Raw genomic sequence first — 143,117 nt, forward strand, 5'->3', positions numbered from 1 at the left:
CTGGGATGGGAGCACCTGGCTCCCTCGTCTGAGAGCTCTAGAACCCCGTGGCTTGGGTGGGGTCTCAGCTTTGTTTCTTCCTAGCTGGATCGCCTTGACACTTTGTGCTTAGTTTTCTTTTCTGCAAATGGGACCAATAAAAGTAACAGCCTTATAGGCTAGTGGCAGGCATTGAGCAAGACTGTGTATGTTAAGAGCCTGCCTCTCTCTGTGTCTCGATGGCTTTGGGATCCCTGAGGTGGAAATAACAAACACCCTGTGGTGTAGCAGGAGCATGTCTTGACTGTCTCCTCCATCTCCTCCAAAGGTCTGTACTGCCTTCTTCTAGCCTCCTACCAGCTCTCAGGAATGACTGCTATTCTTCTTGTGGCCCATGAAGAGAACAATCTGCAGGGAAGGGACTTGCCCAAAGTCACCGGCCTTGTTTCCTATCGCTGCTGTAGCGAATGACCACGTGTTGCACTTAAAAGCTTAAAGCTGCAAGCGGTTAATGTCTCTCAGTCTACTGGGCTCAGCTGGTCCCCTGCCCCAAGTCCTAGGATGCTGAAATCCAGGGTTTGGCAGGGCTGTGTTCTTGTCTGGGAGGGTCTGGGGAAGATCCCACTTTTGGGCTCATTTCAGGTTGTTGGCAGAATTCAGTTCCACATGGGTGTAGGACTGAGGTCCTGTTCTTACTCACTGGGGCTTGGCTGACATCCTCAGCTTCTGGAGGCCACCCACACCCTCTGGCTCAAGGCCTCCTTCATGCCAGGTCTGGTGGTTGAGTCCCTCTCCTGTTTCAGACTTCTTTTCCCTCCCTGCTGCTTTATTGCCCATCTTCTTCCCCTGAACCTCCGCCTTCCTCTTCTGCTTTGAAGGGCTTGTGTGATTACACTGGCCTCACCTAGATAATCCAGAATACTATTAAAATTTTATTAAAAGAATTTTTAAAAAATTTACTTGAGAGACAGTGTGCGCATGAAAGAGCTCAAGCACAATCAGGGGAGAGGGCAGGGGGCAGGGGAACAAGCAGACTCCTGGGTGACTGGGGAGCCCGATACCAGGCTGGATCCCAGGACTCTGAGATCATGACCTGAGTCAAAAATCAAGAGTTGGACGCTTAACCGACTGAGCCACCCAGGTGACCCAGAATCCTTTTAAACTCTCAGCTGATTTAGTAATCTTCATGCCATCTGCCAACGTTGTTGGCAACTGTACCTAGCTCGTATCTGATTGAATAACGGCAGCTGGGACTCTTGGGAGAGAACTTTAGAATTCTGCCTTCGCCGTCACCGAGAAACTAAGTGGTGGGGCAGGCTCTGTTGTGTGACCCCGGAACCGAGACCACCTTCTACCACCCTGCCTTGCTCCACACTCCTGAGTTGATGCTAAGCCTGTTAACTATCATTTGTGGTAGATACTGTAGCTCCCTCTTGAGTTTGGTCCCCAAACCACTCTGTCCTGTGAGCTTCCATCTCAGTAGGTGTTTGGCTCATTCTGGGATGAAACGTTGGAATCTGACCATATGCTTTTCTTCCTCCAGCAGCCTCCAGACTCCTGGAGGGCAACATGCCAGGGCTTACAAGCTGTCCCCCTTTGTCATTTTTCCTTTCTGTCTCATAGCTGAACACCTGGTCACCCAGATAAAAATGAAACTTTCTATCTTCTCTTGCAGCTAGAAATGACCTTATGACTAACTTCTGGCCAAAGAACCGCAAAGGGAAATGAGTTATACACTTTCTATGTCAAGCTCTTACAGGGGAGGGGTGTACCCACCTCCTACCCCTTGGTCCATCATGAAAAGAGGTGGTGTGCCATCTTGGATTGTGTGGGCAGGACATCTGCCAGGGAGGCCGACCAACCAGTTAGAAGAAGCCTGTGTCTTTGACTCTGTGCATCTGCCATTCATCCCTGGACTCCCTGTGTCAGGACTGGTACACGGCAGAAAAACAAACATCGATCTTGCTTATGCCACTGTAATTTTTGGATCTCTACTATCGAAGTGCAAACTTTCATCCCAAGACAGCAATATCCAGATGGTTGACATGTCCTACATGCTAATATGCCTTTCATAGGCTCCCAATAAACCCTTCTTTGGAGTGAATCAATGAAGCATGGTATACAAGATAAAAATATCTTGTGTTTTCCACTACATTTTTCTATTAGATGTGATGATTCCCTTCTTATTTTTGCTCACTGGCGAAGCTGGGATGAAGAACTGGCAGTGAAGAGAGGCTACCTAGTATCTCTGGGCTGTAAGGGGTGGTCAACCTCAAACTCAGCCTTTTCACGTTCTCTTGGTGCCTCAGACTTTATGCAGATGCCAAAGCTGCTGTCCCCATCAGATCCCCACCCCCTGGATGTTTCCTTTAGTTCCTAGTAGTCAGGCAGAGGCCGGGCAGGTATTCCTGGGTTGAGTCAGGTGGTGAGGATACAGTCCACCTGTGGTTTGCAACCTTTGGTTTTCAGCAGCATCACCAACATGGCCACATCCCGGCGGAGTCTCCAGACAGATAGGAACAGTGCTCACGGAGCACCTGCAGGCACCCAATGCTGGGTGGCGGGGCCTGCCCGTAGGTCCCCCTGGCTGCAGCTGTGTCATTCTAAGACAGGCTCTGACACTGCACCGAGCCCCAGGCCCTTTGTTTTTACGCTTGCCTCATCTCTGCACACACCCCCAGTCCCGAGATCCAGGCCCCACCATCCCCAGGCGTCCCAAATAAAACTTCCCGTCGGACATTACACCTTGGCTACCTGCTTTCACAAATGCATTATTTTCAAAATTCCAAGTGCCAGCTGTTACATATGTATCAATTACTCAATGTATTTAATTGGAGGATTAATGCTGAGACTCAGTAAAGTATTTAAGGACACATTACCTGTATTATTTAAAAACTGTGATTAACACCGATTTTGGAGCATTTTGGAAGACTAATTAAATGACTGAAAACCACATTCTGGCATTACAGTGTTTGCTCAACAAAAGCATTTGTGGAAATTAGGTGTAATTGAACCACCTCATTATACAATTAGTTGCTTAATTCTGTCTACAGGCATTTGAGGTCATAGGATGAAGTTGGGATTTCCAGAGCATGGTTGGGCTCTAGGACAGGTCTCCCCACTCTTCATGGTGCTGTCTTCTGCCACTTGTCCCCCCTTCTCCAGTCACACTGACCTTCTTCCTTTCTCGCCTCCATCCCTATCACCATGTTCTTTGCGCTCGCTCTTCTCTCTGCTCCTGTGGTCATCATCGTCACTGTTCCCTAAATATGACTGGCTCTTCTCATAGACACACAGTAGATTGTGCTCTACTCCCTGTCCCCTGGAAGTTAAGCAGCCCTAGTCGTTTGATTTCACTAAAGCAACGTGGGCATATGGACATGTGTCGGTTGTGGGTAGCAGATTTTTCACAACCTGTGTGGAATTTACCCCCTTCCTTTCTCTTTGCCATGGCAACTGGAGATTTCCAGACAGCGGCTTCTCCATCAACCTTGGGTCTTATAATGAGAAATATGACTTTGGTCTACCCGCATACACACAAGAAGTATAAATTAGAAACAAACCTTTATTGTTTTATGTAATGAGACCTGGGGGCTCTTTTGTTTTGCAGCATAATCTAACTTCTTGTGTTGATACAGTCAGGGACACTTCCTCCTGATTTTCTTTGGTCCATGGCTTCTTATTTTTCAAACTCTTTTCAGATATCCTGGCCTCAGAAATGTTCTCTTTGTCCAGCTCCCTCACAGCCATTCTTGGTATTTTCTTGCTTCATTTTCTTCATCACAGTTAAGGCCATTTGGCATTATTTTATTTATCCACTTATTGCTTTTCATTATTTCTAAGATGAACATTTTTTACGTGAACATTATTTCTGAAATTAGAATGGATCTTATGGTCCACAGTGTGTCATGAAGGCCATGACATAGTCAAGTTGTCTGTGCATGGCACAAACCTGAAAAAGCCCAGCATCCAAGCCTGACACTCCCTTCTGCAGCAAACACATGTAACTGACACAGACCCGAGCAGTGTAAGTATATTGAAAGATCCTGATTTGGACAGTGAGCCCTCTTGTAACCTCTATGAATGTCGTAGTTGTAGGGATGGAGCGAAGGATTTGAGCAAATCATTCCTGTTTAGTGACACTGTTGAAGTGGGAAGCGAGGCAGAAAAAATGTATATAACTTTAGAGTCTGCTGAAGCCCCATGCTTATGACTTTTAATCCCCTTTTTAAACCCTCTTATGCTACATCATCAGTGCTACGGATGAATGCACAGAGGAGGAGAGAGTGTGGAAAAAACCCAGACATTGATGAGTCTGAGTTGAAAAGTGATTCAGAAGAGTTGGACTCAGTATAAAGAAGTTTGAGGAATAACAACCAATTTATTTCCCTTGTATTTTCATTTTTATGTATGCACAATAGTAATATGTGATAAAAATCTGTCTAATTAAGTCTCAAAGAACTCTTTCAATAAGTAAAATTAAAAATTCTAGGCGATAAGAAAGCATTGTGTCATGGTTTAATTGGCAGCTTATTTTTCTTTCATAGCGGAACAAAAAATAATGGTGCTTCTTGCAATTGTGTGTCTTAGAGTTGATGAAATGCAGTATTTCTGTCTGAGGCTGCTCTTATCACAAAGACATCTGCTGTGTCATTCAATTCGATTTCAGTTGGGTTTAAAGAAGGCCTCTGGCCATTTAGAAAGTTGGCTCATTTGGACTCAGAGGCCACTGTGATTTTAAATTTGCCCAGCCCTGAATGGAGACGAGCTAGAGTCTTGCTTCTGACCTCCACTGCATGTCTGCCTGTGGGTGGGACCAGGGCCGCTGGCACCAGAGGAAGGTCCATCCCTGAACCTTGGGTGTGTCTGTGTTGCTACCCCAATTTTCCTGCTGAATTCATGAATTACTTATACTATTATGTAATTAATAATTTTTTCTTTTGAAACCTTTTTTTCAATAATTACAGACTCAAAAATAGTGGAGAGAGGTGCTGTTGACCTTTCATCATTTCAATGGCAACAGCTTAAGAACTCTGGTACAATATCAGAAGTAGGAAAGGGACACCATACAATGCAATTATGTTGTAGACCTCATTCAGACTTTACCAGTGTTCACATGCACTCTTGTGTGTGTGCCTATGTGTAGGTTTGTGCAACTTTAACCTGTGTGGATGCTACTAAGATACAGCTGCCTGTGCTGTCCCTTCACGATCTCACTTCACTGTCTGTCCCTAAGCCCCCAGCAACACGGATAAGTTCTCCATCTCCATGATTTTGTCGTTTTGAGAGCATTACATAAGTTAATCATATAGTGCATAAGATTGACTTTTCCCCCCTTGGCACAATGCCTTTGAGATTCATCCCAGTTGTGTGTATCAGTAGGTTTTTTTTTTTTTTCTTAATAGTATCCCATGGTGTTGATGCATGAGTTTATTAAAGGACATTTGGATAGTTCCCAGTTGTTGGCTATTGCAAATAAAGCACCTATAAACATGCATAGACAGATATATGAAAATGAGTTTTCATTTCTCAGGGAGAAACACCCAAACACGCAGTCACCAAGTTGTCTAATAAGTGTATGTTTAATTTCATTAGAAACTGTCAGGATATTTTTCAGAGTGACTGTCCAATTTCTTACATGGGTGATCAGATATGGGTGATCTAGTTTACTTAAATCTTTGCCAGTATTTGGTGTTGTTGGTGTTTTTTATTTTAGCTATTGGGATAGGTATGCAGTGATGGTTTTAGTCTGCATTCCCGGACCATGTTGAGCATCTTCTCAAAGCATGTGCTTTTTGACCATCTGCTTGTCCTCTTGGTGGAGTGTCTGTTCATGTTGGATGCCTGTTTTTTACACTTTTTTTTTTTTTAACCATTCAGTTTTGAGAGTTATTTACATTTACATTTGAAAGTTCTTTACTACATCTAGATACTGGTCTTTTATCCAATATATGATTTGCAAATACTTTTTTCAGGTTTTAAAACTAAAGACAATTTTTAAGAGTGGTTTAAGGTTTGGATGAACCCTCTTTGATACAGCATCATCACTTAGAGTATATAGTTTACAATAAAGTCACTCTTGGTGTTGTGCATTCTATTGGCTTGGACAAATGTATAATAAAATGCATCCATCAGTATAGCATCATAAAGAGTATTTTCACTATCCTAAAGTCCTCTGTGATCCACCTACTCACCCCTGCCCTCTCACCCATGGCAGCCTCTAGTTTTTCACTGTCTTTATAGTTTTGCCATTTCCAGAATATCATATTGTTGGAATCGAACAGTGGATAGCCTTTTCATGGCTTGAAGCTCATTTATTGTGAGCAATGAATAACATTCTATTGTTTGGATATAACCATTGTCTGGATATACCATGGTTCATTTATTCATTCACTTACTGAACGACATTTTGGTTGCTTCCAAACTTTAGCAATCATGCATAAAGCTGCTATAAATATCTGTGTGCAGGTTTTTTTTTGTGTGCACATACGTTTTCAACTCCTTTGGGTAAATACCAAGGAGTGTGATTACTGGATTATTTGTAAAAGTATGTTTAATTTCATAAGAAACTGCCAAACTGTCTTGCAGAGTGGCTGTACCACTTTGCATTCCCACCAGCAATGTACGAGAGTTCCTGTTGCTCCACATCCTCATCAGCATTCGGTGTTGTCACTGTTCCATGTTTCAGGCATTCTAAGGCTTATGTGGTAGCATCTTGTTTTTAATTTTCAATTACCCATTGACATATGATGTTGAGCATCTCTTAATATGTGTACTTGCTGCCTATGGATCTTCTTTGGTGAGGTGTGTATTAAGGTGTTTAACTCATTTTAACTGGGCTCTTTCCTTTTCTTCTTCTTCTCTCTTTTTTTAAAGTAAGCTCTACATCTTGCAAGGGGACCAACCCAAGGGCTTGAACTTATGACCCTGAAATCAAGACCTGAGCTGAGATCAAGAGTTGGACACCTAACTGACTGAGTCACCCAGGCATTTGGGGTGTTTCCTTATTGTTGAGTTTTAAGAACTCTTTTTATGTTTTGGATGTCTATTTTCTCCCCATGTGTAGCTTGTTTTCTCATTCCCTTGACATTGTCTTTCACAGAGCAAAAGTTTTTAATTTAAAAAAAGTTTTAATTTTAATGAATTGTAGCTGATTGGTTATTTCTGTCATGGATGGTGCCTTTAGTATTGTATCTGCAAGATTATTGCCAAACCCAAGGTCACCTAGTTGTTCTCCTATGTTATCTTCCTGGAGTTTTATAGTTTTGCATTTTGCATTTAGGTCAGTGATTCATTTTGAGTTAATTTTTGTGAAGAGTGTAAGGTCTGTGTCTAGATTCTTTTTTTTAAATTTATTTTTATTATTTGAGAGAGAAAGGGAGGCACAGAGAGAGGGAGCAGGGAGAAAGAGAAGGAGATGCAGACTCTTTGCTGAGCAGGGAGCCCAATGTGGGGCTCAATCCCAGGACTCCAGGATCATCATGATCTGAGCCGAAGGCAGATGCTTAGCTGACTGAGCCATCCAGGGGTCCCAGATTCTTTTTTTTTTTTTTTTTTTTTTTTTGCATTTGGATGTCTAGTTATTTCAATACCATTTGTTCAAAAAAACTTTTTTTTATCCTTCAGAGAGTCTTTTGCAGAGCAAAAGATTTAATTTTTTTTTCAGAAGATTTAATTTTAATAAAAAAATATATTTTTTCTTCATGGGTTGCATTTTTGGTGTCAAATCTAAGAACTTTTTGCCTTAACCTGAGGTCCCAAGGCTTTTCTCCCATATATTCTTCTGGAGTTTCATGGTTTTACCTTTGGCTTTTAAATCTACTGTCCATTCCACGTTACTTTTTGTATAAGGTGTGAGATTTAGCATAGATTTTTTCTTTTCTTTTTGCTTAAGACGTCCAATTGCCCCAGCATCATTTGTTGAAAAGATCATCCTTCCTTCATTAAATTGCTTTTGCACCTTTGCCAGAATCAGTCGAGCATATTTGTGTGGGTCTATTTCTGGGTTCTTTATTCTGTTCTATTGATCTATGTGTTTATCTCCGTCAATACCACAGTCTTGATTAGTGTAGCTATATAATAAGTCTCAAAATTAGATAGTGTGATTCCTCCGACTTTCTTCATCTTTTTCAAAATCAATTAACTATTCTAGTTCATCTAGATTTACACATAACTCAATAAAATTGGTATTTTAAAAATTGGCTATTAAAATTTATTGAAAAAGGAAACACATGAATTTGATCTTTTAGCTGTAGCTGTACTAAGTTACATTAGAATAAAAATATGACTATGACAATTTGAAATATTCATCTGTAAGTCATGTGAAATGACCTTGTGGACCACCAGACTGGTCCAGAACTTCATCTCCTAACACCACTGTATTGGGAGGGAGGCCTCCATAGAACGCTGGCTTTGCCCTTTGGAGAAACTCAGTCCCTTGTCTAGGGCTGGCTCAGTGGTAGCTGGTTGACTCCATAACAGTCATCTGTAAGATGGCTTGTGGCTCCTGGGTAAACCCAAAGGGCAAGCTCTGACCAGCTGTGAGGCCCTGTAAAAACAAAGTGAACCAGGTCCTCTCTTGGCACATTTGAGTGTCAGGTGGAAAGAGTCAGGAATTGGCAGTGGGAATAGGGTAGAAGCTGTGAAAAAGTAGAGACATGAGGGAGCAAGGAATACAAAAAGCAGTAGATGCTGAAGTGTAGAGAAACTTTTTCCCATGGTGGGAAGCACTGGTGTGCCTCCTCTGGCTTGGCAGCACCTAGGGAAGGGTGGAGATCTGGACAGCCAGGCATTCCAGAGCTGTCCTAGGTTCTGAACAGCTCTCCTCCCTTGGTAGGACCTCAAGTCCATCATTGGGATGGTTTGGGTCCTCTTCTTCTTCAACAATGCCTCCACGTTTAAGGGAGTGTTTCCAAAGCTTACAGTTCACAGAAATTGTGGAGTGCGACATGGCTTTGGATAGCACAGAATCTGGAGTTATCTAAAGATGCATCACCAAATGGGAAGCTACTCCTTTTCAACTAACCCAGCCTAGATTGGTAGGTCCTTAACACCTGGTCCCTCCCACCCCTCTGTAACAAAGAGAGGTGGCCTCGGCTTTAGAGCTCCTGATAAGCATGAGTCTTCACATAGAGTTTCATAAAATTGTTGTTTTCATTGTTAATAATAATTTGCTTGCACAATTTTTTCCTCCTTGAACAGTGCTTAGTATAAAGTAGAGGTTCCAATTCTCAGCCAATGACTAAGTGAATGAATTGGATGTGCCTTTTTCATAATTCTTTGATTTTTGTCTTTTTACTCCATCTGGCTATGAGCACTATGAAGGCAAGGGCTGTCCTTTGCTTTTTCTTCACCATTTTGTTCCTAGGGCCAAGCAAAATGCGGGCACAGGAAGTTCTCAGATGTGCGGCTCTTGCTTGTCCTGGCTAGAGTGGATAGGTGAATGAGGAAGGCACGGGAAAGTCAAACCTAACAACCAGGCCTTGCTGTTTTGGCTCCTGGAGGAAGCTGATGTAACTGGCTAGCGTGGGCCCAGTGCACTGTCCATGTCAGAAACTTGGCTTGTCATTCCTTCCTCGAAAGCCTCTTTGCAAGAGTGCTGGTTTCTGCACTGATTGCACACACAGCCTGTCTTCCTTTGCTCCTATCGTAGCAGGCCTGGCCTTACCTGCCTCTCCTGAGTTCAAACCCACCTGGGTCTTCACTACTGGCCAAGAGAAAATCATTTCTAAGGCCTCAGGTTCCCACTGAATGGGGGTGCATAGTGAGGCATGGTCAGCTTCTCTTTTTAAGGCTGAGATGTGAGCTGGAACAGGAGTCTAACTTTAATTTCACTTTCTCTTTTTGCTGATCTCTAATAATCTGCCATGTACCGTAAGCTTGGCTGAAGATTTCTTTAAAAGAAAACTTCCAACCAGGCTGGACACATTAGTGTTGTCAGCAAGACGGTTACCCTCCTTCAGAGGAAAGGTCAACAAATAATTTCAGCTTTGTTTAAAGCCTCTTTAATGGATTCTATAAAATGCTCTAATTGTCAATGATTATGCTTCGAAGTGCTTGCAAGCTTTTTAAAGCCTTTCTACACTCATTTCACTTTGTTCACACAGAGTTCAAGTTCTCTGATGTACTTAAGCAAGAGGAGGCATTTCTTATTTATTTTTTTAAATCGTGCAATTTGGAGTGTTTGTAAGGCAGGCAGCCTTTCTCTCATCTTGGTCTGAAGCAGAGAGCTTTTACTCGACTTTCCATCTGTTTCCATCTTGTTGCTCAATAAGAAATTAAACGCCGTCTAAATGATATGGAAGTCTCCTTCTCACCAAACATACTGTAATAGCCTCCTGGTTTAGTCACAACCCCATGTGGTATCTCATTTGAGCCCCATCGAGGGGGACTGGAGGGTCCGCCTGGACTGGGTTCCCAGCTTCCGCTGCCCTGTTGACACCGGGCCTCGATCATTCTCTCTTGGAGACCTCCCCGTGCATCTCTGGATGTTCAGCCCTACCCTGGATGCTACCTACTGGATGCCGAGAGCACTCACCCCTCGTCTTGACAACCAAAAGTGTCCCCAGACATTGCCAAATGTCCCCCAGTGGTCAAAATCCTCCTTGGTTAAAAATGGTTTTTAGACGAGGAGGCTGGGGCTCCAAGGCCTTGCCCAGAGCCCAACGATGGGGGGCCGTGGCGCTGGCAGCTCCTGGCACTGACGGGCCACAGCAGCCCCCAGCCCAGCGGAGTGCACCGTCTTTTCTTCTCCTGTGCCCTCCTCCACGCCTCGGCTGCCCCACCGGCCATTTCCAACAAGGAAGCCTCTGTCCCGCAACGGTACCTTCTGGAGGCGACGCGTTTCCCGCTCTGTTCTTCCGCCTGCTAAGCATCATGCAGTCGAGGAGAGGACAGTACGGCGTTTCCTGCACTGGGGCCGGGGGCTCTCAGGCTGCTGCTGGCGGGTGCCCCACGGCGCCCCGTGATCTCCCGGGGGTGCGGCCGTGGGCTGTGCCTCTGGGAGGAAGGAGCCAGGAGTGGACCCATCAGGCTGGGCGCGCAGCCCCAGGGAGTCGTCCGCACCCCAGTTTCCGGTCCCGCCGGAACCGGAACCGCGGCCTCAAGCTTGCTGGGTGGGGCAGCCGCGGGAGCGCCCGCGGAGGTTTCTGGGAGAGAGTGGGCGGGAGCGAGGGGCATGCGCGGCGTGCACGGCATGCGTGCGCCTGCGTGGTGCGAGCGACGGCGACGCTGGTCGGCCGTCTGCGATCTGTGGGCTGAGGCCTTGCACGCTGTGGAAACGCCGGGTTAAGCGAGAGAAACAGGTTCTTCATCGCGGGACTTCTCAGAGCCTTTACTGGCTGACGCGCTCTGTGACTCTCCGAGAGCAATGCCGGATACAGCGGTTACCAAAGTCACTTGACCAGGGGATGCGCTCACTCTTCGCGGGCTCCGTCGCGTCGCACGTTCTCTGCACCTTCCTTGAGCAGAGGGTCACCCAGCTGGGAGGGGGCGTCCCCGTCCCCCGTCTGCGGCTCTCAGGTAGCTTGGAGACCGGCAGGGGCGGGCGGCGGCCGAAGCCCGAAGCCCCACGCCGCCTTGTTTGACGGCTCCGGGGCCGGATTCCGGGCGAGGCCCTGCGGGAGGGAGACTCTCCCGGGGACCCGAGCGCCCCCAGGGCTGTGGGGTCTCGATGGTCCGACGCCCCCGCGCACGCCGGCGGCCGCGGGTGGGGTGGCGGCGGGACCCGGGGCCGGGGGAGGGCGGGGTCGTGCGCCCCCGGCGCCCCCCTCCGACCCTCGGGCGGCGCGGCGAGGGGCAGAGCGCAGGCAGAGGGGGAAGACGGCAGCTTCCACTGGTACCGGGTGGTTTGTTTTTTTATCTGTTTGCAAATGTTCAGTGTAATGGTTTGAAACCCAGCCGTGGAGCTGCCGCCGCCCACACACGGAGCTGCAGTGGCACTGAGCCTCGGCAGGCAAACCGTATCACCCGCGTCGGCCATTACACCCGAACCACACCAGGGCGGGCTGCACACCTGCCCCCGGCGTCCCTCTGCGCCCCCTCCGCCCCGGCACCCCGACACCCACCACCCTCCACACTCACAACCTTTTTTTTTTTTTTTTTTAAATTTCCAGCACTCGGTTTTCTTTAGAGAAGGCATAAAGAGAAGCAAGGCAGAGATGGGACGAGCAGGGAGAATGCTCCTGCCTCATCGGAGCCACCGGCTTTCGGGAGAGCGCGGCCGCCCCCACCTGCCTGTGGACTGAGCACGTGAAGGTGAGAGAGGTCTTTGTGATTTCTTTGTGCACCTGGAGGTCTGGGATGCAAGGCCGGATGAAGGGACCTTAATCATTGAGCCTGGTCTGTTGCCTCCCCAGTGATTCTCTCAGGCAAGCGTGATGGATGCTTCCTTCCAAGCACACGTCGTTCTCTCTGACACGAGCCCCCACGCAGGTCCCCGTGAGAGCTTTTGAGCCAGGGGCTTCGGCTTCCCCTCCTCCACCTTCCAGCACAGCCTCCTAAGCCTGAGATGTGGAACGAGGTCCCATCCTGCCTCTGGCTTGACCTGTTGATTTCCACCCGGGGCTGCTGACCTTTCCTCCCTGAAGTGAGCACCGGCCCGTTCTTTTGGGGCTGTATGGAACGGGGCTCCATCCAAGGGGCTTTGGGAAACCTGTTTCCCCGGTGGCCCCAAGCCCAGTCATCAGAAGCAATCAGACCCAGCTGTCCAGCTAATCTGTATGAAATAGGCTTCCTTCCCAGTAGAAATCAACAAAGTTTTAAATAGAAGGGACCGTAATCGGAAACGCAGCTATAGAGTTCTGTGTGTGATGCAACAGGCAGAAACATCCGCATGGAAAATATTAAGTACAAATTACATAGCTCCCAACCATGTGAGCCAGGAAAAGAAATGACTTCCTTGCTTATTAAGCATGTTTGTGGGTCGGAGGGCAGCCAAGTGGGGACATCTCTTCTGGAAGGTTTAAACCTCTCAACAAGAAGGAGAGCCATAAAAGAAGAACAACAAAGATGGAGGGAGAGAAAAGAGGCCATAATCTAACGTACATGCAGAAGAGAAACAGATACAAAAACCTCCGAAATCTGTGCAGTCAGGGGATGAATCAGTTGGAATAGGTCTATTTTTAGTTTCCGAGATCTGCTGTTACATTTTGCCTGGCATTAATTAGTGTCACAGGCATGTTTCATCCACTGGTTTGGAAGGGCTTTCGCATGTCATTCAAACTGGGAGGGGCCGGCCCTCATGTAGGGGTGCTCTGTGCTCTATGAGTCTGTCCCTGACACACACGTGTCCAAGATGTTCTGCTCTCTGACCTTGCCCTCTCTGGGTGTATCCGTTAATCTCCTGGCTCCAGCCCTTGGATATCTGGCCACTGGCCAAGGGAGAATTGTGATTGCTATGCTTTGTTTTTCAAAAAGGAAAGGCTGTACAAGCTGAAATTGGAAAAAAAAAAAAAGATGTTGGATCATGGCTTGGATAAACAAAAATGGCTTTGGGGGCAACTCTACCATCACGGAGAAGAAGAGTGAGGCCCTCAATCTCCAAACGAGGCTGATTTTGACAAAGTAGATTTCGTAACCGAGGAACATATTCCGATGTAATTTAGACAAAGTGTAATATTTTAGCAGGAACTAATTATGGGGCTAGGTTGATCACATGTTGGCTGAAATAGTGTGTGAGGCTAATTACCCTGAGAAAGCCTGTTCGTGTTTCAGAGCCGAGGCTGTAAATCTGAAAAGCGGTTTAAATGTAGGAGTTACCATGAGCATGGCACCTTGCCTTCCGAGGTGATAACAGGACAGCAGCCAGCTTGAGCAAGAGGCAAGAAGGAGACGTGGAAGGCCAAAAGGTAGTCGAGCTGTTGGGACAACTGTTTCTACACATTTGCAACAATTATTGAGTTAGTTAAAAAAGCGTGAATACATCGCAGCTTCTAAAGAGACGCGCCTTTTACTCTCATACATTATTCACAATATTCTCTTGCTGTCCTAGAGTCAGATTGAGTCACTGCTAATTGTTCAGTGCCATTTCTCAAGGCCTATGTATAGTTTTCCTTTAGTTTACAAATTGCTTCTGGTTGGCCCATCCAAGACGGGAGCACGGACAGTCTTCAGAGTCGGCTGGGAGAGTTCCCAGGGCACATGGCTGGCTTCTCTGTTGAGTGGAGAACCAGAATGTAGATGAGCATTGGCCAGATCAGTTTTCAGTCCTGAAGTAGCAATGCCACCACTGAGTTTCTGAACTTCTTGACAAGAAGGGTCAGAGGGTGTGAGTAAGCACTGACCTTGGGTGTCATGCCATGAGGCCCCACCCATTCCATCCACCCAGACAGCTGATTCAAGGGTCCTGAGCCCACCAGTCTCAGTTATGTGTGTGTGCCCTCCTGACTACACCATGCCCTTTGAACACCGCTGACTCTTTCACCTGGGCGCCTTTGGCCTGACACCTTCAGCCTGCACAGTTGGATTATTATGGGCGGGGAACACCTGTGTTCAGCCATGAAGAGGTCACAAAAGGGGAGCCAGTGAATGGTCTCTCTATTGGTAATGAGGATCTCTGGCCCGTTTTAGGCCGGCCACGTCTGTGGCCGCAGATGTATAACATGAGTGCCTATCTTAGGCAGGTGGCTTTCAGACTTCCGCCCTGAGACCTGACCCGAGGCCGCCATTAGAAAATCAAATGAAATCTTCCTCTGGTGCCCAGAGCCCAGAGAGTTCTTTGATTACTTCATGATTCCTTTATGCACAGGGAGGTCTCATATACATGATCAGATGAAGAGATCTTAATCATTGCGTCCAGTCTCAGCGGTGATCCGAGTCCCAGTTAGAGAAGGGCCTACTTTTGCCTGGCTCTGTTCCAGGGAGAGGCTTTACCTGCACTTCTTTATTCAGTCCTTGCAGTGGCCCTGTGTCTGTGAGGATGGCGTGCTTTCCGTCACTGCTTTAAGAAGGAGGAAGCTGAAAGTTTTAAATTTTATTTTTAGCGTTTTATCTAAAAATATGAAAAATTGGCATGGCACTCTATAGTATTTCCATTGATATCACTGTAAATTAACACTTTCCTCTAAAAAAAAAATCTCAAAAATTGTCACTCCCATGTGTGGCACATGCTTATTGTAGTGTCACTAGGTGGTACTTCCGTGACACTCTGCCCATTCTAGAAGAACAGGAAAATCTCGAGCTCAGCACATTACAGGGTCAGACTGCGACATCCTGAGTACAGAGACCACGTTCTCCATGCACATTTCGTGCTCAGGCCTTCTGCATTTGATGGCAACTCCCAGTGGAAGGTGGGACTGACTCCCTGAGCGCTGTCCCTTCCAGGCCAACCCCTGAGTGGAAATCAGGTACTGGACTCATGATCGCCTCTGTGTCTGCAGAGGGTCCTAGGCCACTGGCGTGTGGTGGGGAAGTTGGGCAAAGGGCTAGGAGGAGGAGACTTTTATCCCATGGGGGGCAGGAGCTCTCAAGGGAGCCCCCAGAGTAAGAGCCTCCCTCCCAAGCAGCCCCTGCCCGCAGGCCCTCCCTCTTCCTCTGCGACCTGCCATGGGCCTCACATCCGGAGAGGAGCCCTAGAAACGGGCCCTGTTGATGCAAACACATGTACCCTTCGTCACAGGAAACGTGGCCTCACGTTCACAGTGATAACCACCGGGCTCCTCACAGGGACCAAAGAGGAACAGATTGTAGATTTTTGCCTAAATTAGGAAATACATGTCCCCCTCCCTCTTTTCCCGCCTCCCGTCAGCAGTTCTCAGTTCACCTCCCATGTAACCTCTGTTCTCCCTGTCTGACTTCGGAAGCTGGACATTTAGGAAACGAAGTCCTTGTTCTCTGGGCGTAGGTAAACGCAGTGAGAAGACAGATAATTAGTAACCTCGAGTCCCAGGTAGGGTTGTCAGATAAAATACAGGACCCCCAGTTAAATGAAAATTTCAGGGGCGCCTGGGTGGCTCAGTGGGTTAAAGCCTCTGCCTTCGGCTCAGGTCATGATCTCAGGGTCCTGGGATCGAGCCCCACATCGGGCCCTCTGCTTAGCGAAGAGCCTGCTTCCCACCGCCCCCTGCCTGCCTCTCTGCCTGCTTGTCATCTCTGTCTGTCAAATAAATAAAAAATCTTAAAAAAAAGAAAATTTCAGGCGTGCAACAGATGCGTTTTTGGTATGTGTCCCAAATGTTGCACAGGCCATGCTTATGCTAACGTTTTGTTGAGATTTAGCTCGGTGTCCTGCGTGTTTATGTATTTGCTACAACTGGTAGCCCCGGCACAGGGAATCCACCATTTGAGGCTCAGAAACATCTTGGCAGAGCGTTGGACCATCTACTCCACCCAGACTTGCTTTCTGGTCCCGAGAGCAGGAAAGCGGCCAGCTGCAGGCACACGCCGGCACTTCCTGTGCGGGAAGGTCTCCTTGGGTCTGCCCGGTGGAGGTGTAGGCTGTTATTGGTCGTTCAGGGGGGAAACTAAGGCCCAGGGTGGCTTGCCCGGTGCTCAGAGTCAGCTCCTGGCCCATCTCACTGCATAGTACTTTCTGGCAGTGGGTGGTAAGCAGCACGAATGCTGAGAAAAACCAGGCTTTGGAGGAGCGGTAATAACAGGTTAGCTTGGAAGTGCTCTGTGCAGAGATGGGAAGGCTGTGTCAGCGCATATGCAAATTATATGCAAATACACTTTGCCCCCTCACAGGCTCACCTACCTGATGGGACCCCCGTGAGCACAGCTCCTGCCCGCCTGGCTTTCTGGTAGGGCAGGTGTACCTGGCTGAGCCCTGCTGGACCCCTGGCGAGGTCCACGTTCTCAGGGTGCACGTGGGCTGGGACAGGAGGTGTGTGTGTGTGCGTGAGTGCACACACACGTGCTCTCTCGGTGTGGCTGAGGATGCGAGGGGGCTGGCGTGGAGGTGGACGCGTGAGGCTGGAGGAGCATGTTGACATGTGCGTGACTTGCCACCTCGAGCTGTGCGCACCTGGCAAGCCGCACGGCTCCTGTCTCCTGGCATGACCTCCCGAGGCAGGAGAAAACCCCTTTCCCTGGGCACCCTGCTGCGGAGGTGGCCGGCCCCAGGGATGACTGACGAGAACGCTGCTGACAGTGATGCCGCTGTTGACGTTTGCTGAGGCTTGGAGGTCTACCTGTCCTCTGGTGAGCACCTCGTACCTCATTCTCCTGAAGGTGCCTGTGTGGTGACTGTCCCTGCCTGACCGACAGGTGGACACACACGGGCTTTGGAAGGTAAAGTAGCTTGCCCACAATGGGCGAGACACCCAGCCGAGCTCAGCCCCGGGTGCCACTGGCTCTCGGGCCCTGCTGCCCGGTCGGGCGAAGCTCTGCTCGCTGAATACAAGACAGTGTCGGCACCTGGGTCCCGGGCATGGACTCTCTGAAGCGGGAGCACTGGCTCGAAAAATTCTTTACGGAGGTTTGCCCCGGTAGAACTGAGGTAGTTTGGGATCGGTGCGGTCCGTGTCAGTGTGGTTGGCCTCAGACGTTGGTGCCGTCTGAACACCGCGTGCTGGGTGCTGTTCTCCAGGGTGGGCTCTGAGCACCGGGGGCATGCGTGGGGGAGTGTGTCGCCTCTTGCCCTGTCTCTTGTGGGCTGAGCGAGAGAGCTTGGTTTCACGGCTACGCATGGGTGGCATCGGTAGCCTGTGTCTAGATTAGGGTGTCTTTGCTGATGCCTGGCTGAGTGTTTGGGTCAAGTTGCCTCACCTGTGTGAGCCTCCTTTTCCTCACCTGTGAAATGGTGTGCGTGATGGCTGCCTACCGCACACCACGGCTTGGAGGCGTGGCTGGTCTATCGCCCAAGAAATTTCTGCTTTAGGAGTCATTGCTGGTGACCCCCCAGGTGCCACTGGGGTGCAGCAGTACGGAACGTGCGGCTCTCTCCTTTGATGGTCCCAGAACTCGGGAAACCAAGCTAAGTTCATTGCAATGGGAGGGCGATAAAGATACCCCCAAAGTGCCACAGAGGATGTGCTGCTGACGGGACCACTTCCAGCTGTGGACCCCAAGGCCATTGTCGGGGAGGCAGCATTTGGATCTGTCTTGATGAGCAGTGAGTTGTGGGAGGGCCAGGCTGAGGGAGCAGTGTGAGCAGGAGTGCGGGGTCGGGGGCAGCCTGAGCTGTCCAGGTTGAGTGGATGATTTGTCCGTTGACTCACTCGTGCAGGGCAACAGCTTTGCAACTGGTGACAAGGCAGAAGGGTCCTGGCCTGTGGGGTTTGCGTCATTTAGCATGTGATGTTTTGCCAGAACTGTGCTGAGCGCGGTGTTCTGGCTTGGTTAGGGAGCGGGCCTCCCAGCAGCCCCCGCCCCCCACCTCCACCCCAAGGAGCCGGGAACTGGCTGAGAGCTGAAGGGTTAGCGGAGGCAGCGACATGGGCTGGACTGTGAAGGGCTGCGTGGCCAGCAGGGCTGGGGTGCGGAAATCAGATGAGAGGTTTGGGGAGGAACTAGGGGGGTGGTGGAGGCTGGTGCCCATGGATCATGCAGGCAGAGCCGATCGCTGCAGTTTTAAGATCAATGGGCACTAAGGGGTGGTCCCCAGTGTGAGGTGGTGGGTATAATTGTGTTTGGGAACCATCCCTCTGGCTGCGGCTTGTTGGGGAGTGGATCTGGCAGGAGCCAGGGTGGAGGGAGGGAATGGCTTTCTCCGACTGAAGCCAGTCTGACCGAAGTCCTGCTTGGCCACCATTGTCATCCCCAACCTGCTGAGTGGCTCACAGCTTAGCCACTGGAGCAGCGTGTCATGCAGACCCTGTTCCTGAGTTCACCCCTCCCTCGGCCTCCCCACCACCTTCCTTGGGAGAGCACGTGCGTTGGCTGCTTGCCCACGCACTCTGAGTTCCTCCCCTTGGAGCCAAATTCTGTGCAAGCGGACCCAAGGAGAACAGGAAGGAGCCCACAAGATACGAAGCATGCTCCAGACCCACTGCTTACTCTGGAGGAGGTCAGGGCTGATTTCCGTCTGGCGCTCCTCACTGGGCCAGGCACGTCTGCATGGGCTGGACTTCCTGGGGAGCAGAAGGCTTGGCAGGAGGAGCGGATTGCTCCACCGAGAGAGGCCCACAAGGTGAAGAGCTTAATTGTGCTGGATGCTACCCAGACGGCTTGGGTCTCCCAAGGGCCAAGTCCTGATTGGGAGGCTGGACGGACATGTTTGATGGTCCCGAGGGCCCACCAGCATGCCCTGTGAAGGGCAAGTCAGAGGTGGGGTATCCCTGCAGAGGGACGGGGACTCTGTGGGAAGGTGCCTGGGCCAGCGCAGCCTCAGAGACGGACGTCCTGCCCTGCTGCTTCGTCCTGCAGCGAACTCCTTTGAAAAAGCCACGGGCCGCGCCGGGTCTCGCTCACAGCTGGGAGGTCCTCCTCAATAGTTGCTTACCAAACACCTCCTTGGGGGCTAGGCTGACAAAGTCAAAGTCTTGTCCCTGGTGCGAGGACTGCATCTGTCAGCGAGAGGGGGTGTGTAAACTGCTCATGTGGCACACCATGCTGAGTGTGTGAGGAAGCACGTGCCTGCTGCCATGGGACCCTGGAAGGGGTGGGGGTCCCCGCAGCCTGAGCCACTTGGGTCATGTCTCATAGAGGAAGGACCATTTGAATAGCCTGGATCCATTCTTCCCACTCAGGGATAGGGAAACACGCCTCCAGAGCGGGGACTTCTCTAAAGATGCACTCATGGTCACACCTCCTGGATGATCCCACAGGATGCCTGGCTGATGCCTTTAAAGTGGGCACCTGTGTGGTCTCTTGTCAGAGCAATTTCATGAGCATCTGACCCAGGGCAGAAAACAGTAAGTGATTTGATAATGCATGCTTCTTTGTTTGGATTTTTTCAGCGCTGGGAGGTCGAACCATGACCCACAGCAGCACTTGTAAAATTTCTTCTTTCTTTTTCCATTTACTTTCTCTCATGTAGATTCTATGAAAAATTCCTACCTTTGTTCTGACCCTGCTGTTTCCATCAGTTGCTCTCCCGACCTCCACACCTTGTCTGATGCTTCTTAAGAATACAGTTTCGGGGCGCCTGGGTGGTTCAGTGGGTTAAAGCCTCTGTCTTCGGCTCAGGTCATGATCTCAGGGTCCTGGAATCGAGCCCCACATTGGGCTCTCTGCTCAGCGGGGAGCCTGCTTCCTCCTCTCTCTCTGTCTGCCTCTCTGCCTGCTTGTGATCTCTGTCAAATAAATAAAATCTTGAAAAACAAACAAACAAAAAAGAATACAGTTTCTCCTGTGGCCTAAAAAGCTCTGCATCGTCAGTTGTCTGCCCACCCTTTGGCCTATCTCCCAGCGCTCTTCTCTTTGTTATTGCCCTGCATGCCCTTAGCCTTATGCTAGTTTTAACCTGCTAAGTGAGTGCTTGCCCCAGGGCCTTTGCATGTAGTACTCCCTGTGTCTGGAACCCAGTGCCCTCATGTTTCCTCATGGCTGAATCCTTCTTCTGTTTCAGGTCCCTTCCCAGGCGTGCTCCTCCTTCGCTTTCCCTCACTCCTCATCAACCCACTGCAGTTTTCTGCTGTCATCACATTTCTGTCTGAGGTTATTCCGCTCATTGATGTGTTTTCGTAGTTATGATGCTGATTCTCACTAGACTGTCAGCCTCGTGAGGGCAAGGACTTTGTCTGTCTTATTCTTCCCTGATGCTTTGATCTAGAGTTTGGAACCTGGTTGGTCCTCAAGCAGTATTTGGTGAATATGTACCTGTTGAGTGCAAATTCCCAGACATCTGGGAGGGATAATGTCTTCTTTTTTCATTGCTTTTTTGGGGTCAGTGTCTGCCTGTTTGGACTTTGTCCTTAATTTCTCCCAATTATTTTGATTATGTATCACATGAAAGAGTGAAGGGTTGTTTAGTGAAGACAGAATCCTCTCAAGGCAGTGGGAAGTGCAGGGACAGACCGGACCAAGCAGGTTAGGAAAACAGGCGAGGCTCGGGACACGTACGTGGACGTGTGTCTGCAGCTACATGTATGTGCAGGTGACCCCATGACAAAAATGGTGGCAGCCGTCATTTGGTGTTGCAGGGAATGGCGTGGGCTCTGGTGAGAGGTGGGTTCTGGTCCCCCTTCTGTGATCTTTACAATGCACAGGTGGCTGATTGGTTTTAGCTCAAGTACCGAATCTCACTGGGGATGATTTCCTAGAGGTCCAGATCAAGAGGCTTCCGATGCCTAGCTCTGTGGGGAAGAGTGCTTTGACCAAGGAGCCATGGGTGCCAGGAGGGGTGGGGACCTTGACATTGCTGGGTTACATGGTCCTTGAAGCAGCTTTCTCTCTAAATTCCAGGCAGTGCTCATCCATTGGGAAAGCTAAGAGATGTGTTGGGGACCCTGAGTGAAGGGGCAAAGTCTCCCACATCGGGAGAGGCTTCTTCTGCGGAGGCTGGTCTTGAGAGATGTGCTGAGAAAGCTCTCCTGGGGGTAGGGAGTGATGGGCAGTCTGAGGAAGGTATGGCTGAGGTGTGTGTGTTTTCCCTGGTGCTCAGCCAAAGCCCCTGAAATTCCCAGCACCTAAGTGTAAGTCCGGCTGGGAGCTGGAGGTCTCTGTGCTGCTGGAAGCATGCTTTTGAGGTCACGCCAGCTCTTTCCTCTGGTTGTGGATGGGACTCTGGATTTTGGCTTTGGAGGGAAATTGGGTGGCTTACAACTTGAGCCTTACTTCCTTCCAAAAATGCTTCAGGGGAACTTACAGTAAGAACACACCCAGAGGCTAGGACAGTGGGAAATAAAGCCAGAACGTGAGATCAGAGGCCCCCAAAAGGAAGAGAAGACCAAATCTCCAGGAAGGTCCAGGGTCTCTCAGGCCAGGCCTTGGATTCGAGGAATAATCATCATTTGGTTTCATAAGGACAAAAGGATTCTTGGCTTGGAAAGGCAGCTGGCAGAGGCTAATATACAAATCTGTGTTTTAATCTGTTTATTGAAATGTTTAAACATATTGTTTTTGCGAATGCATCCAAAAGACACTGATTAGCCAGTGTCCCAAGTGGTGGGGTGTGGTGGGGTCTTAACCCTGCCATTTTGTTCCCCATCTGGACCTTTAAAAAAGTAAAAATAAAAAACAAAGTCCTTACATAAGGAACTTCTGGCAGTGTTGGGGGAGTAGAGAAACCAGTTTTTCTTGTTACAGCTGATATGTAAGGATTTTCTTCCTGCTCTAAAAAATTAATCTACAAAACCAGTGCGTGACGCCAGCAGGATCACTTCAGGTGCTGGAAATGATCTCATTTGTACACTCTGTGATGAGAAGTCTGATGGCCAAGTGCTCAAGAGCCACATCACGTCTTCCTAAACAGGGATACAATTTGTAGGGAAACAAAACGCCCTGCCTTTCCCTCGCTTTTCCCCTGTCACTCAGGCAGCCAGGGGCGATGATTTGGGGAAATGAGTGGCAGCTGGCAATTACGGCAGGAGAACATCGGGTGTAATGGGCTCTGGGAGGCTTTGTACCTTTCCCCCGCCGCCGCAGTCACAGCCGGCGCGAGGCGGGAGCCAGCTTGATGGAGCCCTCTCCATCAGCGTGATGGGAGCTGTTCCGGAAAGGGTCAGGGAAGGGAGGCATTTATTCCCAAATAGCCTCCGCTGCATCAGGACAGTGTGGGGGAACTGGCATGTGAGTCACAAGGACATCATCTGAGAGAAGTTCTGCCTGGTATCTTTCAAAAGACTCTTTTAAAAAAGCACAATACTTAGGGAGTCATTTTAATGGGCATCACAGAAATAATTTGAGGCCACGCCCATTAGCATTATCACAGTAATGATACTGTTTGGGACACAGTAAGTGGTAAAAGCAAGTCTGAAGAAAAGCTGTTGTGACCATAAATAAAGCTGCCACAGCTTGGTGCGGAGCGGCCCAGCCCCTTCCCGTCACAACCCCCTGAAGGGAAGGGCGTTGGTCCGTGTCCCCCAGAAAGCCAGTCACAAAGTCCTGGCCAGGGCTGGGATGCGGCCGCCAGCCCAGCGCCCCTTCCACAGTCCCACAGCGCCTCTCTCCTCTGCGGAAGGAAGGAAGGAGGTGGGGGAGAGGGAAACTCTCGCTGGGAATCAAGTTTCCATTTCAATTATTCAGCTGATCCTTGACCCCCATTACCATGGATAATCAAAAACTGGCTGGATGCATCATGTTTTAAATAAAAACATTGTTTAAGTGGCCCCAAGGACGTGCAGACAGATAATTGCATGGGGCACTCGCGCAATTACCCTTCGGGGGGGGGGCCTTTTCTATCTGCACAGAAACGAGAACAGCAGCCGTCAGCACGAGGTCACACATCTGTGGAGTGCTCCTTTCTGAAGGGGCTCAACAGGTACACCTCATTTCCCAGCCCACATGGATTGTGATTACAAACCTCTTCTGACAGTGAGGACAGCGTGTGGAGGATGTGGAGGGGAGCTGAACCCCCAGACTGCTGGGCTTGAATGCAAATGCGAGTACGCGTGTCCCCAAGGCAACTCGTTGCAGAGCCCAGAGCTGGCTGTCCCACCGCCCCCTTCCCCCTGGAGAGGCCAGCCTCTGGCTTCCACGTCAGGCACGTCCCGCCTGGTGTGTATGTTTGTAAGGCTCTTGGTGCAAGGTCTGGGTTTGTCCCAGGGAGCAAGGGGTTTGATAGGGCTCGTCCTCTGTGCCCGGCCCCATGTGGGCTGTGCAGCGGGGCGTGTGCGAGGGCCTGGCAGAGAGGAAGTGCTGGCGACACACGGGGCACGCGGCCCAAGAAGGGCGGCACGTGCAGAACAGGAGACGGGCTGTGTGTGTCCATCTTGGGAGAGTCTGCAGAGCAGAAGGGTGGCATCTGTCTTGCTTGGCCTCGTGTGGCCTTGGTTCTTCACGTACTGGGTTCAGACAGATGTTCATTTATTTGGTCCGTACTTTTGGGACTGTGACATGGCGCTAGGTAGGCCCTGTTCTAGGTCCATTCAGTGCTTTGTGGAGGCCAGCGGAGGTGGGGCAGGGAAAGGCAGGCAGCAGGAGGTAGGGAGAAGGGCAGCAGTGGAGGACCCGTCTGGCAGCTGCTCTTGACTTGACCCAGGAGGCAGTGGGCATGACTTCTTTGTGCCCTGCTGGCCGGGGAGGCTGGGCGAGTCCCCAGGCAGTCTGAGGTGGCGGGGGGCCGACTACAGCCAGTGCCTCTCCCTTCCTCTTTCAGCTGTGGGACGGCACACTCGGGCACTGGGGAAGGTCCTGGGACCGAACCCCAGAGGCAGGGGGGCATTCTGCTTCTAGCTGCGGGTTCTCAGTAGGAATGTGTGTGTGTGATTCTTCCTGCCTGGGCTCACTGGGACCCCCGGGGTGTCCGGGGTCTCCTCCTGGTTCTGCCGTTGCTGCTGCTGCTTGTAGCTGCCAAGCTAGCTTTGTCCCACAAACAGTCCTGGAAGACTGTGGTGTTGCCAGATAAAACTTGCTCCTGGCAAAGGAGTGATCTTTTCTGTTTATTTCCTTGGGAAAAAAGGCTGGAGAGAGCAAGTTCGCCATTCTTTGGAAATTACGTTTCTTTTCTTTTTTTGGTGACCATTGCCAATGCCAAGCTCATCGGCTATCTGCACCCACTCTGGAGAGTTAGGTCATTCTGCTCAAGAACTCGACCCGGGAGTGATTATTGTTACACTGAGGTAGGAACTGCACACCATGAAACCCATCCTCTGAACGTGTGCAGTTGAGTGGTTTTTCATAGAGTCACACAGTTGTGTAGTCACCACTGTGATCTAGTTCCAGAACATTTTCGGCACCCCAAATAAACCTCGTACCCCTTAGCGGTCCTTCCCCCAACTCTCCCAGCCCATGGTGACCACAAATCCACTTTCTGCCCTGTGGGGTTGCCTGTTCTGGACACTTACTAGAGATGGAAGCCCACAACAGGAGTCCTTGTGTGTCTGACTTCTCTCACTTAGCGTAACGTTTTTGAGGGTTGTCTGTGTGATAGCAGGTGTTAGGACTTCATTTCCTTTCTGTTGCCTAATGATGGTCTGTCCATTGGATGGATGTTTGGATGTTTATCTGTTCATTGTTGACATCCTTATTTTCGATCAACTCCAAAAGGTGGCTTTTTAAAAATTTTCTGTTACTGTTTTTAATCCATGTTTTAGCTCTTATACAGGAAAGTTTGTTAATTTATCTTAACGAAGAATGTTCAGACTGTAACTTTGGAGAAGAAAGGCAAATCAAAGTCCTTTTAGGACATAGAGACAAATTTGTCCTTGAGGACCTTCTTAGCTAAGTCTGGGGATACCTCTGAGTCAGGCCCCTCAGAGAATGGGGGTGGCAGTGCCCTAGGGAGCCTCACCCCTTTCTGCTTTGGTCCCTCCTTTCCAAAGCGCTCAAGCTGCTAGGGCCCTACCTCATGGTGGGCAAGGCCCTTGTCTTCACCATGAGAGCTTGGATGTCTTGTTGACTCGTGCTGGCTTGTGTTTCCAGTATCCCCCATGTCCCTCTCATCCAGTTGCCTGTGGCCCTCCCCTGTTGGGGCAGTGGAACATGTGGAAGTCTTTGGCCTTCATGAACTTTCCGGCCTTCCCAGCTTGCCTCTTGCTGCTACTTCTGCCCATCAAACTCTCCTCATCTGGCAGTGCCCAGTTCATCTGTCATTTCCTCCAGGAAGGCTCCTGAAACCTTCCTCCTCTGGGCTCTGGCAAAGTTTTGTTTGGATGTCTGTTGTGGCCAGGGGTGTTTCTGGCAATATTTAATGGCAGAAGAGGCACAAGCACCACCAAGTCAGACCAGATGGGGTCAGAGCCGGGCAGGTATTTACTCCTGGCTGCTGAGTTCGGGAGAGTGGCTCGGAGGAGGGCAGGGGACACTGAGGTGTGGCTGTGCCACACATGCCAACTGAGTTCCATCTTGCTCGCACGGGCTGGTCGAATCAGAGCTGGCTCTGCGTCAGTCACATTGCTGTCTTCAGCTGAGCGCTCCCTGTGGCCTCCGTAGCTGGTGAGGTGCCTGCTCCCTAATGCAGGGGCGGGGAGCGGAAGCTACATTGATCTGCACCATTTGGTTCTTCCAAAGCCCAGATCACTCAGTCAGATGAAATCCGCCCCCAGACCCAACCTAGCTGAACAGGAGTCTTAGATACTTGACCAGCTGGACATGACTGATGGCAAAGTGGGGCGAGGAAGCCTCCATCTCCCAGTGAGAACGGGTGCATTCAGAGCAATGGGACGGCAGCCTGAAGGAGTGAATATGCTCCAGTGCGCATGTGCAGAGCACATCCGTTCAGCCTAGTCCCTCTCCCGAGTGCACTTCTTTCCAGCAGCGTGCCCATTTTGTTCTCGGCCTCCACCTCTTCGAACAGCTTTTCACCCTCCATTGCTGTCGTGTTTGCCCCTTTCAGAGTTGTGGGGAGAGACGGGGACTCAGCATGGGTGCACAGCTTAAGGGACACCCAAGACGCAGTCACTGGGATCATCGTTCACTGCACCGTGTCACAAATAAAAACGAACGTGGACAGTTCCATGTTGAACAAAATACCAAGTTGTAAGTGGAGACAGCGCCGCAGAGATCCTTGTGAGGTCTCCCGCCATCATCACCTGCAGTGGAAATGCTCATTCTGGGCCCTTGGGAAGCTCCAGGTGTGCGTGTGGAGGCTGTGCAGACGCTCTTTCCAACCCCTCGGCCAGGAGGAGGACCACGCTGGCTCTGCCGCTTACCAGCCTGCCCAGAAAAGCCTCCCTTGTGATGCATGGGACCACACACCCTCATGTCCAGGGGGCAGCCTCTGTTTATGGGTCGTTAGATCAATAATCACAATTACTAGATGTGAGCTGTGGCTGGTTTTTTTTTTTCCCCCATCTGTGTCGGGCTCTTCCTGTTTTCTAAGGGCTGCTACTGTGACATTAAGTAATGTATAGAAAATCATGTACTTCCTATTTCGGAGCCAGCCTGGGTTTCGTCTCTGCTTGAGTCTCCTCCACGCTGCTCAGAATGGTGCTTTTCTAGTTCAACATGGAGTTGACTCAAAGGCCAAGCAATGGGGGAGCCATCCTCTTTTTTGCTTTATTTTCTAAGATGCAGGGAACATCTCTCTGTGCTTTGAGATTCTGCCTGCGGAGTAGGGATGGTGGAAGATGCCTCAGACACGTTCTCGGGGAAGAGTCGCAGACTCCCTACACAGAGGAGCAGGAGGGCGCATGAGCTCCCTCTGTCCTCGGGGAGGGGTCAGCCCACAGGTCTCTTCCGAACTACGGCTGTCTTCTCAGTTTCTGGCCAGGTCATTTGTATTTGAGTTGGAGCATCATTGACTGAAAATCATCAAGCTTCATAAAGGTATGTAACATGTCCCATGAGATAAGCGTGTAGAAGATGGCAGCTTAAAAAAACAAGCTTTTTAAAAAAGGCTGTGTTCTTAATGATATATTTATCTTTAAGCATGCAGTTAAAAAGAAATACCACCTAAAACTGGGTCTGACCCAGTTCAGTAATTCTCTTGTGTGCTTAACAGCACGGTTGCTTTTGTCAAAATATTTACTGCAATTCATAATGGCTGTCAGAAACCAGGTCTACAGTCCATGTTTGACTAAACATGAAAACAAGCTATAGGAAATTTGTGGCTTTGTAAGCAGTTTTTTCTAGTGATAGACCTAATTAAAATGAAGGTGTGAATTGTTTAGAAATACTAGTTATGTTAGCCTAAGACTGTGCAAAACTAAATGTACAGTAGATTCTAAAAAGGTATTTGATACAGAGCCTATTTATAGCGCTTCTGCTGATCACCCAAGGGTAGCATTTTTCAATGAGATTTACAAGGGACCATGGACCCTGGACCACGTATTTACACACATACTTGGCTTCCCAGTGTCCAGAATAGCTGAGAGCTGCAGGGTCTGTGAGATAAGCCATGGAGCCATGCTCTGAGAGGTAACATGCCTCTCTGTTCCCGCAGCAAATCTTTCTGTGAGAATGAAACCCGAGATGTTATCTGCCAAAATGCAGCGAGGGACAGGATACGAGCTAGAGAAATGATAGCGTCGGCTGGCTGGGAAAAGCAGAATCAACGTCAGGGCCAGTTTAAAATAATGTGCCTAAGTCTACTGCCCCAGATAAGAGCAGGCGTTTTGGACCTCCAGGCTAATGTCAGTTAGAGGGAGCGTGGAGGTTCTGCAGCCGTCTTGGGGACTGTGGGAAGGTCCTGAGGACACAAAGGATGAAGACGGGCTTCCTCAGTTGCACTTCAGCTGAGAAATTGAGGGAGGGGTGTGGTCACGGAGGAGGGGAGTCATGTGATCTGGGTCATCGGGAAGAACCTAAATGATCACTGTGGTGGCCTGTGGGAAATGAGGCCACCACAAAAGGCAAATGGGTACTGGCCAGAGACTTTTTTCCTGGTAGAAATTGTGAACACGTATGCAGAGAACCAAGCTTGCAGAAGGGAGCTGGGGGAGTTCTGTTTGATTAAGAGGGAAGATCCCAACACGTGGGGCACGTGCTCTGCACACACCAGTCACTCCTTACATCAGGAATACTCGGCGTGGAGAAGTTGGATGGCTTATTCAAAGTTCACAGTTTGTCGGGAGCAGCAGACTCAAAGATAGGTGTCGTCTCTGGAGTCTGGGAATTCCAGCACCCACGCGGCCCTTCAGGGTGTGGCGCTGTGGTGGTGGCTGAGTGGCCCTGGGATGACCACACTCGGGGGGAGTTTCTGCAGGGCCCGTTTGGGGCATCGGGAGGTAGTCTTTTCTCTGCTTTGCTTGCAACCAAGCGAGCGCGGTCTTCATTGCTTTAGCTGTGGTTTCATGATGACCGCTCGGTATTCATAGCCATGGTGGAGCTTTCCATCTATGGTAGTGATGTCCTGTGGGCTTCGAATATAAGAATACATAAGGAAAAGGGGTTGGTACAAAGAAGACCACGTCAAGGAAAATGATGCATGTTGAGGCCGTTTCTCCAAGGGGAGCCTGGTGGAACTCCAGGCTAGGGACATGGTTTTAGTTTAGGGAAACTATGGGCGCTGCATTAAATACATTGACTCAAACACTGGCAAGGTGGTTCCTATTTCAGTTATTTATTTATTTACCATTTATTACTTTAATAAATTAGCCTTTTGTTTTGTGATCATTGTAGATTTGCATGTGTTGTGAGAAATACTGTTGTAAGAAATATTCAGAAAGATCCCTTGTAGCTTTTATCCAGCCCCTCCTTCCCCACCCGTGGTAACGTTTTGCAGATCACAGTTAGGATATTGATGTTGGGAAGGTCACGTTGCAGATCATTTCCATCATCAGAAGTGTCTCTCCCTCCTGGTCTCCCTCACTTTTCTCCTGCCCTCCTCCTCCTAACCCTATAGTAGCCACCAGTGTATCCTCCCGTTCTAGAATTTGTCACTTCAGGAATATGGGTATTCGGTTCTGTGGGTAGAACCACACAGCGTGTAGCCTTTAGGGAGTAACTTTCCTTGCACAGCATAATTCTCTGGAGAGTCACCCCAGTTCTATATATTAGTAGTTTAGCCCTTCTTCTTCTTCTTCTTTTTTTTTTCTTCCCTTAGTTTAGCCCTTCTTATTGCCAGTTAGTATTCTATGATGTGGATGTACCACAGTTGGTTTAAACATTGGTCTGTTGAAGGACATCTGGGCTGATTTCAGGTTTTGGTTCTTATAAAGCTGCTAAGAACATCTGTGTACAGGCTTTTGTGTGGACAGAACCTTTCCTTTTTCTGGGGTAAATGCCCAGAAGTACAGTCCCTGAATTGAGCGGTAGTTGTATCTTTAATTTTTTTTTTAAACTGTCCAGTTCTTTTCCAGAGTGACTGTACTTTTCCACACTCACACCACCAGTGTGTCTCGTGAATGCACGTCCGCCCCTGTGTCTGGTGGTGTCACTGTGTTTTGTTTTTGCCATTCTGATAGGTGTGCAGTGATATCTCACTGTGGTTTTGATTTGCATTTCTCTGATGGCTGACAGTGTTGAGCATCTCATGAGCCTGGGAGTCTGAGTCTGCAGTACTCTTTTCACTGTCTTCTAAATAGGGGCTTTCACAAAGCAACTATTTTTCATCTTCAGTGCAGGTCTGAAAACTTTTTTTTTTTTTTTAGAGAGAACATAAACAGGAGGAGGGACAGAGAGAGAGGAAGAAGAGCAGACTCCCTGCTGAGCAGGCAGCCCGATGTGGGGTTGGATCCCAGGACTCTGGGATCATGACCCAAACTGAAGGCAGACGCTTAACCAACTGAGCCACCCAGGGACCCCTGAAAACTCTTTCCTATGCCCTAGAGCCTGAAGATTTTCTCCAGTGTTCTTTCCTAGAGCTTTCTGGTTTTACATTTTATATTCAAGCCTGTCACATTTTGAGTTAATTTTTGTCTACAAAAGGGGTGAGGTTGAGGCCGAGTTTATTTTTTGTACCTATGCATGTCAATTGCTGAAAAAGTTACATACTCCCGCCACTGAATTGCCTTTGAACATTTGTTCACAATCAGTTGGGTATATTCACATAGGTCTAATTCTATTTTTTTTTTTAAGATTTTATTTATTTATTTGACAGACAGAGATCACAAGTAGGCAGAGAGGCAGGCAGAGAGAGAGAGGAAGAAGTAGGCTCCCGGCTGAGCAAAGAGCCCGATGCGGGGCTCGATCCCAGGACTCTGAGATCATGACCTGAGCCGAAGGCAGAGGCTTAACCCACTGAGTCACCCAGGTGCCCCCTAATTCTGGTTTTTTAAGAAAATTCTCTTCTGTTGATCTGCGTGTCTGTTCCTCTGCGAATACAGCACAGTCTTGGTTCTGTGGCTGTGTAATACATTTTCTTTTTTTTTTAAGAAAAATTTTTTTAAAGATTTTATTCATTTATCTGAGAGAGAATGAGTGAGGGAGAGCACGAGAGAGGAGAAGGTCAGAGGGAGAAGCAGACTCCCCAAGGAGCTGGGAGCCTGATGTGGGACTTGATCCTGGAAGTCCGGGATCACGACCTAAGCCCAAGGCAGTCGCTCAACCAACGGAGCCACCAGGCGCCCTGTGTAATACATTTTCAAATCATGTAGACTGATTTGATCATTTCCGTTTTATTATCCATTTTCAAAACTGAGTTATTCCAGTTCTTTTACCTTTCTATATAATTTTAGAGTAGTCTTGTCTATGCCTATAAAACGTCTCACTGGGATTTTGATAGGAACTGACTTGAGCCTGCGCCTCAGTCTGGTGAGAACAGACATCTTTACTAAGGTCAGTTTTCCGGTCTGTGGACGCAGTGTCTCCTGCACTCAGACCTTCTGGGAGTTCTTCCTGTAATCCCTTGCACTTTTCAGCAGGGAGGTTCTGCACAGGGTTCATTAGATTTATACCCAAGTACTTCCATTTTTGAGTGATTTTAAGTGGCATTGTATTTTAAGCTTTGCTTTCTAGTTCGTTGCTAGTTATGAAAGTAGAATTAACTTTTATATGTTGAACTTGTATCATGTGACTTTGGTGAATTTATTCTAGGAATTTTTTTTGTAGATTTCTTGGAATTTTCTACATTGACAATCACGTCATCTGCAAAAAGGGGCAGTTTTATATCTTCCTTTCCTATCCAGAGGTCTTTGATTCCCTTTCTTGCTTTATCGCAGTGGCTGGACCTTCCAGTACTGTGTTGAATTAGAGTGGTAAGAGAGGCATCTTTGTCTTGTTCCTGATCTTAAGGAGGAAGTATTTCAGCTTTTTGCCATTAAGTGTAGTATCAGCTGTAGATTTTTTTTTTCTTTTTAAAATTTTATTTATTTATTTGACAGATGGAGATCACAAGTAGGCAGAGAAGCAGGCAGAGAGAGAGGGGGAAGCAGGCTCCCTGCTGAGCAGAGAGCCCGATGCGGGTCTCGATCCCAGGACCCTGAGATCATGACCTGAGCCGAAGGCACCCACTGAGCCACCCAGGCACCCCTCAGCTATAGATGTTTTGTAGATGCTTCTCATCACGTTGAGAAACTTTCCCTCTATTTCTGTGTTCTGAGAGATTTTATCACGTGTCGGTTTTGACTTTCACTGAAAGCTTTTTCTACATCAGTTGGTATGATCACGAGATTTTCCTCCTTTACTGTGTTAATGTGGTGGATCCCATTAGTACACCCTTGGAACCCTTGGCCGTGAAGAACTGTACTGTAGAGTCTGTTTGTTAATATTCTGGTGAAGGACTCTGCCTCGGTATCCACGAGGGATGCTGCTCCGTAGTTTTCTGTTTTGTGCTGTTGCTTTGGTGTAAGGATAACGTGTAGATGTATAAAATTAGTTAGGGAGTCTTCCCTCCTCTTCTGTTTGCTGCAGGAGGTTGGTGTTGATTCTTTTCTTTCTTGTTTTTTTTTTCTAAAAAGATTTTATTTATTTGATAGGGACAGACAGAGCAAGAGAGGGAACACAAGCAGGGGAAGTGGGAGAGGGAGAAGCAGGCCTCCCAATGAGCAGGGAGCCCGCTACAGGACTTGATCCATGACCCTGGGATCATGACCTGAGCCGAAGGCAGACGCTTAACCAACTGAGCCACCCAGGCGCCCCAATGTGTTGATTCTTTTTTAAACATTATGTAGAATTCTTCAGTGAAACCATCAGGGTCTGGAGACTTCTTTTTTGGGAGCTTTAAAATTACAAATCCTGTCTATTTAATAGAGTGGTATACAAATGATCTCTTTCATATTTGGCAACTTGTGCTAGTTTGCGCTTTTTGAGGAATTTGTCCATTTTATCTAGGTTACCAGATTTACCTGAGTATCATGTTTATTCACAGAATATTCCCTTTTTATCCATTTGGTATCCACAAGGTCTGTAGTGGTATCCCTTCTTTGCTGATACTGCTAATGTATGTCTTCCCTCATTTTTCCTTTCTCGGTATTTATAGAGATTTTGAAGATCAATTTTATTGATCTTCTGGAAGAACAAGCTTTTCCTTTCTTTGACTTTATTATTTTTCTCTTCCAACTTTATTGATTGCTTTCCTTTTCCTTATTATCTCCTTCTTTCTGCTTGCTGTGGGCTTACGATGCTTTTCTTTCACTAGGTTCTTGAAATAGGAGCTTAGATTTTTGCTCTGTGGCTCTCTTACTTAATGCAAGCCTTTAGTGCTCTCCATTTCCCTCTGAGCACTGTCCTAGCTGCTGCCCACAAATTCTGAGAGAATTTTTTCTATTGTCATTGTCACTCACTCGGTGATGTTGTTATTGTTGCTACCCTTGATATTCGTCTTTAAACACCTGGGTTGCTTAGTGGTATGCTGATTCTTTCCAAGTGTTGGGAGACTTTCCTGTTACCTTTCTGTTATCGACGTCCAGTTTGATTTTATTCTGGGCAGAGAACACACTCTGTGTGATTTCAGTTCTTACTAAGGTTTGTGTTACAGTCTGGAAGATGGTCTCTCCTGGTGTGGCATTCTGGGTCCTGGCAGGAAGTCGAAATTACACAGGTTATACAAGAGAAAGTTAAAACAAGAAGTGAAATCCTTTGTTGAGAGTGACTATAATATGTAAGGAAACTTTGTAGGGTACTTTAGGATTGAGAGGAAGGACAAAATTGGAAGAGGTTCCTACCTCATCGGAGAGGCTATGGCTTGGATCTCGAACAGCAGAGAAGCTGGCTGATTTAGCCAGACTGGAGCTTGCCCGGAGTTGCTGGGTGAACAATAGGCCACATTCCGGATTGTAGGCCGTCAGCAGGTGATGGACAATAGGAGACAGGGGTGTACATTGGGCATCCATCTGGACACCAGTGGGGGCAGAGGCCTTTGGAGCTAATGGGCTGCATGGGTGGGAGGTGGAGTGGTTGTCTGTGGACACCGCAGCCACAGGAGGGCTGCGCACAGGATACAGAAGGAGCTGCACAACCATGTGACTCTCTGGCCATAGGCAGGCTTTGGTTTCCGTGCGTGGGGCTGCAGACAGCTTAGTGTCAGGCTGAGGCTGCAAGATCGCAGGGGGAGTGTTTGTGGGGACTGGGGACTGGCAGGGGAGGCTCCGGCAGATGTCCTTGCACCCACACCACTGACCCTCTCCTTGGCCCCTGCGAAAAATTGTAGGAAGCCTCTCCTTCCTGGAATGTCCCTTCACATTGTGCCCTCTTTAAAATCTTAAAGGAATTGCACTATTTATCTTAGGGCATATGTCTAAGGGTTCATTTGGTACTGACAGGCAGTAAGTTAATAACTGACATGGCCTGCCCCTGGGGCCACTCCGCTTCCATATACATAGTGGGACTTCCTTAACACAATGAAACAACTCTGTATTTCTGCCTAAAAAGATACATCTTTCCTTCCTACAATTGAAGAAGTTTTAACTCTTTCAAAATAAGAATAAACAATCATTATATCCGTCACAGGATATATTAATTACTACTTGGATTAAGTCAAGGGCTTCCTGAATATTCTCTTCCCTGAAGACCAAGTTGTAAAGTTAACCTCCAATAATGACTCATGCATAAAATCTAAAAGTACGAAGGAGAGGAAAGAAGTAGAGGATGATCACTATATGGAAGCAGACCCTTGCGTATGGCATGCGTAGAGATCACACATAAAGCTCTTTCTGTCGCCATTTCTGCAGTTGGCCTTGGAGCTGTGGTCCATCCAGAGTTTTCTTGCCCTCAGGGCAGGACCTCAGCTGCTCTGTGTTCTTTACCCTTGGATTATGTAGTATTCCCTGAAAAGTTCGCGTATTTAGTTTTTCCTCTAGCTACTGTCACTCTAGTATGTGGCTAAAGTCCCTCTGGGGAAGACTAGAAGGGAGATCGACAGTGTGTCTTTGTGGCAAAAGCAGGGGCTCCTTTTTCAGGGACCTGGCACCTCTGTCCTTCAGGGACCTCTGACCTGTGAACTGACTTAGATCTGGAAACTGGATAAAAGGTCATGATTTTCCATTTGGTGACTTGAGTCAGGTTGTTCACTACCACACTTAGAGTGTTTCTTGCCATGTAGACCAAGCAATGCCCTAGCAGGCTGAGTACCTTTTTCACTCTTTTTTTTTTTTTTTTAAAGATTTTATTTATTTATCTGACAGAGAGATAGCAAGGGAGCACAAGCAGGTAGAGTGGCAGGCAGAGGGAGAGGGAGAAGCTAGCTCTCTGCTGAGCAGGGAGCCCAATACAGGGCTTGATCCCAGGACCCTGGGATCATGACCTGAGCTGAAGGCAGGTGCTTAACAGACTGAGCCACCCAGGCGCCCCCACCTTTTTCGCTCTTAGGGACACAAGGATTAGGCAACCACTGCTAAAGATCTCTGAGGCCCAAAGAATTCTGACTGCTGACATGTCCCCCACTGCTGTGTGGTTGACATGCCTACTTTGCCTTTGACAATTAAGTGCTGCCACTTGGCCTCTGCTATACTGGGATTCAGACATCACAGTGAAACCAAGGAGCCTATCCCAAGGGTGGCATTCCCTACAGTCATGCTTGGCTTGAAAAAATAGCAAAAACCAAAGATTTTCAGAGACCCAAGTGGCCCCTCACTAGTGTATTTCTCAATGTCCTGAGAATCCATTCCCACATATATATTCCCCATGTTTCTGTGACTGTGTATTGGCAAAGGCCTCCAGCTCTTTTGGTAGATAAGCTGTTTCCTGCAGGGTCACAGTGTATACCTGTCCACCCAGTCATGCTGAGACATGATCTTGTCAGGGGTCTTCTGGCAACAGGGGGTGGTAGGCTGGGTTCAGAGAAGGGTCATCCCTTTTCAAGGTGTCTGCCCCAAATGAGGGTGTCACAAGGCTTTTAAGCTGATGGAGAAGGTCTTGGACATTGGAGGGGAATCTGTTGCTGCTGCTAAGAGGGACTCAGGATGACCCAGACGTCAACATTGTCAATTTCTTGAGGTCCAGTAAGATGTCCTTATTCCACGTTTCAAGAATCTCATTTTCCCCCCATTAATGACCCAATTTTCACATGAGAAACTTGGCAAGACTGTGAATTCAGCTGCCATTTTAATTCAGCAACTTACACCATTACGTTCTGTGTTTGATTTTTAGCAATGTCAGCCCTGTGCCTATGAGAAAGAAGAGATTCTTTTAGGACTGGCATGGAGGCTGTCTGCTTCTCAGACCATGACTTGAGGTGGGAGTTAACAGACCTGAGCTTGTCATTTTCTCTCCATACGCACTCAAGGGCACTTAGAAACGTTCATCCCACACCACAGCCTTTGTAGTCAGCATTACCGCCACATGGCAAGAGCAGAAGGCACTCGAGCTCCCAAGGAACGCGTTCCAGTTGGCGCTTAATCACAGTCAACCACAGATGATAGCTTGATTAATTGTGACGCCATTGCATGTCAGGGGTTACAAGCAGCACATTTCTCATTGGCAAGGAACTTACCATCACACTCAAGTCCACGGGCATGACCAGATCAGTCCTTAGATCCCATCTTTAGGGATCCGTATCCTGGGACCACTCCTGGAATTCTGTAGTAATCTGTGTCTAATCAGGAGACAGAAACCACAGTAGTTGTACACTCCAGAAGTTTAACTTAAGAACAATGAACTGTAATAAAAGACCAACTCTAAGATATAAGAAACTCTCTGTGGTACCCTAGGATAGAGAGGTTATCCAAGAAAGGACATACTTGGAAGTGATTTGGACCTCATTGGAGAAGCTATGGTTTTGCCATTGAACAGCAGAGGAGTTGACCAGGTGAACCAGATTAGAGCTTGTCTGGTGTTGCTGGGTAAACAGTAGGTAATAAATACCTTGGAGTACAGGTGGGAAGCAGGAGATGTGGATGTATACTGGGAGTTTGGACACCAGTAGGGACAGAGCTCTTCAGAGCTCATGGGCTGTGTGCTGGGAAGTAGGTCTTGCTGAGGGAGCAGCCTCTTGTGTAGACCCCCAGCCACAGATGAGCCGTGCTCTGACTCCTGGGGCCCTGGTTTCTCTGTCAGGAAGGCTACAGACACATCATCTCTGGTCTTAGGCTGTACAGTTTCAGAGAGACCACATTTGTGGCCGGTAGTTTAGGTAGACTCCATCGGATATCCCCATATTGAGTATGATGTTGCTCTCTGTATGACATTGTAGACATGTAGTTCATCAGAGTCCCCTCATGTCATTATTTTACCATTGGGAATGAAGTGTAACAACTTTTCCTCCGTTTACTCTCCCCCATTTATGGTTATCTCAAATATACTGCATGTGTTTAGAGCCGTATCAGACCGCTGTTCTTGTTTCAACCATCAGTCATCATTTAAAAAATACTAAAGGAAATTGAGAATTTACGTATATTTTTATAGGTATACTAATATTACCTGTATTTACCTATATTTTTACTGTTACTCTTTTTCCTTCTTGATGTACCAAGTTTCCTACTTTTATTATTTCCTTTCTGTTTAGAGAACTTCCTTTAGGTATTCCTTTATAGAGTGGGTCTGCTGGTGACAAACTCTCTTGGTTCTCTTTTATTTGATAATGTTTTGATTTCACCTTTATTCAAGGAGGATTTTTTTCCTGGATATAGTATTTGGGTTGACAGTTCTTTTATTTCAGCCCTTTCAAAATGTACCATTTCCTTCTGGCCTCCCAAGTTTCTGATGAGAAATTTGCTGTCATTAGAATGGTTTTTCCCCTCTAGGTAAGGTGTCATTTCTTTCTCATTGTTTTCAAGATTTTTTTCTTTGTCTTTAGAGTTTGGAAGTTTGACTCTGATGTATGTTGGTGACGGTTTCTTTGGTTTTATCTGGTTTGGAGTTCACTAGCTTCTTGAATCTGTAGGTTTTAGGTCTTTTGCAAAATTGAAGTTTTCTGCATTATTTAAATACTGTTTGAGCTCAGTCCCCTTTTATTTTCCCTGCCAGGACTCTGATGACACGAATGTTGCACTTTTTGTTAGTTCCACAGGTTCCTGAGGCTCTGTTCATTTTTTAAGCCTATTTTCCCTCTGTAGTTCAGACAGGGAATTTCTATTTTATCTTCAAATATATTGATTCTTTTTTCTGTTCTTTCCATCATGCTCTTGAGCTCATCCATTGAGTTTTTAAAATTTTGGTTATAGTGCTTTTCAGTTCTACAATTTCCACTTGGTTTTTTCCTCCTCCCCCTCCTCCTCCTCTTCTTCTTTGTTGAAACTTTCTATTTTTTAATTTGTTTCAAGCATATTCATAAGTGTTCATTGAAACATTTTTGTGATAGCTGATTTCAAAATCTGTGTCAGGTAATTCCAACATTTCTTGCATCTTGGTGTTAACATCTGTGGAGTTTTTTTTCCCAGTCAGTTTCTTCCTGTTTCTTGGCATGACAAATGAGTTTTGGTTGAAATGTGGACTTTTTTGGTGCTGTGTTATGAGAGCCTGGATTGATTCAACCTTTAGTTTTAGCTGGCTTTCTTTGATACTGCTCAGCAGGAGAAGCAGGTGGATAGAAGGCCAGGTTGCTCACTCCGTCTCAACCCCCAAGGAGGAGCTTCTCTTTAGTCCTTGGGGAGGGGGTAGTTTCGCTCCCCACTGGGCCATCACTGATATCTTCCTGGGAGATAGCCCTGCCTGGAAAACATACGATGCCTTGATAGTGCTCCCCACATGGCTTCCACTGCCACGGTGGGCAGGGATGGCCTCCTTGCTGTTAGGCAGTGGTGAATGTCCTGACCCCGCAACCTTGGGTCTCCTCAGACTTCACCCAACGGGTGGGGAAAGTAAATAAACAAACTGTGGCACACCCACATATTGGAATACTACCCGGCAGTAACCAGGGTGAGCTGATGAAACATGCAAAACTTGGGTGCATCTCGGAGGCATTATGGTGAGAAAGAAATCTAACTAGAAAAGTTACCAGAAAAATATAAATTCCATTTGTATCACATCTGGAAAAGGCAAAACAATAGGGCCAGAAATAGATCTGTGGTTGCCAGGCTAGGGGAGGGGAAGGGGCTGATCAGAAGAGGTGTGGGGTGATTGGGAGGAGGAGGATGTATTCTTCTGTATCTCCGTTCTGTTAGTGGCTCACAGCTGTATCTACTTATCACAGCTCAGAAAGCCATACACTAAAAAGGTAAATAGTACCGTATGTAAATTGTAGCTTAATTGAAAAAGTTTGGTGCAGGCTGGAATTGCCAAAAGATGGAGAAGTTTGAGGCATACCATCTGTCATCTGTCAGTCAGAGCATCATCTTTGTGCCTTTCATGAGTAGAGCCCACAGCCCCCTGTAAGGTGGATCTGTGCATTGCGTGCCGTGCACACAAGGTGTGTATGTACAGAGAATGCCTACCTGTATGGGACATTCCCAGAGTGGCCAGTTGAATAGGTAGGGGTTAACTCTTGTAATCTTCTGAACCTGATCAACATTTGGAACCCTCTTTCCTACTCTGCTTTGAATTCAGCACTACATCTGTTCGCAGTTTTCCTGCCTCATTAATATAATTATAGAAAACAATAACTATCTCCAATACCATATTCTGAATTATGTTTCATACCGTAAACACACAAATCTATTTATAGCCTGCCAGGTGATCATGAATTGTGGTGTTAATGTACCATTTATTTTATGGGTTCTGAGCTGCAGGGGGTCATGCTAAATAAGCCTCCAGTGTGGCCAGGCCCGTGGCACAGAGAACTGGTGTTGGGATGCACGACATCTAGCAAAGGTGACCTTCAAACTCGTGTTCTGTGGATAAAGGGAGGTGGCCCTGGAGGACGGTTCTCCCCTTGGGTTATCCCCATCTCTTGACCAACGAGACAGCTCTAAGCTGTGCTTTCTCCATCTGCCATAGAGGAGAGGAATAGTGACAGTGGTGATGGGCACAAGCCTCTTGTCATTAACTGAGAAGGGTCCCTCTCTGGGTCACTTTGTACCTAGACTTTTTTCTTCCCGCTTGGCAGCTGAGGAAACAAAGATCCAGGGAAATGGACTTTCCCTGAGAGAATTACAAAATAAAGTTGGGCAGGTTGGTATCTGTGAATGAATTTCCTTTTCGTTTAGGGTATCCTGTCTCAAGCCGCCAAACACATTCCACCTCAGTGCCTTGGTACTGCTCTTCCTGCTGTCTGAAACCCTCTTCCCCCAGATACCCCTGTGGCTCACTCCATCAGTAGCTTCCTGTGTTTGGTTAGACATCACCTTCTAGGTGAGGCTTAGCTGACCCATCCCATTTAAAATGGTAGCCCTTCCTCCTTGCCTGCCTCCTCCCCTGCCTCACTCCTACCTTTCCTTACCGTGCTCTAGCTCTTTCCGTAACACTTATTTTCTGATGCATTATATAATTTATTTCTAAACACTCTTTCAGCTCTCTGTGTACTGGTGTATCATAAGGGAAACCAGCACATGAAATAGCACCAGACCCAGAGTAAATGCTCCATAAACATTTGAATGGATGAAAAAATGAATTTTTAATACATGAAAACTAAGCTGGACCCCTCTATTTGATGTCGTCCTGAGCAGTGCTAATATAGTCTACCACTTTTTGTTTGAAATATTTTACTAAATAAACCGAGTGCTTTGTTAATGTGAACACCCCCATCATTGTGGCACAACGTCCAGCTGATGAGACCGAGTGGGGCAGAACATACAGTATTTTCTAAGCCAGGGAGAGCGGGATATCCATGCTGCCAACTCTCTCAGCCAGGGAGAGCTGATGAGACCGAGTGGGGCAGAACATACAGTATTTTCTAAGCCAGGGAGAGCGGGATATCCATGCTGCCAACTCTCTCAGCCAGGGAGAGCTCTCCTTTGTGTCCTGTGGCCTCTCTCCTAGCTGTTTCTTTTGCATTCCAACAAACAGTGTTGATCTCAAATGGATGTCGAAAAGCATGCGAGTACTTGCCTTAAGAACCAGTGGAAGAGGGGCGCCTGGGTGGCTCAGTGGTTTAAGCTGCTGCCCTCGGCTCAGGTCATGATCTCAGGGTCCTGGGATCGAGTCCCGCATTGGGCTCTCTGCTCCCCTCTCACTCTCTCTGCCTGCCTCTCTGCCTACTTGTGATCTCTCTCTGTCAAATAAATAAATAAAATCTTAAAAAAAAAAAAAAAAAAGAACCAGTGGAAGATAATCTTGCTGTAGGTTAAAATGCTAATTTATGAGCTGTGGGGGCCCTTCAGAGAAGTGGATGAGAAAACAGAGGGCAAAGATCAGACAGAGGCCATCATCAAAGCTTAGTTGCCTGGGAGGGTGACCAATGGTGGGAAAAGGGAAGCTGAAGAAACTCTACGTCAAGAACTTTCGATATTTGAAGGCCAAGTACCGTGCCACTGCCAGAGGAACTAATCAGTTCTGTCCCCTTTCACTGCTGATACAGTTGTCTGTCCCAGCAGCGAATCCCGGGGAAAGTGGGTTATTGTGGAGTCACAGCCTGTGAGGGATGTGGTAAGGCAAAAATCACCACTGGTCAATATTACCCTTAAAATTCCTCAGGTGGGCACCATGTCGCTATCATACCGTTCAGTTCGCTCTTGCTACCTAACAACCAACCCCAAACGTAGTGGCTTAACATGACAACCGTTTGCTGAGCTTATGCTGCTGTGGGTCAGTATCTGAGACCGGGCTCCTTTGAGTGGGTCTTATCCTGGCTGGGCTTACTCAGGTGTCTGTGGGCAGCAACTAGCTCTGCTGGGGACTGGCTGGACTGAGGCGGCCTCCCTGGGAAGGCTTGTCTTGACTCCACGTGGGCTCTTGTCCTGCAGGAGGCTAGCTGGGGCTTGTACTCATGGCTGAAGCAGAGCGGAGGTGGACGGAGGGTTTTTGAGTGCCAGGCTCGGAACTAGCTCATGATCGTAAATGCCACTCTGTTACCCAGAGTCGAGGGGTAGAGAAGTAGTCACCAGATCTTAATGGGAAGAGCAGCAAAGACCCCTTGCAAAGGCTGTGGAAACAGTGAGGAGTGAGGGATTGAGGCCAGTTTTTGCAGCCTGCCAACAGTACTTCTCAGTACCTCAAACTCAGTCAGTTTTTCCTTTGGTGTTAAAGCTTGTCTTGTTTCCTTGTTTGATCATCACATGCAGCCGGGGACTTGTCTCTTCAGGGCATGGAGCGTGAAACATACCGCCGGCGCTGGGGTCATGCTCAGCGGGGAGGTGCTCATGGAGTTGAGAACCAAGCGGGCTTCAGGTCCGCTCCTTTTACCCTGCTGTTTGCTTGAGGAGTTGACGAGGGGCGCTGCCAAGAGATTGAAATGATTATTATCATTGTTGCTCAACCTCCCCGCTGTATGAACCTTTGGGGTTTCTGAGAGGTGAGAGACTGGGACAGCATGGCTTGGTCCGTGTCAGGTGAGGACTCTCTTTACACTGGAGTGTCATGGGCACGAGCCTCACCTACCCCTCACTCCTGACTCTGTGGGGACACAGGACCTGGGAGTGTCCTCTGCTTTCTTTGGGCCCTGATTGTGGTTGACTTCTTGCTTAAGGGGACAGGGTGGGCAGTCACTGGATGGGGCACTGGGTCTGCCACAGCTCCCCATCCAAGCTAAGCCATTTCTTTATCCTCTTCTCTAACGCTGCACTCCTTCAGCAGTTAATTTATTGAATACCTACTGTGTGCTGGGCCGTCCAGACCGATGCTTAATAATATACAGCCATTGAGTGTAATGATTCTGAGAACCCCATGGCATGGAGAAAGCGCTTACTCTGTGGCTCGGACACTCATAGAGCAGAGTGCTCCTGTCCTTTGCCTGTGGCTAAGTGGCTCTTCTCTAAGGCCCTGTTCCTGGCAAGCAGGAGGCAAGAAGAAAGTTAGTACGTGTTTATTGACTTTCTTGAGCTGCCACTTTAGGCCAGGCACACTTCCAAGCCACGTAACTCTCACCACCCTGTGGGGTAGGTATTACTGTTTCCCCATTTTACAGTGAGGAAACTGAGTCACAGGGAGGTTGTGCAGGTCATCTGAGGTCACAGCACGAGTAAGTGCGGGGTGAGGTTTGGAGCCTGCCTCCCAAGCCCCTCTCTCTAACCACTCCGCAGAGTAAATTAAAATAAATGTCCTGGGTCTCTTCATCTCATATCCTTTTGCCCCTCCTTTACCCACAGCATCTCCAAGATGGCATCTGGCGGTCTACTCGGCCTGTTCTGGGGTTTTGTTAACAGAGCTCTTCTTCCTACCATGTACCCCCCCTTCCCAGCACCATGTGAGCCCCAAGCCAGACCCTGTTCAGCCTCCAGGAGGACCTGTGGCAGCTCCGGATGGCTTAGCCCCAGGGGTCTCCCTCTGGCTAGCCTTGTCTGGCTCTGGCCATCTCCTTAGAGAGGGCTTCAACAGAGTGGGGGACAGCTCGGTATTGCCCAGCCTTACACTTTCTCCTGTCCTGCTTGCCTTCCTCTTCTGGGCCCATGCCCCCTTCACCATCTTCCAGAGCCAGGAATTGGAGCATTTTCTTCTGTTTCCCACATGAGGGTTCTGGGACTGCTGTCACCACGTCCCCCTGCAACACTGGGAGGTTTGAAACAATGGCGGTGTGGTCTCCCACGGTCTGGAGGCTAGAAGTCTGAAATCCAGGTGTGGGCAGGGCTGGGCTTGCTCTGCAGGCTTTTGGGAGGCTCCTTCCCATCTCTTGCATCTTCTGGTGGCTCCAGGGGCCCCTTGGCTTGCAGCCACACCCTTCTGTCTCTGTCTGGTTGCATGGTCTTCACGTTGGCTGTCTGTGTGTGCCTCTGTGCCCTCCTCCTCCTTACACAGACACAGGGACCACTTACCTCCAGGTGCAGGTCCTCTTGTCTTGGAGCCCAAAACGTCAAACGAAGAGAGAAAGTAATTGGGAAAAACATTTTGCCCTCGACAATAGTATCTGCCCTCAAGATTAACGTCTTACCAGAAATCCTGTTGTGCAGGTGGGAAGCTGAAGCTTACTTACCGGTTTCTCTGCCTGTGTCCCTTCTTCGGGAGGGAGCATGCTCCCCAGCAGCTTGCCCTTGGGCAAGTCTCTCTTTCCCTCAGCCTCCCGCTCCTCTGGAAGCCCAGCAGCGCCTTCCGAAGCGGGAGCCTGGTGTGTAGGGGGCGACTCAGCCCCTGCAAGGCACTGGGGCTGCTGGCCGACATGTGGCAGCCACTAGACAGGGCTCAGCTCTGCCTGCTGCCAGCCTGTCAAAGTTCTCTCTTTCGGCTGGTAGACGCCTCGGGCTGACCAAAGCAAAACTGATGAACTTGGAAAAGGCAAAAAGAAATGTCAGTAACTGTCAGCCGATTGTTCCCCTTTGGTGCTTATGCTGTGTTAAGAGCCTGTGGGGAGTATCTCTCTTATCCTCCTTGTTTGTCCCCATTTTACAAATGAGAATCCTAAAGTGAGAGGAACTTGCTGCAGCCGGACAGCGGGTTAAGTGTCGGAAATGGAATTTGAGTCTGGGAGACGGGTCTTCAACCAGGGCCCGTGGGCCCCAAGGATAGCTGACCAGAGATGCTGCCTGACGAACGTTCGGCTTTCAGCAGAGGGAGGGAGCTCCCTCGGAAACAGTCCTGGCCCGGCTGTCCTCCCTCCCGCTTTGACCTGCCAGTCTCCACCAGAGGACCAGGGAGCCATGGCTACTCCCTGAGGGAAGGCAGAGGGAAGATCACCTGATTTATCTGGAGGGTCTAGCTGAAGGTGTCCCCGGTCAAGATCTTAACTTAGAGATAATTCCCCACAGCAGGGGACCGTACCGCTCAGTTGTGCTAGATCATCTGAGGTCCCCACAGATACACGTTTAAAAAGACTGTTACGTATTTTAATAATAGTTCTAAGGAAAAATAATCTCTTTTTCCCTCCAGTTATTACAAGAATATATTCATTTAATTTACTCTGATAGGCAAAACATGGCATCATATATATACACCTTGCGTTTCTTGGCTTTAAGGGTAATCATCTTTTCATGTGTCTTTTAAAACATTGTTTTGATTTTTTTTTAATTTTAAAAATCAGTAGACTTCTTTTTTTTTTTAATTTTTAATTTATTTATTTGACAGAGAGATCACAAGTAGGCGGAGAGGCAGGCAGAGAGAGAGGAGGAAGCAGGCTCCCCGCTGAGCAGAGAGCCTGATGCGGGGCTCGATCCCAGGACCCTGAGATCATGACCTGAGCCAAACGACTGAGCCACCCATGTGCCCCTTAATACGTAATTATTAACTGAAATTCATAGTTGACATTAGGATCCCTCTTGGTGTTCTGCATTCTGTGGGTTTGGACAAGTGTATAATGATACGTACCTGCCATTACAGTATTAAACAGAATTGTTTCCCTGTCCTGAATGTCCTCTGCGTCCCACCTGCTCATCCCATCTTTCCTTCCATCAAACCCTGCAACCACTCATCTTGGAATTGCCTCCGTAGTTTTGCCTTTTCCAGAAAGTCATGTAGTTGGAATCATACAGGCTGTGGTCTTTTCAGCCTTGCTTCTTCCACTTAGTCCTATGCCCTGAAGGTTCTTCCAGGTCTCACGGCTTCATAGCTCATTTGGTTCTGGTGCTGGGTATACTCCGCTGTCTGGACGGACCACAGCTTCTCCATTCACCTGCCGAAGGCCATTTTGGTTGCTCCCAAGTTTTAGCAATTACGATGAAAGCTGCTACAAACACCCATGGGCGGGTTTTTGTGTGAGGGTAAGGTTTTGGCTTATTGGGTAATGATTTAGCAACCCATCCGTCCCATACATTTTTTTCCCTACGTTTTGAAAGTTGTAAGATACACACAACATACAGTTTATCATTGCAACAGCTTTTAAGTGTGCAGTTTAGTGCGCTGAGCCCATTGCCGCTGTTGTGCACACAGCTCCCTTTTAAAGTGACGTGTTCCAGGGGCGCCTGATGGCTCAGTTGGAAGAGCATGCAGCTTTTGATGTCAGGGTCATGAGTCACGCCCCACACTGGGTGTAAAGATTACTCAGATAAACAAACAAACTTAAAAAAAAAAAGGAGAGAGAGAGAAAAACTTAAAAGAGAAAAGTACGTATTCCAGCAAACCCCAGTTACCCAAGGATGGGGAGGAAGTAAGGGTGCGGGAGGCCCCCACACGGCACGGCAGCTGACACAGGGTGGCTTGGGAAACTTGGAGCTAAAACAGTGGACTCCGCACCTGAAGAGTTCAATGTGTTTAACACCTTGGGTACATTTCTCCAAAGCCTTCTCTTTCCTGGCCCCAAACATGCCTTTTTAGAACGTATTTGTGGCATTTCCATGCTCTTTCTTTCCCCAGGCCCCTTTATGGGTTGTTTTTGAAAAAGAGGGAGCTTAGGAAGTAGTCACTTTCCTACAACTTTCTGTGCCTCTCCATTTACCTGCCTGTAAAGCTGCACACTCATCCCGAGTATTAGGAGCTTGGGGAGCTCAGAGGAGGTGCGGGTCTGCACGTGCGGCAGAATGGAGGAGGTGAGGGGTGCTTCACGCTCTCCGCACGGTGGACCCTTAGGATGGCAAGGAGGTGAGTGCCTCGCATGAGTCTTGCCAAGCACGTGGTCTTCCCAGAGCCTTGCCTGACGTGCCTGCCTGCTCCACCTTGTGCTTCAGTTTCCCCATTAGGCCAGTGGGGATAATAGGACCGGCTACTGCCTTGATTCAGAGTGAGAAAAATTAGTGGCGGCCCTTTGAGGTTTTCCCTGAGAAAAGTGCCTCTCCCTGGAGGAAGGTGTTAGTTGGCTCATTATCTTGCCGGCAGGGATCAGCTGCTCCTAAAGGGCGTCGGTTTTGCTGTGATCACAGAACAGGCTTCAGGGAGAGCAAAATAATCATCGTGGCAGGTGTGTCAGAAATGTAGCACTCTTTCTGGAATCTCTGCTTTGAAGCCCCGTACTTCCCTGACACTCTGGGCTGCTTTTCTCTCTCCCCCAGGGTGGGCTGATTTCAGGGGGCATGTGCTCAGCCCTTAGCTCCCCAAGCAGGACCTCTAGGACCCAACTGGAGTTTCTCTGGGGCTCTGGTATTCACTTGGGGGCGTGGGAGCCCTGTAGGCTTCCTCAATCCTGCTTGCCTGGACGCGCACAGTGGGCTGTTTTTTTGCTCTGTCCTGGCCCCTCACCTGATTCCCCCAATGAGTGGGGTCCAGGTCACCCCTCCACCCAACTCCCCCCGAAGCCAACTTTGAAAGGCCTCCTCCTTTGCCTCCCACCTCTCCTCTTTCCACTTTCTCCCAACTCAGGGACCATCATAACTGAGGACTGGGAAATGGATTTCCTCCTTGGGGTTTAGGCTCTGGAATCTGGAAGACTTTACTCTGTTTCTTCCATAGCAACTCCAGTGGGAGGCCTGCCCATCTCTCCCTGCACTTCCGGAGCCAGCTTCGGGCAGCACTTCAGGCCTGATGGCACTCTGGGATCCCCAGAGCTGCCTGCTGTGTGCCTGTGGCCAGCTGCACCACCAACATCGCACTGCTCTCAGGGGGGCTCTTGGCGTATGACAGCTCCCTTCCTGTGTGGGGTCAGTGAGATGCGTGTTCTGTGTGGTCTCTCATCATTCCCCCTCAGGCTCAATTTCTACCTGCCCCATGATACACACTTCGTAGCTTCCCTCATCTCATCTTTCTCTCTCCCTTATGGGTGTTTTGTGGGATCACCTCCCAAATAGAATCCTTGTGATGACATCATTTTTGGGGGACCCAGCATGAGACAGCATCTCTTCCCAGAAACAATGCCTGGGGTCTGCTGACTGATGGGGGAAGCAACAGGGTAGGAGAGAAGGGAGGTTGGGAGGATTCACTAGTTCATAGTTCATAGTTCAGAATATCAAGGTGAACTTCGGAAACCCACATAAGTGGAGCGCTTACTCCGTGTCTGGTGCCGTGCTCAGTGTTCCCACGGACTATTTCAGGAGAGCCCCTGTAGCTCTGCCCAAGTGACCTGCTCTCAGAGATGAGGGATCTGGGTCCGAGGGATATCCACCGGCAGGGAGCAGGCACAGGAACTCAGTCCGATGGCTTCCCTGGGAACATCTCGAAATTCTGTAGCTAGTAGAAAGGACACAGTACCTTGAGGTAGGCCGTTGTCTTTCCTCGATATCAGTCAGCTCTGAGGAATCCCAGTACCCTCTTCTGATCTCTAAATATTTTTGTCTTTAAATCTTCCCTTAAAAAATTATAACCTGTCCAGTGTTTTGAGGCAGGTGGCATGGTGGCGTGAGATCCATAATGATGTTAGATAGGTCTGTGAGGGACAGAGAATGGGAGAGTTGGTTTCAGGATTACAAAAAGACTGGCTTGTGGCATTTGCTGATTTCTGTGGGGTGATGCCCCCACCATGGCCAGTCCCAGGCTATGAATGTGCCATCACTGAACCCGAAGTCGGGAAGACACTGGGATGCAGAGCACCGCACCATCACATGGCGTTTCCGTCATGCCGACGCAGTCAGCATCAAGAGCCCCCAGAGCACCGGTAATGGGAAGATGAAATAGAATAATTAGCAAGTGATGAGCTCTAAGTATTTAGAACCTTTGTTATTGAGGTAAAATTCACATAGCATCAAACTCAACATTTTGACTATTTTACAGTGGACATCTTGGCAGCATTCAGGTACATTCACGTGCCAGCGCCTTCGGCTCAGGTCACGGTCCCAGGGTGCTGGGATCCAGGCCCACATCAGGCTCCTTCCTCAGCGGGGAGTCTGCTTCCCCCTCTCCCTCTGCCTGCTGCTCTAGATTTAAAAAGTTAGTATAAAATCACACAAAATGCTATTTATATAGTTATTTTTCTTAAAGATACATTTTAAATGTGTTAACAGTGCCAGGTTTTTTTGTTTTTTTGTTTTTTCAGCTTTCAGCATAGAAATTTTACTTCAAAGGTACACATTTAACATTGTAGTATTTACCTTTGGTTATATTTTCTTCTACTTTTTATTATTGTTTTTAAATTTTTTTTAAGTTTTTTTTAATTTATTCCTTTGACAGACAGAGATCACAAGTAGGCAGAGCAGCAGGCAGAGAGAGAGGAGGAAGCAGGCTCCCCGCTGAGCAGAGAGCCCGATGCAGGGCTTGATCCCAGGACCCTGAGATCATGACCTGAGCCGAAGGCAGAGGCTTAACCCACTGAGCCACCCAGGTGCCCCTCTTTCTACTTCTTAAAAAATTATTTTTATTATGTTAGTCATCTTACAGGACGTCATTAGTTTTTGATGTAAAAAAATTTTTTAATTGCTTGTGCTTTTGGTGTCATATCTAACAATTCTTTACTAAAGCCAAGGTCATGAAGATTTACTTCTATATTTTCTTCTAAGAGTTTTGTAGTTTTAGCTCTTATATTTAGGTCCTTGATCAATTTTGAGTTAGTTTTTGGGTATGAAGTGAGATAGGGGTTTCAACTTCAGTCTTCTGCATGTGAATATACAGTTGTTTACCTTTGTTTTTAATGTAACTTGTAAGTTTATATCATTGAACTCTTAATTATGGCCACGCTTAACAACTGGCTTGCAAAATTCCGGAAAATCAGCTCTCATGAGCCAGCATGAGCTGGTATGAACCAATAGGAGCCGGTTCCCTCCTCTGCTACTCCTCCCTTACCCAGCTTGCAACAAAAAGCTGCTGTATGTGTTGGTTTTCTGCAGGAGCTGAGCTGGGGGACAATCAAAGCGCGCTTATGGAGCTCTTAGGGAATGGATGTCTGAGCAGGAAGCACCTGGAGACCCCCATTCCTGCTACCGCGGGCCTGTCCTGTCTCTTGCCATTGTATTTGTCTTTCCCTCCCATGGTTTGAGGAACATGGCTAGGTCTCTCTTGCTGTCTTTCCTCACATTGTCCAGCTCTTCCCTCTGGCTGAGAGGGAATTGACTGTGTCCCAGTTGGCTCTGGAGGGGTTTTTGAGGCCCCACCTTTGAGTGGAGACCCAAGTGTGGTCCTGAGTTTCAGGAAGTGCTCCTTGTCCTAGTGGGTTAACCAGATAAAATACAGGCTGCCATTATATGTAGATTTCAGGTAAATAGTACATAATTTTTAGTATAAGCGTGACGTGTAGAAGATTGGGATGTATGTATACTAAAGAATGTTGAATATGTTAGGCTTCCCTTCAGGTCAGTTTTCTTCCTTATTGCCTTCATCCAACAGCAGAAGCTAAGAACTCCAGAGGGAAAAGGTCCTAGGGAGGTGCTGATTCTCTGCTCATTTTACAGATATGGAAACCGAGTCCCGGCATGGAATCACTGTGGTTTTCTTTTTCATGAAGGCAGCACGTTTTCTTAGTGTCTCCTCTGCACAGACCATTGTGCTGGGTGTTGGGGAATGATGGTGGCAAGCCTACAGTGTGTAGAGGGCAAGGGTCAAGAGTTCCTGGACGGCATGTGGAAGAAGAGGCAGGATTCAGACAGATCTGGGTCCAGACCCTGCTTTACTGTGTATTAGCTGCATGTCAAGTCTCTTCTCTCCGAGCCTCTGTCTCCCCTTTAATAATGTGGGGATAACTCCTTCTGTTGGGGGATTGTTACCAGGGTCCAGCGGGGTGATAAAATGCCAGATGGGGGCCGGGAAGGGTTTACTACATGATGAGAGAAGAGAGGTGCCCGCGGTAAAGTGTGGTTGTTGCCCACAGGTCGCCAGGAGTCCCGAACCACCCAGATGATGCAGGATGGAGGTGCCAGGACTCACTCGCCCGCCTCGCCTGCCTCGCCTGCCAGGGACCAGCCAGCTACTGCTCCTGGACACGTAGGAGCCCCTGGTGGGCAGGTCTCGCCTCACCTGACCCTAAGCCCTGTCATTCTGCCTCCGGAGCAGGGTCTGGCCCCTACAGTGTTCCTGAAGGCCTTGCCCATCCCGTTGTACCACACAGTGCCTCCAGGGGGCCTCCAGCAACGTGCCCCCCTCGTGACACGCAGCTTGGATGGGGGTGGCGCACCCTTTCTTCTCAGCCCCCTGCTGCGGCCTGAAGGACCTGGCCCTGCCCAGGTGGGGAACCCGGCACTCGTGTGCCCGGCACTCACCGTGAACATCGTGGGCACTCTGCCTGTCCTGTCGCCAGGCCTGGGGCCCACGCTGGGGAGCCCGGGCAAGGTACGGAATGCTGGCAAGTACCTTTGCCCACACTGTGGCCGGGATTGCCTGAAGCCCAGTGTTTTGGAGAAGCACATCCGGTCCCACACGGGTGAGAGGCCCTTTCCGTGTGCCACCTGTGGTATTGCCTTTAAGACCCAGAGCAACCTGTATAAGCACAGACGCACCCAGACCCACCTCAACCACTCTCGACTGTCCTCAGAGTCCGATGGAGGTGGGGGCCTCCCGGAGGAGGGGGACAAGGCTGGAGAGAGCTCCAGAGCAGACGGCCTGGGGGACAGCAGCAGCCAGAGGGTGGGTGATGGGGCCCGATCAGAGAGACCCCTTTCCCCAGGCCCCCAGGGTGCTGGGCACTGCCCGGTGCCCGCCACACCCCTGTCTTCTGTTGCCAAGACCCTGGGTCTGAAGTTGGAAGCTGTTCCCTGTCCAGGGTCCACATTTGCTGACAGAGAGACCCCTGTGGACTCTGCCCACACGGCCTCCCCTGGGCTCGCTCTGCCTGGCTCCCAGCCGAGGTGGAAGCTGCCAGAGCAGACGCCCCCGACCGCCGGCCGGCTATGCTCCCTACAGCAGCAGCAGGCGGCCACGTCTTCGGAGAAGCCCTGGGACACTAAGGCCTCAGAGGGCCGGCTGCGGAAGTGTGAGAGCACTGACTCGGGCTACCTGTCCCGCTCGGACAGTGCAGAGCAGCCGCCGGTCCCTGGCAGCCCCCCGCGCAGCCTGTTGGAGCGCAGTGCCGAGTCCGAGGGGGAGGTGGCACCGGGGCCTGGGGGGCCCGGCCTGCAGCGGGAGAAGAAGCAGCTAGAGGAGCGCATCGCCTGGCTCATCTCCCACAATCAGGCAGTGGTGGACGATTCCCAGCTGGACAACGTGCGGCCCCGCAAGACAGTCCTGTGCAAGCAAGGCAGTATCGACCTGCCCATGCCCTACACCTACAAAGATTCCTTCCACTTTGACATCCGGGCGCTGCAGCCTGGCCGGAGGAAGCCCGCTGCCCTCAGCTCGGCCCGTTCTACCTTCACCCCCCCAGACAAGGCACGACCGCTCTTCTTTCACTCTGTCCCCACTCAGCTCTCCACCACTGTGGCATGTGTGCCTGTCACCAGGAGCAACTCACTGCCTTTTGTCGAGGGCGCCAGGACATGGCAGGAGCCCCCGGACCCCCAGGATGCCTGCCCCAGGAGGCAGAAGCCTTTGAGCCCCAGGCCTGCCCCCACCCGACTGGTGGATGTCCCCAGCGGCCACCCCCGGGCCCTGGTGAGACAGGCTGCCGTGGAGGACCTGCCATGTCCGCCTACTGGAGACAGCCTGGTGCCTGCAGAGGACCCGGATGGAAACAGAGCTGCTGCTGGGGAGGGGGCAGCCAGCAAGGGCAGAGCAGCCAGTAAGAAATGCAGCCAGAGGAAGCTGAAGATGTTCTCCCAGGACAGGTGGCAGGTGTATGGGAATGAGACATTCAAGAGAATCTACCAGAAAATGAAAACCAGCTGCCACGGAGGCAAGAAGGCAAGGGATGTGACCGTGGGTAGTGGGACAGAGCTGGACCTTCCTCTCCAGGAAGAGTTAGCAGGGAATGAGGGCACAGTACCGTCCCAGGACGGGAGGAGCCCCGTTCATGGAGACACATCTGTGGGGGCCAAACCAGGGTCTTGCCAAAATCCACTGGCCCCGGAGGGCTTCTTAGTGATGGAATCCCCCAAGCAGAGGGAGATGGTAGCCAGAGCAGGAGGCAGTGAGCAGCCTAGGGTGAACAGGGCCATGTCTCCTCCCGCCCTCAGCTGCAGAGAACCCTCCTGTTCAGGCGGCGAGAGCCCCCTCCTTTCTCCAAACAGGAGGCTGGAGCTGGAGTGTCAGCGGCCCACAGTACCTGATCCCCTCAGGGGAGGTGACGTAGAGGCTCCCAAGCTGGTTTTGCCAGACCCTAAGCTGGAAGGAGGCACCCTTGGTGGTGGGGACAAGAAGGAGCCCTGTCAGTGGACCCAAACTGTGCCGAGGCGGCCCAGTGGTAGCTCTGGGGAACCCCAGCCCTCAGAGGAAAAGCTCCCCTCAGAGAGGAAGAAGCTGAAGGTGGAGAAGCTGGGCTGCCAGGAACATTCAGAGCCTCTCGGAACAGAAAGAGAGGCCCCGGGTGACCCCAGGCAGGCCACCTCCCCACCATCTCAGAACCAGGACAGTGACCCTGGGGATAAGCCACGGGAGCTACATGAGAGTGCTGACGGCATGGCGAGGGGCAGGGCTGGGCAGCCGGGCAGGCCCTTGGAGCTTTCTGGCGCCGCCTCTGCTACTCCTTCTGTGGCCCAGAGGCAGGCGGAGCTGGGGGAAGAGATCTCGCCGTGTCCTGCAGCCGTGGCCCTTGGGCACCATTCCCACGCGGCTCCTGGTGTCCTCACTGCTCTGGCAGACACTGCCTTCCCCCCCAAGTACCTCCTCAAGTTGCCTCAGGGAGAGACCTGCCCACTGCCTTCTGTCACCCCGAGGCCGGGAGAAGGCCAGGACCCTGTGTGCAGGAGCAGGCGGCCTGAGGAACTGGCATCCTTTGTTGGGTCCGGGCTGGGGACCCGCCTGCCGCCCCGCCCAGCCTCAGGCTTGGCCACCAGTGGGACACACAGCTTCAAGGAGGACCCCATCTGCTCTAGGCCATGGGACAGGAGAAAAGGGGTACAGGGAGAGGAGAAAAGAGACTTGGACACTGGCACCCCAGCAGGGGCGCCGTCCCCTGGCTCATCCACTGGCACCCCCAGGGAGACAGCCTCCTTTCTGCCCACCCCAGCCTGTGCCACCCGGCAGACTGGGCCCCCTGACACCCGGCACCTCTGCATGGGCAGCACTACAGTGGGGGCCAGGCCATCTAGGGGTGTCCCGAGTCCCTGTGCACTCAGGGAGTTGGGGGGACCTCCTGAGAATGTCCCGGAAGACCCTCCTTCAGGACCTCTGGCTGGGCTCAGTTCCTGCTGCTCCTTCCTCACGGCCCCCACACCCCGCAGTTGGCCAGAGCTGGCCTCGTGTACCCACTCAGAGACCCAGTGGAGTTTCAGGGCCCACGGCCCTTTCCCGTCATTGAGGGCCGAGCCCCGACTCACATGGTGTTGCTTGAGCCGAAGCCTGCCTCTGCCCACAGAGCAGAAGGAAAAGGCTGCTTCTGTGTACTTGGCACTGCACTTGCTTGGTGGCGGCACCCAGGACAAGGGTCTGGACACCCGGCCCGTGAGCAGGACGGTGGGAGGACTGATGGAGACAGGCCTGGGAGAAGGAGGGCAGGTCCAGACATCAAAGGTAACATCCTCCTTTGCCTGGGGCCCCAGGGCTGGGGGAATGTGCTTGGCAGGCAGAACTCCTGATGATGGTGAGGAGGCACTTTGTGATATGGTCTTTGCTCTTTGTGGTAGGGTCTTCTCAGCCTGCTCCTGAGGGAAGAGGGGGCTGCCACATACATGGCAGGGTGGGATAAAGGCCAAAAATATAACACAAAACAAAATGATGAAAAGACGCATTTCAAATGAGAGAATCATTGTTCCAAGGTCCAAGATGAGATACTTTCCATCATTAGACTTTAAATTTAGCTCTGAGCATCCTGATAACAGCAGCAAAAAGTGAAATGAAACACTGCCCAGGAAAACTCCGTGGGTGACGGAGGATTATAAGCTGGAAATTGTTACTGAGAGATACACTCCAGGTAGAACACCGTCTCTTAAAAGAGAATTATTGAGGTGCCTGGCTGGCTCAGGTGGTAGAGCATGGGACCCTTGATCTCAGGTTGTGAGTTCGAGCCCCACATCAGGTGTAGAGATTACTTAAAAATAAAACTAAAAAAGAGAGAGTGAGCAAGAGAGAGAGCGCTATTGTACCAGGAATTTGGGAAACAATTACTGTGATCAGATTCAACTTAAAGTCCAAGTTCCCTGGGAGTGGCTAAAAGGGAAGGGGCCCAGTGCTCTGGAGCTCTCACTTGGTGACTAGTGGTAAGTTTGTGGTCCCATTTAGAGCACGAATCTATGTGTCTGGACTATGTGCTGCTCTGGGAAGTCTCAGGCCAGGGCCGCTGAAGAGGGTCCCAGAGCTTCTGTTTTGATGTAACCATGGGCAGCACCGGCAGGGCCAGGATTCCAGAGCCTTGCAGGCACTTCTTCATCCCGAGAGTGGTGGTTAATAAAGATGTGCTGAGGCTCAGATGAGGGGGCGGGGTGGGCTGAGACCCAGTTGGGCCCTCCTTCCTCCAAAAGGCAGGGGTTCCTAGAGAGGTGCAATTGGGGGCTGGGGGGAGACCTGGCCGTGGTGTTCCCTGGGCCTCCAGTTAGCACGCAGGACTTTGAGCAATTTGATGCCAACATGCCTGGTGTTTTCAGCTCTCCTGCCCGGTCGCCTCAGGGCTAGTGTCCCAGGAGCGGGTGTCTGAGCCTGAAGGGAAGAAAGGACTGCCTTGGAGGAAGGCGAAGATGTTTCGGGGGAACGGCAAACAGAAGCTGAGCGTCTGCTCCAGAAGGTAGGGGGCGTGGCCACCTTTGTCTGTCCTGTGTTCTCGTCCTGTCAGGAGCTCTCGGGGTGATCTGCTAACCCAGGGAAGCCTTCGCGGGGGTCCAGAGGCGTCTGTGTGGCAGTGAGGGTCTGGGGGTTCATGGGGGAAAGGAAGTTCATGGAGGTTCCCCATCAGTCCATCTGCACAGCAGACCCCCGGCCCGACTGTGTGCTCTCTGGGGGTGCCTCTCCAAGGCCAGGGATCCAGTAAATTTTGGAAATAACGGAGTCGAAACACACCCGCCCACCCATTTAAGTCCCGAGGAGAGAGCGCGCTAGTTGTTTACAGCTTTTACTGCTTTTGTATTTATGCGGGTGCTATGCGTCCTTTGCAGAAGAGTTTGGAAATAGAGGCCAGCGAGGAGGAGACGCTAAAGCATCCTGGTACTGCCCCTGCCCCGCGGGTGCCGCTGGCGTGCGGGGCCTGCGGGACGAAGGGGAAAGGCCACTCTTTCACGAGGCCCCACTCCTCTGTGCCGCCAGAGAAGCTGTTGGATCTGGTGTTCCTGTGGCGTCGGGTCCTGCTCAGGGTGACTTCGTGCTGCCTCCCCATCTCCTGTTTTCAAATTTGCACTCTGAGCCCAGAGCCCTAATGCTTTCCTGAATTCCCCCTCCACATCTCAGCCTCCTACTCTCCTCTTCCTGGAACCTGCCTGCCTTCTCCCCTCGTTGTTGGTATTTGACCCGAAGCTGAGATACTCAAGAAGCAGTGCAGATTCCTGATTCTTCCCTACAGCTGCTCAGAACCTCCATGGTTGGAGACGATGTGCCGTCTGGACAGGCTTAGAGATGAGGCCCCTGCCCATTTCAGCTGTCTGCCGGACCACGTGTCCAGAGCTGGCGTCACTGAGGGCTTGCTATGTGCTGTGTGACTGTGACCCCCCCCCCCCCCATTTTCCCCTGAGGATCTTGAGACACAGATCGGGCGCCTCTCCAAGCACCCCGTGTGAATCAGCAGGTCTCTTATTTTATTTCTTGAAGATTGTATTTTATTTATTCCAGAGAGAGAGAGAGCATGAGCAAGCACTAGCAGGGGGAGCAGCAGAGGGAGAGGGGGAGAGGCAGGCTCCTCGCTGAGCAGGGAGCCCAATAGGGGGCTCCATCCCAGGACCCTGGGATCATGACCTGAGCCGAAGGCAGAGGCTTAACCGACTGAGCCACCCACTGCCCCTGAATCAGCAAGTCTTACCTCAGAGCCCATATGGCAGATAGCAGCTTGTTCTGTGCTCCCCAGCCTGCAGCAGTCACGAGAGTCACCTGGATTTTCTTTTGATGCTGAGACCCATTCCTCAGGTCTGAGATGGGGCCCGAGACCCTGCACCTCTAACAGGCTCCCAGGCGATGCTCAGGGTGCCGGCCCCCGAGGAGCACTCTTGCAGGAGATGCTCTTTGTGCTGCCCCAAACCACATGGCATCTTTCCCAAAAGGAGCCCAGCTGTTCCAAGCTGAGCGAAAGAAGGGTCACTGCCTGTGTGACAGGGATATCCAGCCCTACCGCAAACCCCTGAGCCATGTAGAGTGGGGGAGGGCTGGCTCCCTCAGATGGAATGGATGCTAGCCAGAGTAGCTGCTCATGGATTCAGGGAGTACAGGGACATTGGCAGGTGACCTTGTGCCCCGTCAGTATGTCACACATTGGAGCGATGTGGAAGAAGCACTAAATTGCATGGAGTGACAGCTGCCAGGCCTGCTTCTGGGCCTCAGTCATGGTACAAGGAGATGTGGGGTGAGGGACTAGTGTGAGTGCCTTGGTGGTTGCTCCCACCTTCCCAAGGCTTCAGTTTAGCTAATACAACAGGTTGTCGCCGTGCACCTGCTAGGTGCCAGGTGCCACACATGGAGGCCCCAGGGAAAGCGTCTCCACACCAAGCTGGTGGTGCCAGGTCGATGCTCTGGGAGGCCTGGAGAGATGCCTGCAACACCTCCTGGGCCGAGCACAGCCTGGGTGAGAATCCCCTTAGGCTTGACCATATTTAAAAGTTTTGACTCTTAGTAGCCAAATAAATACCAGGAGATTTCACATAAAAACCTGAATTTCTAGCTTGTCTTGAAATATCTGGAGCTCTGGAGAGGCTTGTCCTGTCTTCTTGCATGGCAGCAGCTAGCGGGAACTGAATAGTGGCCGCCTCCCTCGAGCGTGCCTGTGCTCTGCGCCTTGCTTCGGTCCCCACCTCTCCCTGTCGTGTTGCATTTGAGTTTGTAAATCTTCGTCTTCACATCTGGTTGTGTGGGAGCCGAAAGACTGCCTCCTCCATCAACGTGCTTCTAGGCAAGGGCCCACGGGTGGGAAGTAGGAGGGGGCGCAGGGGTAGAAAAAGGAGGGGTCTGAGTCCTGGATGAGGATGAGGCTATTGAGATGTTTATATCTGTCAAGCATTTATTGGGCGACCACGAATGAGCCATCATTTGTGACTTTACGGGCCTGTGACTGTCCTTTGAGTTCATTCCACTCCAGCCGTGGCACGTGCAGATCCTCTACTTCCTCCTGCACAGCTCCGCTCTGGCTCCTCATCTAGCTGGCCTTCCCTTGTCTCAGCAGAGAGCACTATCGCAGTGGGACCTCCCTGACCTCTGAACCTCAGTGTTCTCCCTCCCACTACCTGGTTCCATTACCTTTACAGCGTTTGGGCAGAATTTGTTTTTTTGAGGCACAGAGTTCGTGGTAGCTTGCTTCTTCAGCACCAACAATGGAGAGAGAATGTGCCTCTGCTGCCGTAAGTCTGATCTCCAGATCTTCTTCTGAAGGGCTCGCCTGATTAGGTCAGGCCCACCTAAGATAATCTATCTCTTGATTAGAAACTTTAATTACATCAGCAAAAATACCTTTACCTTTGCCATATTTTGTTAGGAGCAAGTCACACCACACTCGAGAGGCTTACACAAAGGTAATCCTATGGTATGTCTGCCAGCAATGGCTTTCCCTGGCTCACCCAGCTAATGGGTGAGAAGGCCTACACTTGGGGCTGCCGTCTGAGTTTTCTGACCCAGTGTCTTCCGTCATACCACTCATGGTGAGTGGTTGCTAAGACTTCTCCTTTTAATGAAGGACACACCTCTCTGGAGAGGTGTTCAGAAGGGAATATGATGCTGGGCTTGTAAGAAAAGACTTCCCTTTAATGGCAAATTTCTTGCTAAGCCTTCTATCAAACTATCACTGGTTTGATAGCCTTTGGGATGCAAAGGTTTGATAAAGGAGATGACCAATTTTTTTGACTCACACGAGGTCTCAAACTCAGTTCATTTTCTGGTTGGATGATAGAGCTTCTTGGAGAAGTGTCCTGTCCGTTTCTGTCATATTTTAGTCCATCTTCAGAAATAGAGGTTCGGTGCCCAGTCTGAGGGGCAATATCAGGAAAATGCGAGGTAGTGCCTGGTCTAAAGGGGTTTTGAGTTCACTGTTCAGGAGGCCATTTGCATAGCTTATTTTTCCTCTTTAGTCTGTTGAAATCCATCCATTTCTCACATAGTAACTTCTGGCCAGTTTATAACAGACGTTAGTAGTAACAGAATTTGTTTACTCTATACTTATTTTGCAGATAACCGAACAGGAAACCTTTTGATGAAGGGTCTCTCATCTACCCTCTATCTGTCTATATCTGTATCTACTCTCCCACCTACATATGGACCATTCCCCTCATTCGTTTTCTGTTGTAACAGAATTATTGCCGCTCTAACAAATTAGTTGTTCTGTGTAAATTTGGTTTTGAACACCAGTTTATTATTTTATAGTTCTGTAGATCAGAATTCAGTACTGGTCTCACCTGACAAAATCAGAGTGTCAACAGGGCTGCATTCCTTCTGGAGGCCCCAGTGGGGAATCAGTTTCCTGCTCATTTGGGTGGTTGGCAGAATTCTGTTCCTGGCCAGCAGCTGCTCTTCCGGTTCACAGACCACCAAAGGCGGGCTGGGTGCCTTTCACACTTGAGGTCTGCTCCTTCTTGTTCAGTCTCACTTTTCAGACCCAATCTTCTGCCTCTTCTTTCATTTTTAAGGACTCATATGGTTAGTTTAGGTTTGCCTGGGTAATCCAGGATACATTATCATCTTGGGGACTGTGTCCTTAGTCACATTCATGAAGTCCCTTTTGCCGGGCACGTCACATAGTCACAGCTCTGGGGATTAGCAGACATCTTTGAGGGTGGGGGCGTTATTCCACACCATCTACCTGTCCGTCTGTCTCCCCACATGTGTGTGATGTACATGCACTCGGACGCATCAGTTTCCGTATCTGTCTCCGCACTCACGTACGTGTGTATGCGTGCGTCTCTCTGTCATTTATCCACTTGTGTGTTCTCGAGAAAGAGGCCTGTTTTCTTATTCACGTTCCCATTTCACTTCAGTTGTCTTCACATTCACCAGAAAATGAAGTACTGCAGCACAGATTGTCCGCAGGCCTTGGCTCCCAGCGCATGCGGTGAAACCCGTGTTGCTGAGTATCTGTTGTTTTACTTCTTGTTTTGAGAAACATTTAAAAATGCAGAACAGTTCAGAAAATATGCAGCGGACTCCTGGGTAATGATCCAGAATTAGTAAATATTAACATTTTGTTTTATTTGTTTCTGAGCCTTTAAAAAATGAAATAAAATATTACTTTATATTTTATATTTGAAGTATATATTTATATTATACATATAGCATATATGTACACATACATACATGTTATGTAGTTTTACATATTTGTTTTCATAATTTGCAGTTCATTGTACACACTAATAATATATACAGTTGTTGAGTCCTTAAAGCGTGTGTATAAATATCATATGGAATTAATCATTCTTCAGTTTGATTTTTAAATTCAGTATCAAGTTTTTGAAGATCGAGGCATGTTGGTCAAATTCATTGGTTATAGGTGCTGTAGAGGGCTCCTTCCCATGAGTATAACACATTTTATTGTCCATTCCCCTATTTATGGGCATTGAAATTGTCTCCAATTTCTTTCTTTCTTTTTTTTTTTGCTGATTTGCAGTGAATGAATGCATATACATACATGCCTCCTTAGGCACAAGGCAAGAGGTTTTCTCAGTGATAGACCTGAAAGTGGAATTGCTGGGTTACAAGGTAATCGCATCTTCAACTTTACATGTCATTTCCGAATGGCTCTTGGGAGCCGATGTGTCACTTTCCGTTTCCTCCAGCTGTGAGTGAGAATTCGCCCTGCTCCCGTATTTCTGCTAAGGTTTGTTATTAGCATATTTGTATGCTGTGCCCATCCAGAATTTGTAGGTTTTGGTATATATCCTAGGTTTGTGTATGTGCTTTGCCATTACACACACACTATAGATATTTTCCCAGATCTGTTCTTTTCTCTTCTTAAGCCTATTTCTGTATGTTTTACCCACATAATTGCAAATGTCTTGTCTCTTCATTCTTTTTTACATATCAGATCTTACTTCTGAGATTGTTTTTTTCTGTCTGAAGCACATTTTTTTAGAGCTTCTCTAAAAGAAGAAAAATCTCCACTCTCATTAGTCTGAAAATACATTGATTTCTTCCTTGTTGTTGAAAAATGTTTTGCTGGGTATACGACCTTAGGCTGACAGTTACTTTCTCTCCACACATCAAAGCTATCCCGCACTGTCATTTGGCTTCTATTTCGTGGTGGAGGATTCAGCTATTAGTGTAGTCATCTGTCTTTTGAAGGTCTCTAATCTCTGGCTAGTTTTAAGATATTCTTTTAATCTTTGGTGTTCCATAGTTTTACTTTGATGTCTCCGGGTGTGTGTTGCCATTATTTATTCCATTAGGAATCCATTGGGCTTTTATGATTTGTGGATTGATGTCTACCTAGAAAATTCTCAGCCATCATTCTTCAAACGTTGTCTCTATCCCATTCTTGGTCTTCTCTTTCTGGAACACTGAAGTAATGTACCTTAGATCTTCTCTTTTATGTGTCTTAACCTCTATTTTCAGTAACTTTGTCTTTCTCTGCTAAAATCTAGATACTTTGTGCAGGTCCATCTTTAAAATTTTACTAATTTTCTCAACCTCCTGAGTTATTCTTATGTAAAGCTCTGTTAAAGTGTACTGAATTGTAGTGTTATGCATATTTAAAGTATACCATTTAATAGGTTTGGATGTATGTACACACCTGTGAACCAGTAACAGCATCAAGGTCATGTGTCAAAAATCCCTCAGATTTCCATGTGTCCTCCCTCCTGCCATCCCCAGGTAGCCGCTCATGTGCTTTCTGTAACTATATAGTAGTTCCCTTTTTCTAGAATTTTATAGAAATGGAATCACACAATATATATTCTTTTTTGGGGTGGGGCATTCTGGCTTTTTTTTCACTTAGCATGGTTATTTTGAGGTTCATCATATTGTTGCATGTATCAATAATTCATTCCTTTTTTTTTTTTTAAAGATTTATTTATTTATTTTAGAGAGTATGCGAGTGTGAGGAAGGGCAGAAGGAGAGGCAGAGAGAGAGAAGCCTACTTCTCAGTAAGTGTGGAGCCTAACACCAGGCTCGATCTTACCACCCTGAGATGATGAACTGAGCCAAAATTGAGAGTCAGATGCTGAAATAACTGAGCCAGCCAGGCGCCCCAGTCATTCATTCCTTTTTGTTGCTCAGTAGTAAGCCATTGGGTGGATATGTCATAATTTGTTTATACATTGACTTGTTGGCAGACATTAATGATTTGTTTCAGATTGGGACTGTTACAAGTAAAAACTACTATAAATATCCATATGCAAGTCTTTGCATGGATATATCCTTTATTTTCTAAAATTCTGAGTTGGTTTTTTTGGTTGCTGTTCAAGTATAATTAACATACAGTGTTATATTAGCATCAGGTGTCCAGACAGTGAGTCAGCCATTCTGTACATTTCTCGGTGCTCACGATGAGAAGTGTGCTCCCTCCTCTTCACCTGTTTCACCCATCCCCCACCCAAAACGAACAGACAGAAGAAAAGAGACAAAGGAACAGACTCTGAAATGTATGGGTATATCCTTTAAATTCTCTTGAGCAAATAAGAGTGCAGCGTCTGGATCGTGTAGTGGATGCCAGACTCTTTCCCAGGCAGTGGTATCATCTCACACTCCCGCGAGCTCTGAGTGAGGCGCTCGGCCTCTGCAACCTTGCCGGGACTTGACGTGGCCGTTCTTTTTCCTTCAGGCATCCTCACAGGTGTGTAGTGGTGTCCCACAAGCTGGAATTTGTACTTCCTTCCTGACTCATGGGATGAAGCAGCTCTTCACGTGTTTATTTGCCTTTCCTGTATCTGCTTCGGTGAAGTATCTTTTCGACTCTTTTGGCCCTTATAAAAATGGGTTGTTTTCTTACTTTGGAGTTTTGAGGATTCCTTATACATTCTGGTTTTTTTTTTTTTCTTAAATATCCCATTTATTTATTTGACAGAGATCACAAGCAGGCAGAGAGGCAGGCAGAGGGAGAGGAGGAAGCAGGCTCCCCGTGGAGCACGGAGCCCGATGTGGGGCTCGATCCCAGGACCCTGGGACCATGACCTGAGCTGAAGGCAGAGGCTTTAACCCACTGAGCCCCCAGGCGCCCCAGAGAACATACATGTTGAATGTGGGGGAGTCCAGTCCTCATTCTTTTCTTTGGATTGTGCTTTTGGTGTCACCACCACAGCATCTTTGCCTAACTCGGGGCCACAAAGCTTCTCTCCTAGGTTTTCTTCTCAAGTGTTATACTCTTAGGTTTGACATCCCAGCCTGTGGTCCATTTTCACCTGATTTTTCTGTACCGAGTGGTATAGATAGAAGTTGCTGTGTTTGCATGCGGACATATAATTGTGTCCCTGCCCTTTGTCCATCTCTTGGTTTTGAGACAAACACCACACCATCTTGGTAACACAGCCTGACTTTAAGACTTACTATAAAGCTAAAATATCAGAATGCTATTTGCATCAAAGTAGACGAACAGATCCATGGCACAGAATGGACAGTACAGAAATAGGCCCCTTGTATTTGGTCAGTTGATTTTCCCCGAAGGTTCAGAGGAGAGTATAGTCTTTTCCATGGATGGTGCTGGACCTGGGAAATCCCTTCACCAGGAAGCTGAGCAATTACAGGATCTGCCTCATCCGTTTCTCTACTCTCAAGGGATCACTGCTTTCATTACATGATGTCTCCTATCCTGAAAACCATTGTTTTATGTATTTGCCTCGTTTTTTCTTTGGGAGAATAAATGCAGTTACTGTGAAACCATTTTGCTCAGGAGAAAAAGACCCTGGACTGTGGCAGTGGCTTCTTACTGGCACCCTCCCCCAGTTACCCTCCTATTACTGATTTGTTGAGCGATAAACTTGATTGTTAATGTATATTGTGCTTTATTTCCAAAAAGTTCCACTTAATTATTTTTCAGATCTGCTTGTCATTTTATAGTCTCTTGCTCTTTAGTCTTCTTTTCTTTACTGAGGTGTGATGGACGTACATAAAAGCTTTGCATGTTTAATGTATACGTCTTGATGAGTTTGAAGATATGGAAACATCCATGAAACCATCCTCACATGTGATGTCCTAAACTTATTTTAATTTCTAGAAGCTTCTTCCTTTTTTTTAAATCAGAAAATTGACAGAAGATCTACCCTCTTGAATTTGTACATACACAGTACAGCATTGTTAACTGTGTGCACTGTGGTGTCCAGTAGTTCTCTAGGATTCGTTCATTTTGCACAAGTGAAACTTTGCACCCTTTGGTCAACACCTCCCGATTCCCCCTTCCTCTGGTCCCTGGCAACCACCATTCTCCTTTCTGTTTTTATGAGTTTGACTGTGTCAGATCTCTGCTATCATTGGGGTCATGTAGTCTTTGTTCTTCTGTAGCTGGCTTATTCTATTCCGAAGTTCCTCTATGTTGCAGCAAATGGCAAGATTTCCTTTTTTTTTTTTTTTTTTTTTTTAAGACTGAGTGATATTCTGTTGTATATGTACCGTGTCTTCGTTATCCATCCATTCATTGATTGATGGACATTTGGGTTGATTCCATATCTTGGCTATTGGAAACAATGCTGCATTGAATATGGGTGTGCAGTTATCTTTTTGATATCCTAATTTCAGTTTGTTAGGGTATATACCCAAGAGTGTGATTGCTGGATCATAAGGTAGTTCTATTTTTAATTTTTTGAGGAACCTCCATACTGTTTTCCATAGAGGAAATACTAATAGAGGACATGCTAGTGTACATTGCCACCAACACATTACAAGGATTCCTTTTTCGCCACATTCTTGTCAATACTATTATCTTTTATTTTTATTTTTTAAGAACAGCCATCCTCACAGGTGTGAGGCGATCTTTCACTGTGGTTTTGATGTGCATCTCCCTGATGATCAGTGATGTCGAGCACCTTTTCCTGTGTCTGTTGGCCATTTCCATGACTTCTATAGAGGAAGGTCTACTCAGGTCTTTTCCCCATTTTTTTAAAGTTGGTTTTTTGTTTGTTTGTTTCCCTCCCCCTCCCCCCCCCCCCCCCGCTGTTGAGTTACATGAGTTCCTCAGATATTTTGGGCATTAACCTCTTACCAGATAAGTGATTTGCAGGTATTTTCTCGCAGTCTGTGGGCTGCCTTTTCATCTTGTCAGTGGTTTCCTTCACCATGCAGAAGCTTTTCAGTTTGATGTGGTCCCAGCTGTTTATTTTTGCTTTTGTTGCCTTTGGTGTCATATCCAAGAAATCACTGCTAGCCAATACCGAGAAGCTTTTCCCCTGTGTTTTCTTTTAAGAGTTTTACAGTTTCAGATCTTATGTTTAAGTCTTTAAACGATTTTGATTTGTTTTTTGTGTGTAGTATAAAGTAAGGGTCCAGTTTCATTGTTTTGCATGTGGATATCCAGTTTTCTCAATGTTTTCTCACTGTGTATTCTTGTCCCTCTTGTTGAAAATCAGTTTATAATAAATGTGTGGGTTTATTTCTGGCTTCTGTTGCTCTCTTTTCTGTCCCATTAGTTGATGCGTCTGTTTTTATGCCAGTGCCGTAATATTTTTATTGCTATAGTATTGAAATGTATTTTAAAATCAGTAAGTGTAATACTGCCTGCTCTGTTGTTCTTGCTCAAGATTGCCTTGGTTAATTGGAGTTTCTTGTGGTTGCGCATGAATTTTAGGATTGTTTTTTAAAGTTTCTGTAATCTTCACTCTTATTCTCAACCTTTTCTAAAAACGCGCTTAGTATTTTACATCTGATAATCCCAACAGAGGGAGTCATGGCACATCTGATTCTGTTTTCTGTGTCATTAGCTCTCACTTTGTAGTGACCTATTTCCTTGTTTGTTTTCGGATTTTTCATGGTGAGCTGAGATTTTTGGACTTTGAGACTTGGGGTGGAAGTGGGTTTCTCCAGTGATGATTTGTTTTGCTTCTGCTAGGTGCCTGAGGGCATGCACTGGGCACTGCTTTAAATAAAATTGTTAGTTTTGGGCTTTTTCATGTCATGTGTAGTGTGAGTTCAGATTACAAACCTAGGAGAAGACTGTCTTATTGTTATAAAATTAACAGAAGAGACTTTTGCCCTCTTTACTTAGTGATAAGATTGGAGTTTTTCAGTGTCCCCTGGGAAGGCAGTGAGGGTAGGGTGTGGTATTTCTTTTTTTTTTTTTTTTTAATTTTTTTTTCCTTAAGATTTATTTATTTGTTTGACAGACAGAGATCACGAGCAGGCAGAGAGAGAGAGGAAGGGAAGCAGGCTCCCCGCTGAGCAGAAAGCCCGATGTGGGGCTCGATCCCAGGACCCTGGGATCATGACCTGAGGTGAAGACAGAGGCTTTAACCCACTGAACCACCCAGGCGCCCCTAGGGTGTGGTATTTCTAATTCACCTATATATTGAGGGTCCCTCTGAGGTCTCAGCTTTTGCAGGGTTAGAGCTTGGGTCTTCCACTTCATTTGCACCTAGGGTGGATTCTGGGTTTGAGTCCTGCTCCCTGCTCCCCACCGGACCATAAAAATGGAGATTAGGCTCACTTGATTTGGGAAATCCTCTCAAAATGAAAACCCTCTTACCTTTTCAGGTTTCAGTTTTCACTTGGTTTTTGATGTTAAATATATTCACATTATAATCAGAACATCAATAGGTTTATGTAGAAGTATTGAACATTTTTATATCTTAATCTGCATTTTTAGTTGTTTTCAATATAGGAGTATAGTGGTAGACAACCAGAGTAACTGTTCTGCTGGAAGTGGACTTCTTTATGTCATCAAGAAGGTGTATATTTAGTTGTATTCAAGTGGGGCTGCCTTTTCCTTTATGATTATTACTTTTTGGTCTTGTCTAAGAGATCTTTCGTCATTCCTAGTCTCCCAGCGTCAAAAACACAAAAATGTGTTCCCTTATGTTCTGTGTATATTAATGTAAGGAAGGATTTAGTTTTACTTTTGTCCATATGGAAAACTATGGGCCATGAGTCAGATTTGACTTTTGACCTGTTTTTATATGCCCTTGTGAGCTAGATAGGGTTATGACATTTTTAAAAGTGCGTGCACACACACACATATATATGTGTGTGTCTGTGTGTGTATGTGTGTGTGTGTATAAATATATAAAAGAATATGTGGTAGAGATGGTATGTGGCCTGAAAAATATTTATTTCTGGACCTTTATACAGAGAACTTGCAGACTTCTGGATTAATTTACCTTTTTTTCTTACTTATTTGCTGTATTTTACCTTCCCATTTATACCTGGAGTTTATTTCTGGGCCCTCCATTTGATTTTATTTGTCTCTTCATTTGTTGCCAACTCTAAATACCACACTGTAATGAAAATGGCTGTTTTCGTTAATGAAAGTACATGAGCTAAAGGAGAGGGATTAGGAAATGCAGGATCCATTTTTAGAGGGGAAATGGAAAAATGTAGAAAATTCATACTTGGATGCCTAATTGCCCTGACATAAACTGGAGGCATAGAAATTCAGAGCGCCCACAGACTACGGCTCTGCCGTGCCCAGAGCAAGCGCTGGACCATGGAATTGGATTTTATGGATTAATTTGTAACTGTGCAGAGTGCTGTCCGAAGCGTGCAGCGCTTGTTCCAGGAAGCTTCTGACAAATGGAACAATGGGTTGTGAGGTCCCGAGTGGATCCGAATGAGCGAGGAAGAGATTGGGGGGGTCACATGGGAGAAGTGTGCACTGTAAACCCTAAAGTATATGTTTGTCATTGGAAGTGGGGGAGAGAGAGACAACCGGGCCCTGAGAATAAAATCTTGCCCTCTGGAGCGGATGTTTGTCTGTCTGAGGTACGTGTCCGCTCACTTCAGTCACGACTGACTGAAGTGATGACGCGTCTTTGTTCTTCTGTAGCTCGCTTATTCCATTCCGGAGTTCAGCTGTGTTGCAGCAAATGGCGAGTTTCCTGCTCTTTTTCTTTCTTTCTTTCTTTTTTAAAGGCTGAGCCGTCTTCTGTTGTGTATATACTGTATCTTCTTACCCATGCAGTTGCTGTTCACGGCATGCCGTGACACAGTTCGCCTGTTCAGGGAGGTGGCGCTCTCAGGGACGACGGCGCGGTCTCTGAGGTGAGGCGGAGATACACGTAAGAGAGATGGTGGTGGCCACCACACCTGGCTGAGACATTTGTCACATTCACCAAGGCGCCAGAGGCTTTGGCCACGGCCCTACGTCCTGCTTAGCGGCTCGCAGGAGGTCTGCAGGCTTCCGCTCTGCTTCCTTTTGCTGTCTTATGTCCTGTCGGGTCCAGTGGGAGGGACAGTATGACAGCACACGTTCTTCCCCCCGAGCGAGCGCGTGTGAAGGGACCTCACTCTCTCCTCGGGTCCACCCTGCTTCCCGCAGACGTGGCTGGTGAAAGGAGCAGTGCCGGTGTGTGGGGCGCAGAGGTGCGGCTGGGGCAGGCAGGGTGGCCTGCGGCTTCTGTCAGCCTCAACACAGGACAAAAATGTCGCTCGCCTCCTTCGGAGAGCCCCTCTCTGCACTCTAGTCAAAACCAGTGTCTCCTGAGTTCTTGACGGTGGCCGGCAGGCGCCGGTGTCTGCTGGAGCTGGTGTGGGGTCAGAAGGCTTTGTTTCTGATCCGTTTCTCAGGAGGCCTATCGACCAGGACACGGTGCTGGTCTTACGTAAGTGTCAGCGACGCAGGCTCTTCGAGCAAGACCTCTGGAGACCGAGAGCACGGGGGTACAGCGAGTGCAGGAGTCCAGTTTAAAATCTGGACCGTCCCTGGCAATTCATCAAAAGTCCTGCGAGCCACTCTCGATCGGCTCCCAGCCAAGCAGACACAAACACAGAAGCCGAGGTGGACTGTGAAGGTAACCTCCGGTAAAACCACAGTGAGAGGAAGAATGGCTCTGTGGGACAACGTCACGCACGAAAGCGACACCGTGTATTTATAAGGATCCTTGCGTATTTAAGGATGTTTGTTGACGTATTTGAGCGAGAGGCTCCGGGGAAGATAGGCCAAAGGACGCAGAGGAGAGGGGAAACACACAAATCACGTGTCTGGGGTCAGGCTCCCCAGAAGCAGAGCTTGAGATGGGCCTTCCCCGGGCAGGCGACCCGAGAGGGCGGGCTCTCGGGACTGAGGGAAGCCCACCGGGGTTTGGCAGTCCTGCCTGATCCTGTGGGAGGGTCTGGAGTAGGAGATGCACCAGACGTTGTCCTGCTCAGAGAGAAAGGGGCTGAGCTGTCACCTTCTGCGACTGTCGGCCAGGGGCTAAGGGCCCTTCCTGGGCTGGGTGCAGGCTTCCGCAGGCCTCTTCAGGCAAGATGGCTCCCACCAGCCAAGGACAGTCCTCTTGAGAAGGGGGTAGATGTGAATCACTAGCAGCTAAGCCCCCCGCCTCTGAGACACAACGTGCAGCCGGGTGAAGGCTGTCGAGATGGGTCTTCATGGCGCCTGCCAAAGTACCGGAGGCCTTGTTTGTCTCGTGGTGGTGACAGGCTAGCTTCCCCTGCCAGACCTGTGTGTTCCTGCCCAGATGAAGGGGCTGCAGGAGAGGCTGCGTGCAGGATGCTCTGAGAGAACCCAGGAGAGGGAGCAACAGGCCCTGCCCGTGACTCAACAGAATGCTGCTTTGACGCTAGGTTAGGAGCCCCTTGGGCTCCCCCAAGGGCTAAAGGGCCCTGATTCCACCTTCCCGAGACCTGAGTTCAGGGGCCGGGGCTCTCCCGCAGTCTCCTGGTGGTTTTCATTGAGCAGAGTCCCTCACTAGGCCAATTTCCAAAAGCAGAACCTCCCAGCAGTTCAAACTGTGCCATTCTTAAGACTTAAACCAGCCCAAAACTTGGTTTGTTTGTTTTTTTTTTTAAGATTTATTTATTTATTTATTTGACAGAGAGAGAGAGATCACAAGTAGGCAGAGAGGCAGGCAGAGAGAGAGGAGGAAGCAGGCTCCCCGCGGAGCAGAGAGCCCGATGCGGGGCTCGATCCCAGAACCCTGAGATCATGACCTGAGCGGAAGGCAGCGGCTTAATCCACTGAGCCACCCAGGCGCCCCAAACTGTGCCATTCTTAACACCTGCAAGCTCGTGGCAGTCACCCACTGACTTGGGGTAAAGGTGACCTGGAGAAGAATTCTCCCTGTAGCCCCATACCCTACCCTCCTTCCTCCCGCTGTCTCTACACTTCCAAATCACTCTCTGCCCAGGCCCAGCAGGAACCCTGACTGGTTCAGGGGCTTGTGATTAGCTCCCTCCCCGGGCGCAGATAACTCTTTCAGGAACCTTGGACTTGACAAGCAGGGATGACTGCTTCAAAGAGTAAGGCAGGCACCCCTGGGGAATGACAGCTCCTGCCCAAGGCCAGGGAGGCAGCTGGGTCATGTGACTGGAGCCTCTCCGGAACAGGGACTCCAGAAAAGATGAACAAAAAATCACTTTCTCATTGTTGTGATGCTGTAAAAACCAGCACCTAAGAGAATACAGCATCCTGCAGATCTTATTTAAAATTCCGTGAGCAGCCCTGGTGATTAGGGGACTGCAGCTAGAGGCTGGCAGTGGCTCAGACAAATGAGAAAGGAAAATGGCCAAGCAGGTGGCCTCACCTTCCCCCGCAGGCTTCGGAGTGTCTGGGAGTAGAATTCTTGTAAACTGAGGCTTGTAAAAAAAAAAAAAAAGGCGTCCTGGTGGCTTAATGGGGCAGAGAGAAGCAGCGCAAAGGTCTCTTCAAAGAGCTGACCGCTGATGGTGGCCTGTCACAAACCGGTCCAGAGCACTGGACCCAGGGTCCTAGCTCCAGTCGGCGAAGGGGTCTTAAGTGTTTCAGGGCTCACAGTCCCTGTTCTGCGGCGGCCCTGGAGCAGCGCGCGGGTCTGTTTCTGGTTGCATGTTTGGTTGCACATCCTAATACATGCATAATTGCTTACTCAAATTAATACACACGTTCTACTCTACTGATGTGTTACGTATATTATAAAGGGCATACAGCAAGAGATTCAAGAAAGTCTGGAAGAAAATAAATATAAATATAAGCTCCAGTATTTTCTTTCTCATCTTTGCCGTGCCTTCCCACTGGGACGGGAACACTGTTTCAGAGATTAGACCACATGATCTGATCTGGAAGGTCCTCTCCAGATGGAAAGTCTACAATGCCCAATTTTTCAAAGACTCCCAAGCCTGCAGTGTCCAATACAGTAGTCAATGGGCGCATGTGGCTATTTAAACTCATTAAAATGAAATAAAGTAAAACTCACTTCCTCAGAAACACTGCATTTCAAATGTTCAACAGCTGCACGTGGTCAGTGCAGATCATAGAATGTTCTTTTGTTGCCAGAAGTTGTATGGAGCGGCTTGTTCGTACGTAGTCAGGACTGTATGGCTCAGGATTTCATTACAGCCACTGGCCTTTAGTAAGCACGTGCTCTGCCCAAGGCAGCACGGAGGGCCCTTCCTATGCACCGTGTCATGTTGTCCCTCCAACGGCCTCGCGAGTTAGGTCCCGCTGTTGTCTCCATGTCCTAGAGGGGAAAAGGAGGAGAGGAAGGATAAGGAGTTTCTAGGCTGACCTGAGGGTTTATTGTCTGAGTGTCGCCTTTGTAACTGTTGTAACTGTTTGTGTGTGGGGGCTTCTGGGCGCATGTTCTCAGGGAAGGCTATACGGCACACGTGCTTCTCTGTCCCACAGGTACAAGGGCAGTTTCTTACAGAGCCGCGTTCAGCTGAGAGGGAGTGGACCGCGCAGGCCACTCAGGGTGCTGAGAAGAGACCGCCACCCCTCCCCACTCGAGGGGCTGGGCCCACGTGGGACCTGCAAACAGCCTCCTTCAGAAACAGCAGGTAATATTCTTTTTGGAGGCGAATCCAAACTGGGCACACCAAAGTGCGGGGCTCCTCATAGAGGCGGGGTGTGCAGGACGGGCGGGAGCCAGCTGTCCTTGCTCTCAGGAGCCTGAGGGTACGGTGACAAAGCTGGTACACCTGTGGGACAGTCAGTGTGACCCCAGACTTGGGGGGGCCCTACTGGGCGGGAATATGGAGAAGTCAGGGCATACCCCTCCGTCCTGGCCGCGTGTGCTGGGCCCCGTGCTGGGAAGAGATCTCCTCCAGGACCTCAGGAACGTGAGTCAGAACTCTCGGTGCCTCCACATTCCCCTGTCTTTAGAAAGGAAGGTCACAGGGCCATTTCGAGGCTGCAGTGGGTCATGGGGGGCTTGAGAGTCCGTGTTGGAGTAGAAAGCTGAGCAGCTAGCGCGCGTGGCAGCTGCAGGGAGCGCTGCTTACAGGGACGGCGTCAGAGGTTCACGCTCTGTCATGCTCGGAAATAAATCAAGGATGAACTAACGCAGAGCGCTTCCTGGAAAAAGGACTATTTTCAGCTGTAATCACTGGGCAACCAGGGCAGATCAGTGCACTTCTGCGGACCTCTACTCTCTACTCTCCCGTTTCTCCCCCGCCCCAGCAGCCATGGGTCCAGCTTTAGCCTTTGCAAGGTGTTGCTGGGGGGGCGGGGGGGGATGGAGAGCTTCTGTGGAAAGGCTACAGGGTCCCATCTGGCCAGCTGTGACTGAATTACCATCCTTTTGTGGCTGATGATTGTCTGTTCGGCTCCAGGGCTGACCCTGCCTGGGCTGTGTCTGATGGCTGAGGTTTGGGTCCCTGGGGACAGTTGGCTGGGGGGCACCTCCCCCTCCAGCACTGTGTAGCTCCAGCGCCCCCTGCCGGCAGATGGCTCTTCTGCGCTCCCCCTCCCCACCGTCCCCCAGACCCTCTCCTGTGGGCAAGGACAGGGGTTTGTTTGTCTTTTGTTTCTCAGTGAGAATTTAAATCAAAGTAAGTATTTGCTCTGGAGGTTGGCCAGGAAGAGCATTGCTAGGACCAGGGAGGTTTAGATGGTGTGGGGGAGGCTGGGCTGGCGTTGTGGGGGTAGCCCGAAGGCCCCATGGAGCCCAGCTGATCCTTCCTTCCCTTCTGGGCCACATTCTCAACTTCATGCCTCTTCTTCTCAGACGGGTACAGCCGAGGGAGCTGCCCAGGGGCTTGCTCAGGTGACCCCCGCCCCCTCCATGAGAACCCACTGGCCCGCTGCCGATTGTCCCAAATGGCAGAACCTTCCCAGCAGCTCTCTTCCCAGCGCCTCAGAGGGGCTAAGTCAGGCTGCTGGAAGCTGGCGGCCGCTGCCGTGTGTATGTCCTGAAGGCTGTGCTGCGCGCTGAGGAGAGAGATGACCCTCTGGGCTGCAGGGTGAGGACCGCTGGGCTGAAGGACTGGCTCTCCGCTCAGCCACATGGGGGATAACACGGCAGGTCAGTTGGCTGCCCCCTGGGATCTGTGTCTGCACAGCGAGGCTGTTGATAAAGGTTTTACCTACCCAGTGGCTGAGTGTGCGTGTCGAGCGTGCGGCTGTATGCAGCAGGCGCCGCGCGACTCTGCAGCAGATGAGAGATGCTGATTGCGACGGTCTGCTGAGCGCGATAAGCACACCTGCGTAAAGACAGGCGGGTGCCGCGTGCCAAACGAGTGTGGGGCATGTGGCATAGAAGTGTTTCTGTTGTTGGCAGAGGATGAGGTCAGTGTTGGGGGAGGGACCGAAAGGGGGGTTTCTGGAGAGACATAGGGCTTCATCTGGAAATGCAGATGTATGGAGAATAGAACAGAGGCTTGCTGGATTGGGGAGTGGTGAGTAGGGCTCGGGGGCAAGAATGCAGACTCTGGATAGGGCGGCTGGAGCCCAGATGGGCCCGTGCGCCGGGGCCGGTGGGACAGGGGACAGCCACTGAAGCCGGTGCCCCGCTTGGCTACCACCCGTACCAGTTCCTACAGCTGTGGGAGAAATTGCCACAAACTTGGTGGTTTAAAACAACAAAAATTAGTTTTCTCACAGTTATGGAGGCCAGTTGTCTCACACTATCTCCAGAGGCTTTAGGGAAGGAGCCCTCCTGCCACTTCCGGCTTTTGGTAGCTCCGGCTGTCCCCTGGCTCGTGGCTGCATCTCTCCAGTGTCTGCCTCCTTCTGCACGTGGACTTCTCTGTGTATTTCTGTGAATCAAATCTCCTCCTCCTTTTTCCTTGTAAGTATACTTGTCCTCGGACTTAGGGCTGATCCCAAATCCAGGCTGCCCTCACTGCCAGTCTTAATTTAATGCCACCTGCGAAGACTCTCTGTCCACATAAGGCCACAGCCACAGGTGATGCAAACTGGGACTTGGACATACCATTTGGGGTCACAGTTCACTGTACCACTTTTACAGTTTCCCCCGCTCTGCGAACCAACAGAAGTGGCCGAACGTCACGTTTCTAAGTGAGAACAGCTGCAGCACACGTGGGCATTCAGGGTTTGATGAGGCACGTTGTGCTCTCACTGTGCCACGCGGCTTGGGTAGGAAAGTTCTGTTCGAACCAAACCAAGACACAGTCGCTAAGAGTCACCCGCCCACCACCAGCAGGACATGTTCCAGATTTGGGGGAAGAGTTTAGGAGTAGCTTCAACACCAGGACCGGTGTGTTGGGGTAGAGAACCCATTAGCTTCTCTTTAGGGAGAAGCCCAGGGACAGACGGGGTAGGGCGCGGGTGAGCCCTGCAGGTATGGCTGTGTGGATTGTGCCCCCAGGCCTGCGGTTTAGCTCCCACTGGTTTGTCCAGCGTCGCCCTCTGACTATGGGGATGTCAGCCCTGGCTTCTCTCTCCTCTGCTGCAGCCCGCAAGTGGAAGTGGGTACCACTTCCTAATGTGGACAGGTGCCCCGTGTGCTCACAGACTGAGGGCCCCCACATAAGCAGAGATACCAGGCGGGAAGCCTCTGACCTGTCACTGTCCTTTGCGCCCCCTTCTTCCCTTTGAAATCTTCTCTCAGCCTCGGGGGTGGTCCTGCTCCCACCCATGTGGACTGATGGAGGGCACCTGGAGACCCCTTCCATGTTGGGAGAAATCCCACTTCTATCCTCTTCCCATCTCAGCGGCAGCCTTTCCCACCAAAGCCTCACAGCAAACTGGGCCACAGTGAATGTGGATTAAAAACAGACCCAGACAAACAAACGCATCAGAAACACGGTCTGAATGTGGAGCTGAGAAAGGAGAGGCTATCCGTAGTTCAAATGCCCCCTGGAATGTGGCCCCACACGGGGGTATGATAAGGCCCCAGCAATAGCCCAAGTGGTGACGAATGTCTCTGCTTTCGTGTTTATTATTTGAGAAGCGGATTGAGCCAGAGGCCTGGGTCACTGGTGCCCATTTTCAAAGGGCTCCCTCCCCTGCAATTAGGAAGAACATGGAGGATGTCCATTAAGAGCAGGTGTGAGCCTGCGGGATGTGGGCTAAGCCTTGGCCCATGGAGTATTAATCACTCCCTGTCCCTTACTGAAGTGTCCGAGTGGGAATAGGGCTGGCTGGTTTACCCAGCCGGCCAGCTCAGGGTGGACAGGTCATGATGGACACCGAGTTGGAGGGTGGTAGAGTGCATGAAAATAAATATCTCCTGGAAATCAAAGGGACTGGGGAGTTTATTGCCACCGCTTGCCCATACCAATATTTCACATTTGAGTGACAGGCACTCTGAGTGTTGGGTGTTTGAAGACAAAGTGCCATTACTTCAAAGGAACCTAACAACGGGCCTTGGTCTCATCTACAAACAACTTTCTTTTATCCTTTGACCTGGCAGGTCCTGCATGGAGAGATCAGGGCTGGCTTCTGAGTGAGGGAGCTGACCTCGCCGTGTCCGTGTGTGTATGTGTGTGTGCGCGTGCCCGTGCAGGAATGTGCCTGTGAATGCATGTGGCTGTGTATATGTTTTTGTGGGGGGTGTGTATGGCAGGAGGGCCCGTTTCCCACAGCAGGACGACGATAGAATCATCTGTTTTGGGTGACCTGAGGGGCCGTAAGTTTGGGGGAACGTGACAAAATGCAACAAAGAAATTGAGAATGGTCTTTGGGGGGAACTTCCCAATTAAAAGATAGGGAAAACCTTTAGCCCTGATCCTTATAAGTGAGCTAGAATCAGAAACATCTCTTCAAATAAGTAGGCATGAATACTTGTGTCCGGGGGCTGAAAGAAAGTATCATAACCGGTTCTTTGTCTTCTTCAGTGTTGGTGACTCTTCCTGTCAACAGTGTATAAAGATGAGAGGAAGAGGATGTTTCTGAAAAATATTTTTTAAAAGGATGCTTAATTCCCCTTTTCTTTAAACTATTCTGATAGCTTGGTACTAATCACTGCAGTTGACAGATGGCGTGGCAGTGAAGTCATCTGCAAGCAGAAGGCCAGAGAAGTTAGGAAGGATAAAGACCCAATTTATAAGATTTTAGAGTGATTGGAGTCTTTGAGACTCTCCTGAAAACTGAGTCTGTTTTTAAACCTGAATCCAGTGGTCCTTCCCTTCCATGTTTCCAGCAAGAGGGCCGGGGAAGCTGGAAGTCTCTCTTTCAATAACAAGTAGCGATGAATTCCTAGCAGCAACGGTGACTGTCCATCATCAAGGGCGCCGCTGTTTTGGAGCACTGCCTTCTTCGTTCCTGTGCACCTCGGGATCGCCGTAGAGGCATGGGGTTAGGTGGTTTTAATCTCAGAAGCTCAAGGTTCCTCATCAAAGGGATTCATAAAAAGATGCTTTTAAAGATACTAAGTCATTGAATATCCCAAGGAGAGCATACAGCGATGTGAGGGAAAACCTTATAATCCAAACTTTCTTTATGGGACGCCCCAGTCAGAGGTTGCCTGGGGAGGCGATGATTGTCATAGGATGAGAATATTCTCCAATAAACTGACTGCTTATAAATTTAGACTCCTTTTAAGTACCACTTTCTCTCTGTCTCTCTCTCTTTTTAGCATAGCTTTCATTCCTGCCCTTCAGATTAATTTTCACGATATAATGTAAATTGATTGCCAAGTGAAACCACAAATCATGCTCAGGCCATAGGATTTCATGAAGTTGATGGAAGTGACCTCTGCCTTGATTGAAACTCAGTGACAGAATCTGACTAGTTGACAAATGGACAGGAGAACTCTAAGGAGGCTAATTCCAAGAGAGTGAGGTACATGTTGGAGAGTTAGGAGAAGCCCCTTGGGAAAATTGAGGAGGCCATATAATATTGGGGAGGAGAGGTCTCTTTTGGTCTTCCTGTGAGTGTATATGTAGACTGAAGAACAGCTCGTAGAACTGCTCTACGGTTTTGTCCCCATCAGCACTGGATTAACCTTCGTTGATTTCAACAATTAGCTCACAGTTGGCCGTGAAGGCTTATTTTTATTTTATCTTTGTTGGTTTATCAGCTTACTTTCACAGCTTTCGATTTCAAGATAAATTCTCAGAGTCCTTCATAGAGTTCCCACTATTTACTGTGCGATTTTGGTCCCCATGGTGAATAGATTCCTTTTAGGTGGCCTTTCCCCAGTGGCCTTTCCCGACTGCCACTGGGGAAACTTACTAATCTTGGTGAATAAGGGCCCTATTTACCAAGCTGATGGGTCATCTCTGCCTTTGAGCCCGTGCTTAGCACGGTGTCAGGTTCTTAGCAAGCATTTATGGAATGAGCAACTGAACAAACAGAAGGGAGTTGCCCTGAACCTCAGCCCGGTTGAAAGGATGAGCGAAATCAACCCCCAAGGCTTCTTGGAGAATGAAGGAAGGGGCAGGCAGCTGGTAGACTTCATCCCTGGTGGTATTTTGGAGTGTTGTCAGCAACAGAGGAGTCCAGTGGGTGTGTAGTTTGGGTGGCAGGGAGGGAAGCAGCATAAAAGAAACCTTATCTTTATTTTCTTCATAAAAGAAACTTTTCATCTAAAATGAAACTTCCATGTTCCCCTACCTTTGCTGGGCTCGGTTTTGTGGCACAACCGTCTTCAACCTCAAGGATCACCTGTCTGTCTAATGCCGCCTCAGGTGTGCCGATGGGGGCCCCGGAGAGGTACATACGGTGACTTTGAACCTGAGGATGCTCACTCTGATGTCTTTTAACCTGGGGTCCTCTCTTACACAATGGTGGGACCAAACCTCGAGTGGGGGATTTGCCGAAGCCCGCACTTCAGTTGAAACAATCTGTGGGCAGCGCTATCTTCAAAAATCCTGTAACTCGGTTACAAGAGTGCGCTCGGTGTCTGTAGCTCTGAGTGGAAATTCTCATGCACAAGATGTTTGAGGACCACTGAGTAAAAGAAGGAAGGAAAAGAGGCAGTCCGTCTGTCCCAGCTGTTCGAAGATCAACAACAAACCCTCCCTCTATGGAGGGGAATGAGGAACTTTCCAGTGTCCTTGCTTTGCTGCACAGTGCGCACCATTTGGATTTAGCATTAAGCCTCTCAAACCGCTCCGGCATCTTGAGGGACTGGCTTGTTGTGGTGGGATTAAGATACTGGAGTTGTGTCTTCTGGGCGGTGTGGGGAGCAGCATCTCAGAGTTCAGAGTGTCGGAATGTGCGGTGGGACGCTGGTGTTTCTCATCTGGTGCTGGCTTAGCGCTTGGGGGCGGTTCTCTGGTTGGCAGCTGCTCCGCGCCAGTGTGAACAGCTGGCGTAGGTCAGCCAAAGACCGTCTCTTCTGCTATAAGGGGCAGTTCACCACCGACCCTTGTCATGACAGTGGTTTCTTTATCGTTGACTTCCCAAGTTGGGGTCTCATCTAAGATGAGAAGTTGTGCGGTTGTGCGTGTGTGCGCGCGCGCATGTATGTGCACACATGTGTGCACGTGCTCGCACTCGAAGGTTATTTTCCCACTAGAAAAGCAATCGAAAAGCCCACGCATCCATATGAAGTAGATGGCACCACCTGAGCTAAAACAGCTACTGATTCTCTTTGGTTGGGGTTACTCGGTTCCCAGTGTGTGTCTCCTGATGAGGTCACTGCTCTGAAATGAATACTTTTCTTTTCAGAATGGGGGGTGCAGTGGAGATGAACACAACATTACTGAATTCTGTTTGCATTTCAAGTGGGACTTTCTGGTCTCTGGGAGCTTAAAACCCATGAGCATGCAACCCTATTACTGGTTTCCTAATAACACCGTTATTGACCCTGGGCTGCAAAAAAGAATCTCATTAGGTTTGCCCTGTTTTCGTGTTTTTGTGCACATCCCTTTCTCTCCAGTCGATGACGTGTCAGTTTTTATTTTTTTATTATTGAAATCCTTTGTGTTAAAAGGACCTGCTCCATTAACTGAGACCTGTTCTATTTACTCTGATGCTGGGATCATTAAAACATTCCACGGTATAAAGAGCGCGCTTATATATTTCCTTAGAAATGCGTTTTGCAGAGCTGAGCGGGGAACGGTGATGTGGCTGAGGTTAATTATTCGGGTTTCGTTGGCACGTTGGCAGCCGTACACTTCTGCTGGTGCACAGACTAAAACTGGGGCACCGAAGGGGAGCCGAGCATGGCCCTCTGCCCGGATGACATGTCTGAAGTCACACTGATTGAGGGCGATGTTTTAGTGAACCATAAGAACTATACCATGTTTATGGTTTTGCAATTTCCTGCAGCTGGCATGGCTTAAACCAGGAAACATGGTGGAGTTCAGGGCTGTGTTTCACAGTGAGGTTTTAGAAGCTCTCCCAGCAAGCTAGTGATAAGGGACTCTATGTCCTTTGCAACTGGAGAAACAGAGACCCTGAGAGGTGTCAGCAACTTGCCTGGGGCGGCAGGCGTCATAGAGCTGGTGGTCAGCAGTGTTCTCTGCGCTCACACAATTCACGTGCGGCCTCTAGAAATGTTGCGTCTGCACGTCACTTGTGCGAATGTTTGCTCATCTTCTCCTTTAAACTCATTCACCAAAAACGCAAATACATTTATTTTAAAGAGAAACTATTTCTGCCCACGGATAATGGAAAGCCAACATCACCTGGCATTAAGAGAGTGCCACAGGATAAAAACACTCTCATGTTCTATGGTAAACGAATTCCAGCCGCAGTCTGCTGGGGGCAGAAGGCCAGGAGCCCTCGGAAGGCCCCCTCTGCTGGCAAGAGAGTGGGAAGTCTTGAGGGGCATTAGCGGTCCCTTAGCACCCAGTTGAGACTTCCTTCTTTCCCTTGGTGAGAGGGACCACGAGGACAGGTTCCCTCACTGTGTGATGCAGTGTTACTTAACTCTAAGCTGGGAATCCCTCTCCCTGGGACTTTGGTGGCTGCCACGCCCTTTTCTTGACAAAAGGAAGGACTTCCCTCAGCGTGTGTTGTCCTAACCTAATGTCTCCTTAACTTTTATAAGGCCTTGCTTGACCTGTATAGATTTAAACTCTGCATTCACCAGAGTCAGCTACAGAGGCCATGGGATGACCTGCCCGGACCCTCCTTGAAGTCTGTACCTTCTCTGCCTCCTTAGGGGTGGGCAGGGCCTGCCAGGGGCCTCCCAGGCAACTTCAAACTCTGTATATCTGATTCCCACACAGCGCCCCAGAGGCTTCTGTGTTGCTGTCTGCTGAGGAAGGGGGTGGTGAGAAAGGCCTGGGAGCCCAGGTCCATGAGAGGATGCAGGGGACGCTGGGCACTGTTGGGGCCTTTGCAGACATTCGGGGGGGGGGGGGCGTTGATCTTGCTTCTGAGGAAGACGGAGACCTGCCGAAGGATTGGGGTGCAAGGAGGAGGGCAGCGGGGAGACTGTTCACTGGAGGCGTTGAAAAGATCACTCTAGGCACAGAGTGGAGCAGGGATTGTGGCAGATGGCGTGGTCCCCAGGAGACTGATCGGAAGGCCCTGGAGACAGGCTGGGCACTTTGGTGTTTAAAAAAAAGATCTTGGGAAAATTGATGCTCCACCTAGAGGTATAAAATAGTGAATTATTAATTTTTAATTATGTGTGTAAGCATGGATGATACTTCCTTTAGCGCATCAGAGTACAGTAGATAAGGCTAACTAACGCTCGCTTTGACCACCTCTCCACGCCCGCCATCCCAGCACGCCGGCAGATCAAACGGCTGTGTGGAGCGCATCTGTGCACGTGCGGCGGCTGTGCTTAACGGCCACGTGTGTGTCTCCTGTGCAACTCGCTGCTTGCTTTACTCAACCACCTTTCGTAGTTTTCCACACTGTTAATAAATACACAGAGACCTGTCTCTACCTTGCAGATAGGGACAGAGCCTCTCTGTGTGGGAGGGCTCTGAGTTACGGAGCCGTGCTAATCAGGGGGAGTCCGGCATTGCCAGCCTTTCTCTGTTGCATCCTGCTCCTGGGAGCGGCTGCTCAGACTCTTCTTGGCCTGAGCGGGGGCTTCTGTAGGGAGACCCAAGTAGAGGGATGGCTGTGTCTCTGGGTGCTGGGGTGCACATTTCTGATCGATCTCTCCAGACTGCCTCCCTGTTTACTTTCCCAGCTGTAGCATTTCAGAGTACATCTTCTTTTCCTTGATCTTCTCCAGCTTTTAAACAAAGTTCCTCTGGTGGGTGAAAGACACTCCTCTGGTGCCCGTGGACAGCGTGGCCTTCCCACCCCACCCGGCAGCTCACTTGGGACCACTGCCCAGATGGACCGTGTGGAAGGCTGGCCTTACCCAGGAGGGAAAAAACTTGGAGGAATCGCAAGACTGTTTTTGTTTTTGTTTTCTTTTCTTTTCTTTTAGATCGCAGGGAAGTGAGTCTCTCTTGACTAAACTTTAAGTCCACCGGTACAGTTTGATGTTCTCTCCCAATATTAATAGATCTGTTCCTCAGTCAAGGCACGACATCTTAGTCTGTGGAGGACACAGAGCCACGCAGGCCTTCTCTGTGCCTAGCCAATTCGTTAGGCCCGGTGAGCAGTTTGCAGGAGAGATTAATTGATTTGCAGGCTGCTGAGCCCTGAGGGTCGCTCAGCTCCCTCCCAGAGAGTACAGGCCGCCCGGGAGCTCAGGAGAGCAAACAGTAATATGTGAGGGCTTTAGAGAGAGGCTGAGCAGCATCTTTGCTCTGCTTTATAAACAGAAGGCAGAGAGATGGATTTCTCAGTCCTTTCTGGTTTAGTGTAGGATTTGGGGCCACAGCCCAGACTCCCAGGATAAAATGAGAAGGCTCACAGAACTGCGTATGCCAATGTGATAGCAGTGTTTCTCTCTGCAAGCTTTTATTATCCCCAAACAGACACCCTGGTTGTCTTATTCTGGAATGTTGCCACTGGAGGTGGAGCTCTGCACTCTGCATGCGGTGGTGGGAAGGACTCTGGGTGCAGGGAAAAGGGCCACCATTGAAACCGGCCTGAGCAAAAACCTTCATTCTCTCGTGTAAGACAATGGCTGCCGGCTTGGCCAGGTTCAGAGGTATGGGTGATGCTCTCAGGACGTTGTTTCTCTCTATCACTTGGCCCCTCTCTCCTCTTGGTTGTCAGCTGTAGCTCCCCTGGGACCTCCCAGCCTGTTCACACTCTGCCCAACTCCTAGCCCACGTGCCCAGACTGAATTTTGCTGGCCCGAATGGGGCCATGTGTCTCTCCTGAGTTAGTAACTAGGGATTTGAGTGGCCGGGTCTGGATCGCGTACCCGACCTTGTATGGAGGGACTGGCGGGCCCTCCTTTGCCACAGCGGTTAAGGGTCAAGGAGAGCCGGTCTCCCCAAAGAAGAGGGGACAAGGCAGGTAAAGAGCACGGATGTCCAGATTAGCTCTTACTCCTGGGTTAATGAGGTTCAGCACATGCTTGTGGGGAGTTGAGTCCCCTTTTGCCCCTTGAGAGCGCTGAGGGGGAAGATGACGTGGGCCCTCTTCTCAAGGAGCTTAGGGCCTGTTTGGTGGATGGGGACGCTTTTGTGGCACAGACTCGAGTCACACAGCCTGAGGTTCACATGCAATTACTGGGCCTGCTCTGTGCCAGGCAGTGTGTGGGAGCAGGAAGAGGCAAAGAAGAACATGACGCGGCCCTTGTCCTTAGGGAGAGCCCAGTCTGGCAGAAGGAGCCGGCACAGACTGGTAAACAAGTCATTACAGATGCAGTGCGGTAAGCTCGCTGATATGATTAAGCTGCCAAATGAGGGACTCTGACAAGGCCGGCTGGAGCGAGAAGGGAGAGAAGGCTAGCATAAACAGGAACATAATGAGGGGGGCCGCCACACTTCTGACACCTACCCCGAAAGCCCCTCCACCTGGGCCCCCACCGCACAGTGGGGTGGCGGCAGCACGCGGCCGGCCCAAGGGCAGGCGTTCTCTGTCGTCCCTCTTTTCCTCCTTGGATCATAAAGAAATTTTGCCGTATACACTAAACTTCTGGAAATGGAGGCGCACAGCACTTAACTACTATTTACTTATTTATCTAAAATGCTAAGTGTTTCCCTTGGCAGTCAGTAATAGATTCCTGTAGGAACGGAGTGATACATTCTGAATTCTGATTTCTGTGCCAACGGAAGGTGGGAACGTGCACTCATGGCTGGTTCAGTTGAGGAGGTGGGAGGGCAGGATGATACAGTCATTCACGGAGAAGTTGAAATATGGGTATTTGAAAGATAGATGTATGTTTATATTGAGAGTTTGAGAGAGAGAAAGAAAGACATACCTTCAATCCCAAACCTGAAATGGAAACTGTTCTGCTTTTGAAGGACCTTCTGAAAACCATTCTCAACCTTGAGTTGGAAGAGCCCCTTCTTAGCAGATCCCACAAAGGATCTGAGCCTTGTTCTAGAATTTTCTGTGTGAAATGCTGAAGCCAGAGTCAGAGGATGAGACCGAATGAGAAGTAATGATCTCTGGCATGATGTCCGGCCGACCTCCGGCTGTGCACAGAATGACCAAGGATTCGGAGCTCACCGCGCTGGTCTTTCTCTTCCCACTTCCACATCATACCCGCTCTTCAGGAGGAGGGAGGTTTGGAGACAGGTGACCCTCTAGGATTAATTCTAACTAAGGTGTTAGTGGCAAGTTGAGGCAGAATGATGGCACCGGTGGTGAGCCTAGAGGGGGAGTGATCCTGTGATATGTACAGTAACATTAAAATACATCAGTCATAATGAGAAGGTAATTCTCTTCTTAATTCCCCTCTAAGTCTCTTGATTACATCATGGAGAATGTCTTGTTTTGATGCTACTACTTAATGCCTGCTAACCAACTCTTTACTAATCTCCCTGTTAAACAGAGAGAGGTTAGGTTTCAAATCTAGCTAGAATTTGAGAGCACAGTTCTGTTTTTATTACATTTATATTTACAGGTACCCTTGTATGCTGGACATCTCATCTTACCCAGCTGATTTGTACAAAAGACCTTAGAAAGCCAGTAATCCCAGTACCCTTTTCTTAGCCTTTTTTAGGCCGAGACTGGTACAGGGAAGAAATTTTGGTTTTGGATTCAGAAGAATTTGTTCGAATCCTGACTTTTCCTCTTACTGCATTCTTGGGCAAGGGCCATCCCTTCTCTTAGCTTCGGTTCCTCATCTGTAAAAATGGGGGTGTTAGATAGATCTCAGAGGCGTTCACCTGCACTGATTCATTTCGCCGGACCCTTGAAAACCCCATGAAACTAGTCTGGGAATCTGCCCAGGGGGCTGTTGAGAGGCTCAAGCTATGTGTGATGGTGAGTAGAAGGGTGTTTTGTCAACCATAGAGGACTCTGTTGGCGTTGTGGCTTTCGTGGCCGACAGTGGGAGGCTATGTGCTAAATTTCCACCCCAGGTCTGGAGAAGACATCTACAAGTCCCATGAGTCAATGGCTGGTGAATTTCATTGTTATTGGGGAGCTACTTGGGGGCACTTTATGACTCTTGGTTGCATAGGTGCTCTCCCTGTCTCAGGCGAGACCCTTTGAAGGTAGAAAAGCAAGAAGGATCAGAATAACCCTCTGTGACCCAGCTCCACTCCATCTCCCTGGCAACCCCCAGCTCTTCTTAGGGGCGCTGCCTTCCTCTGAAGAAGTGCATCCACACTGGCCCTCACCCCAACATTGGATGCTGGCAGGGAGCACAGGAAATCTGCTCCAGCAACAAGCATTGCTCTCTGCCTGAGCATTTGGAGAGTTTCCTCCAAGTGTTTTTCCTCATCTCATTTTCACTATGACCCCGTGGGGTCGGGAGGGGGGCGTTGTGGCCATCCCCCATCCCAATTAGGAGTCCTGCCTGAATTCAAACATTGAAGACAAGAAATGCAAGTTGAGCTCCAAGGTTTTTCCTTTGCTAAAACTCTAAAAATTTTGGCTTATTTCCTTAACTTCCAGAGACACGAAAAAGTAATTGTTGTACCCCTCCACGTAGACATTAGTGATCATTTTCAGTCATTGTCAGCTCTCCCTTTTCTGCTACAAGGCACCTGGCGTGCTGGGAATGGACAAAAACCATTTTTCTAAGTACTTGCATTTGAAATTATTAAGTGTTCATTAAGCACCCCCGGGTGCAAAGCACTCTCAGAGATGTTTGTTTCTCAATTTTCTATAATTTCCTTATTTTTTTCCCCCTAGCTAAAGGCAGATTGAAAAATGAACTCAGAGCATTTGAGTCTCTGAATCATAGTTAATGTGCGACGCCCCCTCCCTTAACTGCGCTGTTTTCCTTCTGCCTCCTCTTGTCTCTTTTGATTTCTTATGAATCCTATAAAGTTCTTATTCTTTTTAACCCCCTACTCAGGGACTGGAACTTTTGCTTTACTCCTGACTACCTGCCAGGAAGAAACGGGTGCAAAAGCGCGACCAGCCCTTGCCCCAGCGTGTGGGTGGGAGCAGTGGAAAAATCAGGAAGGCAGCACGGACAGCCTTGGATGGGCAATCTGTGCTGCAGGGCCTCGCGGCAGTCTGAGCCCTGGTGCAGGATGAGCTCAGCTAATCTCTTGCCTCTGCTTCCCTCCAGGCCCCCAGGCCCCTCACTGATTGGCATTAGGGGGCGGGGGGCACCACATCTTTGCATGGACCCTTCTAGAAGGAACAGGAAAGCCCAAAGCCCCCCTCCTGTCTGCCCTCTCGGGCTTCGTCATTCGGGTTCTTACGTGAGCAGAGAGAAAGGCTGTTTTTTTTTCTTTCTTTCTTTTTTTTTTTTCCTTTGGCAACAACCTCGTATAACCTCCAAAGTTACCCATGAATTTACCAAAACTTTTTATGAAACTGTTTTAACCTCTGGTGGGGGTTAAAAAACAAGCTTTGCGAATTTATTACCCGGAAGAAGCAAAGCACGACTCTTTATTTGATGTGAAACCGTCTTCCAAACTTCAAGGGAGCCCCCTAGCGCCGGTCTGTGAGGACAGGCAGGCACAGCACACATTTGCAGCCTGCTTCTGCCCGGGTGCCCGATCTCAGCCAGGCGAGGGTCTGGACGTGCATTGGACCTGGCTTTCCCGGGGCGGGGGGGGGGGGGGGGCGCGCTGGGCACATGGGGGGCTGCTCTGAATACCAGGGGGCCCCTCACCACAGATTTGTCTCATGCTCCTAGGAATTTACGTGGCTGAACTAATGTGCAAGGCTGCAGCCAGAAACAGGGAGAGGAGGGTCTTAGAGACAGGGAGCCCTGGTGCTTCTGGAAACAGGCTGGACCCCTGCTGGAGAAGGACTCCTGCCATTGTCAGAGCGGGAAGACCCTGGCTCTTCTGTGTGATTCTGTGGCTGGCACTTAAATGCTGCCTGCATGTGCAAGAACAAAAATGATTGCCAGACGAGAGGAGGCAGAAGCCCCAGTTGAGAACAGGAGAGTCGGAGAGGGGAGGAAAGGGGGAGCAAGAGAGGATGCGGTAAGAGATGGGACTGCACTGGGCACTCAAGCACCTTTTCGGGGTTTGAGGACCGTCCTGAGGCATGTGATGTGGAATCCAGGATTCTGCCACAAAATCAAGCTCCCTGTCTTTGTGTATTGAACAGGACCTCGGAAGCTCTCTGTGCCGAGTAGGAGACGTTTCTATCCTCCCCAATTAGGAGACACACCGGCTCTCTTTCAGAGTTGGCCATGTTTTTTTAAAAAACACATGCAAAAATGTTAATAGCAAACCTTTTAAAACAGAGATGCAGGAGAGGAGAGCGGCTGCAGCAGCCTGCCCAGCGGGGGCCACAGTGCCTCCCCTTGGTGCCATGGTAATTGGGAGGCAATCTAGGGGCGGGGGCAGAGACAACCTGGCTTTCATCAGGTGGTCCCTGCTCCCCCCCCTTGTCTGGTCTCTGGGGAGAGTCTTTGCTCCTCCCCACCTTGGTTTACCCATCCGTAACTTGAGGCTCATAATAGCAGTAACTGCTTGCTGTTGAGTTACCATTTATATCATATGTATATAATTTAAAATTTAATAATTATAATTTATAATTTAATCAGATATAATTTAAAATGGAGCTGTATGGTGAGCATGCCAGCTCATTGTTACTAATCTATCTTCATAGAGAAGCCAGAGCCCCAGAATTCTCCATTAAAGAAGCTTTCCCAGTTTTTACATGATGGCAATGAGTTCACATTCAAACACGCATATGCACACTCTGGCCCGGACCCCACATGCACTCAGGTAGTTTGCGACCTTTACCTTAGAGGCTGCCAGGAGGAGCAGGGAGCGGGGAGGAAGGGAGGGTGCTGGCTGCCATCGAGCACCCAGAGCATCTGGGGCACTCGAGCAAATGCCGAACCCTGTGTGCTCATGTTACTATGGGGCAAATGATTTTTGGGAAAGTGGGCCCACTCCGCTCCCCCTGGGAGAATATGGACAGCACCCACTGTGAGTTCAAGAGCATGAGGAAATCATAGCGGCAGTAGCTGCTATGGAAATGTGATGGTGTGATCTCGTCCTTGTCCCTGGAGACTTCTCTCTCTCTCTCCTCCCAGCAGGTGCGTGCTCTTTGCCAGCCCCCACACCTTGTGGCTCAGGGTTCTTCTTGGCTTCCGTCAGTGGCATCTGTTCCCGGGCTGGCTTCTCCCAAGTTCCAGGGGGTGACACTCCTCTGCAGCATGAGAAGAGATCATAGGGGCTGCCCCTTCTGCCTGTGGTCCCTTCTGGCTTTCCTTTGTCCCTTCCTGATTCCATGCCCTTCTGCCCCGAGGATGGCGCTTATTGCCCACGCACTCTTGCTGCCCTTGCTGTTGTCGCGATAAGTCTGACTGCTCTCATACCCGGCCTGGCCCTGGCAGAGGCATCTCTCTCAACTCGGGCATCCACGCGCTTGGGGCTGTTGGAGCAGCTACTGCGCATTTGACGTCGTTTCTTGAGGGGCATGTCAAGCACACTTCACTGTGTTCCTGCTGTCTCCTAAAGTGTTGAGACTTTCAAGCTTTTCCAAGTTGAACAGAGAAAACAACAGAAATTGCATGCTAACGGCAATTCCAAAAAGCATCCTTATGAGCACTACTGAGAACCAAGGACAAGCATTCCCATTTATCTTCGTTCAACTGGATTAAATGTAATATGTTATTGATTTTTAAAAATCCACACATTAGTGGTTCAAAAGAAATCGGTTTTGTATGTCTTAGTATGAAAACAATTATTTTCCTTTTAAAGCTGCTTCCTGTGTCTGCAGGGCTCCCTGTGCTTTCTACTCTGTTGACCGCCGCGCACCGCTCAGGGGAGAGGGAGCATGTATTTTCACTTAATAATCTTGATCCACTCTGCCTTTTGAAGTCTGTGTTGTCTTTAATTTCAACTAATTTGGATTCATTTAAGTAACATTTCATTCTCGGTCAATGCATAGTTTTTGTTTTTTTTTTTTAACTTAAGAAATGGAGAACGTTTTTAGTGAGTTCTAAGTAATTCTGCATTAATGCTAAGAAGACCTGCTTAGCCTGGTTTGCTCCAGAGCCTCCTGGAGGAGGAAGAAGCTCTTCCTGATGTTGTGTTTGCCTGTCCCTGCCTCTGCTTGGATGTGCGTCCACTGGCATCACCCTGCTTGCTTTGGTCCTGACATGTTGAGGTTCTCGATGCTTCTGAGGACGCAGGACATATTTCTTCTTTGCTTCCAGTTTTGCCACTCCATAAATTTGAGGAGTCACGAAGCAGTCATCTGTGTAGTTAGATAAGGAAGAAAATGATGATTTCTCTATTATTTTGCTTAGAGGAATGGGAAACTAGATTAATCAATGTCTGTTGGAAATGTCTCCTTATAAAAAAGACTGGCTTCTTTCATCAAAGTCATGATTGGAGCTCTTAGACAAACACATTAGATGGTTTTCCAGGGGTTGTAGCAGACAATCAAGGTCTGAATTTTAAATCTGTCATTAGGTAACGGGAAGGAAATCTGTAATCCCACCTTTAATGTGGTTAAGAGGGTGTTCAGGGTCAGTGGGTATTCTTGGCACCCGCCTGTCTCATCCTCTGGGGCACAAGGAAGGGGAGGAAGTCTGTACGAGTCAGGATGTTTGGGTATGGGTCGTGATTCTTGGTAATAACTGAAATCCCAACTCAGAAAGGCTTAAGCACCAGGAAGACGTGGCTTGCGCGTGTAATGCAGAGCCCTCAGCAGCCCTGACTGGGACTCTGCCATGCCACCCGGGCTCTGGTTCTCCCATCTTCCCATTGGAGTTGGCTTTCCCCTGGGTTGCTTTTACCCATTTCATTCCATTTGCTGACCCCCAGGGGCCCTAGTTTTATCCTCCCCACTTAGCACCCGTGGTAGAAAAAGAGCGCTCGGGCTGAAACCCCAGCATTGACTCTGATTCAGTGAGGTTTGGGTCGTGCGCCTGGCCCGGAAGCTTCTGTTTGGGCAGATGGGCAGAACGTGCCCGTAGCTGGAGGTAGAAAGTTGATCATGAGCCAGCTGACTTCTTTTGGGAAGGGATGTTCCCAAAGGACAGAGAAGGTGGACAAACCCGCTGCTGAACTCAGAACGAACTCGGATGTTTATCGTAGCTTCTCTCGCTTCCTCGGTGTGGGCGGTCAGGGCCGAGAGGTCAGCTTCGTTCTCCATGCAGGGTGCCGCAAGTGACTGTCGGCGGCGGTGGCGGCGGGTGCTGCTGGTGGCCTGCCCAGGTTCCCCTTCAGGCCGGGCACCCACCCATCGTCACGTGCTGCTTCCTGCTCTCATCTAGGCTCTTCTGCAAAGGATTGCCCTTGGCCGATGGGACCACCTTACCGTCCGCAAGCACAGGGCATTGCCTGATTGGGGGTCGGGGTGCGCAGCCCTTGCCCCCCCACTGGGACACACTGCAGACCTCCCTGTGGGCTCAGGCAGAGGCTGGACTTCTCAGAAGTCACACTGCTGTCTGACTTCTTCTTGTTTCTCCAGCTCCTGTCGGGTTTCTCCCGGGAGCACCCTCTCCAGAAATCACTTGCGCGAGAGCCCAAGGTAGCAGTTACCTGCAGATCGTGTGTCGCGGCTCCCCGCCACTCACACCCTAACGTCGGGCCTCCCTGTTTTCTCAACGCGAAGACTGAAAGATGTTGGGCGCTAACCTGAAATATAAGTAAAGATGTAGATGAAGCAGGCAGTTTCTCCTTCCCATACGCAATTTAAACCATCCGTGACATGAACTATTAACTTAGCCGTCTTGTGTCTTCTGCTCCCATTGCATGAGCCACTCTAGCCAGACTTGTGACGTGCATCTTTGTGTGGCCTTTGTCGCCACAAGAGCCACCTGCCAGAGTCAGACAAGAGTTTCCAGAGTGCAACAGAGTGGGTCACTTGAGACTCAGTGCTTCCGGAATCAGAGCGCGATGCTTCACAGCCGTCTACCCGGGGCTGCTTTAGTTTCTCCTGGTCCGTGCCCATATGCGGTTTCCACGGGTCAACAGGGCCTGTTTTGCTTTTTAAGGCAATCTTTAAGAGACTCATCTACAACAACATTCAGTGCTTATAACCATGTCCCAAGTGCCCAAGAATAACTAGATTTGTGTTAAAGTTCTGCCCTCCCGTGGCCTTTTTCAGCACCAGTTTTATTAGTGCTCCTGTCAGTGAGCCAGGGGCCGGCATGGTATGAGGCCAGTGCACCTTCCTAAACTGTATTTTGTAATTCGACATGAAGTAACTGGGGAGTTCCTCATACATGGGAGATTTCGTAAGGATGTGATCATAAAGCGGCTCCGTCTTTTCTGAAGGATGAGCTGGGGCAACCTCTACTAGTCAGGCCCGTGCAGGCCTCCGCGTACCAGGCCTTCTATGCGCTCCGTGGTGGGCTGAGGTGGGACCAGCGGGTCTTGCCTGACTTGGTCGTGACCTCCCGAAAGCACAGTATTTCAGTACGAACAGGTACGGAAGAAGACACAGCATCTGAGTGATGAGTCAGTCAGACAGGGACATTCGCGGAAACTCTAGCTTCCCACGCGCTCTTGTGAAGATCCACTCACTTTTTAGGCTTCTCTAGTGTGAACATAGTATAGATGGGAGTCTACAAACTTTTCTCTATAGAAGGCCAGATCAGGGTTTTTTTTTGTATTTTCAAAAAATTTTGCTAGCCATGCAGGCCCTGTTGCAACTGCACAACTCTGGCGTTATAGGGCAGAAGGAGCTGTAGACACAAGGTAGATGTGTGGGCGTGGCTGTGTTCCCATCACACTTTATTTATAAAAATAAGTGGGGGGCCAAATTGGCCTACAGGCTGTAGTTTGCTCACCCCTGGTTCAGATAATTTACAGATACGGCAAAATGATGAAGGCTTAATACTTCCTGCAGTCAGCAGACATGGCAGATTCACCAACGTTGTATGTGGACAAAGTTTAGACTTTTGCACTCTAGCGTTTTTCATTACCATGGTATTAGCACAATAAAGCCTTAGCTTCTCTCACCACTACTGAAAGTAACAATGATTTTAAAAGATACATAATTTATTTCTCCCAGAGACAACCATCTGTGTAGGTAGTCTGGTCTAGTATGGTGGCTCCATGGTGCTGTGGAGACCCAGGTTCCTTCTGTCTTGTTGCTCTACTCTCCTTGCCATAGGTTTTCCTTCTGCTGTGGTATAGGATGGCTGCCCCAGCTCCTGCCATTAGGTCTGCATTCCAGCCAACAGAAAAGGGAAAAGAGAAGGGAGAAGGTATCTACCTCCCCCCACCATGCCTTGCAAATTCTGTGGATCATGTCCTCTCATATCTCTTTGGCCAGAACTTAATTACCTGGTCATATTTGCAAGAAAAACTGAGAAATATAGTTTTTAAGCAGAGCAACAGTACACCTCACCTAGAAAGTAGGTTCTTGTTACTAAGAAAAGGGATCAGGAATAAGGAGGCAACTCACATGCTCTGCCCCATGAGCTAGAGATACAGACAGGCTGAAAGTCCAAAACTCTTTTCCATGTAAGGAGAAGTTTCAGTTAACATTCATGCAGTGATGCCATTTTCCATGTTCTGTTTACATGGTTAGATTCCCTCCGTACCCTGACCACGTGCCTCCCGAAGCAGGAGTAAAATCTTATTCGTGATTGCATTCTCTATCACAGTAACAAGTTGAGTTAAAAAAAAAAAAATTACAACTAGAACTTTGAAATGCTCGTTAGAGAAGAGCATGTTTTTGTCTGTTTATCTGCAGAAGGCGAGCGATGCTGCTCAAGAGTCTTGTTACTAAATAGCCATGTGCATGTTTACAAGCTTGGGGACATGCCTTTCTTTCCTGAGCGTACACTTTTGGATGCTTCTGTTTCAAAACCCTGTTGCATGGTCTCCCCCCACCCCCTGATTATAAAACAGGGAACACGTTTTCTTCCTTTGTCCCCAAGATTCTAGGCACTGCACCCGATGGTGGCTGGTTTCCTCCCTGTCACTTCCATTCAGTCCTTGCTCTTTCCCACTGGCGCCCACTGAAGAAATCTCAGATTATATGGTGAGCGTCAGCAGCAGCTCACAGTAGTGGAAACACCTTGCTGTTACTGACACAGAGCAAGGCGTGAGCCCGTCATCACTGCGGAAGCACATCCCGTCATCTGTACATATTCCCCTGTTCCTTCCCCGTGCCCCCCACCAACCGCCCAGGGTCTGCTCACAGGCACACCTGTATGCCCGCTCGAAGAAGGTTAAACCACGTGTCACTGGGAGGAGAGGCATGTGCTGGCTCATAACCGAGGATGCAGAGCCTTCCCGCGTGGTGAGGCCCGTTGCGGGAACATGGCTGAAAAACACGGGCACCTTTCATCTTCTTCAAACTCCCTTCACACTTAGGACCTGTCACCTTCAAAATTCAGATTTAGCCGTTAAAGAGCACTACCCCTTTAAAGAAAAACCCTTGATGAATGCAAATTGACACTAAATGGAGTTTAAGAAAATGATCAGGGTTTTTAAATATGATTATAATCAGTGAGAATAGTAGAGCAGAGTCAAATCATTATTGATCTCACTTGTGGGGGTGGGAGGGAAGAACTGCTGTGAATTAATCAGACGAGATTTTCTGGAAAGCCTGTCCAACTGTGAGTCCTCCCTGGGGTCCGCCTCCACTGTAGGACCTCTCCCCCTTGCCCCAGGCTGCTAGACACTTCGTTAACCCTTGATGAGCCTCCCCCAGGATCTGTAGTCCCATCAGAGGGGGAAGTCTCTGTGTGGATTTATATTTGTGATCTCAAGGAATGAAGTGGGAAAGCAGGGTGTGGTTTGAGTTTGGAGTCAGACCAGTTTTCACTCGGTGAGTTCAAGTAACAGGTTGTTTATGGAGTACCTATTACGTGCCACTCACAGTGTTTCAGGTGCTGGAGAAACCTACGATCAGGACCAGGTCCTGTCACTATGCCAGAGGGAGATGGGCCTAAGCCACAAAGCCATGAGTCAGATGACACAAAAATGTCCCAGAGGTGATGGTGTTGGCAGCGCTAAGGCCATCTCAGCCCCACACGTTTGAGGCACAACATCCCAGGCCTGAGCGTGGTGCATGTGCTACCGGCTCGCTGAATTCTCTTCACGCCCTCGTGGGAAGGGCTAGAATCGTCCCCTCACGTAGTCGAGGACACTGAGGCACAGAGTGGAGGTGGGAGCCAGCAACTTTCTTCCCAGCCCTGAGGGGCCAGGCTCCCTCACTGGCCGTCACCTCCTTCCTCCCTCAGCACGGGCAGTCGGTGTCTCAGTGAGCTGCCGTGGGCCCAGGGGTCTCCCCCCGACATTTGCCTTTGAGCCCTTCTGCTGTGGTGCGGGGACACGCGTGTAGCAAGGACACGGTAACTCAGGGGGCGTCTGCGGTACACTGGACAACAGGAGAGCCACACAACCAAAACGAAAACCAAACCAAACCGAAAACCCACAGATCTGATCAGGAAACAGCCATGAATGTAAATTCTGTCAAAGCCATTCAGAGGACGAAGAGCCCCCCCGCCCCCCACCGCCTTGTCCCCACCCAGATCGCTCTGGTTCAGTAATCCCTGAAGTACTATGTGGCCCTCTGCGACCTGGGGTTGGATGAAAGGTTTATTTATCAGACCTAAGCCACTCCTCTGCTTTATCCCAAAGACATGACAGGAATCAGGGGGACAGCTTGAGGGATTCTCTGAAGCCCCTTTCCCGTGTTCCTGAGGATCCAAACTGACGACGAGAGTCGTTGTGTGCCAGCTCTTGAGGAGTTAATCCCTCTCTCAGGGAGGGGGGGGAGAGTGTGTGTGTGTGTGTGTGTGTGTATGCACGCGCATGCGTGCCCGCCCCTAAACCCGACAGCCCCCCTTTTCCACTCCACTCCCACCTTCTGGGAAAGAATAAGAGAGAAAACAACCCAGATCACCATCCCACCCTCACTACCACCTCTGGTCGCGAACGGCTTTTCCCACTGTGGGCTGTCCAGTTCCTCCAGCTGGAGGGGGGCTGGGGGTCCCTCGGAGTTAGAGGGCACAGAGGTGTCGCTCCTCCAGCCGGCACACATCAGACTCTGTTCTTCCCCTCTTCTGCCCTCCAGGTGCTGTTCTGCGGGTTGTCAGTGCTGGTACTAAGAACAGCTTCATGGCAAGCTGTGAACGCCTCCTACCACAGCCCTCACGGTGTGTGGCCCATGTGGCCACTCAGAGGGCCCCACACTGGGACCTGATCTCTGCCGGGAGGCTTGAAAAGCTCAGTGCTTTTGAACAAGAGCCTGCATTTTCACTTACATGAGGCCTGCAGATGCGGCTGTGTGTCTGGACAGCACAGCACCCGGAGTTCTGCTGAGGAAAGCGGTTGGACGGGAGGATGAGGGCAAAGGTGTATGTTTGCTTCAGGTCCCTCGTGGGAGGAAAGAGGCCCTCATGGTCGTGTCCAGTTGTACAAGCCGTGGAGAGTAAGGGAGAGGATGTGGGCTTCCAGAGGGCTCTCAGATTTTTGTCTAAGTCTTGAGACCTCTAGAGCAATGGAGGGGGAAGACTACTCCCTCTGCCACAAAGCTCTGGCCCCAGAAGACAGCACCTGGCACACTGGCCTTTCCTTTTTTCCCCAATAAACCTTTTATTTTAGAATAGTTTCAGACTTACAGAAAAATTGTAAAGATCATTCAGAGAATGCCCATATAGCCTACACCCAGTTTCCCATTTTTAACCCCTTACATTTGTATGGCATATTTGTTATAATTAGTGATACATTGGCTATGGGTAAAGAATTATTAACTAAATTATATAGTTGATTCAGATTTCCTTATTTTTTTTTTTCTCGTTTTCTTTTTCCAGCCCAGGATCCCACCCAGGCACCACATGGCTTTTATCATCATGTCTCCTTAGGCTCTCCTTGGCTGTAACAGTCTCTCAGACCCTCCTTGTATTTGATGACCTTGACACTTTAGAGGAGGATTGGCGAGGTATATTGTCGGATGTCCCTCTGTTGGGTTTTGTCTGGTGTTTGCACCATGATTAGATTGGGGTGATGGTTTGGGGAGCAAGACTCCAGCGGTGAAGTGCCCTTCTCGACCCATTGTATCAAGGGTGCATGCTCTTGGCATGATTCACCACAGTTGATGTTGACCTTGACCATCTGGCTGAGGTCTGTCAAGCTCTCCCCTGCAAGGTTACCTGGCCCCTATGCCCACCCTTAACTTTTTACCTGCAGGAAGTTGGCTTCCCTCTCCCATTCCCCCCATTTTTCCATGGGTTTCCTTTGCTTGCAGACTCTGCCCTTTGCCCTCAAGTCTCCCCATTCACCAGATTCTGTCTCCTGTGATGCATGGTGTAATTAGGATTTCTGGAATAGGGATAACCCAGGGCTGCTCTGTGAGACCCAAGTTCACATAGTCTTTACCTGAACCCAGACATTATTGGAAAAGTAAATTACTTTTATTTTCCTTGAAAATATTGGATAGGAACTGCATTAGAATCCTCACTGAGAAAACATGCGTAAGACCTATGGTCAGAGGAGAGAGATTAACTAGAAAACAACCGTAAGGTACATTTCCACAGTGAAACCTGATTTAAGTTTTACCATTTACCCTGCGCTGTTTCATGAGCTCCCATTTCTGCTCCCTGAATTTCTTAGCAGGCGCGCAGAGCATTCTCGGCTTCAGCGACCTTCCTGGTCCTGGAGTGCGCACATCCGATTCTCTTCCAGGGAGCGCGAGGCAGGCAAGTAGACTGATGTTCAGTGAGAAGAATGGATAGCCTTGGGTCCTCAGATATTGGGGAGAAATATTTCTGAGGTAAATAGACTAATAATTTTTAAAAACAGAATTTTTGAAGGCCGTTTTTGCATAGTGAGGTTAAAAATGCCTTGAACTGACAGGAAGGGAATGGGATACTGATTTTTCAGCTTGGCTATTGGTCAGTCCCTTACTTTTTGGCGTGTATTCTGGCATTCTGGGTCCATTTGAAATCCTCCGAAATTCATTCCTCCTTCCAGGTCTGTCCAGATCCCTGCAGCATCAAGATGCTTTCATGAAGCAGCTCGTGCCTTTCTCTGCTGCGTGTAACCATGTGATGAACCCAGAAGCGAACACTTGGATCAGACATTCCATGTGTCCTTTTGCTTCTTTCTCCCTCCTCTAGTAGGTGTAGGAGGGGAAATGAATACCCAAGCATCTCTCGGGGTGCTCTGTTTGTCCCTTCAGGGAGCCCTCCTTGAGGGCACAGTCCCTTCCTCTGGATGGGGCTTGTTTTCCTATGAGCCTTTTGCCCTTGGGGAAAAAGAGATGTTCCTGGCAGGAAAACCTCCTTCCCTTTTCTGAAGTAGATGCCATTGGCGAGTTTACCCCTAAGAGCCAAAGTTTGTACTTTTTGTTCCCCCCCGATCACTTAAAAAGAAGAAGAAGACGTTTTCTCTTTCTCTCTCCCCTTCCTCTGGGTTAAAGCTCTTGCCGGAGAAGTTATGAGCACAAGACTCTTGTCTAGAAAGCGTCCTCGCACCTGCCAGTCCTGGGTACTGTCTGGGAACTCTAGAATGCCTTTCTGCAGAATGTGCCTTCCCAGTGCTGTTTCCTGCATCATGCCATTTCGGCTCTGCTTGTCTTTCCCTCTGGCATTTGTTAGAGGCCAGCCATGGTCTCTCACCCAGAAAACCTGATAACCAACTCTACTCGATGGCTTTTCTAGTGAATTGGGTTAGGGAAACTTCTAGGGAGGAAAATGAATGGCTTGGGATCCTTAGATACACAGGAGTGGGAGAAATAATGAGATCAGAGAGACTAATAATTTTCCAAAATAGACTGAAGGTTGTTTTCTTGTGGTGGTGTGAAAAAATTCTTAAAATTGGGAGAAGGGCTGTGGGATGCTGGCTTTCTCCCCACACCAGACCCGGCTTTGGCCTTTGCCTGTGGGCTTGGCTCCTGAGTGTTTCGGATGCATAAGCAGTTTCTCCATCAAGAGCAGTTGGGGCCGAGATGCCTGGGTGGATCAGTGGGTTGAGCATCTGCCTTCAGCTTAGATCATGATCCCTGGGTCTTGGGATCAAGGCCCACATGGGGCTCCCTACTCAACGAGGAGTCTGCTTCTCCCTCTGCCTTTTACCCCCACCCCCACTTGTGTGCATGTGCTCTCTCTCAAATAAACAAACAAACAAACAAATAATAAAATCTTAAAAGAGCAGTTGGTTGGGGCCATCTGACTGTCAGCATGTTCGTGGTGTCACAAGATCTCTTGCTCAATAATAATTGCTCGATCCAGAGTCTGCAGCCATCCCCGGAGTAACAGCGCGTGGTGCCTGGAGCTGGTCAGGGGAAGAGGTGCCTGCCCAGCCCAGCACCTTCATTGAGATGTTTCTGAGCACAGCTGGCTCCCAAGTAGCTCACCCTTTCCCTATGCCATATGGCTCGTGGCCCGAGTTGCCAAATGGAAATACAGGGCACCCAGATAAAGTTACATTTCAGACAATGAGTATATTTTTTCAGCATAAATATGTCCCAAACATGGCATAAGATGTACTTATGCTAAAAATGATCCTTTGCTGACTGGAGATTCAGATTTAACTGGTCATCCCCATTTTATCTGGCAACCCTTCCCCAAGATCCTCAGAGCACTCTTTCTGGCTGAGGCCTCCCTGGGGGACTCCATGTGATTCAAAATTTACCTTCAACTTTCCTTCAAATCTGATTTCACTTCTGAATCGTCATCAGTTTGGAGGTTCCTGTCCTTCCTGCCCCATCTTCCTGGAATCATGGTGGCTGCGTTGATTTCAGGGTGGTGCAACCCTTACTTGAGTACCTTCTCAGAGGAGTGCGAGGCTGGTTCCAGTCCTGGCCATCCGGACCCTCTGGGGTCTCCTGTAATCGGTCCATCGGTCCATTTTGATCGTTCTTGGTCTCTTCGCTTCTCTGAGTGTCTGTCGGTCTTGCTTCTGGGTCCTTGGCTCAAATATACAGAGTTTCCTCCTCCTCCTCAGGGTCCGAGGCCTCCCAGCTGCACAACGCAACCAGAGGACAGAGAGGAGGACAGTAACGGGCCTTGCCCCATTACTTTGCCACCTTCACTTCCTTTTTTGCAAAGCTAAATCATGGAAGGAAAGGGGTTAATTTTCTCTTCTCTTTGAAATTCGTGAGGCAGAAAGCATCAAAGCTGCATCATTTGCGTCATTTGCGCTCAGAAGATATACTGGGAAGCCCTAGTAATCGGTGGGCAGCGAACTACGACCTTGTGTACAGGGTAACGTTTCTACACTAGAACCGATGTTAAGTTTTATTATCTACCTCATGCTATTTCACTTCCTCTTGTCCTCTCCCCCTTGACTTTATTAGAGGCTGGGTATGGATTTCTCTCCCTGAGAGAACTTTCATAATAAAGACGTGTACTTGGCAACCGCTCACGGTGAATACAAGATTGGATGGTATTTTGCAAGGAAAATGGATAGCCTTGTTTTCCTCTGTATGAGAGAAATATTTGAGGTGAAAATAGACTAATAATTTCTCGAGGTAGAAGTTTCGAAGGTTGCTCTTGTACAGAGAAGTTGGAAACTCCTTGAAGTGATAGAATGTGCGTGGGACACCATAATCCATGCATTTCTCTCTCCCTGGCAGGCTGCCATGTGCTCGGTCTCTGTGCACCGGCATCCTTTGGGGCTGGAGCTCACTTGCCATTTTTCTTCTGCTTTCTTCTCACTGACTTTGTTCCATTTTCATGAGGGGCCTGAGTGAGCAAATCTACCAGAAGCCGCTCTTGGTGCTTCTAGCCCACGTTCTTTGATGGATGTTCGTGCAATTTTCTCATTATTTTCCTGTCAGCATTCACAGAAACAGTGTAAACTACTTTATTTCAAAATCATTATGTTAGTTTACTCCATGATAATTTAAGCTGTGTATTCTTTCTCTGATTTGAATTAAGTAATAACATATTTTAAAAGACAAGTCAAGAGGATTTCTTGAATGATTTTTCAGTGACAACACGCCGCCCCCTGCCCAAGGCTTCTTTCATTGGACCCTCGTTTTCCGTTTGCTTAATTGAATTTCCATTTCATTCTGCACCCATTCTAAACAGACCCTGTGCCTTCTATGGGGAGAAGATTTTGGAGAGCTAATCTTACCAATCTAGCTGTCTTTCCTTCAGGAAAATGAGCAAGTGGACAACTATATGGTGAGGGGTGCCAATGCCCCCACCCTGTGCCTGCCCAGGGCCACTCCCGGGGAGCATTCTGGGAGCTGCTCCAAGGCAGAAGCTCCCACAGATGGTCCCCTCTCCCTTTAGCGGGTTCAAGTGTTTTAAATTCCATTCTTGCCACACCCCCTCAGCTCCCTTCGGTCATTACGCGGAACTGCGTATCTGCCTCAAGGTTCATCTCCCACTCTACTCTCCACCCCTCTCCGGGTGGAATTTCTGGGTGCACGATGTTGTTTACAGTCTTTTCCAGACAAAAGTTGAAGGGCACCTCCCATTTTCTCTCAGACCATGAGTTTACTTCCCTTACATTGCTTTAGAACTGCAAAACAGACGTACTTTTTTGGGGGGTGGTGGAGTAGAAGTCTTCAGGAAGGGTGTAAAGATTTTTAAAATGCCTCAAACTTTGGACTTTCTAGATGGTTCCACCATGTCAGTGGCTATTTAAAAAATCTGGAAATTTGATTTCTTGATTTCTGGGGCAGTATTCTCTCTTTTGTATTCTCTTTCTTTCCTTCCTGTTGCATTGGTGGTCTTACCCCCATTTCTGGGTAGACTTTTGGTTGCACATGTACCTGAGCTTTTGTTAAGTTCAGAGAAGGCCAGAGGCACTATTCTGAGCATGGGAGAGAGTTTCTGAAGTTTAAAAAAAAAAAAAAAGTTTGGTACCTCAAGTTTCACAGCATAAAAGGGAGGATTTCTAAAGCTGGTGTGAGGACAAGAGTGACTTCATAGAGTCCTGTGAGAATTTGGCCCCTGTCTTCCTATTGTTCCTCCTTTCTGCTTTGTTGCCTGTGTCTCAGCTTCTGAGGCACAGGGAACCTGTGAGTCCAAGTGTCTGTGGTCTTCCCAAGCAGGGCACTTTTTTTTTTTTTTTTTAGATTTTATTTATTTATTTGACAGACAGAGATCACAAGCAGGCAGAGAGGCAGGCAGAGAGAGAGGAGAAGCAGGCTCCCCGCTGAGCAGAGAGCCCGTTGTGGGGCTTGATCCCAGGATCCTGGGATCATGACCTGAGCTGAAGGCAGAGGCTTTAACCCACTGAGCCACCCAGGCGCCCCAACTCTTGACATTTCATTGCCCGCTGGGGTCTGAAAGAACTTGGGACCATCCCCCTGTATTTTCCTATCAAGATCCATAGAAACTATGCAGAGGCTTTTGCTCAAAAACCACTGCTTGAGCCTTGTTGCTGCAGGATTGCAGGGACATGAGTTCTGTTTCTCTCAAGTCTTGAGAAAAGATGAAGCTGAGTTGCAAGTTTTTCGATGACTGACATAGTTGACCCAGTCGGGGTTCTGCCATTATGAAGAAAACCACACATTCTTGAGTGAATGTTGGTATGAAAGTTTTTAAAGAGCAGGGTCACCTCTCTCCTTTCCCTTTATCCCGGTCCCCTTGCTCTCAAATAGTCTGTGAGAAATGCTGTTGAATTCTGTCCATGTACAGGACTTCACATTACTGGAATATTTTAAACCGGCTCTTCCACTAATGTCGTTTAGAAAAAGTATGTGAGTGGGAGAGGGTTTCCCGCTTTCCAAACACTTGCCTTTCCTCAAGAAAGCAAAAAGCACCGCACCGGCAGGTGTTCTGAAGTAAGAAATGACCTCTGTGCCACACAAGGTAGCGTGCCCAAACATGCCATGGAAACAGAAGAGTGTTCCCTCCTCCTCTTTCCCTGGTTTTGTCATCAAATTTGGTTTTATTAGGCTACAATTTAGAATTGAGGGAAGAGCTAGATTCTCCTTGACCATTTATCTTTTCACAGAGACGGGGCTGAGAATGTTTTCTTTCCTAAGGTGATTGGAAAACCAGAATTGATGAGGCCAACTCCAATATTTTCTTTCTTGTCTTTGTTTCTAGTTTGAAATTAGTCCATTTTTCCCCCTTATCAGGATTAATGAAGTAGAAAAGGAAAGATCTTTCTTCCCAGCTATTATCCTTGAAATGGATCAATTTCTTCTTTTTAAGGATGCAAATCTTCAGGAAAAATGAGCTCTCTCAAATACCTCAATTATATTTTGAGAAATGGACTATCTTTTATAGACTCATTTAGTAATGAGTAACATTGAAAATAATAATTCAAAGAGTAGATACTCTTGATTTCAGTCTTGGCATTACAGATTCCAAATGGTATCTCCAGTGATTGTATTTTCTGCTTCTTCACCTCATTGTTCGCATTTGCTCTGTAAATTTTAAGTGCATGATTATGGTCTGGGTATAAACTTTCAACTTAAGAATTGGTTTTAAACATGACTTTTCACTAAACATCTTATAGGGAAAGAAAAATTCTCCAAGAGGAAAATCTTAAATTGATTGCCTTTCATCAAAGAAATGAAAAAGAAATGAGTACTACTAAGAAAAGTAGTTTCTGAAGCAAAATATATGATTACTTGGAAGAGACAAACTTTCAGAAAATTGCATTAGGAGAGGGAACTACTCAGGCATGTGGTAAGGTTTTCAGTAAATGTATTTTCTTATCCCTCTGATGGGTCCTTCAGCCATGTTCTCTCTGAAGAACCAGGCTGAGTCTTTTTCATCATGTTGGCTCCTTGGATGGTTTTGTGAGGTGACATTTTAGTGGGACTGTAGGCTGGTTGCTCCTGAGTCTCAAGCCAGACTAGATGTCCTTGTGGTATGATTCATAACTCATCTTCTTTGTGGTATTCACCACAATACCAATCACTGTGTCGTTACGTCCTAATTTTCTTCTCTTCAGCTGCATGCGCGCTGCATCAACTAGGTAGAACTGAGCTGCTCCAGCCGCTAACAGTAAGCCGGTGTTTAACTCCAGGGTGAGGGAAGCCACTCTGTTCTTTCTCTTTGTCTCTTTTACTTTCTTTCTCACCGGAATCTCTTCCTTTGAATTCCGCACGTAACTAAACTTTTAAGCAACTGAAACATTTTAACTAGGTTTTTTTTTTTTTTTTTCCCCACGAACATAGTTTAGGGAAAATGCTTCCGAGGCTAACGGTATCAAAGCAGCTGTCTTTCGTTGAAAAAACAGAAAAGGTAAAGAGAACTTCTCTGACAGGTACTTTCTGAGATAAAAGGTTTACCGAATCGTGTTGAAGAGGTAGAACAGCTAAATATTATGTGAGCACAGTGATGTAATTCTCTGAAATGAAGTATCTTCATTTTTTTTTTTCCTTTTTAGCCTTTAAACTTCTGTTAGTCTGCCACGAGTGGAAGGGGGTGGTAGGTCTCCATTGGTGTTGGTCGTGCCCTGCTCCCTCCGCCACAAATCACCTCCAAGTGTTTTCCTAAGAGAAACACAAATGGCGGCCTGAACTCCAGGGTTCCAAATCCACGAACTCCCTCCCTGCCTCTCTCACGAGAGCTAATGGCTCTGTACCATTATTTTTCCTGTCAGAATTAATGGGGAGATATTCTTTTCCTAAAGCCATTAGTTAAGTAATATTGCTTACAGAATTGCTGAAACAGGATAACACCTCCTTCTCCAGGGTGTAAATCTTAAGAAATGATGAGACAATTGCTTAAACACATCAATTATATTCTAAAGCCTGAACTTTTTTCTCTACAGTTTCATTTAGAGTTAAGAAACTTTGAAAGTAATGGTCCATAAAGTGGATTCTCTTGACTCAATTTTGGCACTAAATAATTCAAGTAATATTAGCTATTTTTTGTTCTCCATTTAGTTTTCTTTCTTCCCCACAATTTGTCCTCTCTTCATTTTAGAGCATTCTCTTATTGTCTGAGTGTGATTAAAGTTTCAACCTACCAAAAGATTTTAAGCATACTTTTTCCACTAAATGTGTTTTTTTTTTGGAGAAAATGGTAAGTGAAGTGTTCTCAAACTGATTGCCTTTCATCAGAGAAAGAGAAGAGAAATTCGAACCATAGAGAAAAGTGGTTTCTGAAAAAAAGAGATTGAAAAATGATTACTCAGAAGAGGCGAAATTTCAAAAAAAAAAAAAAAATTAGGGTAGTTCAGAAATGCTCCAGATTTGGTTAGAGATGGAAAAATGTATTTTTCTCTTCTTTGGTGAGTCTCTCCCGTTCTCTTCCTGAGAAGCAGAACTTCCACGACGCACCAGAGTGTGAGTCTTTCCCTCCCTCTGTCAGCTGGTGTGTTGTGTTCTGACTGAATTGACCTGAGCCATAGCATTGCCCAGACACGCCGGGCACACCCCAGGGGCTTTTCCTTATTCTGTTCGGTGTGAATTTTAGGGCCAGTGCCTCTCATTTTTCTTTCAAATGAAGAAAGCAATGCCATGCTTGTTGCAGCAAAGAAAGCAGTGTCGACAGATCTGAGGAGAGCTTGACGGTCCCCAGTCTCGGGGCCCTCTGCCGCTGCCAGGGTTCCGCTCGAGTTCTCGCACACCTTTCCTCTGCGTGCGCAAAACTCAGGACAGACAACCAGAGTCGTCCCATATGCGGAAGTGTGCAACTCTTCTTCATCCGTCTTGTATAAAATTCTGGGCCTATATTATAGATCGATTGGTCGTTTTAATCATGGCATAAAAATCCCTTGACATAGCTGTACCACGGTTTTTTAATCCACCCTGCCCGTTTCCATGGGCGTTCGTGTCGGTTGCTGCTGTTTTTCGCCGACAACTATTGCTGCAGGAAACGTTCTGGCTCCGTTTGGAATTTTATAATTACATACTTCCCTACCTAAGGTACTACCGAAGTACTTCTCCAAGACCACGTTTTCTCCTCCATCGTTTTCAGCAGCGTTTAAACATTTTTTTTAAATTTTTTTATAAACATATAATATATTTTGAGCCCCAGGGGTACAGGTCTGTGAATCGCCAGGTTTACACACTTCACAGCACTCACCACAGCACGCTCAGCAGCATTTTTTAAAAGAAACTTCGCTCCCGTTAAGCGTGAGGCCTGGGTGAGGCGTACAGCCTCTCCACCGCCGTCGGCGCCCCGGAGCCTCGTGACTGGCGAGCGCCCCAGACCGACCCTCCTTGGCCGGACTCGGACCGCGGGCACATTGGTTAGCACAGTGTTGCTGTGTGAAAATTCATTATCGGGGCTGACAAACACATGGAATCCAGTTTTTTGGTTGCTCTTGGAAAATGGACAGATGTGGCGAACTGGTCCTTCCCAGTGGCAGTTGGTGGCGCTGGGGGTCTCCTGTGGCCTCGAGCCTGGGCATGCCTTCCCTTCACCACAGTCGCTAGCCCCAGGCAGCCTCCCTCGTTGATGTTCTTTGCCTGAGCCCTACAGCGTTTGAGTTTGTGACTTGGTCTCAGGCGCGGCCTCTGTACTGCGACTCAGCGGCGGGCGGTGGGGGGCGGGGGGGCGGCGTGCGCTGTCCTGGCCACTGGCTCCCTGGCTGCCTCCTCCTTGTATGACGTGGCAGGGGCCTGTCCCGCTCAAGTCAGGACGACCGCGGGAAGTCCCGACACATCACCGCGGTTAAGAACGGCTGCTGCAGACGGATCACAAAACCCATTGTCCTCGGTCGGTTTTGAGGTAAACTTTCCCAAGAGTGGGCCTGAGCCATCTTCATTGTGTCCCTTCTCCGCCGGCCTGGGTTTCACTTTATGCAGGCACGTCGACTTCCGAACACGGCTAAGCTCTAAAATCCCTGAAATGTTTCAAACCAGCCCCATGCACTGAGTTTGGAGAAAATACCTGAGAGGAGAAAGTGATCGAAACACATTCCTTTCATCTCAGGAACAGAAATGTAGAGACGCCGTGATTACAGGTGGTTTCTGAAGTAAAAGCTTTACCTAATTACACATACATAAAAGGTACAATTTCTAACTAGTGTATGAAGAGGCTGAATAAGTGCCTGGAATAAAGGTGGCTCCTGCCTTTGTTCCCTGGGCGCTTGGCGGTGCTTTCCTTTTGTGAGTTCATGGTGGCCCCTCAGGAGCTAACCTCTCCCCTCCCTGGTCTCACCCGGGTGCCCCCTGGAATGCAGTCCGAGTGTCAGGAAGACACAGGAGGGTTGGAGAGGGGTCTCTGCAGTGCCCTACTCCCCCCGTGCCTTCGCTCTCCCTCTCTGACAGGAGGTAATGACTTCTCCACGTCTTCTCGCGTTAGAATTAATAGAGAAGTATTAATTCTTTCCCAAAAGCTATTAGTTAAGTCTTAGTGCTCCGAAATTGCTGAAACAGGATAATTCCTTCTTCATTCTAGGGTGTAAATCTTGAGACAAGATGAGAGGATGTTGCGGGTGTATCAGTTATATCCTAGGGAAGAGGCTCGTGTAGACGATTCTCATTTAGCAACAAGAAAATTCTGGAATAACGATACATGAAGTAGATCGGTGAGGTGCAGCCTTGGCATTTATAATGTTCCAAATGGTATTTCTTTTATGATCTTTTTTCCTTACGTGATTCTTTAATCCTATTTTTGCTGTGTGCCTTAAAGTCACACTCCTGCCTGGACATGATAAAACTTATAACTGAAAGGAAGGTTGTTTTTTTTTAAAGATTTTATTTATTTATTCATGAGAGACAGAGAGACAGAGGGAGAAGCAGCCTCGCTGCTGAGCAGGAAGCCTGATGTGGGACCCGCTCCCAGGACCTCAGGATCATGACCCGAGCCAAACACAGACACTTAACCGTGAGCCACCCAGACAACCTGTGAAAGCAAGATTTTAAACCACCCTTTGCACTAAACACAATTTAGGTGAAGAATTTCCATGTGGGAAGGATTCTTGTCCTGACTGATTGCCTTTCATCAAATATATAGACAAGAGGGCGCCTGGGTGGCTCAGTTGGTTACGTGTCCGACCCTTGATTTCAGCTCAGCTCAGGTCATGGTCGCAGGGTCATTGGGTTGAGCCCTACGTTGGCTTCTGTGCTGGGCATGGAGTCTCCTTAAGGTTCATCCCTCCCTCTCCCTCTGCCCCTCTACCCTCCAAAAAAAAAAAAAAAAAAAGATAATGAAAACTGCAAGGAAATGCAGTTTCTGAAGTAAAAGATTTGTTTGTGATTACTTAGAGGCAAACTCTCACCAGACTGCATTTGGGTGGCTCAGAGACACTGAGACTCGCCCCGATAAAAGTGTCCTTGTGGTTCTCCCTCCCATGCTCCTCGTCCGTGGAACTCGGGTCTCAGGCTGCTGCCTGCTGGCTCACGATCACCTTCGGATGAGGATCGACATCCCTCAGGGTCTCCCTGAGAAGAGGAAGTCCTGTCTTCCATCACCCTTCCACAGAGTCCTTACCAATGAAGCTTGTAGTAGGATTGAGGAAGCGGATGAATTTTCTTGCAAAAATATTTTAGTACAATGTCTGGCATGAAACAGAGCCTAAAAATTTTTGGCTGAATAATAACATGAATGAATGCCCGAGACTTGGTGAAGAGAGAAGCAGCCTGCGCGGGGGCAGAGTCCACACATTCTTGCAGTGTGTACGCTTCTGCTGTCCTCCACAGGTCTAGGTGGGGTCGGGGCCCCATTTTCACCATCTCATGGCTCCTTCCACTTTTCCCTTCAGGGTGTTTACCACATTTGCTTGGTGCACTTTCTGCGTCCTAATGTGTTGGCTACATCTCTCCCCCATTAGATGGTAATTTGCATGAGGGTGTCTGGCTTGACTGCCACTGAATGCATTGCCTGTGCTCGGCACGGTTCTGGACACGAGTATTGGCTGGACTCAGTGCTTGGTAAATCTGGGCTCACTGGATAGTTAGGCTTACAGATATGGGTTTGTATATGGGCCCAACAAATAGGGACTCAGAAAAATGGGTTCAGCGAACATCTGAATCAGTGAGCAAACATCTGCCACTATAATGACCACTTTTCAGGTTCTGCCCGGCCTTTCCTAAGTCACTGCCCATTTTTCTCACCAACACACTGCGTCCTTCCATGATAGTGACGCTCCTCAACAGTTTAATCTCAGGTCAGTTCAGTCGAGGAGATCGCGTGTGTGCTTGTTTATGCTCGAACCTTGCTTGGAAGCCCAACACGGTGGACTCATTTTACCCCTTCCTCATACACAATTCAGAGTCTGGTCTCCAGATTAGTGGAGTTTTTGACGTACTGGGGCAACTGAGGGCGATGTATCCATTTACTTGCATTATCATTGATAATGATATTTGAGTAATATGTTTATTAGCATTTCCATAAAGCCCAGGGATTGAGACAGCGGGAGGAGGCTTGGCTCTGAAGAGGTCGACAGTTCTGTGAGTTTCATCAGCCTGCTTCACTCCATTTTCTCTCTAATTATTTTACAGTTTCTGGTAGCCTTTTCAAGATGGCTAAATTTAAATTTGCTACAACGTTTTAAGCAGTCTCTTCCTCTCAACGTGGCTTGGCAATTATTTCTGAGGGAAATGATTAAAAGCACAGCCTCTCATCAGGGGGAGAACAGAACGGCATGCGGAGCTCAGATGACAGGTGCTTTCTTAAGAAGATTCACGTAATTGTGGGAGAGCGGTTAAATTTCTGAAGACCGTGTGAAGATGGCAGAGTCCGTCATTTCTGAAGATGCAGGAAGTGATTCACGGAGCGATGCTGTGCCCCAAACAGGGCCACATTCTGTGCTCTACCGTTCGGCCAGGGCGCCACTTACTTTTTGAAAAGGGCCATTCATTTAAAAGTGAGTTAGCATCTTTCTTCAATAATCCAAATTAGTTTAACACACTTCAGTGACATTATTTGGGCATTTTTCACAATTATTAAAGATAACTCACTTTTCTCTGTAGACTGTAGGTCAAAAGCAAATTAAATCAATGGATTTTCTCCCTTCACGCTCTCAGATGAGTCAGAAAGTATTGGTCAAATGTGCACATGGCCTTTCCGTTAAGCTTCAAAATCCAAACAGCCTGCTGAGAAGACATTTGGCCAATCTGATTATTTTCTCTATACTAATTGGTTTTCCTTCTTCACTGAATTGAATGAATTGCCTGGTTGTTTTGTCACTGTGGGGACCCAGCTTAATCCACTTAGAGTGAGGTGCTTACGTGAGCAGGGGGGCTGGAGAAACGTTTATCATCATTATTATCTTTTGGTGATTTTTCATGGGGGGGGTGAAAATATAGCTGGAATCCACGTGTTTTCTCCATTTCAACGTCCACTGCCTTTGCTAATGGTCTCGTCTGGCCACCGGACTGCCCTGGGAAGCCCCGGTGGCTGGGCAGCAGGCGAGTATGCGTCTTGAGAAGATGGGGACCCCCGCTGGAAACTGGTTTCTTCACAGTGACTGCGGGATAAGGCTAAGCCCCTTGCCACAGCTGCCTGTGCCCAACAATGTCTGGGTCCCTGCCAGCTGTCCCACCTTCATTTCCCCTCCTGTCGCTCCTGCTCACCGTCCTCCTCCACGATGGCCTCCCACTGGTCCCCCCCACCCCCAGGCTCCTTCCCACCTCAGGGTCTCTGCATTTGTTCCTCCGTCACCTGGAATGGCCATCCTGGGCTGGTTCTTTCTCAACTGGAAGTTTCATTCCAGATGTTGGTTTTTTAGAGATGCCTTCCTCGGTCATGGGCAGCAGTGACCCGCCTCCCACTACTGTCCTGTGCCCCCCACTGACTGCGGCTCTCTGTGAGAGCCCTGCTTCTGGTGATGGGGATGTGCTCCCCTCCATGTTCACCATCAGTCTCCTTCAGAGCCCCCTCTGCGATCGCCCTGCCATGTGCTCATTTCCTTCTCCACCCGTGACACAACTGGAAATGATCTGACCCGTTGAGCGGCCTTCGTCTGTCTTCCCCACTCAAGCAGAGGCTCTGGAGGGCCAGGCCTCCTCCACCCTGTTCTCCAGTGCTTCGGGGCGAGCGGCATGGCGCCTGCTTCACTGAACAGAACTTCACAGAACACATTTGATGAGCAGATGAATGGAACACCAAAAGCTGGGTTCTGTGTCGATATGCAGGTGATCAAGTGAACATTGTATTGAAGGAAAAATGACTACTTCCTTCCCCAAACCACTGCACTTTCCTGTAGATTTTCAGACTGGATTTGTTCAGGGTTAATGCACTTGCTAATCCTGTGACCTCCCCTCGAGGTATATAGGAAGCAGGTCGTACTTTCCAGGCGGAAGATCGGGGGCTCCTCTCACAGAAGCGTCCGGTCCTTGTGCAAGGCCCAGAGGATTATTTCAGGGCTTCCCAGTGAAAAGTGGCAAGTGCGTAGCTCCGCAGGGCGGCCCCAGTGGACCAAGTGCCTGTGTAAAGAGCTCCCAGTCTGTTGTGCAGTGCCTGTTTGCTAGATGTGGGTGGAAATTTGAGACTGCTGGATGGACACTTCCGGGCAGGCTTTACTCTGAAAGGTAAAGGTGAAAACAAATGAGAACAAAGGAACTTGGAAGACAGACCATGTAGGGAGAGGCAAACTTCAGCCAGAACAGCAGTGGCAACAAATCATTATTAATATTGCCAGAGAGAGAATGGAAGAGACTAGAGCCATGAGGTAACAACAGGGTGCTCTAAGGAAGGAAATAATAATAGGCTCTTAGAAATGAAAAAATCCTAATAGCAGAAATAGGAAATTAAGAATTGGAATAGAAAATTCCAGAAGTGAAATAAAAAGACAAGTAGGATATAGGAGAGAAAAGACAAGAAAAAGAGGATTAGACAAGGAAGCCCAGTAACTTACCAAGAGCGGTTCTAGAAAGAGAGGAAAGATAAAACAGGAGAATAAATATCAAAGAAACAGCATCACGTTTCCCCAAACCTGAAGGGCATGATTCAGTTTGAAAGGGCACACTGAATGCCCAGACAATGAATGAAAATAGACGCAGGACCATGGAGACACTGAACAAAGAAGAGTCTAGGAGTTTCCAGAGAGACAAAACACAGAAAGGTTTTGCCCAAAGGTTCATGAATCATAAATCATGTTGGCTCCAGACTTCTTAACAACTAGAACTCAACAGAGTGGTGTCTTTGGTTCTGAAAGCAAATGAATTCTAATTCAGAATGTTATACCCCAACAAGTGGCAGACTGAAGTCAAACAGTTGTGTTTCATGTACCCTTTCTCATGAAGCCGCGGGAAGCTTTGCATTGGGAAAGCAAGGAAACAAGTGCGGGGCTCCAGGAGCCAAGGAGATGAGAATCGCCACAGTGGGGCAAAGGGGATCTGGGGGCAACCGCCACACAGTGGGCCCAGGGAGCAGTGGGCCACTGGAGGCAGGTCAGAGAATTTGAAGAGATCTTTTCATTTCTAAGGAAATGAAAGAAAACGTCAGACAATTGAGAAAGAGGCGGGAGGATGGTTTTAGTAGTAGACCTATGGACAACCAAGCAAAATTTAAAAACAAAGTACCTGTTAACTTGAGGAGAAACAGTGTTGGCCAGAAAGACCGTGTAGTCACGCCACATTAACGTGGCTCAGCAGTGAGAGACATGGTCCTGAACATGGAAACACTGAATATTCCCCTAAACGAAATTATGACATCGTAGTTACGTAACTGTGAAAGGAGATGGAGTGGGCAGTGTGCATACATGGCAGCTGGTGGTGGGGGAATGAAGGTTCTGGATCCAGGAGTGCTGGAGAAAGAGGTGAACGCTTGTCTTCCCTCATGGGAAGCCATCGACTCTCCTCCAAACTGAAAAAAAGTAATCAAGAAGTAGTGCTGTAAGCATATTATTAAAGTGAAGTAGATAAATATCAAAGGAATCCAAAGTGGGTAAAGGTGAGTGTGTGGGCAAGCATTGTTATTTTTCTTAATAAGTAGAAAGATTGGATTTTTGAAAGTCTGTGCATATGTAACTTTAATCAAAAGGAAAGCAAATTTGAAAGGGCATCTAATGCTTTTCTCTGGTGGCACAGCCGTTCTAGAATATTTTCTGATCTCATCTCATGATGTAATCCATCCTCTCTGCAGTTCCGTGGTCCTTCTGACCCGTATCCCACTAACAAAAGGAGAGTGAGTGCGGGGGAGGTGGGAGGGGAAGCAGCTGCTCCCTTGAGAGGACGCTGCTGTGTGGCGGAGGCTGTCAAGGTCTCCTCTTCGGCGCTCTCTCCCGACCCAGGTCACAGTAACCGCCACCAAACAACAGCAACACCAAAACCCACCTGGCTTCCTGCTGCCCCGTGCTCCAGTGGAGACAAAATCCCATTTCCATGGAGACGGAAATTTCCACCCTCGATCCTGGTTGCGTGACTAGAGAATTCCTGCCAACCTGAAATGAACCTACCTGGCCTAAACGTGGCCAGGAAGATGGTGCTGATGAAAAACATCCATGTGACCTTTTTTTTTTTTTTTTTAATGCATATGATTTAGGGATTTTTCTGCCTTGGGCATTGGTTTTACCATTTCTTAGCCAAAGTGGAGACATTTTATTAGGCTGTGTGAAGTGGTTCAAAGTAAGCTGTGTTCCCGCTCACATTGTGGGGGACTCAGGTAAATGAGCCCCGAGCTGCGGAGGAAGCCAGAGTCCTAGGGAACCCCCGTTCGCTGATGTTCTCACTTGCGGTGTGTGTAAGTGTGCCTCCCTATTTTAGGTCTGAATCTGCAAGAGAAGCCATCTCGTGCCTCTTCAGAATCGCCTGTTGGTTGTGGGCACAGAGAGGAGGAAGAGGAGGAGGATGGCTCCAGACAAACGTCGGGAAGCTTCTCTCCCAGCACAAGTCCACAGGCTGCCAGTGGAATAGACCATGTAACAATGAAGGTGGGGACCACGGTTCTGAGCTCTCTGCCCGTGGGTTGTTTAGATTAATGGGTCTCGCTTGCTGGCGTTGGTGTCCTGAGGCAGAGCTCCCCGCACCACCTGGCACACAAACCCCAGTAGGTACACGAACACCCGCAAACATGGTGTGCGGAAGAATGGGATGATCACTTCAAATCCTAACTACGCTTTTAATTCGTCCCTGAGTAGGACAGAGATGCTGCCATGTGCCGACATCCCTGTGACATGGCTTCACCTCCAGGCAGGACTGGGTGTGGAGGGGTTGGGTGTGGGCTGAAAAGCACAAAAATGCTAATCCAGACCACACTTCTGGAAAAACTTAAGTTGTTTTTTTTTGTTTTTTTGTTTTTTAAAAGATTTTATTTATTTATTTGACAGAGATCACACGTAGGGAGAGAGGCAGGCACAGAGAGAGAGAGAGAGAGAGGAGGAAGCAGGCTCCCTGCCAAGCAGAGAGCCCGATGCGGGGCTCGATCCCAGGACCCCGGGACCATGACCTGAGCCGAAGGCAGAGGCTTTAACCCACTGAGCCACCCAGGCGCCCCTGGAAAAACTTAAGTTTAAGGTAGCGCCTACCGCACGAGCAGTGGTAATCTAGCATCGGATGCTTGGAACCAGGGGGATAATTGAGCGATTGGGTTTTTCATAAAGCCAGATAAAAACACCCGGCAATCTCAGTGACTGATTTTGTGTCAACAAGGAGTTCTTCTCGAGTTAACGCATCAGTTAGTCGCTAATGGGAACTGATGGAGGGCACCCTGTGGAAGTTCACGCTTGGTGAAGAATCATTAAGAACTCAAGACCTAGTTTCATTGAGAACCACGTTTCTGACCACAAGGTTTTTGTTTGTTTGTTTTGTACCAATTAACCTTTCTTCCCCCATTTATTTTCCTTTGCACTTTTTCTGCAGGCGATTCCTCCAGCTGCCGGTGGTCACGGTGACCGCTGCCCTCAGAACACCGCTGCTGGGTCAGGACTGTCGGAGCACTCTGACTCCTGTGTGGCACGGGCTGATGATCACAGTCCGCTGTCTCGAGGCAGAGGTCTCGGCCCAGGCTTGCTGGAGCCCCAGCCGCTGCCCTCCCAGGAGCAAGTCTCAGTGGATCTGAAACCATATGTTTTCTCAGATGCTCAAGAACCTTCTTGCCCTGAGTCCAAAGGAACGTCTACCAACAAGGATGTTGCCCCCTCTGTGGCTGCCGTGTGTGTTCTGGGGGAGAGAGCAGGTCACACGGCCCTGGGAGTTCACAGTGCAGAGCCGCAAGACCACAGAGCCGCAGGGGAGGCCCTGACCCGAAGCTCCCCAGACAGGGAAGCTAGAGCGGAGGGCGTGTCGCCACCAGTCCTGCCAGGGAGACCTTCATCCGGGCAAAGAATTTCAGGTTTGGTTTTGCTGGGGTCAGCTGGAAAAACTCATCTTGAAATACCAGCTTTAGGACCAGGCCTGGCTAGTTCATACCAAGAGGAAGGGGAGCGCAAGACGTTTTTTCCTGCTGGGGGACACTACAGGTGTGGGGAGATGATAGTCTCCTGCCCTCCCTTAGGGAACGACCGTGGGAAATGTCGAGGCTCTGGATTAACTGCTCTAAAGGACCATGTGGTGACTTCTAACCCAGGGCAGCCCAGCGAATCCCCTGAAGTCCCTTCAAAGACTGTCAAGAGGAGGGGTCTGGAAGGACTGAGAAAGCAGACTCGAGTGGAGGTCAGTGACACCAGCAGTGACGATGAGGACCGGTTAGTGATAGAGATGTGAAGCTTCTGAGCCTGTGGCCGGAGACCACATGCTATCAGGCAGGCAGGCCAGCTGGACTCTCTCTCACCAAGCACCTACCTACGAGGAGAGCCATCTGGGGATCTTCCCAAGGCGGCCCCAGCCAACTCCAGCCCGCACTCCCCCGATCCCCTTGCCATATACCAGGTGCCAGGAAGGGCAAAGGGAGCAGTGGAGCCCAGTCTAGGAATGCTTGGTGCACCACGATGGCACTCGCCTCCCAGCCACGTCCTCTGCATCGTTCCCCACTGCCTCGTCCGTCAGGCGGCGTTAACCAGGCCAGCCCGTCTGCATGTTTATGTGCGAGTGAACCTGTAGAGTCAAGTCGACTGGCCTCCTCCGTCAGTGAGCTGAGGGTTTGCTCCAAAGGTGGTAAGCACGTGTGGGTAACTGGGGTAGCTTGCAGAGGAAATGGGTATGAATGGGGCATCAAGGTACATCTGTTCATTCTGGAAACAAAATCCAGATTCATTAAAAACTGCAGTTTGGTTAGAATAACTTGCGTCCTTAGTGGAAGTTGTAAATATACTCCAAAATGCCTATGATCTGGTAAAATGCTGATTATCTGTTCCGCCAGTGGTCAATGCTTACGTGTGAGCCAGCGACGCAAGCATGCACTGTTCTTGGGCCCGGTGCTTTTTCTGTTGAGACCTCTGAAACCCTCGGTTTTTTTAGCTCTTGCAAAGGAACGCTGTGTTAAAAGTTAATAGAACAGTCTCTGTAGTGAGTCATTTTTTGAGGGGGAAAAATTCAGTTATTTTTCTCTGATTCTTTCTGTCATATTGTGCTCTGAGCAATTTCAATTAGAGGGTTACATTTTAGTAATCTCTACAGCTTAAATTGATGTCTGCTCATCGTGACGGGAGCCTTTTAGATTTCCTCCAGAAGCTTCAAGGATACAAAACTAATTGGAGTTTTGACGCTGTTTTACATCTCAGTAATTTTATTTTGGGGGCTTGGTGTTACTTTGCTGTCAAATTAAATCAGCCTCTGTATTGTGCAAGTCAGAACAGTACAGATAAAATTCCCCCGTATTCCAAGCCAGTGCGCCCCTGTGCAGAAGAAAATAGCTGATCGACGTCAGCCAAGTCAGTGAGCGAAGAGTTCGTCTCCTTCTCCTTAAATGGGAGAGGAAAAACTTACAGAGATTTACACTGCTGCCTTTCAAAAAAAATTTTATACTTGCTTTTGGTATGATTTTGTACAATTTGCAGTTTATAGCTGAGCTCTTTTGGCTTAGCTTTTGCTGTGATGATGTTTCTATGACGTCTTGAACCTTCAGGAGCAGCAGCAGTGCGCAGTATCTCACACACGTGAACACACGCGTGTCCTCGCCCGGGACCGAGGACGGGCGCGTTTCAAGTATTGTCAACGCGAGTTTTCCAATTTTGGAGTTATTCATGGGAAACTTCAACACAAGACCAGCTTCCCCCGGTGACTTAGCATATATGAGATGCACTCATAAATATTCAAGTGATTTCAAGCCTAGCCGAGTAAAACATAAGAAGGCAGGCAAAAGGATGCTAGGTATGCACTTTGTGTACGTTGTTTTTCTTTGTGTACTTCTTAAACCAAACAGAAGTGATGTGGCGATTATCTACCTTTGAGTGTTCCATGCTCCTGTAATGAGAGAGAGGAGGTCTAGGAAAGTGGCTGAGTCTTGGAGGGAGAGTAAAAAGCCTGCCCGTGTCCTTACTGAGCGGGGACATCTTGGGTAAGACACACGCCCTCTGCACCTCAGTTTCTCCAGCGGAGAATCAGAGTTGGACCCGATGAGCTGGATGTGTCTCCAGGCTCCAGTCCTTGTCAGATGAACTCCCTGTCCTTTACCTACAGAGGTTTGGGGGCTCTGAGGTGGCCTCCATGGGGAGGGCCCCCCACAAGACATTTCAGGGGGGACCATGGAGAACTGAAGCATGAACATCTTCAGCCAAATATTGCCATGAAGAACGTGAGCTCAGAGAAGCTCCATATGATTTCTTTTTCCTTAGAGTTCCAGATTTGGGGAGTACAGTCATCCAGTTTATACATTTGGCTCATAATTCAAAAATTGAAAGCAAAGCCAGAACACTACCATGTGAGGGGAAGACAGCATGTCTATGGGCGGAACTGACTACTTTGTCTGGAGACGCCGTGGTTAGGGGAAGAAAACTGTCTTCCAGATACTTCTCTCCTGGTGGCTGCTAAGCTGTCGGCGGGATTGCTGATCTATACCAGTAAGTCACAGTTCCAAATAGCACTGACCTCCAGATGGTGGTGGAAGTTCGGTCCTTCTAAGAGCCACCATCGCTGGCTGCCACATCCCAGCCTGGATCCAATATGGTAGAACACTGATTCCATCTCTCTGACTCCTTGTATGTGTCTCTTATCAGGGCGAGCAGGTTGCCAAGCCTTCCCGTCAGCTGGTCATTTGCAACGGGTGGCAGTGTTTACAAGGGTGCCTCACTTTATATCGGCATGAATTGTGAAAAGCTATATTCCAATGGGTTTTTCAAAAAAAAAAAAAAAAACAAAGTATTTTGAGTAACTCTAGGGAAATTGGCTATTGGAAATCATCCTAAGGTATAACTTTTTTTTTTAAAAGAAGAATCCTTTTACAAAGCAACAAATACTCTCTGATTTCATAAATCTTAATTTTCCTGTGGGGCTGCTTAAAGAGAAATGCAGTCCCAGGGCTACACTTACCAGCCATCTACAACCCAGTTTGTGTTCTTGAAAATAAAATTTAAATATTATTAATTGATAATTGCTGCAGTTTTTACTCTTCAGGTGTTCACTGTGTAGTGGCGAAGGGAAAACTGATTGATTTCAGAGCAAGGCAAACTGGAGTGTACAGATCAGAGACTCCCCACTCTCCCGAGGCTGCTAATGTTAGTGTACCTTCAGGGGAGGGTCTTAAGCGGTTGGTGCTCAGCTTCTTCCACTCCAGGGATGCTAGTGTAGACTAAAGTCAAGTGCACTGTGAATTCTTTGCTGTTCTCTCGGGGCGAGGTATACAGGGGCCATGACTCGTTATACTCAAGGCTCACCACCTGGTTTATCTCTCCAGCTGTACCTCCACCCGGCCAGACATCCCTTGTCAGAGATGCATGGAGGAAAGGGGTTTCACCGCCCCCCTTGGCAGCCTGTACTGTTAAGTGACTTTTGAAATCACATGGTGTGTAACAGACAACCTGGATCCTCTTTGTTGTAAGGCATGATGGAGGACAGCGCATCCCTTCCGTTGTGTATGACCTTGGAGACTGGATGAAACGAATGTCCCATTGATTCACAGCGCAAGAGAACCTATGGTTCATTTGCCAAGAGATTAAAAAAAAGATGGGTAGGGGTGCCTCTGGATTCTAATCAAACCCTGCCAGTAGCATGATGGGTAAGTGCGGGCAGGTTACACTTTCTCCCCCTAAAATCCCTCTTCTGAGGCTCATATGGGAAGAGTAGCCTTGCGAGAATGCATTGTGACCACAGTTCTTGGCATGAAAGATGAACGAGTTGCAGCCTTATGCCAAAAAGTATTTCCTTGCATTTACATTCATTACTTAGAATGATCACATTATTCATTTTTTCCCCAGCATAGAAATTTGCATTTTGCACAAAATTTGCCTGGTGCAGCAGATTTTTATAGTTATGGAAACTGTCATCATTATTGGAATGTGCTGCTGTTCAACTCCCCAGACATAATTTAATATGGCGAGGAGAAAATGGTCTGCCTGGCTCCATGGCGATCGGATTTCTACAACTGCAGCAAACAGACTTGTGTATTTTTCCTCACTTCAGTTGTGATTCCCAGAGTTCTCTTTGGCTTTTGAAACACTACGTTTCCTGATATTTAAGCACAATTACGTTGTCTTTATCTTTCAGAACTCAACAGATATAGGTGTCAGGACCCAGAAAATCTTGTGTGCTAGATTTGCCCCTGTATAGTTCTCTTTACCCCTGGCTGTTGTATTTATGCGGGCACATAATGTTGTTGGATGTGAAGAAGTCTAGGAACATTTGACCATATCGCTTCACCATTGGAAGAAAAGGAGCCAGGAGAAATAGCCCATCTCTGTCCCTTGGAGCCCTAGAGGATGACTCAGCATCTCCTATATGCAGTCAACTGTTAAACTTCCTCTCTTGATTGTTCATAATCAGGAAAGCTATTGGCCCCTTGGATGTTTGTTGAAATTTATCTCCTTTATATGGTTAAATTATTTTGTTTTGATAAAAATAAAATTGAAAAGAAAAAAGTGTTGTGTGATTTGTTAACATTTTAGCCCAAACTATCACAGGCAGTAGCCGCTATGAATGATATCTGATTACTCCCAAGCAGTTAACCAGACATCCTGTCCACCATATTGGTATCCCATTCCACTCAACAGAAAGATTGGGTAATGGCAAATTACCCCATTTTCTTGTGCTCTTTCCATTTCCCACGTGTCTCATTTGTCATCGTCTGCCATGTTTTAGACTTCTTAACTTAAAAATGTGTTTTTAAATTCTTAAATGTAGCTAAGTTTTGAAGCCACATGAGGGCACTATCCACAGTGCAATAATCCAAAACTTTTCCCCTTAGAATTCATGTCTCTTTGATATTTAATATTATTCATCAACAGAAAAAAACATTCTTAATTCAAAGCAGCGCCTCCTTATGAAGATAGTCTGTGTATTCTTCACAAGAATAAGTCGGGTTCTTTACACACTAATGCAACACTGGTCTTCTACATCTGTACCTCGTAGAGGCCCTTTAAGTCAACGGAGACACAATGCATCGAGGGAAAAGGTACGAATGGAAACGTGAAAGGCACGGATATACTTATTGATGGCTCTGAGACATTTTTGCTAACTCGTCAAACTCTAATAGTAATAAATTAACCCATTATTTCCAAACTTCAATCATTTGGGAATCATCTTAGTGCTTTTTGCCATAAGTGTCCACATATATGGGTGTATTATTTCCTTAATACTTGTGTTTAACTCATCTTGTTTTCCACATGCTTTTATTTAGGAAAATTTTTCTTGTTGAAATATGGTTGACATGCAATGTTATATTAGATTTAGATATACAACATAGTGATTCAACAGTTTTAAACGATTGTCAATGTTAAGGGTGGTCACCATCTGTCACCACACAACATTATAATGATAATATTGACTGTATTCCCTATGCTGTCCTTTTTTCTTCTGTGACTTACTCTTTTATAACTGGAAGTTTCTATCTCCCAACCCCCTTATTTTTCCCATCCCCCTACCCACTTCCCCTCTGGCAACCACATTTGTTCTCTGTATTTTAGAGTATCTATCTGTTTTTACAGTTCTTTAGATTCTGTATGTAAGGGAAATCATACGGTGTTTGTCTTTCTATGTCTGATGTATTTCGCTTAGCATAACATCCTCTAGGTTCGTCCATGTTGTCACGGACGGCAGGATTTCCTTCTTTTTTACGACTGGATAATACTCCACCGTGTGTGTGCATTGGTGTATTACATCTTCTTCATCATCCCTCTCTCAAAGAAGTGATTATTACCCTAAATAATATCTGTGAAATCTTAGCCTGAATTTGATAGTTTTATTTTCTGATCTGTACTAAACGAAACTATTAAAAATTACTCATCCATGTGCCAGTTAAATACCGTCTTTACATTGCCAGTAGAGTAGCCCTCACAGTTGCGGGAGCATTGAGCGAATCTGAAAGGTCCATGCATTGTTAATTTCTTTAGCTATTCTAGTTCCTGGTAAGCACGGCGCTCTCCCCATTTTTTCTCCAAGCCAAAAGAACTGGTGACCAGAAGCAGACCCGTAGGTTTGTCAGATAAGTTTCATCAGTCAAACTTCATAGGTGAGTGATTGACATTCCAAGTCAAAGGATTATGGCATCCTTCAGCTACAAAGGAATAGTCATATCATGTCTTGTGATACATGTTTTGTACATTTTTGTTTTGGTGTTTGCTTGCTGGGTTGGTTGATGGGTTGGTGGCTGGTGAGTACCACGTGACACACAGGAAGGCACAGTTCGGGATCCGTGCACAACCACAAGGACTATCCTCAATTGTGCTTCTGCTCAAGGACCTGTCTTCATACTCCTAGATTTGAAGTGAATGGATTTGGTTTCACCAAGAACCATGGAGAGCAGCTTCCAGTCTCCTGCTTGGTGACAGCCTGTTGATCTTCGGGCTGTGAATTGCAGAAGGACTTGCTCTGTGGCGTCTAGGACCTTGGTCTTCAGCTGTGACAGACATCTCTGCTTTCAGTCTCCCTCCCAGAGGCAAGTTCAGCGCCCTTTATGATTGATTTCTTCCCAGAAGTAAATGAATTGTGTCTCTGCATAAATGCGTGAGTGAATGGATTCCTGTAAGAAAGTGGTGGTCTTGTATGTGTAGCATCTGGGGCAGAGTGACGTAGTCCTATCTCTGGCCACAGTGCAGATCTGGTGGTCTTCCGCGTGTACGTAGTGTGAAATGGGATATAATTTGGCAGAAATGAGGCGCCAACTCCCTTATAAATGAAAGGCTGGCTATCCAGGCTTGTTTTTTTCTATATGCTAGTGTTCTAGTCAGACACGTTTGCTCTAAGGATTCCTGCACACACGTAGAGGCCATACATTGAGGACCTACACAAAAGGTCCTCTTCTTGTTCAAGAACGAGTGGAGCAGGGCTGGTGAGCTAGGAAATGAGATGGCTACTACATACGTAGTCCAGGAGGGATCTCCTTGGAGCACGGCTCCATGTCTTCATCTGGGCGTCCTCAGCAGCTGGAGCAGTGCCTGGCCCGCAGCGGGTACTAGTGCGCCTTTGTTAAGTAAGCCTGTGAAGTGGCTCACGGCTCGGCAGGGAGAGGAAGGAGAGCCTCGCAGATGACGGATTCGGCCCAGCCCCGATCCTCCTGTTCAGAGATGAACAAAAGCGTATAGCAAAGTTTCTGTCCACCGATTTCAGAATGTACCAACACTTTCCATGATCTCCTCCATCCTGTTTGTTCAGCCGATAATGACCGCGTGCTTAAGTATGTAGTAGGCCTGTGAGGATGTAAGACTGAAAAAGTCAGGCTCCGTGGAGCTTTAATTTGGGAGGGGGGAGTGTCCACTGCCCAACCAGACAGACGAATATGTAAACGATACACTCTCAGGTGGTGCTAAGGAGGTATTAGAGAGTGTCTATCTCACCCTCATTCTAAACACTTAATGCAAATAAATGCTTCTCTTACTGTCCTCAGTAGAGCAGGAGACGTCATCCTCTACGTTAAGATCTATCCCACTTTGTGCCAGCCACCTCGGTTCTTCGGTCCCGGGGCAGAGGACGTTGCAGTGATCTCGTGAGTCTTGTGCTTACTTTCTTGGTCGCTTCACTAAGTGTCAGTGGCATCTCCTGACCCAAGCGTGGCGACTTCGTGCTGACATACAGGGGCCCCAGCACTTGGGGTGAATGCGTCTTGGATCCCACAGTAGCATGTGGGCCCTGTTGTAGACCTAACTCCCTTGGCAGAAACCATCAACGTCCTCTTGATGATCTCGGTCCTGGATTCTTTTTCTCAGGAGAGGTTAAGCGATCACCCTTAAGGGCAGTGGTTCTCAAAAGAGGGTTCTTGGATGAGAGGGGAACATTGGACAGTGTCTGAAGACAGTTTTGATGTCTCAGCTTGGGGTGAGGGGTGCTGCGGTGAAGGCCAGGGATGCTGCTCGACATCCTGTGGCGTATCTCTTGTGGTGGGCACGGGCCGGCCCCGCACAAAAATGTCCAGTCCACTGAGCTGCTAGTACCGAGCTGAGAGCCTGGGGCTCAGGAGATGAGGTTCCAGTCCACGAGAGACCCAAGAACAGCTCGCTCCGCATGACGGTGATGACCCTGGACCCGGAGTGGAGTCCAGGCTCCACGTCCCAGGCCGGCACACTTCCCACAGCGTCACAGGTGCACAAGGACATGCTTCCAGAGTCTGCACACAGGAGGCCGCCTGTTGGTTACGGTTCCGTTCACCCTGAAGCTCATTTGCTTTTTCTATTCTGCGCTCCTCCTTGAGGAGAAAGAGCCAGGACACGAGAAGGTAAATCCATGTGAACAGGCGTTTTGAGTATTGAGTAGATATTCAGGAAATATTTCTAGATCAAAAGCTTGGATTTTCCTGTGAGGGTGAATGCAGCCCAAACTCTCATATGGTCTCCAGAGCCAAAAAGGAAGGAAAGAGTATGGATACTGATGTCGGTTCCAGGAAGCTTTCAGATTTGGCTGAGCTGAGCCGGCTTGTTGGCTTGAGCCTTCTTCTTTTTAGGGGAAACTGAGAACCAGAGGATTTTGTCCTGGCTTGAGTCAGAGTTAGCCGTGACTAACACTTGGGCTTCAGCCCTGAAGTCCAATATTCTTGCCATGACACGGTCACCTTCTGCCTCTGAAATGTTCCATTGTGTTCTACCATCTTTGCTAGAAGTGCAAAGAAGAGCAATACATTATTTATAAAGATTCTCTGCATCAGGGTTTGAAAATACGGATCAATTCCTAGTTAACTGGAAATTACCCAGATAATTAAGTTATCCAGACTATCCCATTTCCTAAATGTTCTAGTTAACCAAGGTTTGATTGTGTTTGTTTTGCAAAAAGGAAACTTCTGTCCTAAGACATTAGACTCAGCGATGTTAGCAGCGCCTATGTGGTCTTATAATTTATGTACTTGAGTTGCTGTTCCATGGGCAATTTGGCAGGGATCACAAGCATAGACAAAGAAGACGCTAACAGCAGAAAGACATCACCAGAAAGCCTGTGGAAGACAAACACTTCACATCTTCAATTACAAGACAACCTGATGCAGAGAGAGAATAAATTAATTTAAAAACCTCCTGCACAAAGAAAATAATGGAAAAATACATCACAAGTAGTTATCCCTTTTGTGCTAAAAACAAGTGATTTGAAGAAAATAACTGCATGGGGCTGAATGTGTTAGTCTTATTATCTTTTTCTGGTTTTAAATTCTTAGGGGAGAAACAGAGAACAAGGGAAAAAAGAAGCTTTCATTGTTTCAACAAACATTTATTGGGTATTTGGTATGTTGCCAGGCACCAGGCTATACTTTCTGTGACTTTTTCTACTTTTAAAATCACTTTCAATCAGGTGAAAGAAACTTCTGGATGCCTCATTGCTGATTCCAGTGGTGGTTCCAAAGAGGTCATTCTTCTAAGGTTTTTGCCAAAACTCTTATGGCTCATCTTAGAGGTATAGCCGGGGAGTAGCACCCAGGATTTTCCCCACTGGAACCCGAGATTTAGGGGCTGGCTGGCTCCTCCTCATAGAGCGTCCACTCGCAAGGAGAGGTTTGTGAGAGTTTCGGCTCGGCTTTCCCTGGAAGCAGAATCTGAAACAGAACTTAGTGTTGGAGGTTGGTTTGGTGGGCGGGCCCTTGGGATGCCCGACAGGTGTGTAAACTAGCGCAGGGGAACAGAAAGGGCAGAGGGAGGGGGCTGAGCTCTAATACAAAGACAGCCTTGGCCAACCCATGGGGTGTGTTGGAGAGGGGCTGTGCCCCTGGGGGAAGCAGCTCTCTGTGGCCCAAGTGGGCCTTGGAGGGACCACTGCTGCCCGGAGACAGCCCTCCGGCCCTTCACTGGGGGATTTGGGCTGGGACATCACAGGGTCTACTCCCCTGAGCTTCCACACCAGGCCCATCCTCCCTCCCTCCCCTTCCCTGCTCTCCTCCTCCTCTTCATCCCTCCCTCGTCCCCCTCCTATCCCTCCCCTCCCTTCTTTTCCTTCCTTCCTTCCTATCTAACAAATACGTACTGAGCATCTGCCCTCTGCCCAGCATAGCCTGGTAGAGAAGATGTCATTGAAGAAAATATTATATATTATTTACTTACAACTTAACAAATGCTAACAAGGGACTATGCCAGGTGAGAGAAGAAAATATAATCTGGGAAACCAACAGACTCAGGGAGCCTTTGGGCTGAACCCCGAAGGCTGACCTGGGATGAGGGTGATGTGCTCCTGGTAGAGGAGCCCGGAGCTGGAGAGGAGCAGACAGGGCTGGCCTGTGGGCCGCAGGGGAGCGGGAGTGATGCGGTGGGGGGAGGCTGGATCTGAGGAGTCAGTGGACAGAGTTAAGCTGTGTGCTTTCGTCCTGAACAGTACGACCTAAAATTCCACACCATGTTTGGGGAGCTAGGGAAGTTCTGGGACCGGAAAGCTGGACATTGGTTTAAAATGAGAATGGCAGCCCTGCCCAGGAAGTTTGTGTAGGTTTTGAGACTGGGAGCTAACCTAAGATTGAATCAGCTTCTTTCAATGGGGTGCAAGGGGGCACTGGGCAGAGCCGTGCAAAATTTCATACAGACCTATTTAGGTTTTTGTCATCCCACTGAACCTGGCCACGTTTTCACAACAGACCATCTATATGGGATTATCTAAGCTATAACACACAATGCTTAAAGGGCCAGTCAACCGTGGGATTTGAGAATGCGGTCTGTAAACCTTGTCATGAAGGAGTAGGTAGCTTGAGTTGCCTTGCAATTTTTGTGTTCATCTGGCTGAAAAGATGACAGGAAAGGTCACTTTAACATCCAGAAGATTCTAGATGTCTGCCATCCAGTGTTGTGTCTTGTGGGACTCATGGAGTAAGAAGTTTCTCTTCTGACTTAATGTAGGAGCAGAATCAAAATCAATTCGAAAATGATAAAATTCCAGAAGGGACTCCTGTTCAGAGTCTGTGGCTCCCTCTCTGTTCCTCATTCTCTCTTCGGTCAGAGAGAATGGTGGAGGAGCTTTTGAAAAACAAGCCTATTTTGGGCTTGTGGAAGAGCAGGCTATAAGAATCGGTGGTCTTGCTCAGGCTCGTCTCAGAGCGCGCACCCCCCGGCCCCCGGGCTGCTTTATTGCCTTCGGCAGGCCGAGTCCTTATTTAACATAAAGTTTGAAAAGCTTAACCTTTTCAATTAGTAGCTGAGGTCTCCCCCATGGAGATCATCCAATTAAAAAACCAATTCCTGGGTCAGTGTAGATGAGTCATTTATTTGGCGCTTACAGAAGTGGTCCGCGTCTGCCAAGGAGCGCATCAGGGAAAAGCACGTCAAAATGCGTTGTCTTCGGAGAGTCACAGGTCCCACATCGGGGCTGGGAGCCTGGGAACAGAAGGTGCATGTTGGTCTTTAATTAAGGAAACTGTTGAGAATGAAGAACATTTAACTTCTTAAACCACCGGTGGCTTAAAGACGGCGTGAGCCCCTGGGTCACAAAGATGGGCTGCTTGTCCTAGCTGTCCCAGCACCTGCCTTGGCCTGTGCCGCTGACCCAAATCTAAACACCGCCCAGCAGGAAGGATTAGAACCGACTGTAGACCCCTCATGCTGTGACAACTCAATTTTCACAAGCGGCCAAGAAAGTAAAGCTGCAGTCCCCTCCTGGGGGACACGCCTGCCACAAGACATGAACAGGGCCAGAGAAGTAAGAGCCCTCTGCCAGGAGAAGCCCGCAGCCTTGGGAACATGCGAGGGCTGTGCGCGACCAAGGATCAGAGCCCCATTGTGCAGGTTTCATCACTATTTCATCTGGGGGAGAAAGAACCTATAGGAGGATAGATGGAGGGAAAAAAAGCCCTACAGATTGTACTTTGATTTTATAACCAGATTGTGGGAAATTACTGACAGATTGAATAAAATAATATGCTTTAGAGCAGCAGGGAACGTAAAGGTGGAAATCTAATTGACTTCTACCCTAAACCTCGGAGCTTGGGGGTCGGGTGGGGGAGGCTATATTATTAATCACCACTGTGGTCACTGCTTGGTGGTTTCCTGCGCTGTGGGAGGAAACGTAGCTTCCAATTACATACATGTGAATTTCAAATGACTACCCGGTGTACCAGAGAGGGGAATTCACGTGGATGGGGGCTGCAACCCGTGTGTGTATGCATTTGAACAGAACCATGCCACCCCATAAAACGATGCAATTAGGGTATTGGGGGTGAGCACTATGGGGGTGAAAACCCCTATCTGTAAGGGCCCCACCTTGCCAGCCCTCTGTCGAGGCACATGTTACTTTCCTTGCTGCAAAGCCCTTGCGGTGGCCCTGGCCTGAACAGATTTCAGATCTGCCTTGAATAAGAAGAACGTCTGGGTACATTCAGCCATTTTCTACCCTGAAAGAGAGACAAAAGGTGGATTGTGTCTGACTTTCAGTGATACTTCAGGAGTTCACGAATGTCAAGATAAAACGAGGGACCGACAAGAAGACTTTTCTGAATTAATATAAATTCTTTAGCATCCAAGTTTAGAAGGCCCTCTTTTGTTAAGCTTCCAGAGTTTTCTCTGGTATTGAGACAAAAGACAAGATTTTTGTGTTGGGGTTCGTTGTTAGTATGGACACTGTTTTCCTTTAACAAGTCTTCTGCTTCCCTGGAGAATAGACCCCCACAGTCACCTGGGCTTACCAATTTGCATGGCAAGTAGCTCCTGTGAGCCCACCATTGTGAGACCCTGAAGACTCAGAGATCAAGACAGGTTTGTTCCTGCTCTGGGGAAACCTGTCGTAGCCCCTGCATACGGCTGGCATATAGTGGGCCAGGATGTGTTCAGTTGTACAGTGTAAGCTGGGAGGCTCAGTCATGGATTCATTCACTCGACGGGCCTTTCCAGAGTGCCTACCACGTGCGCGGCATGGTCGACTAGCCACTAGATAGCACAGAGGACTGCAGGAGAGTAAACTCAATGTCGGGCCACACACACAGTCTTTGGGCTCAGACAGACCTGGGCTAGAGTCTGCTTCTCTGAACTTCTGTGCCTCAGTTTGTCTTTCTCTAAGACAAGGACAGTAGGAGGCCCCACTCAGACTGGTGATATCTGGCAAGCACTTTACTTGTAGTAGCAGTTCGATGTGTCCTCAGGATTCCTCAACATCCGTAAACATGGTGGAGAACCCCAAAGAGATTTTGCTACAAAATCTCTATTATAGCACAGCGATTGATACTTATTGTGTTATAAATTAACATTGAACACATGCAGAATAATTTATTAACTCATTTAAAATAGCAGTAATAAACTCATTATGTATGTTTTCATGGAAACCAGTGATATTTTCCGGGGTATTTAGGGAAAAGAAAGGCATTATTCATCATTTTTGCACATCACTTTTAAAGTCTATTATAATATCACTCTCCATGTCATCTCCCCTGTGTGGTCCTAACAGAATCTGGGTTTTGTTGTTTATTTATCATTTGTTTTAATTTTTAGAAAATGTTTATTTATTTCTTTGTAAGAGAGAGCACGCTCACATGAGCAGTGGCGGGGAGGGGCAGAGGACGAGCAGAACCCCGCGGAGCAGGGAGCCCGACTGGGCGCTCCATCCCAGGACCCTGAGACCATGACCTGAGCCGAAGACAGACGCAAACCGAGCCACCCAGCCGCCCTTGAGGCTTTTTGTTAAAATAGGGTTAGACCTTTGAAAGGGTCTAAGGGGATCCAGACCACACCATGGGCACCAAGGCGGGAAGTCATTAGATTTTCACTGCAACCCTCCAGGATGGAGGCTATTTTCATTCCCATTCTACAGATGAGGAAACTGAGGCCTCACCGATGCCACACAAGCAAAGCAGCAAGCTGGCATTTACACCCAGCTCTCTGCCCCCAGGGACTTTGCACTACCACCTTGGGGCAGAGAGCACAAAGCAATGCCTGACGCGCGTTGCTCCAGGGAAATGGGGGCACTGGGACAGCCCTGAAGCATGTGACATTCTTCTGCGGCACGGATGGCCCCACCCCATCCCCGAAGAGCCGTTCGTCTCAGCGCCCAGAGAAGCGGGCAGAGCGAGGCCACTGGAATCTCAGGACGGGAGGCTTTGGAAAATAGTAAGATTCTGACCACCCCCAAAATACCTGAGTCCCTTCTAGAACATCTCCAGGAACCAGAAGTCACTCACAGAGGAAGAGTCTGTCAGATCATCTGGAAAGTTTTAGACATCCTCAGCCACCGAGCAGCTCTCTCCCACTGTGGTTTACCTGGTGGTGGGGCCTGCCCACCGCACACATTCGTGGAGGACCAAGGAGGCAGGCACGTTTATGGGCAGGAGCAAATTGTCACATCAGCTCCGGTCTCTCACGCTTTGACCAAAAAGGTGGGTCGTTGGTTAAAGGGCTTGCACCTGAGAGGAGGCCTGGAGCCCTCGCAGCTCTGAGGCCAAAGCAAATGGGGAGGAATGTTCCTCACTCCCCCCTTTTTTTACATCCACAGACCATTTACTCTTTTTGGCTGAAAATACCCTAAAGACTTTGCAACTCACCTGTTTCCATTTGCCAGTTAGAAAAAAAAAAAAAAAAAAGACGAGGGGGAAAAAAACCAGCCACATTAGAATTCATGGGAAGAAATAAGATTGTTTTTGAGACACTGGCAACTGGATTTCTTTGTTTTATTAGCATAAGTGAATTATTAATTCAGCACAGAAAAAGCATAGATCTTTGTCATATAAAAAATCATCAAAACCACAAGGGACCTTCACAACCCAGGATAATAACGATATCTTACTTACATTTGCATAATACTTTACAATTTACGAGGCCCTGTCATATACCCCATGGATTTCGCTTTGATAGCTGCGCGGAACGGAGAGTCTGCCCTGGGAGGAGCTAGCGGGAGAGGACGGCGATTTTACTGTGGTCCTGTCCTGCCCCAAATCCCGGAGAAACACTCCAGATCTAATCAAAGCAACTGCAAGGGGCAGGAGGGAGTGGGGCGGAGGAAGTCATTAATAGTTAACATGTTTTTTATTGTATCTTTAAACTCAGCAAAACTTTTCAGAACTTGCTTTCCAGAACCAAAAGGTCCGGGCCCCGCACCCGGGCCCAGCTTTGGGGAGTGAGTGGTCCAGGCTGAGCTGCGTTCTCCCAGTGCTAACTTGATGGAGCCTTTTGCCATGGGGACCACCTCGTGCTGGTTCTCCTGGGGGCTTTTCCGGTTGGGAGTGCTGAAATCCCAGTGTCCCACCGCTGCCCCCCTCAGGTCTGGGCACAGCTGCTCAGCCGGGCACCCTATTTTGACAGTCCCACACAGAGGCATGCGAGCTGAGCCTCCCTCTGCCCTCTCCTCTCTGTGGTTTTGCTCCAGCCAGTGGCTTGCTCAGACCTTAGTGTTCCACAAGTGCCCTTGGTCTTAATGGCTGGAACTGGCCTCACGCCTGAACCTGAAGAACTGCTCTTCTCGTCTCCCCCTTCTGCTGTGTCAGAGCAGAGAGGCCGGAGTGGCTGCTTGGCGTGGGAACACCCGTTCTCTCTGGGGGAAGTCCCCTTAGTGTGGCCTCCCTCCATCACTACAGGTACAAGAGGACAACGGAGGCGCTGGTTCCTTTCCCCACCCCATGCGACTCTGGCTCTAGCACAGGTTCTTGATTGGCCAACCCGTGCGCTCTCCGCCAGGACTCCGAGTCTGGAAGGAGACACATGACGTCTCCAGGACGATTAAAGCCTGCCTGCTCGAGACCCTGCATTCGGCTTGTCTGTCACCAGCCCTCTGCGGCTTCTCAGCTCCCTTTGGGCTGACCTGCTTTCTGAGCCCGATTTCCCAGGTCTATGACCTCGCCTATGTCCTTCTGATCAATTTGTTCAATGCTTAAGCTAGCTGGCGTCAGCGTCGGATGTCTGCTACTTGTACCTACTGTGGTAGATCAAGAACGGCGACGTCATACCTCCCCACCAGCTGGCCTTAGTCAGCTTATCCCCGCCCGTCCTTCCGTCCGTCCGTCCATCCATCCATCCATCCATCCATCCATCCATCCACACATCCACACATCCACACATCCACACATCCGTCCATCCGTCCATCCGTCCATCCATCCATCCATCCATCCATCCATCCATCCACACATCCACACATCCACACATCCATTTGTCCATCCGTCCATCCGTCCATCCATCCACACATCCACACATCCATTCATCCATCCATCCGTCCATCCGTCCATCCATCCATCCATCCACCCATCCACACATCCACACATCCACACATCCATTCATCCGTCCGTCCATCCATCCATCCATCCATCCATCCATCCATCCATCCATCCACACACCCATTCATCCCTTTATCTCTCTCTCAATCCTCCCATTTTTCTAGCCATCTCTTTGTCTGCCACTCCTCCCTTTCATCTATCCTCCCATCCATCCCTCTACCTTTTTCTTAATCCCCCCATCCATCTAGCCGTTCATCCTCATTCCTCACCCTACTCCACTCCCCTTTCCTTTGACTCCACTGACCAACATTCAAAGGTGTTAATCATTTTGTTTGTATTATTTGCAAAATATGTATTATTATTTTATGTGCATACACACATATAAACACGAGTCTGGAAGTGTATTGCTCAGGGGACTCCAGCGCATGTCTGTAACTCAGATGCAGCTCCTGGAGCAAGGTGAAGGTGACCTCCAACATCCAGAAGCTTCTCCCATGCTTCTCCCAGTCCATCACTAGCCCACCCTGCATCCCAAGGGAACCTCTAGTCTAACTTCTGTTACTAAAAATAAATTTGGGGGTATGTGTATTTCCAATTTATATAAATGATCTATATATCTTGTCCTATTGCTTCATTTTTAAAAATGAAGTCCTATGTTGTTAAGTTCCATCCGTGTTGCGAGGCATTCACCTTACCCATCACTTTTAACTCATATATTTCTTTAACAGGATGGCCCTATCTGCCTATCCCTGCCCACTCTTCTATGTTGACTCAGCTCCCAGGGCCGGCATTGTAAATGACTCTATTGTCTTTATGCATAGGAATGTGCTGGGTTTCTTGTTAGCTGATACTCAGAAGGTATAGTTTTAACCCCTGGGGTGGAAGGATGCTGGTTTACAAGGTGAACTTTTTTTTTTTTTTAATTTCTTTTCAGTGTACCAGAATTCATTGTTTATGTACCACACCCGGTGCTCCATGCAATACATGCCCTCCTTAATACCCACCACCAGGCTCCCCCACCCTCCCACCCCGCTTCAAAACCCTCAGGTTGTTTTTCAGAGTCCCTAGTCTCTCATGGTTCATCTCCCCTTCCAATTTCCCCCAACTCCCTTCTCCTCTCCATCTCTCCATGTCCTCTGTGTTATTCCTTATGCTCCACAAGTAAGTGAGACCATATGATACTTGACTCTCTCTGCTTGACTTATTTCACTCAGCATAATCTCTTCCAGTCCCGTCCATGTTGCTACAAAAGTTGGGTATTCATCCTTTCTGATGGAGGCATAATACTCCATCGTGTATATGGACCACATCTTCCTTATCCATTCGTCTGTTGAAGGGCATGTTGGTTTTTTCCACAGTTTGGTGACCATGGCCATTGCTGCAATAAACATTGGGGTACAGATGGCTCTTCTTTCCACTACATCTGTATCTTTGGAGTAAATACCTGGTAGTGCAATTGCAGAGTCATAGGGAAGCTCTATTTTTAATTTCTTAAGGAATCTCCACACTGTTCTCCAAAGTGGCTGCACCAACTTGCATTCCCACCAACAGTGTAAGAGGGTTCCCCTTTCTCCACATCCTCTCCAACACACGTTGTTTCCTGTCTTGTTTAGTTTGGCCATTCCAACTGGTGTAAGATGGTATCTCAATGAAGACATACAAATGGCTATCAGACACATGAAAGTGTTCATCATCACTAGCCATCAGGGAGATTCAAATCAAAACCACATTGAGATACCCCCTACACAAGGTGAACTTTTTATACGTGTTATGTCCCTGATGCCTTTGCTGAACTTGTCAGTGCCTCCATCCCAATAGACAAGGTGTCGTTGGGAGATGTGGCCATCCTTTCTAGTTGTAGAACCTTCCTCTCCTCACCACTTCCCCCCACCCCAACGGACTCAGCTCCTCTGAGCTACAACCAAAGTGGCGCTGGTGACTGTGGTGACCCCACAGTCATTCCATTGAGACCCACCCTTCTGGCCTGCCACTCAGCAGCCTAGAAATTCTAAGCAAAGTCTTTGGGGGAAGCCATGGCGAGGGAAACAAGAGTGAGAGGACAGTAAAGCCAGTTTGTCCACAGAGTCTTCTGCTGTTTCCCACCGTGTTATGCCCCACCAGCAGCCGAGGAACATGGCGGCCCCAGCTCTGGAAGAAAACTTGCTTTCCATTTGGCTTCGGATGCATTCCATGTGTGGAAGAGTTTATGTGGGCTTGTAGATGGGGTGTTGAAGAAATGTGTTTTCCCTGCAGAAACCAACAGTTTATGGGCAAAATAGGCCAAAAGATAAAGACCTTGGAAGCACCATTCTGCCTGTGGGGCCGCCTGACCCACCCTGCGGAGCAGACTTGCTGAGGACACAGTAAAGCCTCCTCATCCTGTGCAATTTCGGGAAGATCCGGAAGGTTATACTGAGGCGGATTTAGTCACTGAAGCTGATAGAAAAAGAAAATAAATGAATAAGAGAAAATAATCACTCCCCTCCGGGATGTAGCATGAAAAATATCAACATAATCCTGATTTCATAATAATTCAAACCAGATGAAGAGAACTTCATATCCAACCCCACCCCGATCGCTCTGACTTCTAATCGATTATTGTGGAAATGGCATTAACAGAGTTCAGGAAGCAGGGCAGACTAGGAAAATGTTCCCAGCTCCAAGACACACAGCCACTGGGAGGGAGTGGGGAGGGTGACAGGCACAGGCTCCAGAGCCGGGCAGGATTGCGGTCAAATCCATACTTTCTGTGTGCGTATCAGTCATGCAATTTTAGGCAAATTCCTTATGTTTGCCAAAATTCAGTTTTCTCATCTGTGAAGTGGGGGTAGGACCCGCTCCTGCTCAGGGTTAAATGCACAGAAAAATTCTACATGCTGAGAGATGCATTGGAGACCAACACCCAGAATGTGCTCCCTAAAGATGAGCACTCTGCTCAGGTGGCAGCCACAGAGAACGGGGCCACGGAGGAGCCCTTGAGGTTGGTCCATGGTGTGCTCATCACACACATTCCCTTTCAAGTAATGTGTCCACTGCTAGACACTTGTCCTCCAAAAACACGTTTACGAGGCCACCCAAGACCTTTTAATGAGAGAAGGCAGTGCCGTTTGCAGCAGCGACAGCCTCCACCCCCGTCAACCGGTCAGTGTGAAGCACGCCGCAGTACAAGCATTTGGTGGATTTCCACGGCGTTGGAACGAAGGTGAAGATGGACGAGTATGACAGAGAAGGCTGACCGAGTCCGAAATGGAAAGGGTGTAACCGTGTTGATAGGCTGCTTGCATTTGTGGGAGAATGAACAAGAGGCCGCACTGCCTTCGCATTGAGTGTAGAAGAAAACAGAGGATTACGGCTCGGACGGTTGGGCGACTTTCTCAGGGGGCAGGTGGCACCATAAGTAACGTAGTCCTATAACTAACTGGCCACCGTGGGTGCGGATCGGGGGTAAGGGGTGCTGGCCAGAAGCCGTGCAGGCCACCTGGAGCACCACCTAGGAGCAGTTCTCGGTGACAGAGAGCACTCAGGACGCTCTGTTGCTGGAGACACAATGTAGGTCAAGCCCACTGGGTTTGTGTTCCCTTCCTGGAGCCGGCCATTCACTGCAACTGTGATGAAGCCAGGCCTGGATGAGGGAGGTGGGGACCTCTTCTTTCAGAAGCTCGAGGACAAGAGCTAATGTTTGGGGACACAGGCCTGCCTGTGGTCCTCTGGGAGGAAGGGACTGTGGGGGCCAGGAAGGTGGAACCAGCAGTCTACATGCCTGCGTGTTGTTGGAAATCCAGGGGTAGATGGAAAAGCCTGGAAGAAAGAGTGCCTTCCGGGAAATCCCTGTGGGGGTTGCTGGAGGCCACTGGGACTCAGCAAAGCAGCTGGTGTTCTCGAGGAGAGTGGGAGGAAGGGAGCCCTGGGTCTGGATCTTGAAAGGGTGCGTGTTTCCTTCCTTGCACTGTGGTGAGGGAGCAGGGCTTTGAGGCGCCGGCGATGGGAATGCGCAAGAGCGTGGTGCTCCAAGATGGAAAGTTTGCTTTTCCTGATTGGAAGCAGCTGTGGGCCTTTGACTCTGTAGAGAGGCAGAAAGTTTGGTTTTTTGCTGGTGTTAGAGGTTACTCCAGATGATTTCCTGATGCCTGGGCCCTGCTGAATTGGAACTATTTTTCAACCACTCAGACATCTAAGACTTACAGAGTTTCTGAGGAGGTCTCAGAGCATCCCTCGAAATCAGTCTTTTTTTTTTTTTTTTTTTTTTTTTTAAGATTTTTTATTTATTTATTTATTTGACAGAGAGAGATGACAAGTAGGCAGAGAGATGACAAGTAGGCAGAGAGGCAGGCAGGGAGAGTGAGAGGGAAGCAGGCTCCCTGCCAAGCAGAGAGCCCGATGCGGGACTCGATCCCAGGACCCTGAGATCATGACCTGAGCCGAAGGCAGCAGCTTAAACCACTGAGCCACCCAGGTGCCCCCTCGAAATCAGTCTTGCAGGGTTTTTCCTTGGGAGTGCTCGAATGATGCAATTACTACACGAGCCCCCAGCGCCCAGACAGTGCAGAAGCGTTCACTGGCTTCCCCTCAGAGCGAGTCGGGTTGCTCATACGTCCAAGCAGAGAAATTACCCCTTCGAGATCCCCTCCCATGATCTAATTCTCAGGAGCCGTTGGAAGGTTGCTGTGGTATAAACAGGAGCCGAGAACAGGGTCTGAGAAGTTGCAAGAATGGTAATCAGGTTAGGAGACAATGATTTGTAACTGCTCTAGATAATACCCTTGCCCATCCAACTGGGGCAATTAATAGTGCCTATAGTCAAGGGTTAGATTTTTTTAGCCAGTTCTCTAATTTAAGTAACTTTTTTATTTTAAAATTGTTTTAGACTTACAGAAAAGCTGCAGAGTGAGTACAAAAATTCCTGTAAACCTTTGACCCAGTTTCTCCGATTTTTAACATCTTACATTTCCATGATGCACCTAGGACAACGCTGCCCATGCTGGTGCGTTACTAGTAACTAAACTCCACAGTTCACTCCGATCTTGGCACTTTTCTCCCAGTGTCCTTTGCAGGTCCCCACAACCCAGGACACCACTTGACATTTGGTTGCTGTGCCTTCCTAGGCTCCTCTGGCTCATGCCAGTTGGTTTTGATGACCTTGGCAGTTGGTGGAGGACTGGCCAGGTGCTTTGTGAAGGTTCCTCTGTTTGGGTTCATCTGATGTTTTCCTCGATGTTTTCCTCGTGATTCGACGGCAGTGGTGGGTTTGAGGGAAGAAGACCACAGAGCTGAAGTGCCCTGCACTCCATCATTTACCTTGGTCACCCAGGGTCATTCTGAGGATTTGATGATACGCCTGCGGGAAGCTTAGGAGAATCCCAGGTGCAGGACGACTAGACACATGGATGAACTGAGCAAGTGGTTATTGAAGATTTTCCCTTTGTCAGAATGTGTGTCTATTTCACATAAAGGTGAATCAGCCCCGATTCCTGCCCCCCCACCCCAGGCTCCAAGTCTGAGGTGTGGACAGGGGCCTCCACCCCCAACCCATAACGCTTTGTTCACTTTGGTTTGTTCCACAGCTTCCGAATTAGGACTGTGGCTGCCGGCAACTGGGGTCTGTGGGAAACCGGAGTGTGAACCAGCACAACCATCTCTGGCCCGGGATGAAGAGCCCAATAGACAAAGGGACAGAGGCTCACAGAGCCACAGCTCAGCATGTAGTGGGGACAGTGAGCCGTGGCGAGAAGGGGGAGATTCTTTCTGAAGAGCTCCCAGGGGAACCTCGTGGCCAAAAGGAACACTTGTGGTGGTTCTTCTACAAAGTTCCCATGTAACCTCAGAAGCTCCCTTCAAAGTGGCCCGCTATTGGCCTCCTCATACATGAAAGGGGGACCGCAGCAGTTGGCTGGCCTTTCTCCTCAGGTTCACCCTGAGTTTAGCTGATCGGCCTTGGGCACACGAAGACAGACGAGAAATTTCCAGTCCTCCAAAAGCCCCATCTTAGAATACTGTGGGACTCAAAGGTACGAAACACATCACAGGTATTTTTAAATAGGAAATGCAACACAGACGTGAGGGTCTTAAATTATAGGCTGGAAGGGCCTCATCTGTCTTTCTATCACTTTGCTCCACGTGCTGGGGACACAGACGCCAGGGCCATCCCTGGACAGAAAGAACACTGCGCTGCGCAATTTCCTTGCCTCTGAGCGGCCAGCCACACACAATGAGGGACAGTCTCCATCTTTCACCAGAACACAGGCAATTTTTAAATGAGCTTTTAAGTTTTGGGTTGAGGGAAAAGCAGTGATGGGCTTGGGTGTGATTTGCCTTTTATACTTTGCAACTGTCAGAACACTTTAATCATACCGGCCTAATTGTTAAAGAACTCATGGCAATTTTGAGATCATGAGTGAAAAATGGATACTGAGGAAGACAAGTTCTTTTTTTTTTTTTTTTTTTTCCTGAGGGTGAAGGGGAGATTCTAGCTTAGCTCAAGCCTCAACTTTGTCCCTTAGGATTTATAAATGCCCCAGAACTCACGAGATACCCTCTCGGTATCAGTGCGGATGGACAAGGCTGACAGAAGACATCTCGAGGGGGCGTTACGTCGCACAAGGTATGTGTGTAAGCTCCGGCCGTGTATAAGTGACATTGATTTTCATCATTCTTTTCCAGAAAGAGTCCAGACCCCCAGAGAGATGCCAACTAGCTCTATAGGAAGTCTGGAAGACAGCAGAAAATCAAAGGTCTGCGGGCTCCCCTCTCCTCCACCCCCACCGATAGGAAACAGAAGCGCTACCGGCGTCAGGCAGGTGCTTTGGAAGCGGAGAAGCAGGAGCAGAGAACGCGCCCCCGACGTTTGGTTCGCAGGCCTGCTGGTCCGTCCGATCAGAGTTCGCGCGAAGGCACCCACTGCGCTCCGACCAGGAAAGGTTCCGACCGGAGACTGGAGTTACCTGAGCCTGTTCTGCCTGTTCTGTGTCTGAGCTGGGTTTTGCCTCTTATAATCTAAAGAGTCCTTAGATTTCTGAAGGCAGAACCTGGTGTGCTCAGTGAGGGTCTGTCATCCCACCGACCAAGAGCTTTCGAACGTGCGATCTGCTGGGTCGAGGTTTCCCAGCCCTGGCGTGTTGGCATTGGGGGCCGGGGCTTCTTTGTAGGGGCTGCTGTGTGCCCTGGAGGATATCCCTGGGCTTCACCGACCCCATGCAAGTAGCCAATGTCCCTCCCCCCCAAACCTGTGGCAATCAAAAGTCCAGACGATGCCAGGTGTCCCCCGGGGAGGCAAATCTCTCCCAACTGAGAACCACCGAGGCAGGCACACCTCCTTCAGAACAAGGATTACCTTGTTCTGAAGAATTCTCGAAAAAGGACCCCATGGATCGGGCGAAAACACCTAACGGTAAAATAAGATTAGGTGAAATGAAATGAAAAAACAAGTTACTTAAGGGTTCGAAGAGGCTCGCCATCTCCAAATGCAGGTGCTAAAGCCCATCCAAGCCATTTACATTCAGGAAGGTTCTGGGAGATAAATCGGTGTCGCTCGCCTGAGGCAGCTTGTCACCACTGCTCACCCACTGGTCTGTTGGGGACTCATTTAATTTCTTGCTGAACACTCCCTGTCTTGCTCAAATTTACACCCTGTCTCTGTCTTTCTCTCTCTTCATAATGAAGGGGTTTCAAGTGGGTAGAAGTTTGCTTATCATCCTAATCACGCTTATTTATTTACAACGTCAGATTCTCCTCGAGATGACAAATTTGCTCTCTGTCAAAGTTACGCAGCGAATGTTTATAGCGGAGCCTGTAATTAATCGCGTTCTGTCACGAGATGGCATGTTTCTTTTTCCTTTGGTTTCCAGGTGTGTAAAGTCTCCGGAATGGTCTTGTAAGGTGAGGCTTTGGTGCACGCATCAACCTGAGGGGACCGGGCCTTGTGGGCCAGCCCCATGGCCCCCCAGCTGCTCACTTCAGGCGCCCTGATGATGCCGTCTTCTCCTCTGTTGAATCTGGACAGCTTTGAACATCCATTATTCCGCAGAATTGGTCCCAGCTTATTTCAGAATTATTCTTTTCCAAAGCTTATTTAGACAACCTCTGGCCTCCCGTTTGGTTTATGTAAAAGTATTTTCTCCAGAGACCCATCCATGGCCTGCTTCCCTGGGTGACTTGGGCTCCTTCCAATGGGCTCCTTCTAACCATGAAATCTCATTCACGACTCTATTGTGATGCAGAACAAAGGCTGGGAGTCTCGGAGACCTCATCAGAGGTAAGAGGCCGCCATCAGCGGACCTCTCCCCACAATGTTTCCCAGAAAAAGTGTCAGACTTACTAACTCTGTTGGGAAATGCACCCACAGCAAAAACCAATTCAAGGAATCTTTTAAAAAGATTTTTTATTTATTCATTTGACAGAGATCACAAGTAGGCGGGGTGCCTACTCTCTGCTGAGCAGAGAGCCCGATATGGGGCTCGATCCCAGGATCCTGAGATCATGACCTGAGCTGAAGGCAGAGGCTTTAACCCACTGAGCCCCCCAGGAGCCCCCAGTTCAAGGAATCTTATAGCGGATGGCGGTCTGCCTCAGTTTTGCCTTTAATTTCAGGACCCCTGCTTTGCTGATTGATTTTTCCCCCTTAATCGCCTGAAACAAGTTTCCAGGGATCCTCCCACTGCTCTCCCTCCCCAAACACACAGACTTCGGGGCAGGAGGATGGCGGTGGTCACGGTGGTCACGAGGTTGTGTCAGGCAGTAAGAGGAGACCATTGTATAGCCCTCAGTGACACAGAAGAAGGTTGAATTCAAATCAATTTAATTAGCCAATGCAGGAAAACAAAAAACCAAGCAAGACCAATTGTCTAATAAAATATGCAGGTTTTTAAGCTGATTTGATCAAATCGATGGATGATTCAAAGGTCCTGCCTGGATGAAGCCGTGATCATCACGATAAACACGGATCCAATAAACACGGATCAAAAGACCGATTTTTTAAAGAAAATCTAAGAGACTGATACAGAATAAATATTGAAGGCAAACAAACAAAAAAAAAACCTTCGCAAGCAAATAATCTTGTTTCCTGTCACTGACAACCCTTGTAGGGTAATTTACTCTTTATTCTGTCTGAACATCACAAGAATCCTTTAATTTGAAATATTTTCCAAAATGTCATTAAATAATAATGCATTTCTTTCCAAACAAAGCCCAGGCTGAATGGAAGCCTTCATTTTTCTGACTATTGGGATCTGACATCAAAACTCCCCTGGGCAGGGAAACTGGTTCAAAAGAGCCTGATCCTGTTCAAACGCCAGGCAAGGTTGCAGATTGTAGCTCAGGTGACCCCAGACATAAAGGGGAGAGCCTCCATCACAAACTGGCACAGACGCTTCTCTTCTCAAGGCAGGGGGCAACGGGAGCGCTCCCTTGTCCCAGTGTGGAGAGACCCCTTCTCCCAGGGAAGCAGCCTCCGAGCTTCACCCAGCTATGATCCAGGCTTTCCATGCTCTGCCCAGAGGAAGGAAGAGTTTACTCTACGGGAAAAACTGTGTCGTTCAGACTGTCTGGGCCTCCGACCCCATTTCTGGAGCACCAATGCTAGTTGTCTGGTCCTGGATCCGAATGCAGCCTGCGGCCACACTGAGGTTCATGCCTGCCCATGTCATTGTCGCCTGACCACCCTTCCCTGTCCTTTCTCCTAGGATTTGATGTAAGGGATTCAGAGCATCTCTTTCCTGCAAAGCCTTCATTCTTTCGAAGCCCCTAACTCTGACCTCCCTGAAGGGGCCTCGGAAGAAACTGCAGCCAGCCGGGCCCATCCATCACACAAGGGGTACGGTCACCTTCTAAGTGTCTCACACTGCGCTGGGCACCTCATGGCCAGATCACAGTGGCGGCAAGCCGTGGATCGCATTTCAGAGCCCCTCCTGGGTCCCACACTGGGCTTCACTGCCCTTTCAGGAGTGGGTGGGAGGAAGACTTTGAGTAGGTCACTGTAGACCGGCTAAGCTTTGTAGAGGGACTGGGAGAAGAAGAAATGATGGGTCTTAACTCCTTTGTTCAAAGACTCCCAGGAGTTCCCTCTCAGCCCTTCTGGTCTAGACTAAAGGGTTCCCACACCTTACTCGGCCACTACTGACAGCAGGCACTTGTTTTGGGGAGGGAAGGGAGCTTTTTTCCTCCTCCGTTAAAAAAAAAACAAACCATTTCTTTAAACTGGTGAACGCGGCAGAACATAAAATTTCTCATTTTTAAACATCCAGGTCGGTGGTATTAAGTACCTCGATGTCGCTGCGTGAACATCCCCACCACTCATCTCTGGAACCGCTTCCTCTTGCTAAACTGAAGTTCTGTCCCTTTTAAACACTAACTTACCCCACCCTGGCACCCCGGGCCCCCAACTCCCCCAACCAAGCACCCACCATTCCACTCTTGTCTCCAGGAATTTGACGACTCTAAGGCATTCATGAGAATGGAATGGTATGGTATTTGCCCTTATGTGAGCAGCTTGTTTCCCTCAGAGCAGTGTCCCCAGAGTTCATCCTGTTGCAAAGAGGTGAGGACCCCCGCCCCCCGTCAGGACGAGAAACTTCCTTTGTCTGTGTAGACCACATTTCGCGTATCTGTTGAGCCGTCCGTGAGCGTGAGAGCTGCTCCCATCACTTGGCTCTTCTCTTGTGAAGAGTGTCGCGGTGAACGTGGGCGTGCGAATATCTGTGTGCTCCCGGCTTGCAATCCTCGTTTCCTGGTTTTTCTGATGGTCACTGTCCTGATGGGCACGAATCGATACTCCATGAGTTCCGTTTGCGTTTCCCTAACGATTCGTGATGCTGAGCGTTTTGGCACACACCCGTTGACCGTGTGTATATTTTCTTTGCAGAAACGTCTCTTTGAGTCCTTGGCCTCTTTTTGAATCTGTGCACTTTTTTGTTGTCGAGTTGAGGATTCTCTGCACGTTTTGGATATTTGTCTCTTATCAGAGACGTGAGACTTGCGGATCTTTCCTCCCTTTTTTCTGTGTTGTGTGTTCTGTGTGTTGCCTTTGCACTCTGTTGGTGGTGTCCTCTGACGCACAAATGTTTTCTTTATTGTGATGAGGTCCAAATTGTCTGCTTTTTCTTTGTTGCCTGAGCCTTTGGTGTCATATCCAAGAGATCGTTGCCAAACCCAATGCTATGGAGCTTTCCCCTCATATTTTCTTTTAAGAATTTTACGGTTTTAGCTCTTCCCTGTTTGGGTCTTCGGGCCATCTTGAGTTCGTTTTTGTACGTAGTGTTACATGAAGCCTTCCAGCTGTGTTTCTTGCATCCAGTTCTTCTGGCATTGTTGAGACACTCTTTTGCCCACTACATGGTCTTGGCGCCATTGCCAAAAACCATTTGAGTATATATTGGAGGTTATTTCCCCTGGGCTTGTCGTTAGTAACTTTTACCATATTTATGTATAATTTGAATTTGCCTTGTTTTCACGGCTTCTAAGCGATTTTGGTCCTTATGTAGCTCTTCCACTAGATTAGAAACTTCTCCAGAACAGTGCCCAGATTTTCTTACTGTTTTGTGTCTTGGTGTTGCCTGGTGGCCTCTTGTTTTGTTTACTGGGATTCTCCGACCTGTGTAGTCAGGTGTGGATATACCTGAGTGACGTGGTGGGTGGGATCCCTATTGAAACTGGCTGCTCTCGGTCATGTTGAAGGCCGGCTTTGCAGTACCCTAATGGCCTGGTACGCCCAGCCTCCTTCTCTGGCCCGTAGGCTCCTCGGCGGTGCCCTGCCCACCGCTTACTTCTCGAATGTTGAGCAGACAGGTGAGCCAGGGGATAAGTGGTGTTGGGAATATGGGAGCGACCACTGATCTCTGGACCCTCCCCCATTATCAGTGGGGTTCTGTGGCCTGGTGGGGATCACAGTTGGGCTCTGTTTCCAGTCCCTTCTTCTGAATCTCCTTCCTCTTTCCAGTTCTAAGCTCTGGATCACCTCACATCTCAGTCTCCAGGTGCCTTTTCGATCCACATTTATTTCCAAGGTGAGCTTATCCCCAAAGCTATAAATGCAGCCCCTCTGCGGACAACTCCCAAGTTCAAATCCCCAGAACCAACCATCCTTCTTGCAAGACTGTGGTTAAGTCTCTGAGCCTTTCTGAGCCTCAGTTTGCTCATCTGTAAAATGGCGATAAAGTGACATTTCCATACTGCTGTGTATTATAGATTCTGCGTGTCCGTATTTGGCTCCCAGGAGGTGTCCAGAAAGTGGGAAGTTTATCCTAGGAAGGTTCTGCTTTCAGACACTCCTGAGATCACTTATACTATCAGACATCCCTAATAAGGAACACTGGGGATGAACACGGGGGAATGGAAGCGAGAACTAAACTGTGGTAGATCCCAGCGTCTCCTGGCTGCTGTGTGTGCAGGGAAGGCAGCTCAGAGCCTCCCCTGGCCTCCTGGAAGTGTGAAGGACGTGTCCTCTTTGTTCTTTTTCTTGTTAATCTGTTTTTCCAAAGGTTTTCATCTGTCATTTTCAATTATCTTCAACCAGTTCAGAGCTGGGATGTGGTTTTTTTGTTGTTTTTGTTTTTACAGATTTTTATTTATTTATTTGACACAGAGAGAAAGAGAGATCACAAGCAGGCAGAGAGGCAGGCAGAGAGAGAGGGGGAAGCAGGCTCCCTGCTGAGCAGAGAGCCCGATGCGGGGCTCGATCCCAGGACTCTGAGATCATGACCTGAGCAAAAGGCAGAGGCTTCACCCACTTAACCCACTTAACCCACAGGCGCCCCCAAAACTGGGATGTTAACAGACTCCAGGATTTTTCTGAGCTGTTAACGACCAAGGTGTTGTTTAGAGACGGTGCTGGTGAGTACGAGGGGTCTTGGAGACAATGCCTGGGACCTGTGGGTGCGGGGCTTTTCGGAGGCGGGCATAGCGGCCCAGCCATTGCAGCGCCTCCCCCAGAGGGTGGGAACGGGCAGAGCTAGAGGGAGGCCCTCCCAGGACTCGGGGTTACCTCAAGGCTTCAAGAAGAACTTTCCTCTCTTTCATCCCCAGGACTCTTGTCTGGGAAACCCGCTCTGAGTTTGAAGCCGAGTTGATGGGTGGAATAAGAGAGGACGTGGTTGAGCCTCAGGAAAAGGTCCTCTAGTCTGAGGGCCCAGGGGCGGCCCACCCTCCAGGTCCCGCTGCGGACGGGGCGTGCGGCGTCCCCTTCACTCAGAGCAAAGTCCCTGCGCCCCCGGCACTCCCGCCCTGTCCCCTCGGACTGAGCCCAGATCCTGAAAGGTGTTTTGTGATCTCTCCACCGTGCTTCTGTCTCCCTCTCCAGTCCAGAGCAGCAGCTCCCCTGTCCGAGGTCTCGCTCGTCATGGGGCCGGTGACCCGTGGGCGACCCCCCGTGCGGTGGCAGGCTTGTGTGTGTCACAGGCTCATCGTGGAGGCAGGTCCTCCTCTCACATCCTCGTAAGAAGAGGGGACGACAGCACAGGAGGATGAGGGGGGGGGGGAGACGGGGGGGTCACACGTCCCATCACTGCCGTTCCCGTGTGGTGTTGTTATTGGTCCTTTTCCTTACTGACACCGTTCGTTTGTCTCTTACCATGCCTGCTTTATAAGCTACACTTCATCGGAGGTAGGTATGTATGGGAAAAAGCGTGGATTCGGTGGTATCTGAGGTT

At 48.7% G+C, this 143,117-nt stretch overlaps 1 protein-coding gene across 1 annotated transcript; it reads left to right on the plus strand.

Moving 5' to 3' along the window:
• Window positions 1-17,048: 17,048 nt before the first annotated feature.
• On the plus strand, window positions 17,049-117,759 carry ZNF831 (zinc finger protein 831). The gene is given in 8 exon segments (XM_045981709.1): window positions 17,049-17,118; window positions 50,276-50,332; window positions 50,335-54,006; window positions 55,077-55,213; window positions 71,283-71,434; window positions 111,642-111,808; window positions 112,737-113,969; window positions 115,589-117,759. Coding segments are annotated over 6 exon segments (4,992 nt in total). The 5' UTR covers window positions 17,049-17,118; window positions 50,276-50,311; the 3' UTR covers window positions 113,580-113,969; window positions 115,589-117,759.
• Window positions 117,760-143,117: the final 25,358 nt, after the last annotated feature.

The sequence above is a fragment of the Meles meles genome, chromosome 16 (genome assembly GCF_922984935.1).
Source record: "Meles meles chromosome 16, mMelMel3.1 paternal haplotype, whole genome shotgun sequence".
In the NCBI taxonomy this organism is placed as follows: domain Eukaryota; kingdom Metazoa; phylum Chordata; class Mammalia; order Carnivora; family Mustelidae; genus Meles; species Meles meles.